The sequence below is a fragment of the Eretmochelys imbricata genome, chromosome 7, assembly GCF_965152235.1.
Source record: "Eretmochelys imbricata isolate rEreImb1 chromosome 7, rEreImb1.hap1, whole genome shotgun sequence".
Taxonomy (NCBI): Eukaryota; Metazoa; Chordata; order Testudines; family Cheloniidae; genus Eretmochelys; species Eretmochelys imbricata.
Genome location: NC_135578.1, coordinates 92,604,495 through 92,729,405, shown reverse-complemented (window position 1 = coordinate 92,729,405; position 124,911 = coordinate 92,604,495). Strand labels below are relative to the sequence as shown.

General features: G+C 41.5%; 2 protein-coding genes across 4 annotated transcripts; one reads left to right on the top strand and one right to left on the bottom strand.

Moving 5' to 3' along the window:
- Nucleotides 1-3,406: 3,406 nt before the first annotated feature.
- On the bottom strand, nt 3,407-72,226 carry TNKS2 (tankyrase 2). 3 transcript variants are annotated; one of them, XM_077822497.1, is made up of 27 exons: nt 71,925-72,224; nt 60,800-61,024; nt 60,141-60,236; nt 59,761-59,797; nt 59,236-59,311; nt 57,672-57,766; nt 54,959-55,025; nt 47,623-47,809; nt 46,733-46,854; nt 42,428-42,519; nt 42,264-42,342; nt 37,556-37,727; nt 36,822-36,901; nt 36,179-36,324; nt 33,853-34,018; nt 33,263-33,482; nt 23,957-24,066; nt 22,798-22,986; nt 21,738-21,990; nt 20,935-21,017; nt 20,076-20,196; nt 15,446-15,543; nt 13,967-14,041; nt 11,605-11,710; nt 6,845-7,031; nt 4,586-4,742; nt 3,407-4,269 (listed from the first exon to the last, which is right to left on the bottom strand). In XM_077822497.1, the coding sequence occupies exons 1-27, from the start codon at nt 72,124-72,126 to the stop codon at nt 4,207-4,209; spliced, it is 3,504 nt and encodes a 1,167-aa protein (XP_077678623.1). In that variant the 5' UTR covers nt 72,127-72,224; the 3' UTR covers nt 3,407-4,206. The 3 variants fall into 3 exon arrangements, with proteins under 3 accessions (XP_077678623.1, XP_077678625.1, XP_077678624.1); XM_077822499.1 differs by lacking the exon at nt 4,586-4,742 and having other exon boundaries at nt 71,925-72,226; XM_077822498.1 differs by lacking the exon at nt 22,798-22,986.
- Nucleotides 72,227-117,741: 45,515 nt separating this feature from the next.
- PPP1R3C (protein phosphatase 1 regulatory subunit 3C) lies at nt 117,742-120,790 on the top strand. The gene is made up of 2 exons (XM_077822758.1): nt 117,742-117,755; nt 119,842-120,790. Exons 1-2 carry the CDS (start codon nt 117,742-117,744, stop codon nt 120,788-120,790), a joined length of 963 nt encoding a protein of 320 aa, XP_077678884.1.
- The last annotated feature ends 4,121 nt before the right edge of the window (nt 120,791-124,911 follow it).

Genomic DNA, 124,911 nt, shown 5'->3' with positions numbered 1-124,911 from the left:
AGTTTTCTGTATATAGCAGCATCTAGAGCCAAACAAGCTTGGATTAAAAAATATAGGACCACTATGCTAAAGCTGATGAGCAAGTGAGCTCAAGGCAGCCCACTGCCTTGACCAAAACTCAGTGAGCTGGAGGTGCTGAACTTCACAAAACTCTGCACCATGAAATCAGTCTAGTGAGTTAGACATATTGAGCCACTGACTGTGCAACAAATACTCTGTCTTGACAGTCATACAAACAAACTAGAGACACTGCATTAATAGTGTCAAGGAAGAGGACTGACATCAGCCCCAGCAGCTACTGGAACTATAAACGTAACCTCACAAGGGCCTATGTCTGACATTGGCTCAACACCTCTAGCTTGCAGAGGGATAGTGAGAATATCCAGACAAGTTAGAGCTATTGACCTCACAGAGGACTTATCCTTGAGATCAACCCAGCAAACTACTGCTGTTCTGCCAGTAATCTTCAGAAACCTGTTCCTTGACATCAGCAACAGAGCAAGATTCTGAACAAGAGACTTCAAAGAAACTTGTGCCTTGAAGTCAGCCCAACAGAGTAGAGGCGTTGAGCCAGTAACCACAGTGTGTCTTGATAGCTTGGCATTTGCTTAGCAAATCTTCAGGTGCTGAGTCAGGAACCTCAAAGAAGTCCATGTCTTGACATCATCACAGAAAGATACTTAGCTAGTAACGTCATGAAGGGCGTTTCCATCAGGCAGCAATATCAAGTTGTTGAGTTAGTAGCTACAGAGGCTTGTGACTTGACATCAGCACAACAATCTGGAGCTCCTCAGCAACGAATCAAACTAAGAACTCTATGGAAGCTCCCCACCTCTTACAGAGGTCATTCCTTGCTCTTTCTGCCTCTTCATGATCTACCGAAATGAAGATTCTGGAGAATTTGAAGTGAGAACAGCAGGATTGACTGGTTCTTGTCCCCAAGCTTTCCTGACAAATGGTGAGGGTCCCCCTCCTACTTCGATTTACTTTAAACCACTGTTCTTTCCATTTTTCTCAGCAGCCAACACTGACCCTATCTGAAATTAGCTCTAATGTACCTAATATTAATGATGGTTTGTATGGTTAACCTTAGTCAGAGCTATATATTGCAGAGAACATTTTCCTGAATTGTTCTAACTTCAACTAAGAATTAAACTTTAAATTATTTGTAAAGCTTTCAGAAAAACTCTGCTATATTATTTCATTAACTGCAGGTAGGTTGCTATACAATTACTTATTTAAAAATTGTTATATGTAAACAGAGTCACAGGATAGAGTTGTTTTATATATTTATTAAAAACCTAGACATGTTAGGTGCTTTTGAAAATCCCACCTAAGTTTTTGAAGAGCACAAGTCCCAATTAAAGCGAATGGAACTCATGCTCTTCACTCAGTTTTGAAAATTCCACATTACTGTCTTAGTAAAGATTTACATTCCTACCCTCTAGTGGCCATAACTGTTCTACACCACCAGATAAGAATAAACCTTCTTTGTGTTTGGAAAGCACCTACCACATTCGTGTCTGCTATGGGAATAAAAATATATTTTCAGTGTTACACTAACTGATCTAAGCAATGCTCTGCCTTTACTCATTTAGATAAAATGTACTCTGAAACACCTTTACAGTAAAGGATAGGCAATTGTTTTGAATTCCTGGATTTGGAGATTATTACAGGTTTTACAAAACTGCCTCACACATTCAGGCCAATTATCCCTTTTCAACCTTGACCATTTTTTGGACCAGCTGATAGTGTTTTAAGTGCAGAACTCTAAAAGTAAAATCTTAGTTTAATTCTTCTCTTATACCAAAAGAAGAAAAATTTCTGATCAACATCAATACCAAGCTGCAAATTACTCCAATACTCCACTCTTTTAATCTCTGTTAAGAACTTTTCCATATTCAGAACTACATTATGTTCTACTGTAATCAGTTTATTGTAATATGAATTCTTGTACTCAGAAAGGTTGATTGACTTACTTACATTATGCCTGTAATTACTATCATGCTACCAGAAAACCAGTGAATTTAAATTTATTTAGTGTTAAATGGGTATGGAATGTGGTACAGTACACGTAACACACTTCAAGATGAGTAAAGCAGACCTAATTGCACAAGAGATAAAAGTTTCACCTCAAAAGTCAAGACTATCAAACCATTACAATTTCCACCTTCAGAATGCAAGGTATATCATGCAAAAACTAAAACAGACAAAAAGAACATTGTGGTGCCTCTTAAATACTATCTTACCCCATATTTTACAAGATATGAAGTAATCATTCATAATGAAATATTTTAGCAATGAAACTAAAATATCAACATTTTAATCATATTTACCAGATTTTGCATGACCACCAGTTCCAGCATTACACTAAACCAAGAAGTGGTCAACATCCTGGGAAAAAATACCTTAAATTAAAGCACCTTTTATTCACTGTCAATATTGCTTTCTGCGAGAGTTAGATTTCATGATCTTATTTATTACTCAGATTCTTCACATAATTTTGTACTTTTCAGTACACTTACTCATGGACAGAATAATTACATTATCACCATATCAGCAAGACAATTTAGTAGTCTTGACTAATTATTACATTTAAAACCATGTTAAGGTTATATGACCTGCAAATAAATTAACTTATGGGACAGAGTTCTAGATGTAGAAATATAACCAATTATAATATGCTCTTATTCAGTTTAAAATTCAGCCCATGGTATCAACTATAATTGTCTGCATTTTATTTAAATATTTTTAAATATGTAGGTAAAAATTGCAGATGTAGTAAAAACAGAGAATGCAGATAAACTATGATGGGGTGAACAAGAGGGCAGTGCATTCATTTATCTGTAATGTGCCTTGATCAGGTGGTTTATCTCCTTTGCTCCCTTCTCCCCCAAGACATAGTCATGTGATAACTGTAGCCAATAGCTGCGTAGAAGAGTAGCTCTTTCTGCTCATGCACAAGTGTTTTATCCATCAAGCTGAATGCAAGAAACTAGGATCCTACAATCCTATCTATTTCACTCAGCACAAAGCACTGCAGCAGCAAGCTTCTTTTACTGCTGAAGCTACCAGCCTGAGCATAAACAAGGAGGAAGCATAAACAGAAAGACAGGGATGGTCTAAAGATGTCCATCCACCCCATAATGTTTATATTGTGTGTGCACCCACAAGTTATACGGGCTAACCATGATGTGCCAGAAAATAAATCAATTTATTCATTCTCACTAGACATTATGTATTCAGCTTCCTTGTGTTAATTTAAAGTATTAGGGACTTATCTAGAAAGACCTCCTTGAAGCAAAGTTTCCACCTACATTCAAGGAAAATCATTTATTAGCCATAATTCACAGGATCTAATAGCCTTGAAATAAGACTACTGATTAACTACAGATCTAGTCCAATACAAATTCTAGAAGACAATTTAATGATCATGAAATGTGAAATACTGGTAAACAGGTGGGAAAATACTTCAGTAATCAAATGGAGTGTCCTACTTTCATAGGCCATGATTCCCTGGAATGCATATTTCGTAAATAAAACCACAGGAGTATCTTTTGAAAAACTGTTGAAGCATTGTATAATTCTAAAATGGTTAATTAAAATAAAATTTATATTCTCCACCCTCCCAACAGACAAACCCTGGAATCAAAGACTTCTCCTATTTATGGTGTATGATGAAACATAGATGAACAATGCAATGTTTGGAAAAAAATACTTTGTACAAGGTTGCAGTTCTAAAACACTTATATTACAAAGCAATGTAAATAAATACCATGCTAGTACAAAAGCTCTTATTTACAATTTTACAAATGAAATTGTATTCCGTGTAAATGCAGTGTTTTAAAGAACACAGTATAAGTAAAATGAATTCCTGTGTGGAATATTATAGTTTCTGCTCGATTTCAATGTAGTATTATATAAAAAGCATAGTTCAAGTTAATTTATGCTTATAATTTAATACAGACAAACCCAGTTTACCTGGAATGGTAACTGTTAAAGTGCTGAAAAAGAGGAAGTTTTTGAAATTTTAGAAAACACACTGTACATTATTAAAGCTTTATCAAGTCAAAATGTTAATTTTTTTCACATTTTCTACCACAATGCCTGTGGATAAAAATTTTTCATCAATTCAGTGTAATTTAGAAGATGTTAGGTATTGGTATCTTCATGTTCAGATCTGTTGATTTCCAAAAGCAATTTGCCTCAAGCTTCCATGGTGGCTTCAGGTTTCATAATCTGGTAAGTAATCAAATATTCTGGATAAGCCTGAAAAGCAAATGATTCAGTAAGGTTAATTTTCTCAGCAAATTCAGAACACACATTTTACAGGATTTCTTGCCATCTGAGGAAAAGATGCAACATTTATGTCAGGAAGAAAGGAGAGCAAAATATCTGCCAGAAGTTTTCAGTAAATAAGGACCTCTGGTTCTCAACTTTAAAAGCTTAGGTTTTATTTATATGCATTGAAAAAGAAAGCCCAATAAATCCAGAAAAGAGGCTCAGTGTCAACGGCATACCAGTGAAAAATGGCATTTGGGCTCCTTAAAATTAAGTATATTTTGACAAGAAAAAAACCCACTACCTGTTCTCCTCTGTAAATGACGTATTCTGCTAAAGCTAGTCCATTTACACTAGGTCGACCAGTAACTGAATGATGTCCTGGAGGAGAATGAGCCATTTTCATTGCACTAAACTGCAGGAAAGACTTGCCCAATGTTACACGGCAAAACAGCAACTGCCTATAGTAAAGAAAAACTTTTACAACCAAAAATGTTTGGAAAATAGGAAAAACATTTCTTGGTCATTCAAAAGCTTTATTCAGGGAGAGCTGTAACTTTAAACCACTTTAGTCATTTTTCATATTCCACAAATTCTGAAGTTTTATCCATAGTATTATGTTCCCCTTTTTAAGTCCTGGTTCCTTTCCCCAACCTCCAGAGATTTTTCTGACCACACACAATGCATGTTATATTAATAGTTTGTGGAAACAGAATGTTTAATAGTGAACTCAAAAACTGCCACCTTCGTTCTTTATTTTTTGGCACAGTATATGTCACTCAAACAGATGAAGTCTACATAAAAATATGCAGTAGTTCCTGACACTAAAATTTGTGTATCTATCTCAGAGAAGGAAGCCAGATTCAAACTATCATCAGGGCCAACTACAAACAGGTCTACTATAAACCCTGGCTCAAATTAAACCCACTATGTATTAGAATTTGTCAGTATATTAGATGTGGTTGCTTTTTTTCTGTTTTATAAAAAGGGATACAAGGACACATATTTCCTTGTGTATCTCCAACTGGTTATCTAAATACTTGGATAAGAAATGTAATTATGCTTTACACACCACTGAAGTTCGTATGCTTGATTTCTACTTTCTTGGACATTTGCTTTCCGTGGCACAACCAGCAACAGTACAGACTATAAAAGAGGAACAACCAGTGTCCCACATGCTCCTGGAAGGGATGGTCAAGAGACCTACAGCTAGCCTGGAAAGAGAGTGTGGGCAACAGAGAGGACCAGAGAACAGAAAGACTAAATTTCCTGTTTCCTCCCCAAAGGAAGGTGGCTCTTATGGCAGCACAGCTCTTCATACACTCTAAACAAAAATGCATTTGCTGACCAGATGACAAATTGGCTGGTCAAGGTGGTAGCTCATATAGCTCGAATGACATTTCTCTTTGTTCTGTCCAGGAAGCAGCAACTGCCCAAGCGGAGTAAGTCCGGGAAAGGCGTCTCAGCAGCTTTGTAGGTCAACTAAATACTGGAGCCAATATGCTGGGCTGTGCTCATTCAAGACATGTCTTGCCCCTTTTCAAACCCTTCATATAGAGCAAGCAGTAAGTTCCTCTTATCTGATCTGCTGAAGGGAATCCTGAGTCCTCCTCAAATCTAACGAGTGCCATACCTTTCTCTTCTTCGCCTGGGCTACCAAAGAAGCTTGGAGAGTCTTGCTTTGCTTCAAATGAGAAGGGACACAAGTCTTAGGAAGGAAACTGAAGCAAGTCCCAACTACCACTTTCTCTCTCTTTGGAAGCCAGTGGGACAATGGTAGGACAAAGCTGCAATTTCATCACCATTTCTGGTTAAAGTGACAGCCAGCAGGAACACGGCACAGTGAGAAAGCTTAAGTCTGCTGAGTGGAGAGGTTTCAAAAGGAGGTGCTAAGTTTCTGAAGCATTAGATTTAGGTTCCAAAGGGTAACCAGAGACACACAAGACGAATGCTTTTAGGAACCCAGAAACTGGTGGGAAGGGAAGTTCTACCTTGCTCTTCCTCAGAGCACTAAGGATCAAGGTCTGAACCTACAAGGTGGGGTCAAACATTACTGAACTCATCTTGAAAGAAATACAGGATGATCATAATCTCGAGTCATCTAGCGGACACCTCCCTCACCGTGAACCACATAATATGCAAGTACTGTGCTCTTCTAGAAGTTGCCTTGTTTGTGTACCGTCTGGCAGAAAAATATTTATTGATCAATTTTTACTGTACCTTTCATACTTTTAAAAATCTCTACCAAATCATCTCTTCATTTCCAGGCTACACAATTCTGGGTTTTGGGATCTGAAAGGAGGTAAGTCTTGCAATGTCTTTAACTATCTCCATTGCCCCTCCCTGGCTCTTAAGTTTGCACTACAGCTTTAAAGGGTGGCTATCAAAACTCATATAGCAGTACTATCTGTTTTAACTGTTACTGCATAGGCAGACATCTCTACTGAGCTACAGTCTTTCTTCAGAGACTCTGCTGGGGACCTGATTGCCTCTAACAGAAGCTGCACTTGAAAAATCAGATTTCTTGGTATGAATGATTCTGGTACAAAGTATTGTAACTTACCTGTGGCAAGCATAACAAGATCTATCTTTGTGAACTGGGCATCCAGTGCCACCTCCAATTCCATATACATACTGATTGCTTTTGGAAGAGTTTTCAGCAAAATATATCCCAGCTCCAAACATTCCACCTATGTATGCATGTCTCTCATCAAAACCTTTATGAATGATTGCATTCACAAATGGGGAACCTAGAAGTAAATTAATAAGGAAAAACATTTAAATTAATCACCTACAGTTTTTATGTAATCATTAATTATTAAATCATTTCAAAAGCCTATTGATTGTTATATCCTCCTTGTCAAAAACCCCTAAGATTTACCAGTAAAGTTACCTTTTGTTGAAATAGATAAATTTTCAGCAAGTCAGAGCAACTATGTGATGCAGTATCAGTCTGCCACAGCAAGCATTTAATATCCACTGTATTACAGCAGTGTACACTGTTACATTCACAAAATATTAGACACCTAGGGACAATTCCTGACCTGTCTTTACAGAGAAAGCTGCACAGGTGCTCGACACCTTTTCTGTAGAGCTTAGTTCTACAAGTCTCCCTGGACAATTCGGTTTATGGGGGTTTTGGTTGGACATATTCCTGGAGACTTCATCGCATGACATAATCTTTAATTAAATATTAATCTTGAATTCCTGGAGACTCCAGGACAATCCTGGAGGATTGGCAATCCGAGTGTGAATTATGGTGCAGCACTTTGGTGTGCACTGCTATTCATACGAGCAGCGTGTACTGAAGTGCTACACCATAACACTACCATATGGATACTGTGGGCACAAACTAAAAGGTTCCTAGTTTGCATTAATGTAGACTACTCAGGGGACTTACAGTGCAACACTTTGGTGTGAACTGCTATTCACACCACTGTGGTCCAGCCTGCGGGGCAACGTAGAGAAGCTCACAGATTCCATTTCTTTACAACACTGAGATTCACTAGAGCTGCAGAGCTTCCTTCAACTCTAAGGCTGTAGTAGCTGCACAGCAGCTCTGCTCACATTCAACAACTGAGGGTAAGGAGAAGGATTCTTAAAAGTATAGAAATGTATGGCTGGAAAGTACCTCGAGAAGTCATCCAGTCTAGCCCCCTGTGCTGAGGCATGACCAAATTAACCTAGTCCATCCCTGATAGGTATTTGTCCAACTTGTTCTTAAAAAACACCAATAGTGATTCCTCAACCTCTCCTGGAAGCCTCTTCCAGAACCTATCGGCCCTTATACTTAGAAAGTTTTTCCTAATCTCTAACCTAAATCTCCCTTGCTGCAGATTAAGCCCAATACTTCTTGTCCTACCTTTAGTGGACATGGAGAACTGATCACCATTCTCTCTGCAACAGCCCTTAACATATTTGAAGACATCTCAAGTCCCTTCTCAGGCTTCTTTTCTCAAGACTAAAACATACCAAAGTTTTTTAACCTTTCCTCACAGGTCAGGTTTTCTAAACCTTTTATCATTTCTGTTACTCTACTCTGGACTTATTTGGCCACAACTTTCCTAAAGTGTGGCACCCAATACTCCATTTGAGGCTTCACTAGTGACAATTACTTTTCATGTCTTACGTATAACATACCTTTTAATACATTCCAGACTGATATTAGCCCTTTTTGCGACTGTATCATATTGTTGACTCTTATTTCAGTTTGTGATTATAACCTCCTGATGCTTTTCAGCAATACCACCACCTAGCCAGTCATTCCTATTTTGTCGTTGTGCATTTGACTTTTCCTTGCTAAGTGAAGTATTTTCCACTTGTCTTTACTTTCATCTTGCTGATTTCAGACTAATTCTCTAATTTGTCAAGGTTGTTTTGAATTCCAATCCGATCCTCCAAAGTCTTTGCAGCCCATCCTAACTTGGTACAATTTGCAAATTTTACAAGCATACCCTCCACTCCATTATCCAAGTCATTACTGAAAATACTGAACAGTACTGGACATAGGACTGACCCTTGGGACACCACTAGATACAGCTTCCCAGTTTGACAACAAACCATCGATAACTACTCTAAGTACTGTCTTTCAGCCAGTTGTGCACCCACCTACTTGTAATTTCATCTAGACCACATTTCCTTAGTTTGCTTATGAGAATGTCATGTGGAACGGTGTCAAAAGCCTTACTAAAAATCAAGATATATCTTGTTTACTGCTTCTCCCCATCCACTAAGCCAGTAACTCTGTCAAGAAAAGAAATCAGATTGGTTTTTTTTCTTGACAAATTCATGCTCACTATTCTTTATCACCCTATTATCCTCTAGTGCTTACAAACTGACTGTTTAATAATTTGTTCCTGTACCTTCCTAAGTATTGAAGTTAGGCTCACTAGTCTGATTCCCCAAGTCCTCTTTGTCCCCTTTTTAAAGATCGGTACTAGTACGTATGCCCTTCTCCAGTCCTCTAGAGTCCTCCATGAATTCTTGAAGATAATTGCTAATCATTCCAAGACTACTTCAGCTAGTTCCTTAAGTACCCTAGGAGGAGTTTCATCAGGCCCCACTGACTTGAATACATCTAATTCAGCGGTTCAGGAACAATGTGAACTAAACTGTAAACTCTGTATATGATGGAAACCACTTAAAGTCAGGGACTATGGCAGTGTTCCAGTACCTATGATCTAATTTATGTAAATATTTTTTTACCACATCTTCCTCTGCAAAGCAATGTTTAGTTATTTGAGCTGGGTATTGATCATAAAATTTAGTCTTAAGTTACCCATTCAGATTTGAAGGTGCGTTGTTTGCACTGCAGCACTTATCTCTAGAGAGACCTGATGAATTCAGTTTCACAAAGATGCACCTTTTTACTAAAAAGATTTTTAAAATTACATGTAAATATAAAGGTAGTTATAGGATTATTAGGACTAATTTTTTCAGAGGAGATGAACAAGAGGCGGCATGACAGAATTGAGACTTATGTAAAATAAGAAATGTTATACTGAAAGTAAATCAAAAACTCTTATTTACCTTCTGTGTAATAAAACAAGGAGACGTGAAATAGAAATAGAAAATGAAAAGTAATAGCTTTTATTTTTAAAATACACAGACTCATTATTAACTTGTAGAACCATCATAAGATATCACTGAAGTTAAGAGGCTGGCAGGATTAAAAAAGGGGAACACATATGTAAACATCCATTATCACTTTAGATAGATACAGAATTTATAAGGGATATAAGTGCTCATGCTTCAGGACATAATCCAACCACTATCTGACCAGGTTAGGAAGAACTTCCCCTATAGATGGGTTATACCATTAAAGCGTTGCCTGCGCCTTCCTCTGGGCTGATACTGGCTATTATCAGAGAGAGAATACCAAACCACTAGTCTGATCTGGTATGATAATTTCTGTTATTCTTATGCCCATCAAAAGCCTGTATGAAAGAAACACTAAAGTTACACTGTTAAGCACTCAGCTGGGAAATGACAAAGTTGCATCAGCAGCAGCTGACCCCTTTGTATGTAAGCAAGACTATGATCTTTAATTACAAGATCACATACTATTTGTCAGCTATGTCACATTTTTCTACAGCTTTAGATATACATGGTTGGCATCTTTTAATGAATTCTGGCATATACATAAATGATTTTATAAGACAAACTATTCTTACACAACACACTACAGGTGAGTATAACAAGAATGATAGCAAAGGTTTGTTGGCGTATATAAATCGCAAGTCTGTCACCAAGGTAGTATAGTTTCATTCTGATCCCAAGTTATAGCTAAGGCAGACTGTGCTACTAATTTGGAAAAAATTGCAAACTACATGGCTGCTGACAATTCCTCAGAGAAGATAACTATGTAAAAAAAAAATCTGTCAGAAATATGGAAGATCATTATGATTATAAAAATAGTGTAAGTTTATAAGAATGAAAATATATAAGCTACCACACAAACATGTATATCTGTGGTTATAGAAGAAAATGTTAAATTGTATTGGAGAAGGTTTGCAATCATGTAACTATTGTAATGCATATCCACAAGGGGCAGAATTAAGGTTGGACATGCAATCTTAATTCACATTCTGAAATTAGTCTGAACTATTTTTTTCCAAATAAAAAAATCCAAGATGCTTACAACGGACACCACTGGACCACCATATCACACCAAATTATAAGCTCTGCAGGAGGGAGCTGTGCAGATTTTACTTCAGTGAACGTGTAGCTGAGTTTCTTACTATGCAGGTAACTTAGCTATTTAGTGAGTCACTGTGCATATGCAGGGGACAATTTTCAATTGGTTATAACTGTCAAATCAAAACTTAACTTCACTGGAGCTCAAGACAACATTTTTGAACAAGGGCTAATATGCCGAATGTAAAAGCCATCTTGGTCAGAGAGTTAGTAAAACAAATTGCAAGAAACCTTCCTTACTCCTACCCCCTTCAAACTGAATCTGCTGACCTGTTTTTCTATTTTTGATCAAACTAAACACCCCCCCCCCACACACACACAAAATCCACACTTTTCTTGGGCAAAGGCAGGAAAATTTCAGCAAAAAGAGCAAAAGATTCAAAGTTACAAGGCAACTGAAAATGGGAATTAGAATAGATACAGCTATAGTTGTCACCTCTGCAATAACATGCAATATTGATAACAGGATTTATCAAAATTATGAAAAACTTAACTGATTTACATTTTTATTTCCAGTTGTTAATTATATAGCATATTTACCTAAATTTTTGGCACCAACAAAAAATATTCCCCCTAAAGGTTAACAGCACTGATAATGGAAGAAAATTAAAATTTCAAAGATCTTACCATGAAACAGCATCCTTTCATTTGCATGGTTATGGTTTTCTTCAGAAACTTCTTTCCTTCTGTGAGTGTATCTTTCCCAGAGTTTTTTGTTACACACTTTTTGAATCTGAAATAATTAAATCAGAATTCAAATTCTAATTTGAAGAGAAGACCTTCCAATTTTTTGCTTTATCATTTTACAGACATTTTGATGAACAATGGCTATATCACAATAGACCCACTCCAAAACTGGGAACATGTAGTCAAATTTCTAGAGAAGAAATAAGATTATCTCCCTCAGATTCTAAGGAATCCAATTCTTCTTCTAGCATGATATAGTGAGTAAAATCATCACCATCATAAACCTAAGTTAAAAGCCATTCTGTTCTAAACCACTGTTCAGTGATCTCTCTAAAGTTTTTAGACTGACATTTATCAGGCTTACTCACAACTTAAGCATTTTTTGGAAAGTTTAAACAAACTAGATAAAAGGGATTTTTCAGATTGCAACCCCCAATCCATCCAAATTTTGATAAAATAATTCTCTCCCTCCATTCAAAGAACTGCTAAACCCCTTCTTTAGATTTCTTTACTGGCTTCCTCACTTTCCATATTAATTCAAGCTGCTTATTACCACCTTTAAGGAACTGAACCATGTCCATCTCTGTTCTCAGTCTCATTCTAACTCCTGCCCCTCCAGTCCCGGTGGATAAAAACTGATTATTTTTCAAAACAAATTTGATTTTTTAAACTTTAAATTAAATATATTTTTCTTTTAAAAATAAACAGATTTAAAATTAAATTTTAAATAATTACAGCCTATATTAAGGCCTTACCTTACTATAACAAATTACAACTATTTATATAAATAAAAAAGTAATACGATGTATCAATGAGCCCTCCTCAAATCTTAATGAGTTAAAGGATGATGCTTTTTAAATCAGGGGGAAAACATCTTTCTGAAGTTTTCTAAATATATCACAATGGCCACGTTCTGCATGCCATAGCTATATTATTTTCAGTCATTACAAGGGCTGTGTTACCGGGCTGAATTGCTCCCAGAAACTGAAGACAGGAAATGACTATCCCATATATGAGAGAGGCTATGCTGCAGAAAGCATGTTTTCCTCTTCCAACCTATATGAATAAAAAGCAGGCGGGAGAGGAGAAGATCTACTAATTCTAAAATCCTGCAGGACAAGGGATCAGATTTTAAACACCTAAAAATGCAGATAGGCACCTTATGGGGTTTTCAAAAGCACTTAAATAGATTAGGTGCTTAACACCCACTGATTTCTACTCCAATGATTTCAATAGGAGTCAGGCACCTAACCTTCATAGTCACTTCTGAAAATTCCACAAGGTGCCTATTTGCATCTTTAATTGCCAAAATCCTTTTGAAAATCTGATGCATGGTGATCGGAAACAATCCATCAATTCACTAATTACAGTTAATACTTCCTTTGTTTAATAACTTTATTTTTAGAAGCAAAACATGTTTTAATAAGCTTACTTTATCTTATCTATACAGCATATTTAAAGGTAACTTTATTTAATAACATTTTTAAATGGAGTTTTTATGCATTTTAATAGATTTCCAATTTCCACCCAAATGCAGCTTGACAGATGTTTCAAGTATAAAATTATCATCGAGAAAATAAGAAAATGATCATTTTCTAACATAATAAAATATAAACATTAAGAATCAGAACAAACGTACATTGAGCTATATGATTGCTTAAATAAATGTGTAGACAGTGTGTATCCTCCTGGTTAGCAAAAAAAAAGCACCAACATTAATGTAAAGTCTATAATTAGCAGCAAGTCAACATATTTTAATAGTCATACCAACCAATGAAAATGAACCTCTCTTTTGGAAAATAACTAAAAAGTACAAACGCAAAAAAAGATTAAAATAGATTATTTAAATCAAAGTTTATTACTTTCTGATTTAAATCTGATTTAAATCACAACCCTGAGTCTCCCTCACTCCAAGCCTTCCCATATGATCCCTCAGCCTCATTCTCTCACTTTTTGCTTTATGCTTTTTTCTCCTGTCACACCCTTAATGTGCAACCACCTCTCAATTTCTGTGTATTAAGCACTCTGCCTTTTGCTTCAAACTTTTCTGCCTTTCTCTGTGAAGCCTGTACGTGAACTTCTCAAACCACTTCTTAATGCCTTTTGGCACCTAATCTGTTTTCCTATATATTTCTCTTAGATTTCTCTATGGCGGGTCCTCTTCTTTTTATTTTGTAATGTACAAAGTACATTTAAGGTGCTCAATAAAACTACAAAAAGTACTTGATTGTAACAAAATTACTTTCAATCAAAGGGTTGAGAGCATAGCTATCATTTAAGAACTACAAAAATGTGATGGTACCTTCAGAAAATTGTATTTGTTGAACACTCCACCAGCATGCCCACCATCTCTGTGCTCTCGGACTGTACTCTGCATCTGAAGAATAAGAGTTTTATGGCTGTACGTTTTGGACAAATACTCCAATATTCTTAATTATTCTAGTTCTTAATTTACACTATTTACCTTATCACATCTACTTAGAATCACGTGCTGTGCAATTATTCAAATACTGGGCAGAAAGTAGAGAAAGAATTGATTAGAAGCTGGGTCTGGTATACAGGGAAATGACTGTAGTGAAGATTTCCATGCTGCAGAAATAATTTTACTTCAGATGGAGACCTCTCAAGTATGTTACTAGAAGGAGTGACATGAAGAGAGATAAAGGGTCTCTTCACTTACACTTTGGGCTGGAGTAGTAATTTCTAGCTCAAGACGACACAAAATGTGGTAATTCTCATTGAGTTAATGCACTAAAAACAGACATGCAACAACAGCAGTAAGAGCAACGGAAGGGGCTAGCTGCCTGAGTACATACCTAATGCCTTGGATCAATACACAGCCTGTTGCAGCAGCTACACTTACATTTTTAATATGCTAGTTCAATTAGAGGTTGTGCAGGTATGTCTCCTCAAGCTGGAAATTACACCTCCAGCTTGAAGTGTAGACATACAGTAGCACCTCAAAGATACGAACTCCAGAGTTATGGACTGACCGGTTAACTGAACACCATGTGAAACCGGAAGTAACCAATCAGGCAGCAGCAGACACAAAAATAATAATAAAAATAAAAGCAAATACTGTACTGTGCTTGTATTGCATCTTAAAGGTAGACACATCTGGGCTGCCTGTCCCCACCCTTACCCCTAACTTCACCCCCACACGCAGGGCACCCACTTACAGCTAGGAGTTGAAGACGCTAAGATTCGCAGGCAAAGCTGTGAGCCCCCGCCGTCAACCCAAGACAGCTGGAGAAGCATTCCTGTGGGTACCCTTTTCAGCCTGCCTCTCCCGGCCAGGGGGGTGTTTTCCCCCCCACACACACCCCCTGCTGAGAACGGGTCATGCTGCCCCCCGTCTCCCCCTGGTCCAGAGGGGGACAAGCTTGCAGGGAAGAAGCTGCCTGCAAGGAAGCTGTCTAGCTGCCTCTGGAACCTGTCCTGAAGTGTGAACCTGGCCTGAAGTGTGAACTGCTGGAGTCAGAGATGCATTTTGTTCAGAGTTATGAACATTTCAGAGTTACGGACAACCTCCATTCCCAAGGTGTCCATAACTCTGAGGTTCTACTGTATGCTAAATTGTGGAAATGTCAAGCATGGATCATAACAATGGGACAGCACTGACAAAGGAAAATGGAATAAGTGTCTTGACGTAAGCTTTAATCCATTATGTAAGCTTTAATCCAATATTTGAGTCTTATATTAATAGTCTACTGGAACTCATGCGTCTATCCATAAGTGACAACGCCAAAAAGAATTTGAGATGCTAGGGAGCAAAACATACCTCCTCTTCCACTGACTGAAATTCCTTATCATCAGGAGAGAGATCTATGAGAATTGTTCCACTACCAGAAGTATTCAAAGTCAGGTATGGGTTAAGACCTATAAAGACAATGAACACACATATTTCAGATGCAGAGAACAAAAATTAAAAACACAGGCATAGCTCAATTTCTCAGGAACGAAAACATGGAAGATGCCATATAGAGACAAAGGTCAAGAAAAGGGGAACATTTGTGATTTTAAAGTTATATTAACTTTCAGTTTAAGTCTCATTTCTGCCATGGTTTTGGGATCTTAAGTAGTTTAAAGTTTTAGTTTTTTAAAACATGTTTTGATTTGCCTTTGTAATTCTGCTCTTCTGAAGATATCATGCAGGATTCTCATTTCATGGCCTCAGCTTCCTAGCTAAACACAGACAGAACCTATAGGTTCTTAATGGTAGTAGTGGTGGCCAGGGGCATAAGCCAACCCCTCATCCCCACAAATGATTGTGCACCACCTGAGACCTCTGCCAACCCTGAAACATTCCAGTCAGTCAGTTCCCAGCTGAGTACCAAGTAAAGGATCCCTAAAGTAACAGGCCAGTCACCTAACATTTTACAGAAAAATCATACCACAGAAGCAGAAAGACTTAAAGTACAGGTAACTGTGACCTAAACAGAAGCCCATCCAAACTCTGAGGGGAGAAGGGGGGGGCAAGTATGTGTGACTGCTGCAAGACTTCTTTTCCCATCTATTAATAAGATTTCTCACATTGAGCATTAGAGCATCTGCTCAAATACATCAGGCAAGTGGCACTCTTCTCTCTCAGAAGTCACATCATCAGAGAGAGGGTCCTTAAAATGGGATAGAATAAGGTGTACCTTTGTTAGGGCCCGTTACTACAAGAACTAGTATCTAGACTAGAAGTTCCCAAACATGTTCCGCCGCTTGTGCAGGGAAAGCCCCTGGCGGGCCGGGCCGGTTTGTTTACCTGCTGCGTCCGCAGGTTCGGACGATCGCGGCTCCCAGTGGCCGTGGTTTGCTGCTCCAGGCCAACGGGAGCTGCTGGAAGCGGTGGCCAATACGTCCCTCTGCCCACGCAGCTTCCAGCAGCTCCCATTGGCCTGGAGCAGCAAACCATGGCTACTGGGAGCAGAGATCGGCCGAACCTGCGGACGCAGCAGGTAAACAAACTGGCCCGGCCCACCAGGGGCTTTCCCTGCACAAGCGGTGGAACAAGTTTGGGAACCACTGATCTAGACATATTAGAGCACCTCTGAAGTACCGTATATACTCGATCATAAGCCGGTTCATTTATAAGCCGACCCCCCCAAGATGGACAAATAAAAATGGAAAATTTTTATGATGCATTCATAAGCCAACCCTATAATTCAAGGGTCAGCAAACTTTGGCTCCCGGACCACCAAGATAAGCTGCTGGCTGGCCGAGATGGTTTGTTTACCTCGAGAGTCTGCAGGCACGGAGGTAAACCTAAGTAAATAAAGTGTCCCGGTGTTCCAGCTGCTTACCCTGACGGGCCAGAACAGCAACTGGTGGGGAAAATTCTTTTTTTTGGGGGGTGGGGAGGAGAGAGAGAAGATGGTGGGAAGGGATGGGGAGAAGCTGAGGGTCAGGGGAGTAACCCCTGTGACCATCCCCCACATGACCCCATCCCTAGCCCGGGACCCCCACTCTCTCCCCATCCCATCCCTTCCCATCTTATCTGGGGAGGGCCAGGGAAGGATGTCTCTGGCCTTGCTGGAGCTGCTCTGGCAGGCTGGGCAGCACGGCCACAGCCTGCTCTGGGGGGCGGGGCTAAGCGTCACAGCTGCAGCCTGCCAGCCCCAGAGCTGCAGCTGCTTTGGAGGCTGGGGGAGAGCAGTCTGGCCAGAAGCAGAGACACTGGCACCGCCTCTTCCCTTCTGGCTCTGCTGGCTGTGCTGCCTCTGCTTGCTCCCTCTGTTGGGGGGGAAGGGCTGTGTCCCACCTCTCCCCTCTCTATACCTGTTCATAATCTGACCCCCTTCTCTGATGCTTCCCTTTTTTACTAAAAAAATTTGGTTTATGAACGATTATATACGGTAGATAAGACATCCCCTGCTAATTTGGCCTGTTCTGGCTGTCACAAGCAGTTCCTTCTTCCTCAGACCTCCCATTTCTCCTTTGAGAAGGGGACCTGATCCATCATTCTCTAGGAAGAAAGTATGCAGAAATGTTTAGAACATACTGACCCAATGGTCTCTGCTGAATTGCATGTGCCCAATTCATATGCTTTGGAAACTACAAATACAGATGTGGGCATGAGAGCATGTCCTGGGCTCTAGCATATCCTTGTGTTCCACAAACATCCTAAGCCACAAGGTTGATGTATTTCTGGTGCAGTTGCCACAGAATCTAGTTATCTATGGGGTCAGGATGAGACAAGATAGTTCAGCATGAAATCTAAGGACTGAAACAATAGTTGCAACCAGACTATGTGCAGAAGGCACCAAAAACTGCTGGTGATGAGATCAGGGCTTCACACACAGGAGAGAGCTAACTCTTGAAGCATAAGCTCTGACCTCTGCACAAGAAATCTCTAACTGTGCTGAGATCTACTTTGGGTTATTTACAGTATTTACCACCTTCACCTGCAAGTGTTTCTAGCTCAGATTATGCTGCAGAGCAGTAAGAGAACTTTAAAGCAGTCCCCAAACCCAGGAAGCCAAAGTCCAATGCTGACTATCTCCACTGAAAGTTCCAAATACACCAACAAACAACTGCAGCTTGATATGGAGACCACCATCACTTCTGATAATGACAAGAATTCTGAATGAGTCGGCAAGTAACTGGCAATCATTTATTGGATTTAAGAACCCAGATAGGTGCTCTGCACCAGAAGTTCTTATGCTGTGGCCTGCCCGGGATACATGAGCAGGTAGCTGCAGCAAGATACTGGGTTCCTCATCACTGCTCTGGGCAGCTAGATGCAGGTACATCCACAACTGACTGCAGCTCAACACTGGGCCTCCCAGCAATGCTTTTGGCCAGGAGCCCATGATGTTTGAACAGTCAGCAAACACTTGACTAGGAGTTTCCCTCTGGAACTCTCTGCTGGGAGTCTATGCTGACTGGTTTGTGGCTGGAACCTAGCAAGTTATATAAAAGTGTCTGGAGGCAAGACACTTTGACTTAACAAGAAAAGCATCAAAATGAAGCTCCAAAAGAAAGTTCTAGTTAACCATGAAACAATACTACTATCTCCAGGGAAGGGTGCTAAAACACTGATGCAAATGTGCTAAAGCACCAGGTCATTGAGGCAAAGTACAGAGACCTGAGGAAAGCTCCACAGCTTGAGTATCAAGTCAAATGAGGCTTCAAGGCAAAGCTCTAAAATATTCAGGTAAGGAGTTGAACATCTAGAGATGACAATGCTAAGGCCTTTTAAGACAAAAGAGCTGAAAATTTCTAAAGAACCTGTGCAAACTGCAAGACCAAGGCTCCAGGGACCAGTTGATGTTCTTTGGCTAGAGTGTTTGACTGCAAATTCAAAGACAATAGATGAGACCCAATTGGAAAGCAAGGACACTTTCTAAAAGGATACTTGTAGCAGTGTAAAACTACACTGGCACAGGAACAGATTGGCCGCTGAAGAGATAGCTCCCACACAGAAGACCTTCACTGACAGCAATCAAGAAGCAACTGACTGTTCAAGGGACAGCTATTGAAGCTCCAGGGAGATACCTGAACATGGTGAAGTGGTTGTCTTGTGGCCTTGACTACTACTGCTTCCCTTAACGGCCAAAAAATCCTTTAGAGTATGGGGAGTTCTGCTTGTTTTATACTAGAGTCCAGATTTGGGAGCGAGAATCCACAGATGGTGTCTAGAGAAAAAAATCCTACCAATTCTAACTAATTTTATTCCATTTCTATGAAATGTAGTGAGACAACAGTAGCCAATGTTTCAATATGACAGAATCAATACACTGTGCTCTTTATTTTTTTCTTCAGCTGTAGTCCAGCAAAACATTTTATTCCTATGATTGTGCTGTCATCAACAATGCTGCAAAATAAAGAGATTTTAGCATAAAACTCAATGCAAGTTGAAGTTGTCAAACAAAGCAGCTATGCTCATTTCAGCTCCACTGGAAAGACACCAACTATTTTTTAAAAGAAAAATATTTAAAAACTTCAATTATCTTTTTGGGAAAAAGGGGACAGCCTGTGTCACTCTGAAAAGTGAATTATTATTTACTATCTGTATTGTGGTAGCTCATAAGAACCCCAGTCACTGACCAGAATGCCATTGTGCTAGGTGCTGTACAAACAGAACAAAGAAATGGTCCCTGTCCCAAAACATTTACAATCAAAGTTCTCTAAATCTACAATCCAACTAATGAAAGTAAATGTGGACAGTGACCATTATAAAGGAGTCAAATATTAAAGACAATTGAATGCTGGTGTTAATGATAATTTGTACCACTAGTGAAAGCTTCTCACACAAGCTTCAGACTGAAAGACAGTGTAGCACAATTTTACATTTTGTTGTATAAAGAACTGCATTATCAGCTCTTTCTACCAAGAGATGATTTGGAACAAAACTGGTAAAGTTTATAAAAATGAACTCTATATTAAAGCAGTATCACTTCATTAATTCAATAAAAATATACCTTGCTGTCCAGAGATCAATCTCTCAACTCCTTTAATGATTTTATGCCTATGTCCATACGCATTGATACCAATTTCCTTTAACTCTTTGTGGCCCATTTCAACCAATACATCCAGTGTTATCTAGAGCAAAGCACAATATAATTTGTTTAGATTGCTGTATACATTTTAAAAAAAATTTCATGACAAATATTTCATTAGAAAGGATCAATTATAACCTCAGAAATAAAATTTATGATAATTTACTTAGGTTATAAAAAAAGAGTAGTGTGTAGATATGCAACCCCTGGAGACCTGTATATTGTGCAGCAGAAGTCAAATTAGGGAAGTTTTAAAACAAGCCATAGTTATGAAGCAAGCTATAAAACAAGAGAAGATATTTTATAAGTATATTAAATTAAAATTAGACTAGAGTCACATTCTGAATGTTTTAATGTAACAGTTCATCCTTGGCTTTGCGTCTACTGTCTTCCCTAGCATGAAATTTTGCTTTTGAATAGCATAAAACACGCTACAAGTCATAGTAGAATTGCTGTCATCTTCCCCATTTTTTTGTTCAACACTTTGCATGACTCTACCTAAAAAGGTAGGCCAGTGGTACTGCAAGAATCATTTCCCTGACTGGGAAATTTCACTTTCAGGATATATTACCAAGCTAACAGAATAGTCTACACCTTCGTAATTACTACACATAATTTCATGATATTCACTTCCTATTGACTTCATCACCTGTGCTAACATAACAAGAAACAAAAACTTAACCTGTAGGTCTTAAATTGCAAGCGCTCTCACTCCTCCCACTTCAAAAAAGGAACACACTGGTAAGGTTTTCTAACCCAATATTTGTACACAGCTACTCACTTGCTCTCTCTCAAATACGTCAATCAGATGTTCAAGTCCAAGATTCCTCACAAACTGATTTATGCTAAAATCTACACCTGGAACTGAATATAAAGAAGAATATATAAGTTACTTTCACATTCATATTATCTACAACACAGTATATTCCATACTTATGCTTCTGCAATAAGGGGAAATACAAGAATTTTTGAGAGACTTGGTAACATTAAGAAAAATATTTAAGTTACTAATAAGATTATATATTACTGTTTCTGGTGGCACCTAGAACACACTAGGTTCTTTATAAAAATAAAAATACATGATCCTGGCTTCCAAAACAAGTAAGTGTTTAGCTACTAGTACTGCATATTTAAGCAATGAACAGAAGTTATTAAAGCAACCTTGTCCATAAATCATCAGTTGTGCAAATACATTAGAACCTATGATACCATTTCATTGTGTATAAGACCATTCCAATAAGTATTTATTTGATTTCTATTTAAAATCTGATTTATCAGTAAGAGTCTATCCGGACAAAATGCCTGAAGACCCCTGTGCAAGAGTTTTTTTTTTTTTTGTTCTTTTGGCTATCCGTTCCTTATCAAGCCACAGTTGGAAACAGAGATAATAACAGAAGGCAAAGGTAGTTAATGGATAAATTGAAAATTCTAGTAAGAGCTGAAGAGTACCCACAAAACTCACTAAATTAGATAAAAATACTGAAAAAAAAAAAAATTCAACAAAATCATGCTTTATTTAAATTTATATAAACTGCTCAAGAGACATTAATTCACATCTACAATTAGAACAAAAGAAAACCTCACCTTCCTTCTTCTCTAGAACGGTTGCTCCCTCTGCACTGTTTGTACCAACAACTGAAGGGAGTTCAGAAAAGCTACCAGATAAGTTGTCAAGGCTACTGGCAGCAGACAGACTGGATGGGCTGGATGGAACGGAAGACAGGCAATCAGCAGTGGATCCGGTGGTTTGAGATACATTTATAACCTGAGGTTTGTAACAAGATGGCAACGCAGAAGGAGGCATAGCAGCTGTCAACAGCGTGTTAACATCATCTGCCTAAATATCAAAAGACAGTTTATTAAAATGAAGGAAGCCTTCCATGCAAAGTTATTTTTTGGAATAAAGGTAATTAAATACTTGAGAAAAATTAAGCCCAAAGCCATAGCGAATAAATGTGTAAGTAATGCAAACATTTCAACCAACTAAAAAGCAATCTTTCACTTAAACAAGATTTTAAAAAAAACTTGTTCTAAATTAAAAGTGCAATACATGAATGTTTTGATATTTGAAACTTTTTTCCGGATAAACACAAGGTCAAACAAAACTCATTACTAGTTTACTTTAAAAACAAGAAATCCCAATTTGAAGCAAGACGATCCATTCAGCATTACTTTGAAAATGTGAAGCTTTTGATTGTATTATAATAATCTAAAACAAAACCCTAAACAGCCTGCTTAAGTTTTATAAAATGAGAAGGTTTTAATAAAGTTAGACTAAATTTCACCTCTAATGCAGTTTTTTGTGGCAAAATATTATATTAGCCAGTAAAATAGGTAGATCAAGTACCCAAAGTAAAATTAAAAATAGATAAATGTCAATTCTGGAACAAATCAGTGTTTGTTTTCTTTCTCCATCAGGCAGTCAGAAGAACTTTTCAGCAATTTTGCGCAAGAGAACAGAGAAAGAAGATGTATGCGGGTGTACTGGCTTGCATAAACACCCAAGAAACCAGAGTTTATAAATTGTGCACTAACTCCAAATTTGTACTTTGAATAAAAATGACTAAAAGCATCTTATATAAACCAGGTGAGCAACCACTAGCTGCAGCTAAGCACAGATTTCTCAAAAGATCCCATCACTTACGGTGACCAGGTCTAATGGTGTTTGTCCTTCCTGATTTTTCAGAGTAGGATCAGCTCCATGTGCCAATAACAAGGCACAAAGCTGTGTCCTTCCTTTCTGGGCTGCTTCATGCAAAGGTGTGAAAGCCCATTTGTCCGTAGCATTCACACACGCATTATACTTTATAAGTAAAGCTGCTACATCTACGTGCTGGAAAATAAAATATCCTGTTATATTCTGAGATGGTAGTTTAATGTACTGAAACTCTCAGAATTATTAAACAACCCTTTTTGTAACTCATTCTGGATTTTCCTAGAATTGATCTAAATTACAATAAGGTCAGAAATAAACACTAACAAAACAGAAGAGACTATTCTGAACTATAATGTACCTGTGTATAATTAAGTCATTTTCTTCCATAAAACTGAAATAGATCAAACCAGAATACCAAATACAAACTCCTTTAAATTGAAGGAGTGCCAGAGGGGGCTTGAATTCAAATCCCTGAATCTGAAAGCAGCCCAGGCTGCATCCAAACACAAAAGGGCCTTATTTCCTGCTTTGGGTTCACAGATGTCTGAAATCTCACCAGATCATCCACAGAACTGTAAGTGAAATCTTTACTAGTGAAATTCTACTAGTATGCACATGTGAAAAGCAGTTTTACAGGACATCTTTTAGGCTGCTTGTTTTTACAATAGTTTTTGAATTACCTTTCTCAACATAATTTCCAACAGTGATTTTACAAATTTAAAAACTATTGCAGAAGTGAAGACAGTTGAATTTGAGCTGCAGTTATAATTAACTAATTCCAAATGAGGTGATATTATAACACAATGACAAAAGCTTTTTAGAGATTGTCAGGCTACATAATTAATGCCAATAAAAGCATCAAGAAAAGGAGTACTTGTGGCACCTTAGAGACTAACCAATTTATTTGAGCATGAGCTTTCGTGAGCTACAGCTCACTTCATTCATCCGATGAAGTGAGCTGTAGCTCACGAAAGCTCATGCTCAAATAAATTGGTTAGTCTCTAAGGTGCCACAAGTACTCCTTTTCTTTTTGCGAATACAGACTAACACGGCTGTTACTCTGAAACCTGTCAATAAAAGCATCATATCACAACTTTTTACAAAAGTTTCAAACTGTTCCAAAAGATAGTAAGTTAGAGATTCTTACCCCATAAGATGCTGCATTATGTAGAGGAATTAACCCTCCTTTATCCTGTGCATTCACATCAGCTCCATGCTGTAACAGGTACTCTGCAACCTCCAAATTGTTGTAACCAGCTAACAGGCAGTTAAGGGAGGAAGGAAGAGAAAAATCGTCACCAGAATAATTACGATTAAATACAACTTTTTTATTTTTAAATCACATCTGAGGGGAAAAAGTCTGCAAATAAATCGCCAAATTGTGTTATGCTGTGTGAAACCATTTACTACAGCTATGGAACAAATTAATCTTGTGTATTCAATTCCACAATAAATGTCACTTAATCAATTTGCAAAGAGTACTCCAGTGCTATGTTTTTTTAATAGTTCAAATATTTAAGCAAGCACATACTCAAATTCAACATCTTTACTTGAAAATAAAGGTGTTAACTGTCTGCACCTAGACATTTGGCATTGAGTATTAAGATTTTCCAAAATAAAAATTAATGGATTTCAAATCAGCACTGATGTTGGAAAATCTAAATTGTCCTTTTACCAAGAGTTATATTTCTAATAGAAAAGGAGTCCTTGTGGCACCTTAGAGACTAACCAATTTATTTGAGCATGAGCTTTCGTGAGCTACAGCTCACTTCATCAGATGGTTAGTCTCTAAGGTGCCACAAGGACTCCTTTTCTTTTTGCGAATACAGACTAACACGGCTGTTACTCTGAAACATTTCTAATAGAGTGAGCATTAGAAAACTTCAGGTAAGCATCTTCATTCTGATGGACAAGAAAATTCTGCTTCCATTCCTGACAGAAACAGCCCACTTTCGCCCCACCCTTCTCTGTCTCTGTTCTCCAGCAAGTTTTCTTCCACCTTCCTTCACCTCTTCTGCTGAATCCCTCTGAGCTGTCAACCCCTTGCAATCTGCCAGTTCTGGTGGCCCCAAATTAGCACAGTCACTGTACTGGAAGGGTATCAGCTACATTATGTCTCTCCTTGCTGGTGCCTGGTTTTAAGGAGAAATTGGGGAGGCAAGGTAAGCAGGAAGGGTACTTGTCAATAAGGACAGAAATTCATCATTACAGGTGAGAATCCTGATTTGGTGTGTCTCACTAAAAACTCACTAGATTTGACAAAATCAGATTAATAGTTCAGGTTACTACAGATAACATACCTGACACCAAACCAAAAAACCAAGATAAAGAAAAGTTAAGCCACCTAACAAAATACCCTCTATTCCTTTACCAACAGATAGTTAAACAGCATACTTTTTTACACCTTCCTTTTGCGTTGCATATAACAAACAACTATCTAATAACATTTGTGCATTAACTTACTAGTTTTTTAAAAATAGGAATGTTTAAGCATTAGCTGTAACATCCCCATGCAAATCCACACAAGCCCTGTTTTGTTCAATATCTTCATTAATGATCTGGAGGATGGCGTGGATTGCACCCTCAGCAAGTTTGCAGATGACACTAAACTGGGAGGAGAGGTAGATACGCTGGAGGGTAGGGACAGAGGGCCCTAGACAAATTAGAGGATTGGGCCAAAAGAAATCTGATGAGGTTCAACAAGGACAAGTGCAGAGTCCTGCCCTTAGGATAGAAGAATCCTATGCACTGCTACAGACTAGGGACTGGAGTAGCTACGCAGCAGTTCTGCAGAAAAGGACCTAGGGATTACAGTGAACGAGAAGCTGGATATGAGTCAACAGTGTGCCCTTGTTGTCAAGAAGGCTAATGGCATTTTGGGCTGTATAAGTAGGAGCAGTGCCAGCAGATCGAGGGATGTGAACATTCCCCTCTAGTCGACATTGATGAGGCCTCATCTGGAGTACTGTGCCCCCAGTTTTGGGCCCCAAACTACAAGAAGGATGTGGAAAAATTGGAAAGAGTCCAGAGGAGGGCAACAAAAATTATTAGGAGGCTGGAGCACATGATTTATGAGGAGAGGCTGAGGGAACTGGGATTATTTAGTCTGCAGAAGAGAAGAATGAGGGGGGATTTGATAGCTGCTTTCAACTACCTGAAAGGGGGTTCCAAAGAGGATGCATCTAGACCAGTGGTTCTTAACCTTGGATGCACGCATCCCTGGGGGTGCGAGATGCCCTTTCTGGGGGTGTGAGACATGCCAGATTTTTTTAGAAGGTAAATAACTGAAAACACAAATTAAGCACAGGCACGTAAGTACAACTACTTTGTTTCATCAAACCTATGTATTTAACAACATTAGACATTTTAACAATTACTGTAATATACAAACAAAAAATATATCTAGGTTTAAAGAACTGACCTACTTCAACGATTTTTGATAAGGGATGGAGAACATCTTTTGATTTTTTATAAGGGGTGTGAGAAGATATTTTGAGAACCAAGGGGTGCAGGCTGCAGTAAAGGTTAAGAACCACTGATCTAGACTGTTCTCAGTGATACCAGATGATAGAACAAGGAGTAATGGTCTCAAGTTGCAGTGGGGGAGGCTTAGGTTGGATATTAGGAAAAACTTTTTCACTAGGAGAGTGGTGAAGCACTGGAATGGGTTACCTAGGGAGACGGTGGAATCTCCTTCTTTAGAGATTTTTAAGGTCAGGCTTGACAAAGCCCTGGCTGGGATGATTTAGTTGGGGATTGGTCCTGCTTTGAGCAGGGGGTTGGACTAGATGACCTCCTGAGGTCTCTTCCAACCCTGATATTCTATGATTCTATTCACCCCATGGCCCCTTGGAATGGCAGCCTGTAACAGTCTTGGGCCAATGGACTTGTCACAGGAGATCCTCCTGAGGTAAACCATGAGAAGCTTATCGGATGCAGAGGCTGGCTCAGTAAGAAAGCTTGGAGCTTAGCACATCAGGAGTTTGCCTGACAGTTCTGCCTCACCCTGTAGAGTTTAGGGGCTGTGACACTGAGAAGAGGACAAATGGAGATTGCTGTGTGGGGGCTTTAGGGAGGGTGACAGAAACAACACTGTCAAATAAAAGCTTTCAAAAATAATGAGACTGGCTTAAATATAATACAATTTAGAAACAAATTGCACTTTTGTTTGCCTACTGATTTTTGAGCCTTTAGATATAAGTCACCCACCCCCAAATTGGGTATGACCATTTTGGATTCAAAGGTCAATTTTAAAGGGACAAAAGTGCCAACCACTCCTCTGGCTGCTTGGAGAAGACTCCACTTATCCAGGTGCCACTCTGTCCTTCTCCCCATCATTATCCTGCTTCTCCCTCCTGTCCCACTCACATTCTTCCTCCGTGCTACCTACAGTCTTATGTCTTCCATCTGCTCCCTTAATATTTGCTCTCCCTATCTCCTCAGTTTCCTGTTCCTCACATTCTCCTTCCTGCCTCTATTTCCTTATACTTCTCCCAACTTACTCTTCTTGTCTTCTCTGTCTTCCCTCCCATATTCACTTGCTCCTCACAGTGCTCTTCTCTGCTTCTTTGGCAGAACACAGTGCCACCATCTTCCCCGAGGGCAGCTAGTTTTCACTATCTTTGCAAAGAGCAGCCTAAATTTCCTCATGACCAGGCTGTATAGAAATGGTGACTATCTTAACTGATGGCAACCTATAGTTTCAATTCCCCTGAGAATAATGAAAAACACCTACCCAGCCAGTGTTAGTTCCAGTCCCACCCTAGGGCAGAAATGTGGAAAAGGTTCCAAGACATGTTGCTAAAATTTGCCTGTCAGTATATTCTTTTATTTTGGGGGAATGTAATTAAAGTATTTTTTGAAAAAAGATTAGACATGCAAATGAAAGGGGCTTAGGGCTGCTGCGAGTAGAGGACGAATTATGAGGAAGGAGTTAAACAGGGATGAGTGGTAAGGAGGAGAAAGGGGCTGGGGGAAGGGTTGGGAGTTGCAGTAGATGGGAGGGGAGGGGCACTGGGAAGGGAGACATGGAGATGAGTGGCAAGGGGACTGGGGAAGAGCAGCAAGGGCACCTACCAGTCCCACATTCTTGCTTCCCAATGTGTGCACCATAATCTGGAAAGGCTATTTCTCCTTGGAGGTCTGAGTCTCTCTCCTTACCTGCACATGTGTGCCAGAAATAGGGAGGCCACTGCCCATCCGTGGGGGTCTGGCCTCCCCTCATGTGAGCTGGGATAAGGGGGTGAGGCTTATCTTTCTAGGAGTATCTGAGTCCCTCTGCCTACCACCCTTTATGCAATCTGGAGGCTCTGGGGTGTCAGAATTTCTCTCTCTAGCTGCCTCATGAAAGCTGGGATCTGGGGGACCTTGTTGGGATGGGGAGTAGGGGGGAGCGGGAGGTGCCAAAGACTTCTCCCTGCAAGCATCTGGGTGAGAAGCTGAGAATAGGCATACCAGGAGCACGCATCAAGAACACACTGCATACCAACGGCTCTCCAACACTAGGGATCAAGGGAGGGGGAAATGGGAACATCCAAGAACATGAATGGAGCAGTTCATACATCTCAACACTTTATTCATCTCCATAAGGTGTTCTCATTCAGTTGAGACCATCACATTGAGATGAATAGGTCACTTCACACCTCTCAGAGTCTCCTAGGCTTTCAGGATTATCCTGTCACAGTAGTACATTTCCTCTCTAACAAATCTAACCAAGGGCTTGTCTACACTACCAAGTTTAGTTGACAAAACTTATGACGACTTTTGGCTGTCGACATAAACAAAAATCGCCAAAGGGTGTTCACACTTGCTCCCTCTGTTGACAGATCATGTCCACATTGGGGACATCATCATCGACAGGGTGAGCAATGCACCGTGGGTATGTATCCCACAGTGCAGTGTTGTGGGAAGGAAGAGCTGATTCTCTCCAAGTTCTCCCACAGCCCCCTCAGCAGCTGAGAGCAGCATCATGAGTAGCTATGTGAGCTCTCCATGATGAGGAATGGCAAAGCAGCACATCAGTCTGCCCCCCTCTTCCTGAAGCGGCAGAACGGGAGCATTCCAATTATTTGCTCTCTTTGTTCCCCAAATGGAGCAGCACACAGATACTTCCCCAAGCTTTGAAAGGGGAGGGGTGCAAGCCTGCAAGGCAGCAGAGATCAAAACACTGAGCAGAGCAATCAGGGCAGGTGTTATGGGATACTGGTGGAAGACAGTTCTGTGAACAAAACCATCAGGAGTGTCTACACTGGCTCTTCATCGACAATAAAGGAAGGAGAAAAGACAAAAGTCTCTTGTAGGGGTGGAAGTTTTGTGTCGCCAAACCTGGGAATTTTTTGTGACAAAAGTCCCATCGTAGTATGTACGCTCTTGCTGTTTTGTCACCAAAAGGCAGTTTTTGGTGACAAAACTTGGTACTGTAGACAAGGCCCAAGTCAACGTACAGAGTAACAGCCGTGTTAGTCTGTATTTGCAAAAAGAAAAGGAGTACTTGTGGCACCTTAGAGACTAACCAATTTCTTTGAACATAAGCTTTCGTGAGCTACAGCTCACTTCATTGGATGCATACTGTGGAAAGTGTAGAAGATCTTTTTATACACACAAAGCATGAAAAAATACGTCCCCGCACCCCACTCTCCTGCTGGTAATAGCTTATCTAAAGCGATCACTCTCCTTACAATGTGTATGATAATCAAAGTGGGCCATTTCCAGCACAAATCCAGGGCTTAACAAGAAAGTCTGGGGGGAGGGGGGGTATTTTTTCATGCTTTGTGTGTATAAAAAGATCTTCTACATTTTCCACAGTATGCATCCAATGAAGTGAGCTGTAGCTCACAAAAGCTTATGCTCAAATAAATTGGTTAGATTCTAAGGTGCCACAAGTACTCCTTTTCTTTTTGCGAATACAGACTAACACGGCTGTGACTCTGAAACCTGTCATTATGCAAGGCACTGCATTTAGCCGTATGGAGTGGAAATCTATCAACTGCATGAAAAAACTTGTACAGATACAGACAGACATCATCTTCCTTTCCAAATGCAAACAGATGGACATCGTACCAAAAGGACTGAAGGTAAAAAATCCATTACAATCTACATACCACGCAGACTATGCTGACAGCTTGTGCCACAAGCTCTCAAAGAAACTGCGGAACCACCTGATCAACATCCTCTACAGCAAACAGGGAAAGATAAAGAATGAGGTCTCAAAAATGGATACTCTCATAAAAAAACAACCTTCCACACAAACTTCCTCGTGGCTGGACTTTACTAAAAGTAGACAAGCCATTTACACCACACACTTTGCTTCTCTACAAAAGAAAAAGGACACTAAACTTTCTAAACTACTACATGCCACAAGGGGCCATAGCAATGGTTCCCTCAACCCACCCAGCAATATTGTTAACCTATCCAACTATACTCTTAGCCCAGCAGAAGCAGCTGTCCTATCTCAGGGCCTCTCCTTCTGCCCCTCCACCCCCACGAACATGATACAGTTCTGTGGTGACCTAGAATCCTATTTTCGACGTCTCCGACTCAAGGAATATTTCCAACATACCTCTGAACAACATACTAATCCACAGAGACCTCCCTACCAACACTACAAAAAGAAGGATTCTAGGTGGACTCCTCCGGAAGGTCGAGACAGCAGACTGGACTTCTACACAGAGTGCTTCCGCCGACGTGCACGGGCTGAAATTGTGGAAAAGCAGCATCACTTGCCCCATAACCTCAGCCGTGCGGAACACAATGCCATCCACAGCCTCAGAAAGAACACTGACATCATAATCAAAAAGGCTGACAAAGGAGGTGCTATTGTCATCATGAATAGGTTGGAATATGAACAAGAGGCTGCTCGGCAGCTCTCCAACACCACTTTCTACAAGCCATTACCCTCTGATTCCACTGAGATTTACCAAAAGAAACTACAGCATTTGCTCAAGAAACTCCCTGAAAAAGCACAAGAACAAATCCGCACAGACACACCCCTGGAACCCCGACCTGGGATATTCTATCTACTACCCAAGATCCATAAACCTGGAAATCCTGGGCGCCCCATCATCTCAGGCATTGGCACCCTGACAGCAGGATTGTCTGGCTATGTAGACTCCCTCCTCAGGCCCTACGCTACCAGCACTCCCAGCTACCTTCGAGACACCACTGACTTCCTGAGGAAACTACAATCCATCGGTGATCTTCCTGATAACACCATCCTGGCCACTATGAATGTAGAAGCCCTCTACACCAACATTCCACACAAAGATGGACTACAAGCCGTCAAGAACACTATCCCCGATAATGTCACGGCTAACCTGGTGGCTGAACTTTGTGACTTTGTCCTTACCCATAACTATTTTACATTTGGGGACAATGTATACCTTCAAATCAGCGGCACTGCTATGGGTACCCGCATGGCCCCACAGTATGCCAACATTTTTATGGCTGACTTAGAACAACGCTTCCTCAGCTCTCGTGTCCTAACGCCCCTACTCTACTTGCGCTATATTGATGACATCTTCATCATCTGGACCCATGGAAAAGAAGCCCTTGAGGAATTCCACCATGATTTCAACAATTTCCATCCCACCATCAACCTCAGCCTGGTCCAGTCCACACAAGAGATCCACTTCCTGGACACTACAGTGCTAATAAACGATGGTCACATAAACACCACCCTATACCGGAAACCTACTGACCGCTATTCCTACCTACATGCCTCCAGCTTTCACCCTGACCACACCACATGATCCATTGTCTACAGCCAAGCTCTGCGATACAACCGCATTTGCTCCAACCCCTCAGACAGAGACAAACACCTACAAGGTCTCTATTAAGCATTCTTACAACTACAATACCCACCTGCGGAAGTGAAGAAACAGATTGATAGAGCCAGAAGAGTTCCCAGAAGTCACCTACTACAGGACAGGCATAACAAAGAAAACAACAGAACGCCACTAGCTGTCACCTTCAGCCCCCAACTAAAACCCCTCCAACACATTATTAAGGAGCTACAACCTATCCTGAAGGATAACCCAACACTCTCACAAATCTTGGGAGAAAGGCAGTCCTTGCCTACAGACAGCCCCCCAACCTGAAGCAAATACTCACCAGCAACCACATACCACACAACAGAACCACTAGCCCAGGAAGCTATCCTTGCAACAAAGCCCGTTGCCAACTGTGCCCACATATCTATTCAGGGGACACCACCACAGGGCCTAATCACATCAGCCACACTATCCGAGGCTCGTTCACCTGCACATCTACCAATGTGATATATGCCATCATGTGCCAGCAATGCCCCTCTGCCATGTACATTGGTCAAACTGGACAGTCTCTACGTAAAAGAATAAATGGACACAAATCAGATGTCAAGAATTATAACATTCATAAACCAGTCGGAGAACACTTCAATCTCTCTGGTCACGCGATTACAGACATGAAAGTTGCGATATTACAACAAAAAAACTTCAAATCCAGACTCCAGCGAGAGACTGCTGAATTGGAATTCATTTGCAAATTGGATACAATTAACTTAGGCTTGAATAGAGACTGGGAGTGGCTAAATCATTATGCAAGGTAGCCTATTTCCCCTTGTTTTTTCCTACCCCCCTCCACGTTCTTGTTAAACCCTGGATTTGTGCTGGAAATGGCCCACCTTGTGATCACTTTAGATAAGCTATTACCAGCAGGAGAGTGGGCTGGGGGGAGGTATTTTTTCATGCTTTGTGTATATAAAAAGATCTTCTACACTTTCCACAGTATGCATCCGATGAAGTGAGCTGTAGCTCATGAAAGCTTATGCTCAAATAAATTGGTTAGTCTTTAAGGTGCCACAAGTACTCCTTTTCTTTTTTCAAGTCAACTTAGGGCACATCTACATTAAAAACTTAAGTCAGGCTATGTGTTAGGTCAATTTACGGCCATCACATTAATTATGGTGGCTCATGTCCACACTACACCTCACCAGCAGCTCTTCCACCGACCGAAGAGGGGCAGTGTCGGGGGCTGGGGGTTTAGCTGCTCCCCAAGGCTCTGAGCTCCCTGCTGTGAGCCTGGCTGCCCCCACTCCCCACAGGGAGCAAGGCAGTTACCTCCGGCTCCCAGTGGGGGAGCTCTGCACCCAGAGCTCAGGACCCTGAGGTCAGCTGGGCTCTCGCTGGAGCCCCCCCGCCCCACCCCAGGGTGACAGCCCAAGCTGTCTTGTTGATTTCATGGCTCCAGCATGGAGCCGTGAAATTCCCAACAGCCGATGTAAATAACCCAGTGTCTAATGGACATTGCATCACCCTAACTACACAGACATAAGCCCTACACCTCTTATAGTGATGAAGTTATTATGTCGGTGTAGTGGGGCACTTACATCGGTGGCAGCAAGGTTGTAGTGTGTACATTGACATAATTAGGTAAGATCTAAGTATGTACTAATTGTTTAGTATTTAACAGCACTAACCTGCTAAATGTAGTGGCGTTGAATGTCTTCCTTGTGTGTCACGACAATTTACATTGTCAGGTGAACAAAGCTTCTTTACTCGGGCCAAACAACCCTTCTTGGCAGCATCTAGCAAAGCTGCATCTCCTCTAAGTAGGTCTTGAATATCAGTATCACCATCTTTAACTAGATCCAAAGCAGTATTTCCATCTCTGTTCTTCTTTGTGGAGTCAGCACCATGCTGTAGCATATAAAAGGCCAGGAAGATATTAAGTACTCATCTCACTTTAACTATTGTCAAAAATGGAAATAATCAGAATAAGTACTTGTAGATCTTAGATAGCTTATATACCCCATTGGTAATTTATTTCCATTCACATTCAACTTGTGTAGAGAAAAGCTATCATGTATTCCAAAGAATAAAAGCCCACACAATAGTGAAAGGAAGGACAGTGTACCCTTAAAGCGTATTTCTTAATTTAATAACCATTGACTGGAAACCCGACCCGAATAAAATCCAATTTCTTATAGAGCCCTACCCAACACTTCGGATTAAACACAACACACTTATTTAAATCAATTAACCTCCTCTTTATCAACCTGTAGAGTACCTGCAATAGAAGTTTGCAGATCTCGTATTTTCCTTTTGCTGCAGCTTCATGTAAGGGAGTGAATTTCCACAAATCAGCTACATTTACAACCGCACCGTGTTTAACAAGCAGTTCTGCTACTTCATAGTGACCATAGGAACAAGCATTGTGCAAAGGGACAAGACCTCTGAAAACAAGATTAAGCAAACTTCTCTTAATACATGCTACATTTTAGGTTTACATCATTCTGTCAAAAACAGCTCTAACTTTATTACACCATGAATATTCTACAACTTTTCTGAAAACAATCAGATGTTCTGAATTTCTGACTAATATTTATTTTCGCCATTGTGTACTGGTTTCCCTTGTGAACGCATATTTGTCTTCCAATGGCTTTAAATCTTTAACAATCCAATGCTAAAAAATGCTCATTACTTCTTTTGTCAACTAAAGTGGCCTTAATTTTATCAGTGAAGATAACTGTGAACATATGAACATAAGAAAGGCCATACTAGATCAGACCAATGGTCCATGTAGCTCAGTATCCTGTCTTCTGACAGTGGCCAATGCCAGGTACTTCAGAGGGAATGAACAGAACAGGTAATCATCAAGTGATCCATGCCCTGTTGCCCATTCCCAGCTTCTGGCAAACAGAGGCTAGGGACACTTCAGAGCATGGTTTTGCATCCCTGCCCATCCTGGCTAACAGCTATTGATGGATCTATCCTCCATGAACTTATCTAGTTCTTTTTTTAACCTTGTTATAGTCTTGGCCTTCACAACATCCTCTGGCAAAGAGTTCCACAGGTTGATTTGTGCTTTGTGTAAAGAAACACTTCCTTTTGTTTGTTTTAAACCTACTGCCTATTAATTTCATTTGCTGACCCCTAGTTCGTGTGTTACAAGAATAAATAACACTTCCTTATTTACTTTCTTCACACCCATCATGATTTTATAGATCTCTATCATATCCTCCCCCCCACCCCCCGTCATCTCTTTTCCAAGCTGAAGAGTCCGATGAAGTGAGCTGTAGCTCACGAAAGCTTATGCTCAAATAAATTTGTTAGTCTCTAAGGTGCCACAAGTACTCCTTTTCTTTTTGCGAATACAGACCAACACGGCTGCTACTCTGAAACCCATCTTATTATCTGTCTCATATGGAAGCTGTTCCATAGCCCTAATAATTTTCGTTTCCCTTTTCTGCACCTTTTCCGATTCCAGTGTATTTTTTTTGGATGGGACGACCAGATCAGCATGCAGTATTCAAGATGTGGGCGTACCATGGATTTATATAGAGGAAATATGATATTTTCTGTCTTATTATCTAACAATGTTGGGAATCATTAGGAAAGGGATAGCTTTTTTGACTGCCATTGCACATTGAGTGGATGTTTTCAGACAACTATCCACAATGACTCCAAGATCTCTTTTTTGAGTGGTAACAGCTAATTTAGACCCCATCATTTTATATGTATAGTTGGGATTATGTTTTCCAATGTGCATTACTTTGCATCAACACTGATCTTGCCCAGTCACCCAGTATTGTGAGATCCCTTTGTAACTCTTTGCAGTCTGCCTGGGACTTAACTATCTTGAGTAGTTTCGTATCATCTGCAAATTTTGTCACCTCACTGTTTACACCTTTTTCCAGATAATTTATGTATAAGTTGAACAGTACTGGTCCCAGTACTGATCCCTGGGGGACACCACTATTTACCTCTTTCTATTCTGAAAACTGACCATTTATTCCTACCCCTTGTTTCCTCTCTTTTAACCAGTTACTGACCAGGGGAGGACTTTCTCTTTTTCCCCATAACAGCTTACTTTGCTTAAGATCCTTAGGTGAGGGCCTTGTCAAAGGCTTTCTGAAAATCTAGGTACACTGGCTCACCCTTGCCCGCGTGCTTGTTGATTCCCCTCAAAGAATTCTAGTAGATTGGTGAGGCATGATTTCCCTTTACAAAAACCATGTTGATTCTTCACCAACAAATTGTGTTCATCTAAGTGTCTGATATTTTTGTTCTTTACTATAGCTTTGCTATAGTGTGATACTTCTGCTGATGTTTAAAATGCAAATTCTGTACTATATATACACACATCACTATTTCTCACTTGTGTGTTTTGACTGGCCTAAATTACATGATTCAGGTCTTGTAGACTATACAGTGGGTATATTTTAAAGTCCTATAGCACTAGAGAGAGAGTGAGAATTTCTTATAGCATTATATAGGAAGGATTTTCCAAAGAAATATAAAGTATCTCAAATAAGACAGAACACGAACCAGTCAGCAAAATTCAAGGGCTCAGAACTATCACAAAACACAGACAACATCTTTTGAGTACTTACCCTTTATCTTTTGCATGAACATCAGCTCCATGCTGAAGAAGATACTCAACCACAGACACTCTGTTATATCCTGCTGCAAAGTGAAGTGGTGTGGACTGACGCCCTTCAATATCTCTGCAGTTCACACTCTGAATAGTACATAACTTCTGTGAAACAGACAAAACATACATTACTATACATGTAACAAAACACAAGCATGTAGACACTGGTCATAAAATACTGTTCTGCATATATGATTTGAAAAATTACTTCTATTTACCATAACCAGAAGATTTAATAATACTCATTATAATCTGTACATGACATTTATTTTGCCAATGAGTTTTTACATAAAGGCTTTACTTTTCAGGGATCCTGTATCCCTGACAGCGCAAAGAGAATCACCTGTTTCCCTCTCTTTAAACTTGTAACTATTGTCAGAACTATTTCTTTTCAATGAAGAACTGAATAGGACTCTTCAGAAATGGGCCAATATTACTCTTTAAATCTGACCAGGGGATTTTTGCACAGTACGGGGGAATCAGGACCAGGATCATGAATCTACAGCACTCAGACTGAGAAAGGCTCTCCCTCTTTTTAAGCAACATAAATATAGTTTGACAAAATATGCACCCAAGTAAATATTAAAACTACGTGTTCTTACTTTTACGGTATCCACATCTCCAGCCTTTGCAGCTTCCAGCAACTGTCGATCTGCATCTGAATTACTTAATGGGATGCCTTCTACAAAAGAAAATAGGGCTATAAAGAAAGTAATTGTTTGTATTTTTAGAGTTTACGTAACTAGAGAAACATTTAAGATCAGACTACTATATAGTACTTCAAGGGCTACTCTTAAATAAATCAGGAAATTCTAGTCAATGTATGTCTTTTCATATAATCCCCAAAATTTAACTTGTGGTTATACCCTTGAATTCACAGGTTTCCAAAATTGTGTTAATTTGCCCCTTGCATTGTCCTCAACTTTGGAAAATTGCAGAACCAGTCAAACTTCCCTATTCAGTCTCTGAATTTCAATTATTCTAAAACGCTTATATATTTAAGCTTATAAATTTATTATTCATGGTTTTTTTCACTGAAAAAAATCTTCAAGCTATGTATATACTCTCTTACATCTGGCCACAAAGGCAAAACAAAAATAGCTACTATTGATCCTCACTTTTAGCCTAAGAGATTTCTTTTCAGTGACTCTCGAAACTGACTGGAAGTGGCAGGTCTACTAAATATGCAGGAGCAGTTAGCAGATGACAAGCATATAAAATATTTTTTTGCTTGAGCTCAGTGCTATTCCTTAATGGCTGACGATGCAGCAAATGAAACAAAATATGACACCATTTTTTAAATGGACTTATATCCTAAAACAAACAAACATAGTACCTTGTAGTAATTGTTGTACATTTTCATTCCCCATCTGTAAAGCTGTGAAACCCTGCAGTGACACAATTGAGGGATCACATCCAGAGCTCAACAACAATCTGCATGTCTGCAGATGGCCACAATGTGCAGCTCTATGCAGAGAAGTCTGACCAAGATTGTCCAATGCATTAACCTAAAGAGAACATAGAATCTTAAGAATGTAGTTTTACAGGATTTAAGAACATCAGGGACCTTATTTTCACAAATGACCAGGCAGAAGTTCACAATGAGCACTTATGTCAACAGATCTGACCCCTGGAACCGTGAAGGAGAACCTTGATTTTCACTTTAAAAAAAAGTTTGTAACTCATTTCCATGCAAAGGTAACCTAGAAAATATGAAAAATGTAAGCCCGTCACTAATGATGAATACAACAAGCAGCTGGGCTTTTATTTTACAGCAAAAGGGTAGCAGGGACCTAAGGATCCTGCAGCCCTTAACTTCCAGTACATTTATTTAAAATGAATCAGTAAAGTTGGGGTTTTACCCAGAAAATTATTTCACTAACCCTCTCCAAAATCCTTAGGCAGTGCCTGTGCAAAGCAGTCAGATAAAGATGGACACGAATAATTGGTAGCTAGAGGTGTTGGCACAAGTTATATTGCTGACCATTTACCAAATCTTAAGGGCAGCTTTGCTTAACAATTTTAGCTCTCACTTAAGTTGGTACTGCCGCTAACCCAGGCAGCTGCTCTGCTAAGGGTGTGGCTCCCATTGCCACAGCAGCTGCTGTAAGAGGAACTCTCCTCCTTCATCTTACACCAGTACTGCCAGAGGCATGTGGAGAACAAACTACTCAGTCTCCATATGTTTCTCCCCACCAACCACTCCAGTAGCACAAAAGGATGATTGATCAAGCTGCCACTGCACAGCTACTGCAACCTGCCAGTCCTCTCAGGGTATGTCTACACAGCAATGTAAGCCCAGGCCTGAGCTCAAGCCTGACTACCCTTGTGTCCACACACCAATTGTGCTAAACTAGGATTCGGATCTAGGGTCCCAGGACCCTGCAGGGCTGGAGGGTCCAAGCCCTATTGCTTTCCTGCGTGCATGTGACCCTGGCTTAACTTGGGCCCTGTAAGTCCTCCAGATGTATCCCAGAGTTCCTGGTGGCAGAAGAGCTATTACTACCTGGCCAACTGCATTCCCACTTCCTGCTCCAACTCCTCCTTGCTGTTGCGTGGAAGAGCCTTGGAGCAGAAAGCAAAGCTGACAGGCGGGAGGAGGCTCCTGGCTGTTGGGGGTCATCCCTCCCCTGGCCTGTGGCCATGTTTAACCAGATCTGCTGCTCTGCCTCCCTGTAGGGCAGTCCAGCTCCACTCTCTGGCAAGGGTGCCCGAGAAGTGTGCGCTGTGAGGGGAGTGAGTGGAAGCCAGCCTCAAAACTCCCCCACACCCACCCAGGGATCCTTTTTTCCTGCCTCCCAGAGTGTGGCGGGGCAGGGATAAGGGATCTCAGGGGAGTGCTGGAGCACACTGCACACTAGCCCTGGCGATGCACTTCACCGCTTTGCAGTTGGCAGCAGCCAGGCTCTGATGTGTGCGCATTTTTCCTCTGAAACCTTCTTAGGTCAAATATCAAAACAGACAAAAACAAACAGAAAACCAACCAAACAAAAACACCTTTGTTGAACATCCAATTTTAAAAATTAAGAATTTCAAAGTTTCATTTTGAAAGACCTGGGCAGTGATGTCCTAATGATCCTGAGAACAGGTGCAAATGGGCATTTTCCTGCCAATGTGACTCAGCCTAGAGGTAGAAAGCCCAATTCTCAGATTAGATGATAGTTCAGTATAAAGCCTTCTCAAACTAGAGTCATTCTCCTGAGACAGCCACCAAAGGAGCTAGTTATGAAGTGTATGTACTCATGTGCTCCTTATGGGCACCTGAGTTCCATCAACGGCACCACTACAGTTAGGAAACAGGGTGGGCAAGAGTGTTTCCCACAGTGCAACACATTCGTGGGGCTAGTGTCAACACTAGGGAGTGGGGCGCTAGGCACTCTGGAATAGGATTACTTTGACTCAGATCTGTGCACTGCAGTGTGGATGCCAGAGCCCTAGGTTTGAGCACAGGTCACAAAATTCTAAGCCTAGGGTTGAAATACAGTATTAACACTCAAGTCAGGGTTCTCTGACATGGGTCAGCTGACTCTAGTCCCACTAACCATAGGATTACATTGCTATGTAGACATACCCTTAGCTTCAACATGGAGTTTAAAGAGCCAGTAGCAGGAGTTCTGCTTCAACCAACATCATGCAAGGGAAGCCTGTTTTCCTTCCCTTCCATATCAGCCAAAGTAGACTAGACATCCTAAAGATACACAAGACACACACTCCCTGAATGACTACCCTGCCCACCACAAAGGGGGACCCACTCTTCACCTGTTTGCCCCATAGCTAGAAGCCTCAATATGACACACTGCTTCTAGGTAGGGGAGCCACCTAGAGAGTGCTCTGTGACATGCTAGGGAGGAATAAACACGGTGGGTTGAGAGTTATTAGTGAAAATGGCTTAGAGTAGCAATTCCCACTCCACATGGCAAATAGCATTACCATTCTCAGTTAAATGAACTAAGAGTTAAAAAAGGAACACAAAATATCTAGTCTGCTCCTGAACACAGCATCTAGGCTGGAAGAGGATGCATTTTTCTTTGAAGTTCAGCATTTAACAACAGGTCTTGGCAAATACCACAGGTTCAAAAGGAAAAATCTTACTGCTTTATTAATACAAATCCAGTGAGACTGAAGGTACGTTAGACCACTAAAACATGGCCTAGAATGCATTAGAAAAGGGAACTGTGAAAATTCTCAACTGCAGTAATACTGCGTGAGACAAACGTTCATTCCTATTACTCTGCATATAGGGACATATTCAGTATGTTACTGAAGTTTAAGGAATTTAACAGCATATTACGCTGCATTAGTAGGAGCATTGCCAGCAGACTGAAAGAAGTGATTATTCCCCTCTATCCAGTTTTGGGCGCCCCACTACAGAAAGGATGTGGACAAACTGGAGAGAGTCCAGCAGCAGGCAACGAAAATGAGTAGCGGACTGGGGCACAAGACTTATGAAGAGGGCTTATTTAGTCTGCAGAAGAGAAGAGTGAGGGGAGATTTGATAGCAGCCTTCAACTACCTGAAGGGGAGTTCCAAAAGAGGATGGAGCTAGGTTGTTCTCAGTGGTGGCAGGTGACAGAACAAGGAGCAGTGGTCTCAAGTTGCAGTGGGGGGAGGTCTAGGTTGGATGTTAGGAAAAACTATTTCACTAAGGGGGTGGTGAAACACTGAAATGGGTTACCTAGGGAGGCGGTGGAATCTCCATCCTTAAGAGGTTTTCAAGGCCTAGCTTAAAGCCCTGGCTGGGATGATTTAGTTGGGGTTGGTCCTGCTTTGAGCAGGGATTTGGACTGGATGACCTCCTGAAGTTTCTTCCAACACTAATCTTCTATGATTCTATGAATTTTGAAAGTTTGTTACACTTTTAAACTACTTTTACTGAGGAACCAAAAGCCAATTTCAAAAGACATTTGTGACAAATAATTAACTATGACAGTTAAACCTACTGCTTGTGAGAGTTACAGTCAGAGCTTGAGGGGGGAGGAGCCTGGGTCTCATTTATGATCTTATACATTATCCCCACCCTCCTCATGTCACTGTTTAACTACTAAACAAAATGTACAGAACAGCTTTGTCTATATCAGCTAATATTGGCCATTCTGACTTGAGAACCTCTGGATTTTTCTGATAACTAAAAAGAAAAGGAGTACTTGTGGCACCTTAGAGACTAACAAATTCATTTGAGCATAAGCTTTCGTGAGCTACAGCTCACTTCATCGGCATTGGATGAAGTGAGCTGTAGCTCAGGAAAGCTTATGCTCAAATAAATTTGTTAGTCTCTAAGGTGCCACAAGTACTCCTTTTCTTTTTGCGAATACAAACTAACATGGCTGCTACTCTGAAACCTCTAATAACTAAGTCATTCAGTAACAACAAGTAGCTTTCTATTCTCTAGACTTCTCTGTTTCTCTCAATAGCCATGTCAGAAGCCATATAGCAGTCAGCCTGTAATCAAGTTCCAAAAATCAGAATCCTGAGTCTTTATTTTAGCAGTCTTGTTCAATGTGATTACATTAAGTGGCACGCCCTATTTCCATACTTCCTCTATGTGAAAACTTGACCAAAATGCGGTGCATTATAGCAGCTGTGCAACATTATGACTTGATCTTAATTATTGCCAGTGACATCATTTAAATTTTTCTCCATTTTATCTTTTCAAATTTAAGCCCCAGATCTCTTACATATTATTTTTCTAACTAGTTTATCTGCTACCTCCTCTCTTGTTGTGTTTTTGTAAAACACGTTCACAATTCTACTGCTTGTAATTAAGCACCAAATACATCTTTTTTCTGTACTTAGTGAAAGTAGTAGAAATTAGTAAAACTACACTGTTTTCTCTTTTAAAACTTGACAAAATGTATGAAGTCGATATACATAGTTCTATACGAGTGTGTATATCATCCCTCTGTCTTGCATATGTAAACATGTATACTTACAAAACTAATTCTATGCACAATGCTGAATTTACAACTGCAGTCTGTCAACTTTGTGCTACAATTTTACATCTTATAGATAATTCTAGCCAAAGAAATACAGGAAGTAATTCGTACCTTAGCTTCATGCTTCACAACAACTTCAACAACATCATTATGAGCTTTTTCTGATGCCACATGGAGAGGTGTCAAGAAGCTTTATTAAAAAATAAAAATTACAATTAAGTTGTATGCTATAAAATTATCCTGAACAATTAATAGCATCCATCAGTAGCACTCACTCTTTTGTCTTTTCATTGATGTTGGCTCCTTTTCTCAGAAGTAATTCACAGACTTGCTTTCTCTTGGGATACAGAGATGCAGCAGCACAGTGCTAAATATTTCAAAACTGCAGCATTAATAATGATCTCGTTATATAAAGCATTTTATTAGTTGCTAATGACTGGCAAACTAAAGCAAGATCCTGTATCAGGAATTGCTAGAACAGACCCATGCAGAGTATTATTAATTTCAATGGGAACTACATATGGGTTCAGGGATTTGCACCATAGCTTTCCAACACAACATTTAACTAAATTTCTAACACTAAGTCAGAGATTCTAAGGCTAGAAGGTCTATCTACTCTCACCTTGGTATAATATAATAATGTTGGGGAAATTAATGAACACAGAACCAGTAAATTGAAAAACAGGTAGATGACATGTTCTATATTTCCTTTATTAGCTTAATATAACTGCAATTAGACAAACTGGGTAACAAGAAGTTACATTTGAGAAGAGAAAATATCTTAAGGATAGAGTCCTCTCTCACCAGTGGAAAACGTGATACTGCAGATCTACTGTTGATACATGAGTTTGGGAGCAACACTTTTAAAGTGGGAGACATTATCCTGTAACAATGTCCTATTACAATGCCATGATTTCTGTCCAACTAAACAGCTGATGAAGACTGTCACTGTACCTCAGGGATGTTACTGCAATAATAGAACAATTAGTATTATATGATTGTCCTTCTATGCTTAGATTAGCTTGGAGAACAGTCCTACTGATTACTTCAATCAAAGAGCAGCCTTCAGTACTTTTAAGCTTACATAGTATCTTACTCCTGAGGGATTTAGTAATTAATAATTAGAGGCATAGGTTCTAGAAATGGCACATAAATACATGAAAGGTATATGAGCACTTAGATGAAACTGATTCAAAGTGCTTTAAAACAAGGAATTTAGGCCCATTTTTAAAGGTATTCAGGTGCTGCTGTGCTCAGAGTTGCAACACCTAATAGATCTATGAGCCTAAGTCTCATGTTCAAAAGAGATTTAGGAGCCAAAATCCCATTGATGGCCAAAGAGTTTTTGGCTCCTAAGTGACTAAATCCCTTTTGAACAGGAGACTTAGGTGCTGCAACGCTGAGCGCAGCAATGTCTAAATATCTGGGCCTTAGTCTCAATTTTTATAGTAAAGCAAATATCTCCATTTTACAGATGAGGAAACAGGCAGAGAGTGATTAAGTGACTTGCTTAATGTCACATGGGCATCTGGACCAGAGGGAACAGAACAAAAATTTCTGGACTTCCCACCTTACCTTTAGATCACCTGTACTCCTACACCCCAACAATTAACCACAAGCTGGTCTGTCTCCATCTTAACAGTTCCAGAATAGAAAATTATAACTACCAACCCGGAGTTGAGATGTGTGTGGTCTATAACTATCAAAGAGTTATGTTTGTATGTCTGATTGATAACCTATAAAAAGAATACCAAGACTGATACCAAGCCAAAGAAAAACCAACTAAAAACTCTAATATTAGTGTATGGGAGAAGATTCTCAGTATAGCCCACTTAATTGAGGTGGACAAAGTTTGGTATAACAGTGCCTAGGACAGGGGTCTCAAACTCAAATGACCACATGAGTACTAATGCATTGGCCCAAGGGCCACATCATTGACACCCCACCCTTGCTGCCCCCAGCTCCACCCCCACTCCACCCCTTCCATGAGGCCCTGCCCCACCTCTTCCCTGCCCCCATTCCAACCCCTTCCCCGAAGTCTCCACCCCAACCCCGCCCCCCTCCCTGTTCCCAGAGGGAGCAGGAGGGGTGCAGGGTGTGGTGGGGGCTCAGGGCAGGGAGTTGGGATGTGAGGTGCAGGAGGGGTTAGGGGTGCAGGGCGCTGCAGGAGTGCGGGGTGCGGCAGGAGGCTCAGGGCAGGGAGTTGGGGTGTGGGGTGCAGGAGGGGTGCGGGCTCCGGCCCCACGCCACTTATCTAGAGCAGCTCCCGTGCGCACCGGGGCTCTGCTCCAGTCCAGGAAGCAGCCGGAACCACATCCCGCCGGGGGAAGGGCCTGCGCTGCGGCACACAGCTCTGTGTGCTGCTCTTGCTGCTCCTCCAGGTACCTCCCCTGAAGCTCCCACTGGCTGCGGTTCCCTGTTCCCGGCCAATGGGAGCTGCTGGGGGGGGGGGGCGTTTTTGCCTGGAAGCGAGAGTAATACACTGAGCCCCCTGCCCCATCCCAGAGCCACAGGGGCATAGTTCCGGCTGCTTCAGGGAACGGTGCGGGGTTCGCGGTGCCACGGGGTACGCAGAAGTGCACGTGGGAGGGGGGGCGTGGGGAGCTTAGTGGGTCACATGTTTGAGACCCCTGACCTAGGACTTTGAGAATCTTGAAATCTATGTTAATTACAAAGATGGATCAATAATTTGTACATATTGGATGAAATCCTGGCCTCAGTGAAATCAATGAGAGTTTTACCATTGACTTCAATGGAGCCAGGATTTTACCCATTTTATTTCTTTGATTTGAGAATCAGTATAGTGAGATTTAGGTTTGAAGGTTGAACTTATAAAATTACTCAAATAGCTAGCAACAAAATGTATTTAATTATTATTTATATAACTATATTAGGAAATCTAGTTTCAGGCTCTTAATATTTGCATAGATTCACTAGACTAAATTCATCCCTGGTACAAGAAAAAGGGCAAGGGAATTACATTAGTTGAATCTGGACCATGTAATCCAGTATTTCTGGAAACAACTCTTTTCAGGAACTGTAACTAGGTCATACCTAGGACCCTACTAAATTTCAAGGTCATAGGATTTAAAAAATTGTCAATTTCTTGATTTCAGATATTTATATCTGAAATTTCAAAATGTCGTAATTGTAAGTGTCCTGACCCAAAAAGGAGGTGGGGGGGTCACAAGGTTATCGTACGAGGTTTGCGTTACTGCTACCCTTACTTCTGCTGGCAGTGGCGCTGCAGGAGCCCAGCTCTGAAAGCAGAGCCACTGCCAGCAGCAGTGCAGAAGCAAGGATGGCATGGTACCGTATTGCCACCCTTACTTCTGTGCTGCTGCCTGCAGAGCGAGGCCCTCAGTCAGCAGCTACACTCTCCGGCCGCCCACCTCTGAAGGCAACAGTGCAGAAGTAAGGCTGGCATCGTATGGTATTGCCACCCTTACTTCTGCGCTGCTGCTGGTGGGCTGCTGCCTTCAGTGCTGGGTGCCTGGCCAACAGCCACCAAGCTCTAAAGGCAGCGCAGAAGTAAGGGTGGCAATACCAAGACCCCCCCTAAAATAACCTTGTGACTCACCCCGCCGTGCAACCCCTTTTTAGGTCAGGACCCCTTTGAGAAACGTTAGCCTCCCCTGTGAAATCTGTATAATATAGGGTAAAAGCACACAAAAGACCAGATTTCATGATCCATGACACATTTTTCATGGCCGTGAATTTTGTACCATGGGCCATATAAAGGATATTACACAATACCATTTTCTGTTCTCTTTCCTCATCTCCCTTTCCTTTTACTTTGTTTGCCATTTCCTCTCTGTCTCCCTCAACATATAATAACTATCAGAATAAAGTAATCAAGAGCAAGAGAGTGGGAATCAAGCATGAGTTTGTAATGATCAAGCCACACAAATCTGATTTTAACAATTACTAAAATTACTAGATGAAGGTGCCAAACACTTTTCATATGGATTGAAAACTGGTTGGATTCTAAGCAAAACAAAATTAGGATAAATGGCTGTGTCAGGAATACAGGCAGAGAGAAAGCTGCCTACTGCAGTGCTGCACCAGTTGGCATTAGACTTAGCTTATCTTTATTCTTTCAACTCACCGATGAAACATTCATATGAAATTACACTGAAAAGTGAAACGAACACATACAAGGATAGAACTACAAAAGCCATTTGAAGAGATTAGAAATAGGAGCATACAGTAAGTGTGGTTCAACCTGAAAAAAATGCAAGCTAATATATGTAGAAGAAAACTTAGAAACTTAAGTATTCAGTGGATTGAGACAGATGACAGTGGTATAGATGACCTAGAGAAAATAGACAAATTGGTTACAACCTTTCACTGATATAGTAGCAGCGAATTATCCTGCAAGACTTGACAGGAATGTGAAAAGTTTAAATTACAAAGGATACTCTAGATGTGTTATCTTAACTTATTATACACTACAGTTGACTTGCCAGTCTTTACAATGTCAGGTTCTCAGAAACTGGAATTTGTGTGTTTTAAAGCATTGCCCAACATATTTAGTTTAGCCACCACATCTTAAATCACTAATATATCTGAAATATTACCAATGCTGTTTCATGAGTTTGAGGATGCTTGAAATTCACTGTTTCCAAAGAAAGATATTTTTTGATGCGAGCTACATCTGATTCTCGTGCCGCCTGTAGCAAGGAGTGACCTTTGAATTCATCTAGAAAAGAAAGATTATATTCTTAATCTGGTCTGGAAAGTATTAAAGGGATTATTCGCTTCTAGTAGGGGAAATCCTGCTCTCAGTGCATGGTAGAGACCTTAGAAAGCCATTTCTAGTAATTTACTGTACACAGGTTCATTATATGATGTAGCCCAGCACTCTATATACTCCAGAAAATTGCTACTTTGTCCATGCACAGGCTGAGCATGAGAATTCCTTAGCTATGCCAGACAGAACTCATGTCCCAATTCTCCAATTCAGAAGTTGAGAGAAAGTGATAGCATTTCATCTTCAAAACAAATGTATTCATAGTTCTAAGTAATTATGCTGGTGGATTTTTTTGTTCAAATGACCTTTGCTGAAGAGAAAAATGATATTGCTGGGAATACGTTTTTTGAAAGATCATAGGGAGACGTGGGGAAGCAGCAGGAAGAAAACAGGATTCTAGGAAAGAAAAATCTACACAAGCCATTACAGCCACAAGACTGTTGAATAGTAACTAAAATCAGTTTTTAAACCTAGGTTCAAAAGGGCCCGTTAGTTGTATATATTTGAGACTATTTCATGTTTTAGGATAATACAATCTTCAGGCAGGCATTACACAATTGTTTTCAAAATGTAAACACTTTCTTCCCAACTTAATATCAGTGTGATACTGTTTATGAAACTTAAGGCACTTATTACAAAGAAAAACAACTAATCAATTGTAGATGAGCTATGAAATGCCATCTATCCTATTCATTTTCACATTCACTTTATACTCACATGCCAATCGTTCTTTTAATTGAGGTGTTGGGGCTAAATCAATGGTGCTTTTATTGTGACAGTTCAACAGTGTTGGATCAGCACCATAACTTAACAAGAGAGAACACACTTCCACCCTGTTCTTAGAAGCTGCTTCATGCAGAGGAGTGAACTGCCACAGATCCATAGCATTCACACATGCTCCATGCTGGGAAAGTTACAAAAACAAAGGAGACTATTAAAGAAAAATTGCAATTATTAATTGCCACAAAGCAAACAGCAAGATAAATATATAACTATATACATGCACACAGTTTCCAAGATATTTTTTTCAGAAATATCTATTGTAAGTCCTTTTACAGTCCCCATTACCATACTATCAGAGTGCCTCATAATATTTAATGAATTTATCCTTACAATACACCTGTGACGTAGGGCACTATTAATATCCCCATTTTATAGATGGGGAAGTGAGGTACAAAGAAACTAAAGGCCTAGTCTATACTAGAAAATTAGGTCAGCATAATGACATCACTCAGGGGTGTGAAAAATCCAAACCTGAGTGGCGCAGTTAGGATGACCTAAATCCCAGTGCAGACAGCGCTAGGTCATAGAATCATAGAATATCAGGGTTGGAAGGGACCTCAGGAGGTCATCTAGTCCAACCCCCTGCTCAAAAGCAGGACCCATACCCAATTAAATCATCTCAGCCAGGGCTTTGTCAAGCCTGACCTTAAAAACTTCTAAGGAAGGAGATTCCACCACCTCCCTAGGCAACGCATTCCAGTGTTTCACCACCCTCCTAGTGAAAAAGTTTTTCCTAATATCCAACCTAAATCTCCCCCACTGCAACTTGAGACCATTACTCCTTGTCCTGTCCTCTTCCACCACTGAGAATAGTCTAGAACCATCCTCTCTGGAACTGCCTCTCAGGTAGTTGAAAGCAGCTATCAAATCCCCCCTCATTCTTCTCTTCTGCAGACTAAACAATCCCAGTTCCCTCAGCCTCTCCTCATAACTCATGTGTTCCAGACCCCTAATCATTCTTGTTGCCCTTCGCTGGACTCTCTCCAATTTCTCCACATCCTTCTTGTAGTGTGGGGCCCAAAACTGGACAAGGTACTCCAGATGAGGCCTCACCAATGTCGAATAGAGGGGGACGATCACGTCCCTCGATCTGCTCGCTATGCCCCTACTTATACATCCCAAAATGCCATTGGCCTTCTTGGCAACAAGGGCACACTGCTGACTCATATCCAGCTTCTCGTCCACTGTCACCCCTAGGTCCTTTTCCGCAGAACTGCTGCCTAGCCATTTGGTCCCTAGTCTGTAGATGTGCATTGGGTTCTTCCGCCCTAAGTGCAGGACCCTGCACTTATCCTTATTGAACCTCATCAGATTTCTTTTGGCCCAATCCTCCAATTTGTCTAGGTCCCTCTGTATCCTATCCCTGCCCTCCAGCGTATCTACCGCTCCTCCCAGTTTAGTATCATCCGCAAATTTGCTAAGAGTGCAATCCACACCATCCTCCAGATCATTTATGAAGATATTGAACAAAACCGGCCCCAGGACCGACCCTTGGGGCACTCCACTTGACACCGGCTGCCAACTAGACATGGAGCCATTGATCACTACCCGTTGAGCCCGACAATCTAGCCAACTTTCTACCCATCTTATAGTGCATTCATCTAGCCCATACTTCCTTAACTTGCTGACAAGGATACTGTGGGAGACCGTGTCAAAAGCTTTGCTAAAGCATAGCTATGCTTTGCATAGACAATCCAGGAAGTTTTTGGAAAGCGTAGGGGACAATTTCCTGGTGCAAGTGCTAGAGGAGCCAACTAGGGGGGGAACTTTTCTTGACCCGCTGCTCACAAACCGGGAAGAATTAGTAGGGGAAGCAAAAGTGGATGGGAATCTGGGAGGCAGTGACCATGAGTTGGTTGAGTTCAGGATCCTGACACAGGGAAGAAAGGTAAGCAGCAGGATACGGACCCTGGACTTCAGGAAAGCAGACTTCGACTCCCTCAGGGAAGTAGGATCCCCTGGGGGACTAACATGAAGGGGAAAGGAGTCCAGGAGAGCTGGCTGTATTTCAAGGAATCCCTGTTGAGGTTACAGGGACAGAACATCCCGATGTGTCGAAAGAATAGTAAGTATGGCAGGCAACCAGCTTGGCTTAACGGTGAAATCCTAGCAGATCTTAAGCATAAAAAAGAAGCTTACAAGAAGTGGAAGGTTAGACATATGACCAGGGAAGAGTATAAAAATATTGCTCGGGCATGTAGGAAAGAAATTAGGAGGGCCAAATCGCACCTGGAGCTGCAGCTAGCGAGAGATGTTAAGAGTAACAAGAAGGGTTTCTTCAGGTATGTTGGCAACAAGAAGAAAGCCAAGGAAAGTGTGGGCCCCTTAATGAATGAGGGAGGCAACCTAGTGACGGAGGATGTGGAAAAAGCTAATGTACTCAATGCTTTTTTTGCCTCTGTCTTCACGAACAAGGTCAGCTCCCAGACTGCTGTGCTGGGCATCACAACATGGGGAATAGATGGCCAGCCCTCTGTGGAGAAAGAGGTGGTTAGGGACTATTTAGAAAAACTGGACGTGCACAAGTCCATGGGGCCGGATGAGTTGCATCCGAGAGTGCTAAAGGAACTGGCGGCTGTGATTGCAGAGCCATTGGCCATTATCTTTGAAAACTAGTGGCAAACGGGGGAAGTCCCGGATGACTGGAAAAAGGCTAATGTAGTGCCAATCTTTAAAAAAGGGAAGAAGGAGGATCCTGGGAACTACAGGCCAGTAAGCCTCACTTCAGTCCCCGGAAAAATCATGTAGCAGGTCCTCAAAGAATCAATCCTGAAGCACTTACATGAGAGGAAAGTGATCAGGAACAGTCAGCATGGATTCACCAAGGGAAGGTCATGCCTGACTAATCTAATTGCCTTCTATGATGAGATTACTGGTTCTGTGGATGAAGGGAAAGCAGTGGATGTATTGTATCTTGACTTTAGCAAAGCTTTTGACACGGTCTCCCACAGTATCCTTGTCAGCAAGTTAAGGTCGACAGAAGAATCCTACCTCTTGGGGAGGTGAATTACCTATGACAGCAGAACCCCTCCATTTGGCATAGGTAGTGTCTACACCAGAGGTCGACAAACTTCGGCATGCGCCCCATCAGAATAATCTGCTGGCCTGCCGCGAGACATTGTGTTTAGGTTGACTGTCCACAGGCACAGCACCCCACAGCTCCCAGTGGCTTGGAATGGGGAACCGTGGCCACTAGGAGCTGTGGGGGGCCGTGCCTGCGGACGGTCAACCTAAACACGTCTCACAGCCTGCCAGCAGATTACCCTGATGGGCCGCATACCAAAGGTTGCCAACCGCTGGTCTACACTGAAGCGCTGCAGTGGTGCAACTATGCCGCTGTGGCATTTTAAGTGTACACAAGCCCTAAGTGACGTGCACAAGGTCACAAAGAAAGCCAGAGTTGGAGCAAAGAATTGAGCCTAAGTCTCCCAAACTCTAGGCTAGCTCTAGCCACTGAATCATCTTTCCTCTCACTATGATCACCACTATATTATCATCCTTCCATCATTATTGTCTACATAACTGAATGGTTCTTTAGCCTAAGTAACAGCTACCATTTTCCTAGAGGAAGTTGACAGTTTTTGACAAAATGATAAATCAGTCTGTGAACACAAGAAAATGTTTAGAAACTCAATTGCTTTAAGGCAACTTATATTTACTCTAAGAGTCACATTTTTTAGACATTAGTATTTTGTTATGTAACAAAAAAGGTTAACAAAGTCTATTGCAACACTAATCCTCATCCTGTCACTTGCCTTCAAATGCTGAGAAGCACTTCCTTTGTTACAAATTGTCAGTCAACATAAATCTGCTAACACAGCAAGAAAATACTTATTCAACAGTTTGAACTTTTAACTAGTTTTAAAATACACATTTAAAAACGAGTTGTAGATTCATTCCCCCACAAATCATCAAAATGTAGTAGTTTCGGATTAGAAATAAAGTTGTGACATGCCCAGGACAAAAGAGTCTGTATTTTGTATCTACTTGAGTTACATATTTTTCTCCTAAAAATTTAGTCATTCTGTACATACTTCTATACTTACCTGCAATTTTACACTATAAAATAAACTCCAGGTAAAAATCTAAGCTAAATTAAGGTTTTAAATAGTTATCAGTTACTTAAGGGGAAAAATATTTAAAATATTGTTTTAATAAAATCCTGTAAGTGCCAAGTTAAGGTTAAACCTAAAAATCTTAAACATGCAAATGCAGTTTTAGTCATCCAATAAGCCTTAAGTCTGATGCCATGCCTATGCCTTCCATTATGGAGAACCGTAACATCTGTGTCTAAGATAGAGACATTTCAATGTAATTTTTTATAAGAAAACTTCAAAAATCCTCTTTATATTGCTTGCTTGTGAAGTCAAGGAATTTTTGAAATTTCCATTTTTTTAACATGTATATACAGTAGAACCTCAGTTACAAATGCCTGGAGAATGGAGGTTGTTTGTAACTTTGAAATGTTTGTAACTCTGAATAAAACGTTATGCTTGTTCTTTCAAACGTTTACAACTGAACATTGACTTCATACAGCTTTGAAACTTCAGTATGAAGAAAAATGCTGCTTTCCCTTTATTATTTTTAGTAGTTTACATTTAACACATTACTAGACTGTATTTGCTTTTTTTAAGTCTCTGCTGATGCCTGATTGAGTACTTTCAGTTCCAAATGAGGTGTGTGGTTGACTGGTCAGTTCATAACTCTGGTGTTTGAAACGCTGAGGTTCTACTGTATTATGTAAGCATTACCACCACCATCTGGTATGACCCTAAGTATTGGTTTGGTTCTTAAAAGGTTTGTACGCCCAGATATAAGCATCCATGTTAAGTCTCAGAATACAACACGACATTTGATACACCAAATGGTGTATTCCGGAAAAGCTGTGGAAACCTATCTTTTCATAGTGGTCTAATTACATTCTTAAAGAAGGCAAGAAAGAAGTGCTATAATGTAAACACAGGTGCACACCTGCATAAGTGTATTTTGAACTACTGAATGCAGTTTAGATGTTTCAGTTTACAATTTATGATAAGACCAACAACAAGAGTAAAATAATCCAGTTAAACCATTTCAAGTTTTAGCAAGGCTGACTATTTCCTGGGAAAAAATTGTTTAGGACAGGGCACTGGTAAATACTATCTAAAACTTAGTTTAAACTGGGAAACTGAGAAAAATAATTGCATCAGCGTCCAGCAAGTTTCAGCAAGCACAGAACAAATTTTTTCAAACTTTGGGCACATCCATTCAAAATTGAGGATTAGGTTCCATCTATCCACTGTATCAAAGTGGGTCTTCTGCTACAGAATGCAGCATGATCAAATGGACCTCAACTGGTAGTCTGCAATTCTGCATTCTTCTGACTGCTTAATGCTTCAAGCCTACAACTCTGCACGACTATCGTTTCATATAATCAAATGTTTTCAATATTTATATAACATTGAAAACTGAAATATGAATCATGACATGTATAACTTTCTTGAGAAAATACCACACCAAAATGTAGACAGACATTCCCATGTACAGTATTATAATTACATGACACCTACTGCAATTTACTTTTTATTTGTACAACCCTACCTTATTAACCACAACTTAGCTAAAATTACGTGCAATTATGAAGCAGTTTTTAAAACAGAAAATGCCTTAAACTGGGACTAATTAGTTTTTCCCAGGGGTGTAAAAAAACCACAATTTTACTGGTAAAAACCACCTCTGGTAAATACCACGCCACCCCTGATATTCTGAGTCACTCATGCAATGAAACTAGATACACTTCTCTCCTAGTTGGGGAGGTGGGAGCGGGACAGAGTGGTTTGTGAGCAATGACACAGGGTCAGAGTGAAGGCGGTACTGTTCATTTCCACATGAGACTGACTTTTTCAGGGGTTCAACATTAAATGAATATTTGCAATCTCAAATATAACTTGAATTTTTTCATGGGCCCTTCATGCTCTGCTTTCTCCTGTAAGAGAGAGGGTTTGTGTGAGTGTGCGCAGAAGTGTCTTGCCAGCACTTCTAAGACGCTCTTCTCACATTTTATTGAAGAAACAGGAAGTGCCTATAAACATTCAATATAGGGTACAAAAGAGGATGGCAGGGAAGGAAAGTGTGTTTGTAAGGACAGAGTTTCCATGCAAGCAGATAATACACAAGGGGTAGTAAGGATTGTGTAGGTAGGCCCCAACGCTGCACCACTGAACTGGAGACCAAAAGGATGTTTTTAATAACCCTGCAAACTAATCAGTGGCTGAAGTTAAGAAAAAAGTTCAAAATGTCAGAACTGGTGCAAATATAGAGCCATCTCTCAACATTTTAGTTCACTAATTTTTATATTCTCTAGATACAATAAAATTTGTAAAGATTGCTAATTGTTTAAATGTTATGTCTGGAGTATATACAGAATATATAAACACAAGTAGTTAAGGTTAATCATTTTTCCTATGTATTTTTTTCTTTTTCTTTCCTTTATCTCCATCTGATTGATAATTACTGTAACAAATCTAGCTGTAGGCTCTGAGGGAATATTTTCCAGGCTCAGAGACTATTATAAACAATAAATATTTACATTAGTCAAATATTTTTGCAAGTGAACTGACAATGTCATTTCATTTATTAGTAATACTTGTGTCTGAGATGGATGAATGTCACTCTTTTCAAGACACAATTCTGCAAATTTGTGTGAGCACATTGCTGTGTCAATGCAGAGCCCCAGTGGCTTCAATGGGACTCTACAGATATGCATTGTTGTGCCTGCATGCAAACAGTTTCAGGATTGGTGCCTTAATTTGTACAGGGCTGGAACAAGGCTTACAAATTATCTCTTTAGATAACAACTTTTTAAAAAGCTTTGCTAAATCTTTGTTTACATCTAGAGTGCTAGAACTACTGGGTCGGTATTTCTACAATATTTTAAAACCCTAACAATTCTAGCCCTACACTAATCTTACAAGCCATCATGACACCTCCATAACTTAAAAGTAAAGTGTATTTCCAAATGCTGACTTCCACTGCAACTCCATCTTGATACGAACAGTTCAAGTTTTAAAGTGGCAGTGCATTTCTATAACAAGCTTTACAGGGCATGCTTTAACTTATTCTGGGCAGGAGAGTGAAGTGAGTGTACATATATCAAATTAACCTACCAACTCTGCCTGTCTTTTTTAAATGATTTTAAATACAAGAAGATAAGTGACACTCAAAAAACAGAAAAAATTCACAATAGAAGAATTTCACCCAGTTTGAAAGAGGAATGAAATTAAATACCAACCTTTACTAGAAGTTCTGTTACTTCATAATGACCATAGGAACAGGCATTGTGAAGTGGCACCAAATCTCTAAGCAGTTGAGGGGGGGGGGGGGGGAGAAACATGTTATATGCGCTTGGGTTACAAGTATGTAAACTCAGTAAATTACAAACAACAATATGTAGCTTTCTATCAATTCTAAAAATTAAAAAACCCAGCTATCCCACTGAAAAGTGATGGGGAAAACAGAGATATGAGACAATAACCTCCAAAGTTATTGAAATCAATGTCTGTTTAACACACAATAAATTGCACAATGAATTCCATAATCACATGGAAATTGCATTGTATTTGTTGTAAGTGACTTGGTTCCAGAGATTTTATGAAATTAAACAGTAATTACACTACGTGGAAAGCACTGTATTGGGAGAACTTATTTCAAGGAAGACAGTAATTTTTCCTTTATCCCTAAAAAGTTTTGTTGCACAATCTCTTTTCTTTAGCATGCTAAAGAAGTCTGACTGGTTTAGTGTTAATATCACTGAGCAAGGTTCTGTACTATACATCTAAGAACACAGTATAGACCTTGCCTCCACAGGGAGGGAAAACTAAGATGGTTTAAGCCACCTCTGCTCCCTCCTGATCCTGTCCTGGTGGCTGGAGAGGCACGTAACGTAATTTAGACAGCCAGGAAACTCAATATCATTGCAAGGGTAGCAATGGACTGACAAAGGTTTCAAGTTTACAAGGGCCTTGCAACCCTTTGATCTGGCAGCTGTTCTATCCATCCTGAAGTGATATGTTGGGAATAAAGACTTAAGATTCTATTTTCTATAATTTCAGCCTATTTATTCATGATGTTTAAAAAAGGTTTCTAGAGACTAAATATTTTCTGTAAATTTGTATGAATTTACCATGTTTCAATTAGCATTTCTATACTTAGCAATAGCAAAAGTTCCTTATATGCTAAGTGAATGCTTAGAAATATATTACTCCTACAGGAATTCTGTGCCACTGTGTGTGGGCGGAATTCATGTCCCCCGCAGACTTCTTTGCTTCCCTGCAGAAAAATGACTTTCTGACAGGGAAGCAAGGGGAAGCTGCAAGAGCACCACTCCCTAGCAGTGCAGGTACAAGTTTCAGGCATCTGGAGGAGAGGTAAATCACTGGAGGCTGGAGATCAGCTGCTAGTCTTGGCTGGGCTGGAAACAGGAGAGGACAGGACTTCCTCTTCCCCTACAAGGAGTGGCTGGGGCTGTGTCAGACCCACCCCCAGAAACTTCCGCTAGCTGCAGGAAGGTCAGCATCCTCCCCTGCTTCCTGCCCCCATCACTCCTCAGTTGTGGGGGGAGGGGGTCACTGTACAGGAAGCTGCTCCCCCATCCACCCAACTCCTGTGCATCCGGACCTCCCATACCCAGACACCCCTGCCAAGCCTTACCTGGTACATCCAGAAAGCCCCCTAGCCCTCCATACCCGAACCCCACCGAACCTCAACCCCTGCATCTGGAGCCCTCTGCACCCAGACCCCCTGCTTCCGGACCCCCATCCCTGCTCCCAGACCACTGCCCACTGAGCTCTCTGGACTCATACTCCCACCCTGATGCCCCAATCTCTGTACCAACCTGAGCCCCCACATCCAGACCCCCACACCACTAACCAACAATTAGCTGCACTCTGACCCCCACCCCACCAAGCTCCACTCCACCAGCACCAAGACCCCCCTCGTTGAGATCCCCACACCCAGACCCCTCCACAGAGCCCCAACAACCTTCACCTGGAAGCCCCTGCAGAGTCCCATTGCCCCTGCACCTGGAACCCCCTCAAAATGAGCCTCTGTGCATCCAGATCCCCCCACACCTAGAACCCCCACTGCGCTGCCTGCACCCAGATTGTCCCACACAGAATCCTCTCACCCCACACGTGGATCTCCCCACACTTGGATCCTGCCTGGTTGAGCCCATCTGCCCCACACCTGGTGGACCTGACGCAGAGGGGCATGGCCCTAGGGTATTTCTGGGGCAGGCCCAGGCCTCTTGTGCTGTGTCAGGTGCAGCCTCACCGCTTTGTCCATGTTCTGGGGGTGGGAGTGCTGCAGGGTGTGCAGCCAGCGGCTGTGCTTCCCACTGCCATGCTGGAGCCTCTGCATTTATTTATTGACAAATAACACACAGAATTTTGCAGATTTTTAAAATACTGTGTATAGAATTTTTTATTTTTTGGTGCAGAATGCTCTCAGGAGTAATATATTATCCAAATTCAGTGTTTGGGAAACAAAAATGATGTTTATTCTTTTGAGTATAACCTTTTAAAATGAGAAATCATGGGAATCCAATCAGAAAACCATTTTCAAAGTGAAAGGGGTCTTCAAAGGAAAATGAAAACTGAACTAACCACAGATGTGTACTGAATTTTGATAGGTATGGTATGAAAGCATTTTTTAAAAATGCAAGCCTTTTAAAGTCTTTTGGACATACACAGGCTGGCAGTTCCTCTCTTAGAATGAATATGTTTTATGGATGATTCAGTATTAGTTTTATTGCTTTGCAGGTTTCTCATAAGGTTGTGACCAAAAATTAGAATGTCACAATTATAAAGTTAGAGATGGTACATCTGCCTCAACTTTGAGTTTTCTGGTATTTGTTCCACGTCAATTTTTTTTTAACATTAGAATTCTTTATTACACGTAAAAGTACATTATTGATACATTCTAAACACAAGTGAAAGAAAACTCACCCTTTATCCTTGGCATGTACATCAGCTCCATGCTGTAGTAACAGCTGCACAATCTTAACCCGGTTATACCCAGCTGCTAAGTGTAATGGAGTTGACTGGAGAGATAGAATGAATCCAAATTATAAGTTCAATTATTAACTAATCAAACATCGTGAAATGTAAAAGGAATACAACTAATTAAGTTATCTGAGTCCTCAAAATATTTGTACCATCAGCAGAGAGAGAATGTTTGAACAGTTATTTAATAAGTATTTGTGTAAAGGACATTTTTTCCCTACCTGCTCACTCCCCCCCCCCCCCCATGATTTAGTTACCATCAATACACATTGCAAGGCTTTACTCACCACTAATACATTCAGGCAAACAACAACTACAGTGACAGATTTTTGGGCTCTGCAGTCAGCTCCCACTTCCTCCCAGGTTAGTCCTTCCACAGATGTGCCAAAGCCCTCCCCCTGACACTCCCTCTGTGACTTGGCTGTTACCAGCATATAGTGCCAGATTATGAACAGTTCTCTTTACCAAGTAAGAAGTTAATTTTAAAAATAAGCCACAGTGACAGTTAACTGTGCTGGAGAGAAGACTGTGATTATATGCAGAACAAACAGAAAAACTTCACCTTATCTTCCATCTGAACTCCCTAGGCAGAAGACTGCTCTATGATCTGTCCAGTCAGTAGGCATGGGAGTGTTTAGTAAGGAGTACCGAGCAAAAGGCCTGAAGCAACAGGATTTGCACAGAGAAGTTTTCTTCATTCAGGCTGTGGATAGGTTCATCAACTTGAGGGGATTGCACAGTTGGACCAGATTCATGCTCCACAGGGAGGGGGAAGTAGTAGTATTGATGCTCAGACACTTAAAAGCTTTGGAGAGCTTCAAATATCCAACTGCAAGGTGTAACACGTAAGAAACTGGCTCGGGGAAAACACAGAAACTTAAGGGAATGAGCCCATGCAAATATCTAAATGGGAACCATGACAGGGCTATAGATAGCGACTTAAACCTTCAGGAAAGCTATGGGTTCAAACTAATGAAATTTCAAAAAAATTTTGGATGGGAATTTTGGCATTTTTAGCCAAGATACCCTTATCCTGCCAGGAATAAGTCCAGACCCTGTAAATGTAGTGTAAACTCTACTGTAAGAAGAGTAACGTCAGAGCCAGTGCCAAGTCTTGGGGACACAGGATGGAGGTGGTGCAAAAGAGGAGCATGGATACAACTCTTCAACTCACTTGGCAACTATTAGGATCAAAGAGGGAAAGCTTTTGTTGTAACTTTGACATCAGCACAGCTGCAGAGAAGGTCAGTCAGCATAAGAAAGTTGTTCTGCCACTACTCCTTGATCCAGAAGACAAATGCAAAAAGTGGTGGATATAGTTCTTTTTAAGCAAAGAAGAAAAGTATCTGACAGTTGCCATTGTCTTCAAACACAATTTTTTAAGTACAAGTTGAATATGACATACCAAAAATCTGACTCAAATGGTAGTTTTAAATATAAAGAATTAAATCTAAATGTTAACATTTCAAAACAAAATGTCTTTAAATGTGGCTTTGAGCTAAAATACCTTTCTGCCATCACTTGCATGACAGTTGACATTTAATGGTGTAAGAAGAGCCATCATCTTTTCTTCATTACCACCCCTAGGAAAAAAAACATTGTTTAAACAAACATGGGACATTTTGGCCAATTGATACTGCATATAAAAACAACTTTAGTTGCTTTCACTATTTACAGTGTTGCACAAATAGCAGAACCAACAAAACAGCTATTTGGGATGTTTCAAACCTATTAAAAACAACTTCTACAAAGGATTTCAAATTATACAATATGAACATTGACATATTACAAGCCAGTAGCTACTGTGCATCACATCATATATAGCCCTGAGCTATATGCTGGGACTCCATTAGGACAAGGTCCTGAGGTAAGGGTGCCATAATTGTTTTATTAATTTCACCCAGAAATGACTGCCCAAGGCCTAGTATGTACTCAGAAAGCAAACTTAAAATTAATTTGTATGTGTTATTAAAAAGTGAGTTATTCTGAAAATAATGCCATATGCAAATTGTTTTCTACATTTAATACATACCTGGCACTTTCTAAGAGTTCATCCTTCTTGTATTCACCTGAAAGTGAAGAGAAAATTATTTCCTTACCTATCGAAAGCATAAAATCCATGGAAAAAAGCTTTTATGATCTAAAGTTTTCTGCTTATCCTCCTCTTTCAGTATTTAGAGAGCAGTCTCCAGCTGTTTCCCCTCTTTAAAACAATTAGCACTTTGTGCTCTTGAAATTCTGATAGGTTCTGTCACCTATACTTGGGGTCTGGCCACAAATAAATAGAAATTAAACTAGTATTTAAGAAAAATCCAGCATATTACTTTTGAAGCATAAAAGCATATTACTTTTGAAATAGGAGCACTGGTAGCCATAATCTATCAGTTACAAATTTAAAAAGACACCACTTACCAGTCAGCACTACTTTGGCAGATGGGTCTGCTAAATCCAAAGCTGTCCTTCCATCTGTATTACGGATGGCTGGTTCAGCACCATGCTGCAGCAGTACTATAAAATAGCAAAGTCTTTTATGTGAAACAACTCTGATAGAAACTGGGCTTTTGAAATATGGCTTGTCATCCCACCAAGATCCATCAACAGAATGGCCCAGTTGGGGAGGCACAAAAGACCTAAGTCATTATGTTAAAGTTTCTGTTGCTTCCATGTGTTATGGGGACCAGCAGCAGGGCAGGATAGATGGGTCTAAGACAGAGTGTGGGAAGAGAGAAAGACCACTTAGTAGTCAAAATACTACTCCTAAAATAAATCCACTTTACATGACTACTTTTCCCCTGCCCCCACCATGTAATTCTCTCCACCTGAGAGAGAACCATATAAGGCAGCAGAGGGATTTTTGCATTTCTGTAACATGTAGTATGTGTCAACAGATTTTTATATGTCAAGTTTCCGCTCACAGTAAATTTTTTGTTTCTGTGAGCATGAACCTGACAAACCAGAATTTAGTGATGGGCAGAGATTGGCGTTTTGTTTTTTTTTTTTATTAAAGAATTGGGCTTTGCAGGGTTTTACTCTCACACAAGTCAGTTGAGGGGGAAATCTGATAAAGTTACCTATGCAGACATCAATCTTGCCCTTAATGGCAGCTTCATGAAGAGGAGTATAGTTCCAATTATCCCGAGCATTAGGATCTGCACCATGACGCAAAAGAAGATTGACAACTTCAGCGTGACCGAAAGAGCAGGCATTATGAAGAGGAATGAGGCCACCATCATCTCGTGCATGGACATTGGCACCACTCTGAAGCAAATATTCAACTACATCCTTCCGACCAAAACCTAAAACAAGAAGATGACTCTGTATAAACCACTAGGCATTGAAAGAATCAGAAAGTCCAAGATTAAAATTAGAAAAGCAAGACACTTAAATAGGGAAACTGCTATAGAAGAAACCACAACTGAGTTCTCTGCTACAGCAGTACTTTTATTGAAACCAACGTATTAAAATTAAAAACCCTACATCTAATGCTAAAGAGTATACTGATACTACACCTACGTGTATATAGTCTAACTACAGCTATCTTGGTCAGAAAGGCTAGAATAAACAGTAGTAACCTGAAAATATCAGGTAACATTAGTGCAGGACATTGACAAGCATAGGGAAGAAAGATGGTTGAATGCTTAAGGTGCCCCAAGCACTCCAGAAAACTAGGTTAAATTCTCTGCTCTACTACAGATTTCCTCTGTGAGCGTGAGCAAGTAACTAAGACCTTGTTTATACACACAACTACAATTATATCATTGCAAGCCCCGGTGTGGACTCTCCACTCCAGTCCCTGCTTCCCCCATAAAAATACTCTAAGGCTCTCATTCTTGGTAGAGCCCAGACTACAGACCATGATCTCCATGCAACAAGTTAGTTAAGCTGCTACCTCTGAGAGGTGCAAGCAGCATCAGGGGGAAGCAGAGTGATTTCCTCTGTGTGCAGCACCAGACAGTCTGGGTGCCATAGTTTTCCAGTGATTCACGCTTTTCTGGTGTTTCAATTTACACACACATTATTGAGCTGCATATTAGACCTTGCTTCACTTGGCCAATGAATTATAAGAACATTCATAGTCACCAGAGAATCAGAAATATATAAAGAATATATACCCCCATTAGGGTTGGGCCTTTGACTGGTCAAGAAATAACTACTCAGCTGACCAGCCAAACATTGCCAAATGATGTAAAATATGGTTATATTTTAAAGAACTAATTTAATAGAATAGTAACAAAAAAGAATATAACTTTATGGTCTCCAGTAGGCATAGCCTTAGATCAGTGGTCTCCATTCTTTTCATGCACAAGATCATTTTTTTAAATTTAAATGCAACCCAGGATCTACCCCTCCCCTTCCCTGAGGCCCTGCCCACTCCATCCATCCACCCACCATTGCTCGCTCGCTCTTCCCCACTCTCACTCACTTTCACTGGGGGAGGGGGTTGGGGTGTGAGAGGGGGTGAAGGGTACAAGCTCTGGGAGGGAGTTTGGGTGCAGGAGAGGTGCGGGCTCCTGCTGGGCAGCACTTACATCGGGTGGTGGCGCAGCAGGGGTAAGGTAGACTGCCTGCCTGCCCGCCCTGGCCCTATGCCACTCCTGGAACCGACCATCACCCCGTTAGGGTGGGGCCACGTGGCTTCACGTGCTGCCCCTCTCTGCAAGCACTGCCCCTGCAGCTCCCATTGGCTGCAGTTTCCCATTCCCAGCCAATGGGAGCTGTGGGGGCTGTGTTTACAGACAAGAGCAGCACGTGGAGACCCCTGCCCAGCCCTTCCCCTCCTTTCCCCTCCCCCGGGGCCTCAAGGGCATGCTGGCTGCTTCCGGGAGCAGCGCAGGGCCAGAGCAGGCAGGGAGCCTGCCTTAGCCCCACTGCACCGCTGGACTTTTAGTGGCCAGAGATTGTGATACTGGCAGAGGCTCCAGGATCGACCAGTTGATTACGATTTACAGGTTGGTGACCACTGCCTTAGAGTCATACTTATGCCTAATTACAAAAAAAGTTACTTTACTGAGTTATTTTAACTCAGAAAAATGCAAAAACACAATCAAATGAAGCTCTAAAAAAATGAGAATTACTACCTTTTAGCAATTAGATGCGTATGTTATTCCAGACTCAACGGTTACAAAAGAAATATGAAATTAGAAATAAAACTATAAAAGGAGAGTCATTTTTAAATGCACCTATGCTAGCTAGGTAGCAGGCCAACTCCTCAAACCTCTTGCTTTCATCATCTGCTTCATCTATATCTGCCAAAACACAGCAGCATTGCCTTCGTCTGATAATTACTGAGTCAACTCTTCATCTGCCATTTTCTTCTCTAATCTTGAACTGTGATACATGCTCACTAGCTTCCCATTGGAGGTCTTCAGTCTATTTCTTGTTTTTGAAAATTTCTCCTCAAACCTATCCATTTCATTCCACACATGTAGTAGTACAAAGAAGCACTAAAAGAATTTCTGCCACTGTAGCTAGAGTGCAAGGATGACGCAACCCTTACCACCATGACGAAGGAGCAACCTGTTCTGTATTCAACTGCTGGGATGGTACTCCATTGTTTTAGGACTGAACTGGATGTGTCTTGCTTTATAATTTTCTACCTCCATCCAAACTGTTTATATATCCTTTGAAATTTGCAACAGACACTATGAGGTCACGAGATTAATCAAATTCATCATCAGCAAAGTCCTGGCCCAGGAACTGTGGCTCAAGAAGGCAGGCAGCATTATGGGTGGAAGATATCACTTGATTTTTTTTCAGCGATATTTCGTATATTTGTTTTCTCTTGAGCTTCTGTAAGTGGACTGTATTCAGTATTCTCACAAATAAGTTAATGTTCAGGTACTTTTTCTTGGCATCAGACAATGCAGAACTATCATTTTCCATATTTTGAGTGGCTATGGCTTAAAGCAGTGAAATAAATTTTGAGTTTTGCATCCAAAAACATATTGTCAAGAATGTCAGTAAGGATTACTCTTCTACTCCTTCAACAGCAGCTGTTTGAGGAGCCTTCTTGCTTATTTGAAGAACACAGACATTTAACAGAAGATGTCCATTGTACTGAGTAAGCCTTGTCATACTCAGATGAAACTGAGAGCTGTAATAAATTATACTATAAAATGGCTGCTGGGCATTTGATTTTGAAAAATCTGATGATGCTTTTCTCTTCTGGCGTATGATGAGAAAGCTGACAGATTTTCAACATCACCAGTGAAAAGCTGCATCATATGGGCAGCACATATGTAACACAGATGGTGTGGATATTAATTTTTCAACAAAGCCCAAGCAGCTCTCATATTACCCACGCTGTTGGTCACAACCAAAATAACTTTTTGTGGACCCAATGCATTGCTTTTTTTTTTTTTAAAACTGGTCAGCAATAATGTTGGGCAATGTGGTGATGATCAGATGCTCAGTAAAACACTGGCTGCTGACTTGTCACTACGAAGTTGATGACTCACTCATTGCAAATATTACTCCATCATACACGAGACACATGTGAGGAGCTTGCACAATATGAACAACTCTTTTTCAAGTTGCCTTCTTTGTCATTCAAAAAACTTCCTGCAAATATTTGGTACTTTGTAAATTGGATGCAACCTATAAAAAAATTCTAGCATATGAGGATTTTCAACTACATGAAATGGTGTCCTCATGACATAAATACATCCAAACACACAATCAAAGTCATTTTCTGGTCATGATCAGTTCTATCCAAAAACCTCTTTATCAATTTGATGAATATCTGAAGACTTTCCAGGAGTAGGAGTTCTGAAGCTGATAAAGTAGAAAAATTCTTATTAGAAGGTGAAGAAATGGAATTAGCTTCACTTTCACTGTCACTCATATCTCTTCATCAAAAGACTCCATGCTTCATAATGCTGCTGTTGAAGACTATGTAGAAAGAGAATGCACAGGAGAAAAATTTCTCCTCCCCGCCCTCCCAAAAGTGACTGCAATAATCTCTCTAACAGTGGCTGGACACATCACAAGAATTCAAGAAGTGTTTCTGTATTCTGTCTACATGTTACATACTCAGAACAACAAAACTTGCACTCAACTTTAACAATTTTTTTCATGTTCACCTCTCGTAAAAAAAGTTCATAAAAATGATTTTGGCTTTCCCTGACCCTGTCGTCACAATTATAAATGCATCACTATTTCTAAAATGCTCTCTCGATTAAAAAAATATCTCTTGTACTTAAATCAAACAGTACCCATTCAGTTCTATTTCTAACTACTGCTGTTCCAGAATACTTAAGACAATAACAATGTCTTCAGGCATGCCGCCCCCTCCCTCCAAAGACCCTTAAGGTGAAGGCATGCTGGTAGACTGACTTATGCTAATGGGGATTGTGCTAGTCAGGTGTATGAACACTGCAGCACTAGCTGGGACTTGGGCTAGACACCTGGGCTCAGACCCGGAGGATAGGGTAGGCTAAAGCTGGGGTAGCTAGCCCAAGTCTTTGCTGGTACTGCAACATCAACAGTTATTTTTAACACACTAGTGTGAGCCCCTCCAACACAAGTCCCACTGACATATCCTTACAGATTTTCGAGGGAGGGCAGCCCCTTCTCCCTGCAGCAAACACAATGGACTCAAAAGGCAGGAGAAACAGAACAGGAAGGGAGTAGTAGCCTCTACAGAAATGCAATGTCACATCTCCTTCAGCACAGAATTTTTTCATAAATCAACATGGCATAGCTGGGGGTATGTGAAGAGGCTTTTTGTTGAGGGGGAGGAATGAGTGCTTATTTACTTGAGCTTTTAATGTACATTGTTTAGCTTTGCTGAAGATCAGAAAGGTGTTGGGGGTTTTCTTTAAACTGATTTTTGTTAAGAGAGGCTTAGGGCTAGTCTACACTGGCAATGCTAAAGCACTGCCATGGCAGCACTTTAACAAGAGAAGTCTCCCTGCACTCTAAAAAAAAAACCAAACTACCTCTGCAAGGGGCGTGGCTCCCAGTGATAGTGCACTGTCTACACTGGCACTTTACAGCACTGAAACTTGCTGAGCTCAGGGGAGTGTGTTTTTCATACCCCGGAGAATGGAACTTGCAGAGCTGTAAATTGCCACTGTAGACAAGCCCTTAATGGCTGTGCCTCTTTGCTCCTTGTGTTGGGGGAGGAGGTTTAATAACTGAACAGTCCTATACCTACCTCAGTCCTTTCTGAGTTAACTTCTGTATGTTTGTCTAGTAAATTTAGATTGTAAGATATTTGGGGCAGGGACCATATCTTTTGTCTTGTTTAATGTGCTTTGCAAACCACCATGTACTCCAGTGCCTTAATATACAAATAAAGATCTTCACACAATGTTTTCCTTGAAGATTCCAGATAATCAAAATGCTCATCTTTCTATTAATTCACCTCTTTCCCCAACCAATAGCATTAGCATGAAATAAAATGAATGATTGACACTTAAGTAGGCTTGCTAACCGATGGCACTATGATGCAATCAAAAAGGTAGGCCCAGGCTGCTGCCTACATTAGAGCGTTCCTGCTGAAATAACTGACCATGTTTGACTGGTCAAATAACAGGTGGCCAGCTGACTGGCTTGCCAAGTCAAAACCGCATCCTTAAAAGCATAATCCATCCATTAAAGCAGGGTGTACACATTAGCTTTTATAATGGTATAACAATTTTGGTTGGGGGGGGGGGGGGCTTGTTGTACCAATTTTCACTATACCAGTGTAGTTAATGAAGTACAACTTCTGTGTTTAGTCAAGTCTTAACTTCCTGGAATAAGGAAGAAATAGGATACCAGAGTACTTAACTACTACTCTGATTTGGTATGAAAATTCTTATGAGCTTCCAAGTATACTGCAACACCTCTGAACATGTCAGCAGCAGTGTTTAAACCTGGGATCTCTGAATCTAAAACCATGAGCCTCTGAATTTCTGAGGAAAAGATCCAGTTAGCTTAAAGGCTGCGAAGCAAAAATGTCCTTGTAGTCCAGCCACAAGTGGGGGGAACGGATGGCCACACTGCAACATGTAATACACAACTATTTTAAAAAAGTGATAATGGAAGGATGAAGTTTCTGGAAGGAAACTTAAAACCTCAACAACAGCAGCTTCCTTCAAAAAACATCTATGTTGGATAGAGGCTAGATTTTTGTTTTGTTTTTTTACTGTAGAGTACCTATATTTAAGTTTTATAGGAAAAAATGTTAAACTAAATTGTGTATAAACATTAAACAAATAGAAAAATTAGTTATGAATATGCTGGCACTTAGTCTATTTTTAACATACTTTTACTTGTACTTTCTTGGTTTGGAAGTAAACTGGGTTCTGTATTCTAATTCACTGACCAAATTTTGCTGCAGCAAAAACTTGGGTTTTTGGTTTGGTTTTCATTTTGTTTTAAAGATTAGAATATAGGTCTCTTGAAGAGCCAATGTCTCATTTCTCTAGTCAGTCCTTTTTCCAAGCAGAGAAAAAGAACCAACCACAAACTTTTATTACTGACCATCCGGTGGGGGTGAGAGAACGTAAATCTTCCATCTACCAAAAACCTCTCAACAGACAACTTATTCAAGTCTGTAAAGGTCAACATTACATACGGAAGATCCTGATTGAAGGCAAGTAGATTTCTTACCAATTTAAAGTTTTCACTGTCTCCCCATTCATTGGCTCAAAACAAACTGAATGTCCCCCACTTATAAAATAAATGTGGTTTAATTCTGAAATTGTACAGTGGGGGAAAATTTAGTGACTTTGCACAGCTACAATTTCAGGAAGTTCACCACTTCTATATTTAGTGATCCCTAATACAATTATACATATCTGAACAAAAGTGAAGCATGAACAGATTTTTATTTTTTTTTAATTAACAAGTGAGGCTTTACGTTCCAATTAAGTTGCTGGCAAGCAAAAAATGTAGCCAATTTAACAAAGCACTGCAAAATTCTACTTGTCTGCTCATGTGGGGCAAGTAATATTTTTAAGTAAAATATCAATTTTTGTCCACCATGGAGTGGACAAGCAAATTATGCCTAGGCTGGCATGTGACAATTATGCAAGCCTGGTTTAATGTGATCTTGCACTAACACAAGCCTAAATTTATATAAAGCAGTTTTGTAATGGTGTTAGTCCAATGCTGGCTACATCTTAACTATTTCTCTAATTGAAAATGCACCAGCACTGCAAATCTCGTCCATTTTTTGAAGTTTTGACAGCTCTCTCTTTTCAAGAGGCTAGGATGACTTAGGACACTTGCTCATGTATATCCTAGTCATAGAACTAAATTTTACAGGATGTGATTGATGCCTATGAAGGTCCTTGAGGCACTTCAGAATCACCTTTATCTCTACAGAAGAGGCACAAGTTTTTTTTTCTGGAGAAACCAAAAACCTTAGTGAGCAGTGTAGATTGATTTTTAAATGATGATTTAAATCACCAAGTGGAAAAACTTAAAATTAAATCAACTTTCCAATTTGTACTTCCTTTATTTTCTAGAGAGGTGTATTATCATTGGTTGATGTAACCATTAAAGCAGGGGTTCTCAAACTGGGGTCACAAGGTAATTACATGGGGGTGTGTCACAAGCTGTCAGCCTCCACCCCAAACCCCATTTTGCCGCCAGCATTTATAATGGTGTTAAATATACTTTAAAGTGTTTTTAATTTATAAGGGGGGGGTCCACACTGAGAAGCTTGCTATGTGAAAGAGGTCACCAGTATAAAAGTTTGAGAACCACTGCATTAAAGCATGCTGATTTACAACTAAATAGAGCCTTTATACCAAATTAAGTACATCTTTCTGCTGTCTAGGAGAGGTACACATCTATATATTTATTCAAGCAATCATGCAGTTACTGATGACAGCTGAGGATCTTCCTCTGTCTACTTCTGTGATAGGTCTTATTTAGACTTTTACTTGACTGACTTCCTGGACTTTCCTCAGGATTTGAAACTGATTTATATCCGTATTCTCTTGCTTCTCATCAATTCTAACAGTATTTGTGTATAGTCACTAGGAGAGGCTCCTGTGTCCTCTTGGCATTGGGTTAATTTCCCTGCAAGTTATTTGTATACTTTATTGCCTAGGAGCTGTAGTCAGGGACCAGGACCCCACTTACTAGTTGCTGTACAACACAGACGTGAGGGACAATCCCTGCTCCAAAGAGTTTACAAACTAAGTATATCTGTTCCTCATATCTTCCGGGGGTTTTGTTTTGTTTTTAAAACGGAATGTTTAGCTCCTAGGAAGGGCATTCTGGCTACTACAAATCCCTTGAATCTGTGGCATTTTCTAGTTGTCGTGCTCCACGACAAAGGGTTGCCTGCCTGCAGATCATCATCCTCAGACCAGTCTACACCTAGAATTTAGGCTGTCAATGCTCAGGGGAATGAAAAATTCATACCTCCTGAGACGCGCCACCTCCTCTTAGACAAGTGGATTAACTAGAGTGACAGAAAAACCCTTTCATCAACTTAATGAGTGTCTACACTATGGCCATAGCTGTGCTTTTGTAGCATAGACCTAGCCTTACACATGCCCCTAACTTTTGCTAATTGGACTTGATTACATGCCTACTTTGTGCAGACAGTGACACTCTTGACTTAAGCTTCAATACAACTTAACTGCCCTAGGTTCATCTTACGTGTGCAATGGAGTTAAGAAACATCAAGATTAATCTCCACCAAGATCCCCTGCTTCATTGTTTCCAGATAGCAGCACATGCATGAGAACAGCAAGTTCTCTCAATCCTTTTCAGTTAGACCAGGAGGAAGAACAGAAATCCATTATTTAAGGAATGGGAGAGAGAGGCTGCATCTTTTTAAAGTCTAAGCCAGAGTGACAATACAAGGGAAAAAGAAACACACATTCCCTGGTATAGTGCCATCATCTCTGTTGCAAAGCAACAACTTACAGGATAAGTACACTTCTCCAGAACTGAACTAAACCAAATAAAAAAGGTTGCCTAGCACATGCATTAATACAAAAGTGTGCACACCCAGCCTCATTAACAGAGGTTCTGCTGTGCAAAACTACAGCAGAGCCTTTGTTACCACTTCCTGGTATGTTACTTCTATCTTAAGTAGTCCAGTAATTCTCCAGAGACAGAAGACAGAGAGAGCAGCCCTTATTATTCACACTCTGAATGATGGAACAAAAAAACCCCAAAGACGAGTTTGCTACCAATCACATTACTCTTTTTCATTTACTAGAGTTAGGTTCACAGTCGAAAAGTTCCATCCAATGGAAGGCTATAAGTCCGGGGTTCTCAAACTGGGGGTCAGGACCCCACAGGGGATCACGAGGTTATTACATGTGGGTGGGGGGGGTCGCAAGCGGTCAGCCTCCACCGCAAACCTTGCTTTGCCGCCAGTATTTATAATGGTGTTAAATATATAAACAAGTATTTTTAATTTATAAGAGGGGTCACATTCAGAGGTCTGCTATGTGAAAGAGATCACCAGTATAATAGTTTGAGAAACATGGCTATAAGTATATCTTCCCAAGAGAGACTGACAGGTAGGTCTCTCCACCAGAAAGATCCTGCAGTTCTGGGAGGGAAGACATCAGTAACAGCCTTGTAATCCTCCTGTGTTCAGGAACCAAAGGGAGGAATATGGAACACATGGCCGCTCCCAACATCTCTGCTACCTAGTGGCATACATCACCTATCTGATTCTATTGGGAATTTAATCTAAGTGTGATTTATTTAAGGTTATTCAGAGTCTTTAAAGTTCCACTGGACAAAACTAAGCAGGGTTATTCTTATCTAGGCACTTACAGAGACTATACTGGGAGCATCCCTTCAGTAATTAAAAATAGATTACCTTCTAACTCCCAAGCCTGTAGTAGAAATAGCTTAACTGGCTAGCAAAAGAATTTGAGTTTATGAATCAACTGAAGGTGTGCTGTGTGTAAAGATCTTATTGAAAGAAATGAGTTTGGTACTTAGGTTTTGAAAGCACAAGGAGTTCCATAGTTTATTAAAGTTGTCTTAAGTGTTCATAAGCTTCCCTTTAATGGTAAACTATTTCACAGTTTCAGTGGAACACAGCTATCTTGCAAGAGGCTTTCAGGTAATTAGGGCTAATCCCATGAAGTCCTTTGAATATGAAAAGTCACACCTTCAGCAGGACTCTCTTCAATGGGGAATCCAAGCAGAGTGGAGCAGAAAGGCTACATGTTCATAATGACCTATGTTTGGCAAACAATGGGCTACTGATTTTGTACTATTTCCACCGTGAGTATTTATCCCTAGAAATGAGCTGCAATATACAAGCCTAAAGAGTCCACATAAGTGTTAGACAGCTACAATTAGATTTGTGCCTGAAGCGATAGGGCACAATCTCCTTGCCAGTTGCAATGACTACTTTGTGATGTCATGGTTATTTAGGCATCCAAAAGCACTGAATCCAAGCAATGCTCATTTACAAGCGACACCAACATCATCCGATGAAGTGAGCTGTAGCTCACGAAAGCTTATGCTCAAATAAATTTGTTAGTCTCTAAGGTGCCACAAGTACTCCTTTTCTTTTAACAACAACAAAAAAAAGTGTGGGACTTACACTGTCTGACAGGTCCTAGTAATAGAGGGCAGTTTTAAAATCAACATGAGCAAAGCTAGTTCTCCTCAACTCTCAGTCCAGATACTTAAATACCCTACTCACAGTAGGACATAAAGTATCTCCTAACATTTCTGTAGAGCAGAAAGCATTAATACTCCAATTTTCCAGGAGGGGAACCAACGCAGTTCCTGAGAGTCAAAGGACTTGTCAAACAGGAAGTTTGGAAACACAGCCAACCTCTGACCTCAGATCGCCTGAGGCCTGATCCAGCACCTTAGCCAGAAGGCCATACCAGCCAGTCAGCGGCCACCGTCTTCCGTTCAGCTGGGCAGGCCCCAACCTCTGTGGCGCTTGGGACTCTCACCATCACCAACTGGGTGTCTGGCGCCCAGCAAGCAGGGCGGATCGCCAGGCTGGCGTGTGCACAACTGGGCGGGGGGGGTGGGCAACCCCCCTCAACGCGCGTCGCTGAAGCACGGACACAGCCCCTTTCGCGGAGATACGCTGTGCAGAGCCAGGAGCCCCCAGCGCCGGCCGCGAGCGGAGCCGACAGGGCCAGTCACCAGGCGGCTCGGGCCAGGTGCGTGGCACAGCCAGACGCGGGCTGGCTCCCACACAGGCCCGGGCGGGCGGCGCCGGCCCCGCCAGAGCAGACGTGCGCCCGATACCTGCGGCGAAGTGCAGGGGGCTGGACTTCCTGCCCGCCGTGTCCCTGCCGTTCACGTTCTCGGACCGCACCAGCCGCTTAACCCGCTCCACGTCCCCGTTCCTGCAGGCCTCGAACAGCTCCCGGGCCGGCTCCGTCGCGGGCCCGCAGCCCGGCGCCTCCGCCAAGGGGGCCGCCCCGCCCGCGCCCCGCCGCCCGGCCATGGCGCTCCCCCTCCCAGCAGCAGCAGCGTTTCGAGTGTCTGTCACAGGCCGCCCCCCGCCATGGCCCCGGCCCCCGACACGCGTCGCTACAGGAGGAAGCAAACCCAGGTCAACCCCGGCCAGATTCCCCCCACAGTTCCAGCGGCCTCAACCAGGCACGCTGCGCGTGCGTGCGTGCGTGCGCCCGCCTTGGGGGAGGGGCTAGGTGCGCGGCACATAGAGCATGCGCAGAAAGGACAGCCGCCACCAGACTAAACGCCAGAGCATGAGTATTGCTGTGTGCGCGTGCGCGAGGCGAGACTCCCCCAGCGCGTGAGCACAGCGCAGAGACTCGGAGTCGGCGGTGATATAGGCAGGGGCGGGGCCGATTCAGTGTGAGAGCCCAGTGGTGAGGTGAGGGACCCCTCCCGGCGCACTAGTGCCTCGGCAGCTCAGGGCAGGTGGTGGGCGGGCCTTTGCTTCTGACGATATAGCGATGGCCCTCGTGGGGCCCGAAGCACCATCCGGCGGGGCTGTGGTGGCGCACCGGTGTCATGGCTCAGGATAAGGCAGTCTGCCCGTGGTGCCATGCGGCCGCGTGCCTGCTGCTCCAAGGCAGCCTGGAGCGCTCCTGTGGACATAATAAAACCATCTTCAGCAGAGGGGGTAGCTATGTCTCCAGGCGAAGCTCTCCCCCGGATATAGCGCTGTCCACACTGTGCTTAGGTCGGGGTAACTTACCTCACTCAGGGGGTGGCTTATTCACACCCCGAGCAACAGAAGTGGTTGTGTACAAGCCCTGAGATGAGTAAAGTGCAGGTCAGGATTCTAGTTGCATTTTACTGCCTAAATCACTACATCCTCTTTCTTCTTAAATCTCCAGGGCCCCTAGTGATTCTATACACAGAGGACCAAGGCATAGGTTAGATGAGGTCAAGGGCAGCCCAGGTATATAATTTTTAGGTGGATGCTGCCCATAGTTTTCTGGTAGGTCCAAAGAGACCATAGGCCATAAAAGTAATCACAAACTGACTGTATATCACTTGGCAAAATGGCTCCTTTAATCAGAGAGAGCTGGATGTGTGTGAAGTAAGAAGTGAAGTCAAACTCATGGGCTTGGGGCTTGTATACTACCATCTATCTCTCTCTAAGGCACCAGCTGAGTCTAGACTTGTCTTCACTGTTTGCTTGGAGTTTATAGCTTGGTAAAACTAAAGTGCCTTCACTGTTTACCTGGAATAGCTCACATGCATTAGTGACAAGCCCTCTGTTGGCAGGTCAGTCCATCAGTCTATCACTCACTGAATTCTTCTTTAACAACTGTGAGCTGCTCATATTCAGGAACGAGGCTTTGCTTTCTTGAAGAATAAGCTTTATTTAACCAAAATTGCTGAAATTTAAACAGGAGTTTCAGGTCAGATTGTCACATGCACAGTCTGCAGTCCCCCATTCTCTTGGAATTTGTGGGCAAAAAAGCATCAGAAGAGTAATTTTAAAAATCAGGCCTGTTTTTGGAGGACCTATATCTTTTGTCAAATTACCCTGATTTTACATCAGATATTATATGCCTATACTTGAGGTGGCCTACGAGTTTCCATGGCACTCTTCAGAGGCATGTGTATTTCACAGCATTTTATAAAGGTGGCTCTTAAATAGAAAGTTTGCTGCAGTCTTAACTACGAGGCAGGTGTTCTCACAACAAAATTTTTTGGTGGTCTCAGAGTGGCCACTGACAATCTTTCCTAAAATACGTAATTAACTTTAGGAAAAACAAATAAATATGCACATATATATGTCCAAATCATTGTAATTTATTTATGTAGGGGTTGTTTTTTTTGCAGACTCAAGAGCAAAAATAATGTACAGTTGTCTCTTTTCTTTACTGGAGATAAACAGAATAGAAACACAAATAAAGTAAAAAGAAAAGGAGTACTTGTGGCACCTTAGAGAGATTAACCAATTTATTTGAGCATAAGCTTTCGTGAGCTACAGCTCACTTCATCCGATGAAGTGAGCTGTAGCTCACGAAAGTTTATGCTCAGATAAATTGGTTAGTCTCTAAGGTGCCACAAGTACTCCTTTTCGCGAATACAGACTAACACGGCTGCTACTCTGAAACAAATAAAGTACTTTTTTTTTAAAGACTTGCTAGCTAGTAAGTCTGCTACTGTGAAAAAGTGATATTTGTATATTTGTTAATATTACTTTTCACGGCAGACTTACTTGTCCCCAGCAAGCTGAGGGACAAATTAAACCCTGGATGTGGAGGTTGGTAAGGAGGCAGGAGGGCTAGGGGCGATGGGGGGAGGGGGAGGAGGCAGTGTGGGTCAGGGCAATGTGGGCAACGTGAGTCCAGGGCTATAGCCTGGAGTCCTGCTGCAAGACTGGGGTCTGGAGGAGGCAGCAGGGGCCAGGGACAATGGGGGGTGAACCCAGAGCTGAAAGCCCTGAGGCTCGGGGATGGAGCCTGCCACTGGATGGCTAGAGCCTGCTGCCCACCACCCAAGAGCTGAAGCCCATAGCCCAAGCGTGCTGGAACAATTTTTATAGTGGGGGCGCTGAGAGCCATTGAATCAAACTTTAAACCCTGGATATAATGGAAACCACTTCAAGCCAAGGGGTGTGGCAGCACCCCTAGTTCCAGCACCTATGCACAAGCCCCACCGCCCCCAGGAAGGTGGGGAACTCACACTGGTCACCTGCTCCTATAGCGTTTGTGGCTCCAGAAGGGGGCAGGGACCAACCCCTGCTGGCGATCCCAGGGGAAGGGTCACTGCTTTGCCTCCTCTCTCCCCCCACAAATCACCACCATGAAGATGTGGCCGCAAGAAAGCCCGTGGCCGCATTTGAGAAACACTGCATAGGGCAGCTAAGAGCCCACTTTAATTCCAGCTAGATCATAGAACTGACCTATGGCTCACAGGACCCTGTGGACTTGCAGGGCCTGAACTGGAAAGGGGGGGAAATGGTTAAAATGTTTTTGTGCTAAGAACTTTATTCTTCAAAGTGCTAAGCATTCCGGCAAGGTGCTGCACATCCTCAGCTCCTTCTGAGGTCAGTGAGAGTTGAAGGTGGATCAGTCCTTTAATAGCTCCCTCAATCTTGCTGTTGGGGGCATTACACCACATCAGAATACCTTCAGTTTATTCATTAGTATATTTTATGTGAAGGTCACCTTTAAAGTTCAGGTTTCAGAGTAGCAGCCATGTTAGTCTGTATCCGCAAAAAGAAAAGGAGTACTTGGGGCACCTTAGAGACTAACAAATTTATTTGAGCATAAGCTTCCGTGAGCTACAGCTCACTTCAAGCTTATGCTCAAATAAATTTGTTAGTCTCTAAGGTGCCCCAAGTACTCCTTTTCTTTAAAGTTCAGTAATTTTCTCCAGTATATTGTAGGGCAGCTGAATTCAGAAAAAATGGAGCCACATTTCTGGTCACCATTTATTAGTTACATCACAAACTATAAAATAGCAACTAATACACACTGTAGCATATTAGTAAGTAAAGTTAGTGGCTTGAGATAGCCTCAGAAAATACAGTGACATCTTTAAAGTGTCTATAGATTTAAAAAAAAAACAAAGTTTGGTTTGTCACTAGAGGGCAGAAAAATACAAGATGAAAACTGCTTGTGCAAGCCTGATTTATAAAAGGGAAAACAATACATTTCCTATTTCCTTGTGAAAATAAAGGTTGTGCATGTGGGAATTCATATGCAGGGACATCTTTAATGCCAATCTGCTTGGCAGTCAGTTAGCTTGAGGGTTTTCAACTATTATCCCTTTTAATTCCCAATGAATTTCCCAAATCTTTCCAATTAGTCCCCATAATGACTTGTAGTGCTGGTAGAAGCAGTGACAGCTGTAATGTTGCTATTAAAAATCTCAACGTGTCAACCAGTATTTTTCATTTCAAAAGAATAATTACTAAAATGCACTTGCTTTAGGCTTTCCCATGGTAAGACTCAGAAGAGCAACTCTATTGGTTGGTACTCAAGATCTGGACATTGTGAAATGTGCTTTCCAGTCAAAAATTCAAAGTTAACATTTCTGACTACTGTGCTGGAGCAGAGCATGGAGAATCTAGCCCATAAAACAAACAAAAGTACTTATAAGGAAAACTAAGGGGGTAGACTTTTAGTTAACTATTTATTATAAAATAGAGTCATTGACAGTCTGAGTTATTTTTTTCCCATAAGTTGTAGGAGAGGCTGACTATCAATGAGAGAGAAGGGCAGTACAGATTGTATGTTAACGTGAGCGTACAAACGTAGATATTTTTAAAGCTTCAGGGGTTTTTTAATCAGATCATTTGATACATCAAAGAGGACATCTGATAATCTCATACAGGCAGCCAGTTGTTCCCTTTTTCTTAATTCCTGCCAACCACTTTTATCTAGTTGATATTTGTTTTTTATTTGCTATCTTTGTGTGATCAGCAGATGGGGGTGTAATGGAACAACATTAGTACCAGAGGCTGTGGAGTAATGAAGAAATTATAGAATATTTAGAGCTCAGAAACCTGACAGACAGAGTTAAGCACTAAGAGTGAGCACAAGGGAGTTTGGACCAGTTGTATACGAAGGTGGTTATTCCAGAAGGGATATAGTTGTGAGAGGTAGAGAAGCTATGGTGACAGGAAATTCAAATAGTTAGAATATTGACAGCTATATATGTGGTGACCATGAAAACCATTAAGTGATTTACCTCTCAGATATACAGGTGAGAGATCATATGATACATCTAGATAAACTTCTAGGCAGAGATGGGAGGAGCCTGTGGCTATGACACTAATGATACAAAAAGGCAAAAGACTGGTCATGAAAGATAAATTGAGATTACTAAAAAAAAGCTTTAGGTCCAGAGCCTCTGTGTGATAGCTTTCTCTGAAATTATTCCAGTTCCACACCCAGGGCCAAATAGACAGGGGAAGCTTCAGGGATTCAAAGCATGGGGGCAAAGAGAAAGGTGTTTTTTAGGTACTGCAGAATTTTCTGGAGAAGGGAGAGCTTTTATCAAAGACGTGAGCTCCACTTGAGCCACACCGGAAACACGGACTACTGGTACACAAAATTGGCAAGAGTTTGGAGAATTATCCAAACTATTCACTGACAGAAAGCCAAGAGTTGCTGAGGATTGTTTAAAGTCAAGCAAAGACATCTGCTAGAAATGTTAGTGATAAAACAGAATTCTGTATCCAGTACTCAATAGGATGGGAGGAGGGACAGATTGAGATCAAAGACCTACATTCCTGAAGAGTAAAAGGGTGCCAGAGCCAGAGTTAAGGAAAAAGAGTTAAATAAAAATAAGCCCAAGCTAAAAATAAAGAACCAGAATCTTGGCTGAGAACTGCTTGGCACAGGAGCCACTTACAGGTCCTGGATTCTTTGGCCCATGTCACAGGACAGTTTAGAACAGCCTGTGCAACTGAGAATAGCTAGAATACAGCAGTGCTCTGTCCATGCCCCTTCGTGTCCTTGCATTCCCCCTAAACTGGAGCCAGGACAGGGAGGAAAGGTGGCATCAGAGCTATGCCCGCTTTAGGTTAGCAATGCAGGTTCTATGCTGAGTACCAGCAAAACTCTCAGTTGATCAGATTTCACCACTTTTGTGCCTTCAGCAGCACAAAGGGATCAGAATGAAAAAAAGAGAACCTGGCCCCAAAATTGTAGATATTGGTAAACCGGTGCAAGAAGACAGAAAGCAAAAACAGCAAACTAGAATGCCTACAATGGAAGAGAAGCTTGGCATAAGAGGCATTTCTGAAACACGTAGGAATGAAAAAATAAATCAGTTGGGTACTTGGCTTATAAATTATACAGAACAGATCATAGAGATGTGAGAGTAGTGTTATGCTTAAAGGATTCCATGGAATCTAGTGAGAGAAAAAGTCTGAGGAGAGAGGGCTATAGAGACAATCTGAATGGATTCATAAAGTTATATGAGTACCAATATTTTAGAAGAATTTTACTATTAACCTCCTGATCAGGAAAGGGACACTGAGTACCCAGTGTCAAGGAAGATCAGAGAGGCAACTATTGTCTAATAAAAATAGTAGTAATATGTAACTTCATTTACTCATGCATAAACTGGCTAAGTGTCAATTTGGGACAAAGTTTAGAAAGGCAATTTCTCAATAATTTAAATGATGGCTTCTTGGAACAGCTCGTTCTACATCACACAAAGAGGGAGATGGTTCTTGATTTAGTTCTGAGGTAACACACAAGAGTTGGCTAAAGTAGTAACTATAGTGTTGGTACCAAGTAATAGTGAACCAATATAATGAAGTTCAACATCCTTGGGAGAGGGACCAGACCCAAAATTAGCACTGGACACTAAATTTTAGAAAGGCTGATCTTGATAAAAAGGGGAAAAAGAAGAATAAAGGATACTAGTCAAAAAAGTCTTAAAATCAAAAGCAAAAACGTGCTAAAATCCATATACTCAACATGCTGGAGGCTATATTTGGTTGTTGGCAGTTCTGAAATATATATTAAAAAGAATGGGTTGGGTTGAACAAAAATGTTTTGTTTGACCTGAAACTAAATATTTTCATTTTGGGCATTTTTTACCAAAGCAAAGGAAATGAAGGCCTAGATTAATAAACTGAAGGAGGAGGTTACGGCCCCTTACAACCAGTAGCCCAGTGTTTAGGACGCTTACTTGGCATGTGTAAAACACAGGTTTGAATATTTGCTTTGGAGCAGATACTTGAATCCAGGTCTTTCCCAGCTCCCAGGCAAGTGCCCTATGCACCAGGCTATTGGCTATTCTGGGCCAATGTCTCTCAGCATATGTCTACACTGCAACTGGGAGCGTACTTCCCACACACATGCTAAAAGTAGTTCTGTGGCCATGGTGGCTCAAGCTAGTCATCTGAGTACAAACCCATCTGACCTTGGGAGGCCAAAGCCAAACTGTTATTTTTAGCATGTTAGCTTGAGCAGAGCTATCGCGTCTCTGGCCTTGTTCTACCAAAAATCTACCAAATTTTGTCGCCAAAAACTGCCTTTTGGGACAAAGGCAGTTGTGCTGCTTTGCCATTCCTCAGTATGGAGAGCTCACATAGCTACTCATGATGCTACTCTCAGCAGCTGAGGGGGCTGTGGGAGAACTTGGAGAGAATCCCAAGATGCGCAGCGATCAGCTCTTCCTTCCCACAACACTGCACTGTGGGATACATACCCATGGTGCATTGCTCACCCTGTCGATGATGGTGTCCCCAATGTTGACATGATCTGTTGACAGAGGGAGCAAGTGTGAACACCCTTTGGCGATTTTTGTTTTGTTGACTTCTAGGTGTGGACATAAGTTTTGTCAACAAAACTTGGTAGTGTAGACAAGCCCTCTCTCTCTTCTCCTGCTGGGAAACATACTCCCAGCTGCCATGTAGATATGCCCTTGATCTCTCCTGCTGAAGCTGTTTCATTTTGTATAAATAAATAAATAAATAAATAAATACTCATTGGACTAGGGACTGGAACCTGGGTGTCCCTCTTCCAGATGACAGCCCCAAACCCTGGGCTATATAGTAATTCTCACTCTTCTTTTCTGGCCCAATGACTATTCAAGAGAGAAAGAATGCATCACACAGTACCAAAGTTTTTCCATTTTTCTTTTTTTGTTTCAACAGAAACAATTCACTAAAATCAACATGAATTTGCAAAACGTTTCAGTCAACCTGAATCTCATTTTTCAGTAAAAAAAAGTTTCAAAAATTTCATTTCAAACTCTTACCATAAGTGAGTGACAAAAGGTATGTAAACCCCAAAACAAAAAGAAAGCAAGAAGCAAGGTTCAAGAGATTACTGGAATCAAACAGGAATCCTTCAGAACATGGAAGTCTGGTCTCTCTGAAGCCAATAGAAATTGACTAAGATAGAAAACAAAGAGTCAGAATAAATGGTCAATTTTCAACATGGAAAAAGGTTATCAGTGGGGTTAATATGCTAGTGTTGTTAAGTGTTAGTATTGTTTAAAATATTTATGAGTTACTTGGAAAAGGGGATGAGCAGGTGTCCAGTCTGCAGATGACTCAACATTATTTAGGTTGTTCAAATAGGCTAGAAAATAATACTGAAAATATTATAATGCCATTGCGTAAACAAAGGATGCACCATCATGTGGAATACAGTTCTACTTTCATATAGCAAAAATAAGAGTCTAGAGACAGATGACAAAAATTATTAGAGACACAGAAAAACTTCAGTACCAGGAGAGATCGAAAAGATCAGGTCTGTTTAGAGAGGAAATTCGGTCTGTTTAGGAGTGCTCCTGGATTCCTCACTGACACCTAGCTCTCACATAGCAGTGTCTGTGATGAAAGCTTTCTACATCTCCGGTTGGCTAGGAAACTCCTTCCCATCCTGGCAGACAATGACCTGGTCTCAGTTATACTGAAAGAATGAGCCACACATGACAGATGTTATTCATGTTACTTTATTCACTTCTGGAAGATGCTCAGGTACTACAGTGATGAGGATGGTATAACACCTGTTGTCAAGGTTCCTCCCCCACTCTGAACTCTAGGGTACAGATGTGGGGACCTGCATGAAAAATCTCCTGAGCTTATCTTTACCAGCTTAGGTCAAAACTTCCCCAAGGTACAAAGTATTCCACCCGTTGTCCTTGGAATGGCCGCTACCACCACCAAACTAATACTGGTTACTGGGGAAGAGCTGTTTGGACGCGTCTTTCCCCCCAAAATACTTCCCAAAACCTTGCACCCCACTTCCTGGACAAGGTTTGGTAAAAAGCCTCACCAATTTGCCTAGGTGACTACAGACCCAGACCCTTGGATCTTAAGAACAATGAACAATCCTCCCAACAATTGCACCCCCCCTTTCCTGGGAAATGTTGGATAAAAGGCCTCACCAATTTGCATAGGTGACCACAGACCCAAACCCTTGGATCTGAGAACAATGAAAAAGCATTCAGTTTTTTACAAGAAAACTTTTAATAGAAAATAGAAGTAAATAGAAATAAAGAAATCCCCCCTGTAAAATCAGGATGGTAGATATCTTACAGGGTAATTAGATTAAAAAACATAGAGAACCCCTCTAGGCAAAACCTTAAGTTACAAAAAAGATACACAGACAGAAATAGTTATTCTATTCAGCACAATTCTTTTCTCAGCCATTTAAAGAAATCATAATCTAACACATACCTAGCTAGATTACTTACTAAAAGTTCTAAGACTCCATTCCTGGTCTATCCCTGGCCAAGCACAGCATACAGACAGACACAGACCCTTTGTTTCTCTCCCTCCTCCCAGCTTTTGAAAGTATCTTGTCTCCTCATTGGTCATTTTGGTCAGGTGCCAGCGAGGTTACCTTTAGCTTCTTAACCCTTTACAGGTGAGAGGAGCTTTCCCCTGGCCAGGAGGGATTTCAAAGGGGTTTACCCTTCCCTTTATATTTATGACACGCCCCCCAAATCTCAGCTAGGGTGAAACACTGGCTGGGATTTCTTCCTGGAGCTCTAGGAAAAACAGAGTTAATAAGACACATGCATCTCCAAATATACTACCAAGTACATAAAGACTAACAATATTTTCCACATCTCAAGGACGATTTTAACCAGTTGATTCTGGGAAACTTTCACGGGAGAGTGCATCAGCCACTTTGTTAGAAGCTCCTGAGATGTGTTGGATGTCGAAATCAAAATCTTGGAGAGCTAAACTCCACCGAAGAAGTTTTTTGTTAGTTTCCTTGACGGTGTGAAGCCACTTCAGTGCAGCATGGTCGGTTTGCAGGTGGAAACGCCGTCCCCAAACATATGGGCGTAGCTTTTCCAGAGCATAGACAATGGCGTAACATTCTTTTTCAGTGACTGACCAGTTGCTTTCCCTCTCAGACAGTTTTTTGCTGAGAAACACTACAGGGTGGAATTCTTGATCAGGTCCTTTCTGCATTAAAACTGCTCCCACACCACGCTCGGACGCATCTGTGGTTACTAGGAACGGTTTGTCAAAGTCTGGGGCCCTTAGTACAGGGTCAGACATGAGTGTCGCTTTAAGCTTGTTAAAGGCCTTCTGACACTTTTCGGTCCACTGAACAGCATTTGGCTGTTTCTTTTTGTTTAGGTCTGTCAGTGGGGCAGCGATTTGGCTGTAGTGCGGTACAAATCGTCTGTAATAACCGGCCAAGCCTAAGAAGGATTGAACCTGTTTCTTTGACTTTGGGACAGGCCACTTTTGGATAGCATCCACTTTGGCCTGTAGGGGGCTGATAGTTCCTTGACCCACCTGGTGTCCAAGGTAAGTCACTCTGTTTAGGCCTATTTGACACTTCTTAGCCTTAACAGTTAGTCCTGCCTCCCTTATGCGCTCAAGGACTTTGTGTAGATGTTCCAGGTGGTCTGCCCAGGAATCCGAAAATATGGCCACGTCGTCAAGGTAGGCGACTGCATATTCTCCTAATCCCGCTAGGAGACCATCTATAAGTCTTTGGAAAGTGGCGGGTGCATTTCGCAGCCCGAAAGGGAGTACATTAAATTCATACAGCCCGAGATGTGTGATGAAGGCTGACCTTTCCTTGGCAGATTCATCTAGCGGTACCTGCCAGTACCCCTTGGTTAAGTCCAAGGTAGAGATGAACTGGGCCCGTCCCAGTTTCTCTAATAGCTCATCTGTGCGTGGCATTGGATAGTTGGGCGAGTTACAGCATTTAGCTTACGGTAGTCCACGCAAAAACGTATTTCCCCATCTGGTTTGGGAACTAGAACCACTGGAGATGCCCAGGCACTTTCAGAGGGGCGGATTACACCCATCTGTAACATATCCTGGATCTCCCGTTCTATAGCAGTTTTAGCTTGAGGAGACACCCGGTAAGGGTGGACCCTAATTGGGTGAGCATTACCTGTGTCAATGGAGTGGTATGCCCGTTCAGTCAGTCCTGGGGTGGCTGAGAACGTTGGCGCGTAGCTAGTGCACAGCTCCTGGATCTGCTGTCGCTGCATACGCCCAAGGGTCATGGAGAGGTTCACCTCTTCCACACCACCACCACATTTCCCTTCGTAGTAGACACCTTCAGGCCACTCAGCATCATCTTCTCCCTGGGCTGTAAACTGACAAACCTTTAATTCTCTGGAATAAAAGGGCTTTAGAGAATTAATATGGTACACCTTAGGCTTTCGGTTGGAGGTGGGGAATGCTATGAGATAATTAACAGCTCCCAGGCGCTCCTGGACCATGAATGGCCCTTCCCACGATGCTTCTATTTTATGGGCCTAGAGCGCCCTTAAGACCATGACCTGGTCTCCTACTTTGAAGGAACGCTCTCTGGCATGTTTATCATACCAGGCTTTTTGCTCTTTTTGAGCATCCTGTAAGTTTTCTCTAGCAAGGGCTAAAGAGGTTCGGAGGGTGTTTTGTAGGTTGGTTACAAAGTCCAGAATGTTAGTTCCTGGAGAAGGTGTAAATCCCTCCCATTGCTGCTTCACCAACTGCAATGGCCCCTTAACCTCACGGCCATATACAAGTTCAAATGGGGAAAACCCTAAACTGGGATGTGGTACAGCTCTGTAGGCAAAGAGCAACTGCTGCAACACTAGGTCCCAATCATTGGAGTGCTCATTTACGAATTTACGTATCATGGCCCCCAAAGTTCCATTAAACTTCTCCACCATGCCATTTGTTTGATGGTGGTAAGGAGTGGCAACCAAGTGATTTACCCCATGAGCTTCCCAAAGGTTTTTCATAGTTCCTGCCAGGAAATTAGTCCCTGCATCGGTGAGGATGTCAGAGGGCCAACCTACCCTGGCAAAAATGTCTGCTAGTGCCTGGCACACACTTTTAGCCCTGGTGTTGCTTAGAGCTACTGCTTCCGGCCATCGGGTGGCAAAATCCATGAAAGTCAGTATGTACTGCTTTCCTCTGGGTGTCTTTTTCGGAAAAGGACCCAGAATATCCACAGCTACTCGCTGAAATGGAACTTCAATGATGGGGAGTGGTTGTAGAGGGGCTTTGACCTGGTCTTGGGGTTTTCCCACTCTTTGGCACACCTCACAAGACTGGACATAGGTAGAAACATCCTTGCCCATTCCCTCCCAGTGGAATGACCCCCCTAAACGGTCTTTGGTCCTGTTCACCCCAGCATGGCCACTAGGGTGATCATGGGCTAAGCTCAAGAGCTTGGCCCGGTATTTAGTTGGAACTACCAACTGTCTCTGAGGATGCCAGTCTTCCTGGTGTCCACCAGAAAGAGTTTCCTTGTATAAAAGTCCTCTTTCTACAACAAACCTGGATCGATTAGAAGAGCTGAGAGGCGGTGGGTTGCTCCGTGCCGCCGTCCAAGCTCTCTGGAGGCTTTCATCTGCTTCCTGTTCGGTCTGGAACTGTTCCCTTGATGCTGGGGACATCAGTTCCTCATTGGATTGTGGACCTAGGCTTGGTCCTTCTGGAAGCGATATAGGGGATGGAGCTGTTTCTGTTGACTGTGAACCGCTCTCCGCTGGTGCACTATGTTGGGATTCAAGCTCCGGCTGAGCCTCTTGTGTAGGGTTATCGGCTGCTGCCAGTTCAGGTTCGGTGGGGCCCTCTGGTGTTGAGGTTGCAAGTACTGGATTCAGTGCTGACACTGGGTCTGGTGTTGGTTGTTCGGCTGGTTCCGGTTCTGGGACTGGTTCCGTCTGGGTCTCTGGGACTGGATCCACTACTGCTGTTGCACACATTGGCCTGGGGTCTGGGTCCATCACCTCTGACCGGGTCCTGATAGAAGTTTCCGGAACAGAGCTAGGCCTCACGGCTTGTTTAGCCTGGCTGCGGGTGACCGTTCCCACCCTCTTGGCCTGCCTCACATGCTTCGCCAAGTCTTCCCCCAACAGCATGGGAATGGGATAATCATCATAGACTGCAAAAGTCCACATTCCTGACCAGCCCTTGTACTGGACAGGCAACTTGGCTGTAGGCAAATTGAAAGAGTTGGACTTGAAGGGTTGAATCGTCACTTGGATCTCTGGGTTGATTAAATTGGGGTCCACTAAGGAAGCATGGATAGCTGACACTTGTGCTCCGGTGTCCCTCCACGCGGTGACCTTCTTCCCGCCCACACTCACAGTTTCCCTCCGCTCCAAGGGTATCTGGGAGGTATCTGGGCCTGTGGACCTCTGGTGTGATTCCGGTGCAATGAACTGTAATCTGTTGGGGTTCTTGGGGCAGTTGGCCTTTACATGCCCCAGCTCATTACATTTAAAACATCGTCCAGCTGACGGGTCACTGGGGCGAGGAGGGTTGCTGGAGAACGGGGTGGCAGGACGATAAGGGGTCTGGAGGGTTCTTTGGGAGGTAGGTGGGGCTTTGGGTGGCCCCCGGGAATAGGGTGTGGTCTGGGGTGGTCCCTTCTGGTCTCCGCTCCAACTGCGACCAGTTTTCTTCTTCTCTGCCACCTCCACCCATCTGGCTCCAATCTCTCCTGCCTCGATTACAGTTTTGGGTTTCCCGTCTAGGATGTATCTTTCTATTTCCTCAGGAACACCCTCTAAGAATTGTTCCATTTGCATTAGGAAGGGCAAATTTACTGGAGATTCAACACTTGCTCCTGATATCCAGGCATCCCAATGTTTCACAATGTGGTAGGCATGTCGGGTAAATGACATGTCTGGTTTCCACCTTAGGGCTCTGAACCTCCGACGAGACTGCTCGGGGGTTATCCCCATTCTGACTCTCGCCTTGGATTTAAACAGTTCATACTTGTTCATGTGTTCTTTAGGCATTTCAGCTGCCACCTCAGCTAAGGGTCCACTGAGCTGCGGCCTCAGCTCTACCATGTATTGGTCAGTAGAGATGTTGTACCCAAGGCAGGCCCTTTCGAAGTTTTCTAAGAAGGCCTCAGTATCATCACCTGCCTTGTAGGTGGGGAACTTTCTGGGATGGGAAGTGGTACCTGGAGAAGGATTGCTAGGGTTTGTTGGTATATTCTGCTGGGCCTTTATCCTCTCCACCTCCTCCACATGCTTCCTCTCTTTTTCCTTCTCCTCCTCCACATGCTTCCTCTCTTTTTCCTTCTCCTCCTCCACATGCTTCCTTGCCTCCATTTCCCTCTTGTGGGCAGCCTCCTGTGCCTCCTTCTCCAGCCACATGAGTTCTATCTGTCTTTCATGTTGCCTTTGTCTTTCCTCAGCCTGAAATTTGGCTAATTCCAGCTGTAGTCGAGCTGAGGATTTGGTCATTCTAACCTCTCTGTTTTTAACTAACTTTACACCCGAGGTTTAGAAATAAACAAACAAAACTTGGCTGTAAAATTTTGCTGTGCTGGAATAGAATATCTATTCTCTGATAGTGATTGTCAGCCTACAGAAAAAGACAATTCCCTTGTCTCTGCTCTGGGCCCAAATTAAAGCAAAAAACTTCCAACTACTTGGAAACCTGCTTATCCAGCCCAAAGAAAAAGCAAATGGGTAGAACACACACCCCCTATTTACTTTTAGGAAGAAAAGAAAAAAAAAAACTCTGGGTTGGAAGACTGTGAATTTCCCTGCAGGAGTTAAGTACCCTGCCTCCAGGCAAAGAAAACCTGCAATTCACAAGAAAACCTGCAATTCACAAGATAATCCCCTTTTGTCTCTGCTTGGCCACAAAGCAGAGAAAAACAATCTGCTTTCAGTTTCAACTGCTTTCTGGACTTCCTTTCCAAAGGAAAAAATAATTTCTTTTTAAAATCTGTATTTCTAGTTCAAAAAATCTCAACTGGATCTCAAAATGATTTCAGGTTAATCCCACCACTATGCCACCATGTCAAGGTTCCTCCCCCACTCTGAACTCTAGGGTACAGATGTGGGGACCTGCATGAAAAATCTCCTGAGCTTATCTTTACCAGCTTAGGTCAAAACTTCCCCAAGGTACAAAGTATTCCACCCGTTGTCCTTGGAATGGCCGCTACCACCACCAAACTAATACTGGTTACTGGGGAAGAGCTGTTTGGACGCGTCTTTCCCCCCAAAATACTTCCCAAAACCTTGCACCCCACTTCCTGGACAAGGTTTGGTAAAAAGCCTCACCAATTTGCCTAGGTGACTACAGACCCAGACCCTTGGATCTTAAGAACAATGAACAATCCTCCCAACAATTGCACCCCCCCTTTCCTGGGAAATGTTGGATAAAAAGCCTCACCAATTTGCATAGGTGACCACAGACCCAAACCCTTGGATCTGAGAACAATGAAAAAGCATTCAGTTTTTTACAAGAAAACTTTTAATAGAAAATAGAAGTAAATAGAAATAAAGAAATCCCCCCTGTAAAATCAGGATGGTAGATATCTTACAGGGTAATTAGATTAAAAAACATAGAGAACCCCTCTAGGCAAAACCTTAAGTTACAAAAAAGATACACAGACAGAAATAGTTATTCTATTCAGCACAATTCTTTTCTCAGCCATTTAAAGAAATCATAATCTAACACATACCTAGCTAGATTACTTACTAAAAGTTCTAAGACTCCATTCCTGGTCTATCCCTGGCCAAGCGCAGCATACAGACAGACACAGACCCTTTGTTTCTCTCCCTCCTCCCAGCTTTTGAAAGTATCTTGTCTCCTCATTGGTCATTTTGGTCAGGTGCCAGCGAGGTTACCTTTAGCTTCTTAACCCTTTACAGGTGAGAGGAGCTTTCCCCTGGCCAGGAGGGATTTCAAAGGGGTTTACCCTTCCCTTTATATTTATGACACCTGTATAAAAAACAAAGACAAATAAAGGGGTGGGACACGATGCATATAGACTAATGAATGGTATAAAGACAGTAAATCAGATGTTCAAATTACAATTTATTACAATACCAGAACAAGGGGACTTTCAGTGAAATAGAAATGCAACACATTTAAAACAGATAAATGATGTACTGATTTGTAATATTTTTATGACTCTTATGTGTGCCTCACTTTTTCTTAGATGTTGCAGCGGGGGGAAAGGATTAAAGTTTGCTCTCAGGAAAAGCTAAGAGACATAGATGTGTGTAAAAAGAACGAGGAGTACTTGTGGCACTTTAGAGACAAACAAATTTATTTGGGCGTAAACTTCCATGGGCTAAAACCTACTTCATCAGATGCATGTGGTGGAAAATACAGTAGGGAGAGAGAGAGAGATACACACACACACACACACACACGAAAAGATGGGGGTTGCCTTACCAATGCTAACGAGACAAATCAATTAAACTGTGTGTGTGTGTTTCACCTCCCCGTCTGGGTGGAATTAAGAGAGTCATTAAGGAACTGGATGAAAGCGCCCCGGATCAACCAGGGGTCCAGCAAGATTATGGAAGCTCCAGTGACTCATGGATCCACACTCCCGGCAGGAAAGCCAAGCTGAGACCCCAGCTCAAGAACAAAGAGCTGGGTGGGGGATAAGTGTTGGCTTCTGGAGGAAGCTGAGAGCTCTTTCACCTGGAAACTGACTAAGGAGATCAATCTCAAAGAAACACATAGAGCCTGAAAATGGAGTTCACTGCAGCTTGGCTGGGGTGGGGGGAGGGGGAGCAGGGGCAGCTCTGGACTGACCAGAATGGACTATGCTTTAACCTTTATTTTTCTGTGTAACCTAAGGCCTTCCTGTGCTATGTTCCAGTTGACTAAAACCCTACTGTTTTGAAAATGCTGTTTAAGTGTCACAGTAAATACTTGTTTACGTGCATTAATTCCTGAAGAGTGTACAAGTCTCTGCCAAAAGTCTGTCTCAGTTGGACTCACTGAACAGAGATCATGGTGTGAAGCAAGAGTGCTAATGGCCCCAGAGGTTCACTCTCAGGAAGCAGGGAGGCCATGTGTCCTTCCCTGAAGGAAGAGTAAGACCCCTTGAGGGCCTGGCACATTGAAGAGGTTCCTGGAAGAGACTGTACCAAAGCTGGGGGTGGAGCACTGATCCTGTGGATCTGTGACAAATGAAATTCTTAAAAAAATAAATAAATAAAAAGCAAACATAGCACATGATTATGGATACTGAGGGGCCACCTGATAATAGTCGTCAAATATGGTAAGGGCTGTTATAAAGAGGATGCCGATCAATTGTTCTCCATTTCCACCAGAAGTAGGACAAGAAGTAATCAGCTTAATCTCCAGCAAGGGAGATTTTGGTGAGGTATTAGGAAAAACTTTCTAACTATAAGGATAGTTAAGTACTGGGATAGGTTACGAAAGGAGGTGGTAGAATTCCCGTCATTGGAGGGTTTTAAGAATAGGTTGAACAAACACCTCTTCAGGTCTTCTTTGAACTGAATACCAAACCTTTACGGTGGGGTGGAGTTCTGGTACTATGGGTACCTGCTTTAACCCTCTTCTTGATAGGCCCTTTTGTTGGTCCTTCCTGTAACAGAATCCCATAGATCTGTTGTTATATCCGCTGGGCATTAAACCAGCTCCTCCATTTAAATTTCACACATTGGGATTTCCCTTTTCAAAGACTTGTGACATAATCTGGCCAGGAAAGCCCTAGAAATGTATTAGGAATGATGTTGTTCCAGGAAGAAGGATTGCTAGGAAGAGATGGGATCCACCCAACGAAGAGAGGGAAGAGCATCTTTACAGGCAGGATTGCTAACCTAGTGAGGAGGACTTTAAACTAGGTTTACCGGGGGATGGTGACCTAAGCCCAGAGGTAAGTGGGGAATTGAGATACTGGGAGGAAATACAAGGTGGAGGGTACAAGATGGGAAGCCTCCTGATTCATACTGAGAAAGTAGGGCAATCGGCTAGTTATCTTAGGTGCATGTACATGAATGCAAGAAGCCTGGGAAACAAGCAGGAAGAATTGGAAGTCCTTGCACAATCAAGGAACTATGATGTGATTAGAATAACAGAAACTTGGTGGGGCAGTTCACATGACTGCAGAACTGTCATGGATGGGTATAAACTGTTCAGGAAGGACAGGCCGGGGAAGAAAGGTAGAGAAGTTGCATTGTATGTAAGAGAGCGGTATGACTGCTCAGAGCTCCAGTATGAAACTGGAGAAAAGCCTGTTGAGAATCGTTGGGTTAAGTTTAGAGGTGAGAGCAACAAGGGTGATGTTGTGGTGGCCGTGTGCTATAGACCACCGGATCAGAAGGATGAGGTAGACGAGGCTAATATCAGGGGGAAAGGAGTCCAGGAGAGCTGGCTGTATTTTAAAGAAGCCTTATTGATTGCACAGGAACAAACCATCCCGATGTGCAGAAAAGAATAGCAAATATGGCAGGCAACCAGCTTGCCTTAACAGTGAAATCTTTGGTGAGCTTAAACTCAAAAAGGAAGCTTACAAGAAGTGGAAATTTGGACAGATGACTAGGAAGGAGTATAAAAATATTGCTAGAGCATGCAGGGATGTAATCAGAAAGGCCAAGGCACAATTGGAGTTGCAGCTAGCAAGGGATGTGAAGGGTAACAAAGGGTTTCTACAGGTATGTTAGCAACAAGAAGGTGGTCAGGGAAAGTGTGGGACCCTTACTGAATGGGGGAGGCAATGACGACAGATGATGTGGAAAAAGCTGAAATACTCAATGCTTTTTTTGCCTCTGTCTTCACAGAAAAGATCAACTCCCAAACTGCTGCACTGGGCAACACAGTATGGGGAGGAGGTGAGCAGCCCTCTGTGGTGAAAGAACAGGTTAAGGACTATGTAGTGCCCATCTTTAAAAAAGGGAAGAAGGAGGATCCTGGGAACTACAGGCCAGTCAGCCTCACCTCAGTCCCTGGAAAAATCATGGAGCAAGTCCTCAAGGAATAAATTCTGAAGCACTTAGAGGAGAGGAAAGTGATCAGGAACAGTCAGCAAGGATTCACCAAGGGCAAGTCATGCCCGACTAATCTAATTGCCTTCTATGATGAGATAACTGGCTCTACGGATGAGGGGAAAGCAGTGGACGTGTTGTTCCTTGACTTCAACAAAGATCTTGACACAGTCTCCCACAGTATTCTTGCCAGCAAGTTCAAGAAGAATGGGCTGGATGAATGGACTATAAGGTGGATAGAAAGCTGGCTAGATTGTCAGGCTCAACAGGTAGTGATCAATGGCTCCATGTCTAGCTGGCAGTCAGTATCAAGTGGAGTGCCCCAGGGATCGGTCCTCGGGCCGGTTTTGTTCAATATCTTCATTAATGATCTGGAGGATGGTGTGGATTGCACCCTCAGCAAGTTTGCAGATGACACTAAACTGGGAGGAGAGGTAGATACGCTGGAGGGTAGGGATAGGATACAGAGGGACATAGACAAATTAGAGGATTGGGCCAAAAGAAATCTGATGAGGTTCAACAAGGACAAGTGCAGAGTCCTGCCCTTAAAGATGGAAGAATCCAATGCACCGCTACAGACTAGGGACCGAATGGCTAGGCAGCAGTTCTGCAGGAAAAGGACCTAGGGGTGACAGTGGATGAGAAGCTGGATATGAGTCAACAGTGTGCCCTTGTTGCTAAGAAGGCCAGTGGCATTTTGGGATGTATAAGTAGGGGCATTGTCAGCAGATCGAGGGACGTGATCGTTCCCCTCTATTCAACATTGGTGAGGCCTCATCTGAAGTACCTTGTCCAGTTTTGGGCCCCACACTACAAGAAGGATGTGGAAAAATTGGAGAGAGTCCAGCGGAGGCCAACAAAAATGATTAGGGGTCTGGAACACATGACCTATGAGGAGAGGCTGAGGGAACTGGGGTTGTTTAGTCCGCAGAAGAGAAGAATGAGGGGGAATTTGATAGCTGCTTTCAACTACCTGAAAGGGCATTCCAAAGAGGATGGATCTAGACTGTTCTCAGTGGTAGCAGATGACAGAACGAGGAGTAATGGTCTCAAGTTGCAGTGGGGGAGGTTTAGGTTGGATATTAGGAAAAACTTTTTCACTAGGAGGGTGGTGAAACACTGGAATGCGTTACCTAGGGAGGTGGTGGAATTTCCTTCCATAGAAGTTTTTAAGGTCAGGCTTGACAAAGCCCTGGCTGGGATGATTTAGTTGGGGATTAGTCCTACTTTGAGCAGGGGGTTGGACTAGATGACCTCCTGAGGTCCCTTCCAACCCTGATATTCTATGATTTTATGATTCTATTTAGAAAATCTGGACATGCGCAAGTCCATGGGTCCAGATCTAATGCATCTAAGGGTTCTGAGGGAGTTGGCTGATGTGATTGCAGAGCCATTGGCCATTATCTTTGAAAACTCGTGGCGATCGGGGGAGGTCCCGGACGATTGGAAAAAGGCAAATACACTGCTCATATTTAAAAAAAGTGAAGAAAGACAACTCAGGGAACTACAGATCGGTCAGCCTCACTTCAGTCCCCGGCAAAATCATGGAATAGGTTCTCAAGGATCCATTTTGAAGCACTTGGAGGAGAGAAAGGTGATCAGGAACAGTCAATATGGATTCACCAGGGGCAAGTCATGCCTGACTAACCTCATTGCCTTCTATGATGAGATAACTGGCTCTGTGGATACAGGGAAAGCGGTGGATGTGATATATCTTGACATTAGCAAAGCTTTTGATATGGTCTCCCACAGTATTCTTGTCAGCAAGTTAAAGAAGTATGGATTGGATGAATGGACTATAAGATTGATAGAAAGCTGACTAGATTGTTGGGCTCATTGGGTAGTGATCAATGGCTCAATGTCTAGTTGGCAGGCGATATCAAGTGGAGTGCCCCTGTGGTCAGTCCTGGGGCCGGTTTTTTTCAACATCTTTATTAATGATCTGGATGATGGGATGAATTGCACCCTCAGCAAGTTTGCAGATGACACTAAGCTGCGGGGGAAACTTAGATATGCTGGAGGGTAGGGATGGGATCCAGAGTGACCCGACATATTGGAGGATTGGGCCAAAAGAAATCTAATTAGGTTCAACAAGGACAAGTGCAGAGTCCTGCACTTAGCAAGGAAGAATCCCATGCACTGCTACAGGCTGGGGACCGACTGGCTAAGCAGCAGTTCTGCAGAAAAGGAACTGGGGATTACAGTGGACAAGAAGCTGGATATGAGTCAGCAGTGTGCCCTTGTTGCCAAGAAGGCCAACGGCATATTGGGCTGTATTAGTAGGAGCATTGCCAGCAGATCGAGGGAAGTGATTATTCTCTTCTATTCGGCACTGGTGAAGCCACAACTGGAGTATTGCATCCAGTTTTGGTCCCCTACTTCAGAAGGGATGTGGACAAATTGGAGAGAGTCCAGCGGAGGGCAATGAAAATGATAAGGGGACTGGGGCACATGACCTGCGAGGAGAGGCTGAGGGAACTGGGCTTATTTAGTCTGCAGAAGAGAAGAGGGATGGGGTTTGATAGCAGCCTTCAACTACCTGAAGGGAGGTTCCAAAGAGGATGGAGCTAGGCTATTCTCAGTGTGGCTAGGGTGACCAGACAGCAAATGTGAAAAACTGGGACGGGGGGGTAATAGGAGCCTATATAAGAAAAAGACCCCCAAATCGTGACTGTCCCTACAAAATTGGGACATCTGGTCACCGTAGTGGTGGCAGATGACAGAACAAGAAGCAATCGTCTCAAGGTGCAGTGCGGGAGGTCTAGGTTGAATATTTGGAAACACTCTTTCACTAGGAGGGTGGTGAAGCACTGGAATGGGTTACCTAAGGAGGTGGTGGAATCTCCATCCTCAGAGGTTTTTAAGGCCCTGCTTGACAAAGCCCTGGCTGGGACTATTTACTTGGTGTTGGTCCTGCTTTGAGTAGGGGATTGGACTAGATGACCTTCTGAGGTCTCTTCCAACTCTAATATTCTACAGTTCTATAAGATCTTAATGGAGGGGCCCAGCAAAACCAGTGCCAGTATTATTGCATCTTACACAATGGGATGGATCAAAGGTAGGAGTACCTGCTTGCCAGAGAGTTATCACAGAAAGGGAGAGGCCTGGATAGTTTATTAGAAGACACAGGGAGGGAAGGAACCCGGGTGGATAAAATCAATGATTTTTTTTAAAACAATAAAAAAAAATCAGATTTTTTTGATAAAATTCTTTTTGAGGAAAAAACCTATCTAAAGATAGTTTTAATTAAGATACATTATAGCTCAAAGATATCTCATAATGGAATAGGGATTATAAATTCTAATTCTATAGTATGAGACAACATATTCATGTAATGTTTAAGAAAAAATTTGTAAATGAGTTCCAATAGTTCATGGATTAGGGACCCAATCTTATGGTTCAGGGGCTTCTGTATAGATTATTTAGGTTAATCTTTCTATCTACCCAATGGGACTCAGTGCTCAGTTTAGAAGATACCACCAGAGATGCTTCGTTTTGCAGTTCTCAAACTGTGGATTTGTGTCTCCGGAGATAACATGCTTGTTAACAGCAAAAATGTTTTAAAATAAATAAATATATAGAGTTGAGAAATAACAGACTTCAACCCTATTGTCCCTCTGCAAATTTGTGTACACAGAGTCAATCCCTTACCTCTCGCTAGAAGTGCAAAGTTTCAAAAAGTTCAATGAATAGAAGATTGTGGGGCCGGAATAGATCTGGACAAACAAAAAGTCTGGAGATAAATGTGAGAAGGTAGGGACAGGCAGTAGAAACAAAAGTCAAACTGTTTGAGCAGCATATTCCAGAAGTCTTGAGGTCTTTCTTGAGGGTGAACCATTCAAAAAATATATGTTTGCTGATGATGTTTTAAAGAAAGTCACACCAGTGAACTGGTGGAAGTCACTTAAGCACTTGGATTCAGAGACTGTTGAAGTGATAATCTCACTTAACAGCAGTAGCTTCTTCTGCCGGTGTAGAAAGAATATTTTCTTCCTTTGGACTAATTCATTCCAAATTGAGAAATTGTTTGGGACCTGAAAAAGCAAGAAAGCTTGTTTTTCTTTCCCAGATTATGAACAAACAGGAAAATGAAGATTAAGACGACTGAGTTAGCTGCAAAAACCAATATTTTAAGTTTCTCATGGTGACCTGGCTGACATAGTCTATTTAATTTTTTTTTTTAATATTTCATTTAACTATTTTAGTTAAAATTTTTTTTTAACAAAAACAAACCTAATTTTAAAAAACTCGAATGTTTAACTAAATTCAAATTCAAAATTCACCCTGGAAGGAACTAACTGGAGGTCATGAGTATGAATGAGGAGGAGCTGTAGACAGGAGATGTGGGGCGGGATGGGTAAACTGGTTCAGTCAATTCTAATCAGAATATATAGAGAATTATAAGAATTATAAATTATTATAAGAATTAGTCGTAGAGAGCCAACATATTCCTTTTACAAACTCCATTTAATTTCCTGAGAAAATGCTTGTGATTTCACTAGTGTATAAGCCATAAGCCAGACCTGGCCTTGACACCACAGGAAAATTAAAAGAAACCCAAGTAGTACACAGAAAAAAGGGGCAGGATTTCAAATACAATAAACTATAATTCTTTTAGAATCTGACAAGAGTAAAAAAAAAAAAAAAAAAAGGGGGGGGGGGGTGGGAGGGTTCAGGTAAACCATGGGAGGAGAGGATATTCTTCTACAAAACCCCAAGAGTTAAAATTGAGAGCCATTTTGTCACTCTCTGCCAGATTATACCAACAGTTTATATAACTGACAATACCACGCTGATATCTTCAAGTCCAAAAAGAGAGCAAGAGAGAGAGAGATTGACACCTCCCCACAAAGTTTGTAACACCAGAACATCTTTTGTCCTGATTGACTCTGTGCAGTCTAGTGCTGGTTACTGTAATTCATGAGTAATTTTATTGGTCATACTTTCCACATTGTCTGGAGGGAAAATTCAATGGAGTTGCTGCTTTCTGCACCACTCAGGTACGTTAGAATACTCTCTACAACATGTACTAGGAGGCAAGCAGCATGTGACACATAGTTTGCGATCAAGAAGTAGGGTGACCAGATGTCCCGATTTTATAGAGACAGTCCACAGATTTTGGGTCTTTGTCTAATATAGGTGCCTATGATTCCCTGCGCCGTCCCGATTTTTCACACTTGCTATCTGGTCACCCTATCAAGAATTTCTAATCAGCAGACGAGTACATGACAATTGTTGGAGACATTCATATTTATTCCAAGGTAAATTCCATTACTGGAAAATAATGATGTGGAAAAGCACATTAACATTGCTATTAATGAAACTAATTTTATATAATCAAAAACATTTTTGTAATAAATGATTGAATTTACCTTGGAACAACTGGGAAAGTCCCTACCTAATTCATTAATTCAGTGGCACAAAACATTTTATGATCAAACTATAGTAGCACACAGACAAGATGGGGACTTCCTTTTCCTTTAGTAATATCTCATTTTAATTATATTCAGTAATAATTTTAGGACTGTCAAGCGATTTAAAAAATTGTGATTTTGGAGTGGTGAGTGAAATTCTGTGGCCTGCGTTGTGCAGGAGGTCAGACTAGGTGATCATAATGGTCCCTTCTGACCTAAATATCTATGAATCTGTGAACAATAATAGAATACAATTTATTTAAATATTTTGGATGTTTTCTACATTTTCAAATATATTGATTTCAATTACAACACAGAATACAAAGCGTACAGTGCTCACTTTATATTTATTTTTGATTACAAGTATTTGCACTGTAAAAAAACCAAAAGAAATTGTTTTTCAATTCACCTCATACAAGTACTGTAGTGCAATCTCTTTATCATGAAAGTTGAACTTACAAATGTAGAATTACATACAAAAAAACCTGCATTCAAAAATAAAACAATGTACAATTTTAGAGTCTGCAACTCCAATCAGTCCTACTTCTTGTTCAACCAATCGCTCAGATAAACAAGTTTGTTTACATTTGCAGGAGATAATACTGCCCGCTTCTGGTTTACAATGTCACCTGAAATTGAGAACAGGCGTTCTCATGGCACTGTTGTAGCTGGCATCGCAAGATATTTACTTGCCAGATGTGCTAAAGATTCATATGTCCCTTCATGCTTGAACCACCATTCCACAGGACATGCGTCCATGCTGCTGACGGCTTCTGCTCAATAACAATCCAAAGCAGTGCAGACCAACGCATGTTCATTTATATGATCTGAGTCAGATGCCACCAGCAGAAGGATGATTTTCTTTTTTGGTGGTTTGGGTTTTGTAGTTTCTACATTGGAGTGTTGCTCTTTTAAGACTTCTGAAAGCATGCTCCACACCTCATCCCTCTCAGATTTTGGAAGGCGCTTCCGATTCTTAAACCTTGGGTCAAGCGCTGTAGCTATCTTTAGAAATCTCACATTGATACCTTCTTTGCATTTTGTGAAATCTGCAGTGAAAGTGTTCTTAAAATGAACATGTACTGGGTCATCATCCGAGACTTCTATAACATGAAATATATGGCAGAATGTGGGTAAAACACAGCAGGTGACATACAATTCTCCCCACAAGGGGTTCAGTCACAAATTTAATTAACGCATTATTTTTTCAATGAGCGTCATCAGCATGGAAGCATGTCCTCTGGAATGGTGGCTGAAGCATGCAGGGGCATACAAATGTTTAGCATATATGACACATAAATATCTTGCAATGCCAGCTACAAAAGTGCCAAGCAAATGCCTCTTCTCACTTGGGTGACACTATAAATAAGAAGAGGGCAGCATTATCTCCTGTAAATGTAAACAAACTTGTTTGTCTTAGCGATTGGCTGAACATGAAGAAGGACTGAGTGGACTTGTTGGCTCTGAAGTTTTACATTGTTTTGTTTTTGAGTGCAGTTATGTAACAAAAAAAAAATCTACATTTGTAAGTTTCACTTTCACAACAAAAAGATTGCACTACAGTACTTGTATGAGGTGAATTGAAAAATACTATTTCTTTTGTTTATCATTTTTATAGAGGAAAAATATACAATTTGATTTCAATTACAACACAATATATATGAAAATGTAGAAAAATATCCAAAATATTTAATAATTTTCAATTGGTATACTATTGTTTAACAGTGAGATTAAAACTACGATTAATCGCAATTACTTTTTTTAATCACAATTACTTTTTGTGAGTTAATTGCATGAGTTAACTAATTAATCGACAGCCCTAAATTTTATACAAATTGGCATTTTACCCACTTTACAATTTAATGAAGTGATTCTAAAGAATTCCATTGACTTCAGCAGCTGTTGAATTGCGCAAACGTCAAGCTTTGTGTAACAGAGGGAACTCTCCCCATGCAATTTTCATTTTTATCTGGGAAGCAATGATCACAGAAGAGTATGCAGAAAAACATCAGAAGCTCCTAAGAATTTCTAATTTATGTAAAATTGTCAAAATAGCTCTGAGCAAGAGAAACTTGGAACTAAAGTAAAATTGTTCTATACTCTCCTAATGCTCAGCAGCTACTCAAGCATTACAGCGGGGCAGCAGTCTCATAAACTAGGAGTCAGAGTCACCTCCTTTTGCTCAGGTGGTGCAAATTGCAGCTCTCAGCACCTGTGAGAGCAATGACATTAACTCCAGGTGAGGGCAAGTGGCAATACCCAAGCTCCCACCAGGGGAAAGCTGCTTTATTTTATGGCATAGTCTAGCTAGGAGATGTGTGTTAGGATATAGATATTCAGGTCTGTCTGTAAAGGCCTATACTTTAAGAATGTAGGTTTATGTTTATCATTTAGCTGGTTATAGAGGTATAAAAGAAAGAATCAAAATAACTGTTTGCTTGTGTAACGGCCCTCTCTCACTGTAACAGTCTGAGGCCCTGTTCTTAAGCTAAGGCCTTTGGCTAAGCAGTGGGAGCAGCCATAAGCTGGGAAATGTATGGTCACATCCTCACATTCCAAACTACTGTAGTTTACGTAAAAGAATAAATGGACACAAATCAGACATCAAGAATTATAACATTCAAAAACCAGTCGGAGAACACTTCAATCTCTTTGGTCACTTGATTACAGACCTAAAAGTTGCAATTCTTCAACAAAAAAACTTCAAAAACAGACTCCAACCTGAGACTGCTGAATTGGAATTAATTTGCAAACTGGATACAATTAACTTAGGCTTGAATAGAGACTGGGAGTGGATGGGTCATTACACCAAGTAAAACTATTTCCCCTTGTTTATTCCGCCCCCCACTGTTCCTCAGACATTCTTGTCAACTGCTGGAAATGGTCCACCTTGATTATCACTACAAAAGGTTCTCCCTCCCTGCTCTCCTGCTGGTAATAGCTCACCTTAAGTGATCACTCTCGTTACAGTGCGTATGGTAACACCCATTGTTTCATGTTCTCTGTGTATATAAAATCTCCCCACTGTATTTTCTACTGCATGCATCCGATGAAGTGAGCTTTAGCTCACGAAAGCTTATGCTCAAATAAATTTGTTAGTCTCTAAGGTGCCACAAGTACTCCTTCACTTTGTTATTGTTTATTTGCATGGTCTCTGTCTGGTTCTGTGATTATTTCTGTCCGCTGTATAATTAATTTTGCTGGGTGTAAACTAATTAAGGTGGTGGGATATAATTGGTTAGCTAATCCTGTTACAATATGTTAGGATTGGTTAGGTATATTTCAGTAAAATGATTGGTTAAGGTATAGCTGAGAATATTACTATATAAATTAGGAGAAAACAGGAAGTAAATTGGGATTTGAAAATAAGGAAAAAGGAACTTGGATTTAAGCTTGCTGGAAGTTCACCCCAATAAACACTGAATTGTTTGCACCTTTGGACTCTGGGTATTGTTGCTATCTGTTCATGTGAGAAGGACCAGGGAAGTCGGAGAGTGAAGGAATAAGCTCTCTAACAAGGTGCTGAATTGCCAGCAAAGCACTTTAGCACATGAGTAGCCATAGTGAAGACAAGGGAGCTACTTGTGTGCTTAAAGAACAGGCAGGTGCTTAAGTGCTCTGCTGGGTCAGGCCCTTAGCTGGCTGTGGCAGCCAGCTGTGGGTCCCTAAGGACATGGGATTATATTTGGCTTGACTGCTGTGCTCCTTTTTCAGGCAGATTTACTGCTATCAGAGATAGTTTTGCCTTGGCAGAAATCATGGAGGAGTAAAGAAACAAATGTCATTACAGATTCCCTTTAACTAATAATCACTCAGTATTATTTTACTTATATTTCAGTCTAAAATGTACTTTGATGCTGAGCTCATAGAACACATCAAAGGCATATTTAAGCTTCTGTATAGAGGAACTGCTTATTCCTCCATGGCAGCAAGATTTCACACTTCAAAACAGTAAGAAAAGAAACATAAAAGTGGACCCAACCAGCTCTTTCAAAATATTGATGCTATTTATAGAGCTGACAACAGCAATAGGAAAGTATGTCATGAAGGCTATGTAGTCACACTGCAGAGTTGACTTGAGTTTTCTACTGGCTAGTTATCTCCTTTTGAATTAGCCTAGCTCAAGGGAAAGCAGCCACACTGATAAGTAACACTTGAGCTACAGCTGTACTTACTAGCTTGAACATCAGCAGCGCTTGAGCGTTAACCCATAATCCCTGACAGGCCAGCTATTTCAAGTTTAAAGCACCACCACGCTCAAGGTAGAGATTTTTGTGCGTGGACAGGAGTTAGGTTAGGGGTAACACTTGAGTTAAACCATGAGCTAACACAGCAGTGAAGACAAGCCCTAAGACCCACATGGATATTTTACTTCCTGAAATAAGAAAGTTTTATTTAGCGTAGAAATAGCTTTTAGAGCAGGGGTTCTCAAATTAGGGGTTGGGACCCCTCAGGGGGTTACAAGGTTCTTACATGGGTGGGCGCGAGCTGTCAGCCTTCACCCCAAACACCACTTTGCCTCCAGCATTTATAATGGTGTTAAATATGTAAAAAGTGTTTTCAATTTATAAGGAGGGGTCGCACTCAGAGGCTTTTTGTACGAAAGGGGTCACCAGTACAAAAGTTTGAGAGCCACTGATTTAGAGAAACCAGCAATGAATCCCAATTTGTGTTTGTTTATTATTTGAAATTGCCTGGTGCCTTTTAGTTAGCCTGCCAACATACTTTGTTTAGATACTTTCAAGATCACTTCAAAGATAGTTTAATTACTGGTTATTTTTCTTTAGGCAAAATTCCACAGTGGTTCAAATTCTGTCCTAATTTAAATTTATGCTTCTGGAACTAACTGACCTCAGTACTAGCATACATGCTTGGGCGACTTCATATTTCCCAGACAGAATGCCCATGCTTCCATTCTGTAGTAGCCTGATAGTAACTTGTACACAGCTATATAGGAGGGGATTTATGTAAAGAATCCAGGAACATGGTTACTTGTGAGTATTACTAAACCGTATTTTTTTTCCCCCCACTGGTGCCAGGAAATCTGTTCATATCTTAAAACACAATCCGGCTGTAAACCCAGCCTTCTACTCACAAATCAGTGAGAGAAAAACTGATGTTGACTAACCAGAAGATAGCACAAACACACTGTACACGTTGTGTCAACATGTGCTACTATTTCCAACAGCTTAAAACAGCAAGAGACCTTGATGCTCAGAGAACATGATGTCTAAATTTTTATAACAGCTGACATTAAAAATGCAGCCAAGAAACTACCTCATATTACTACATGCAGATTCTACTTTGTGCTGTGATTTTTTGCAAGGGACTTGAACAAATACTTAATATTAGCACTTGAACTCTTAGCAACTCTAAATAAAAAAAATCTGTGAGTGTCTGACAGTTTTCATGGAATTGCAATGATGAAGAGAATATTTTGTTGGATATATGGCTGCTAGCCATACTGGGCCTACTTCTTAGAGAGAATTGTGTTGCTATGCTCATGGGAAAGAACATGCTTTTAAAAAATGCCAAATGAAAGATACCCTGGTAAACTAGGGGCAGAGCTCTTCCTGACCTGCTGCTCACAAACTGGGAAGAATTAGTAGGGGAAGCAAAAGTGGAGGGGAACCTGGGAGGCAGTGACCATGAGATGGACGAGTTCAGGATCCTGACACAAGGAAGAAAGGAGAGCAGCAGATTACAGACCCTGGACTTCAGAAAAGCAGACTTTGACTCCCTCAGGTTTCAGAGTAACAACTGTGTTAGTCTGTATTCGCAAAAAGAAAAGGAGTACTTGTGGCATCTTAGAGACTAACCAGTTTATTTGAGCATAAGCTTTCGTGAGCTACAGCTCACTTCATCGGATGAGCTGTAGCTCACGAAAGCTTATGCTCAAATAAACTGGTTAGTCTCTAAGGTGCCACAAGTACTCCTTTTCTTTTGACTCCCTCAGGGAACTGATGGGCAGGATCCCCTGGGAGAACAACATGAGGGGAAAAGGAGTCCAGGAGAGCTGGCTGTATTTTAAAGAATCTTTATTGAGGTTACAGGAACAAACCATCCCGATGTGTAGAAAGAATAGTAAATATGGCAGGCGACCAGCTTGGTTTAACAGTGAAATCCTTGCTGATCTTAAACACAAAAAAGCAGCTCACGAGAAGTGGAAGGTTGGACAAATGACCAAGGACGAGTATAAAAATAATGCTCAGGCATGCAGGAGTGAAATCAGGAAGGCCCAATCACACATGGAGTTGCAGCTAGCAAGAGATGTTAAGAGTAACAAGAATGGTTTCTTCAGGTATGTTAGCAACAAGAAGAAAGTCAAGGAAAGTGTGGGCCCCTTACTGAATGAGGGAGGCAACCTAGTGATAGAGGATGTGGAAAAAGCTAATGTACTCAATGCTTTTTTTTATCTCTGTCTTCATGAACAAGGTCAGCTCCCAGACTACTGCACTGGGCAGCACAGCATTGGGAGGAGGTGACCAGCCCTCTGTGGAGAAAGAAGTGGTTCAGGACTATTTAGAAAAGCTGGACGAGCACAAGTCCATGGGGTCTGATGTGCTGCATCCGAGAGTGCTAAAGGAGTTGGCGGATGTGATTGCAGAGCCATTGGCCATTATCTTTGAAAACTCATGGCGATCAGGGGAGGTCCCAGACGACTGGAAAAAGGCTAATGTAGTGCCCATCTTTAAAAAAGGGAAGGAGGACGATCTGGGGAACTACAGGCCAGTCAGCTTCACCTCAATCCCTGGAAAAATCATGGAGCAGGTCCTCAAGGAATCAATTCTGAAGCACTTAGAGGAGAGGAAAGTGATCAGGAACAGTCAGCATGGATTCACCAAGGGCAAGTCATGCCTGACTAATCTAATTGCCTTCTATGAAGAGATAACTGGCTCTGTGGATGAGGGAAAAGCAGTGTAAAGTGGAGCAAACCATGTTTTAAATGTGTTTCCAAATCATGCTAATTCCTGGACCTTCCCAGGGCTATAGTCTGACTCAGGTTCATGTTTAAAATGTGATTCAGTCTCATCCTCACTGCAAGATAGAACAGACCTGAAGTGGGTTTCTGTTTAGGCTAGAGTTTATAGTGCCAGTGGGACCTTACAGATGGATTCAGTTAAACACATACATATAATAGCTGTACTGGAGAAAAAAATGTAAGTCGGACAAAGCTGAAAATCTTGCAGTTGTGGAAACCAGATACGCTTTAGACCAGATTCTCAGCTGGTATAAATCATCATGGTTCTACTGAGGTCACCGGAGCTATGCCAGATGAGGATCAAGGTCTCATATTTTATTACTTATTTAACACTACTCAGTCGATGTGTCTGGTGCTCTACAGGTGAATAAAATGACATGGCCAGTGCTCCAAGGAGATTACAAACTAATATATACTAAGAACACAAAAAAATAAAAATAGGCCACTAGAAATAGTGTGGGCCAGGCAAAAGACAGCAAATAATAAAAAGGGAAGTGAGCGCTTGGAGAAAGGGAAGTTTTGCATAAAATTTTTTTTGAAGCACAGTGCCTTGAGTCTTGCTTGCTCCTGGTTGGCAGGGGATCAGGGACTACTGCAGAGGCTTTCTAGTGAAACAGTATAAGGGAGGGGAGAGTCTTGTCCAGCCTTCCTGTGCTGGAATAATGGGAGAACACGTGACTGAAGGTAGTCAGGAGTGACTTGGGAGATAAAGAGAGGGGACCAAAATGATTAGGGGTCTAGAACACATGACTTATCAGGAGAGGCTGAGGGAGCTGGGATTGTTTAGCCTGCAGAAGAGAAGAATGAGGGGGGATTTGATAGCTGCTTTCAACTACCTGAAAGGGGGTTCCAAAGAGGATGGCTCTAGACTGTTCTCAATGGTAGCAGATGACAGAACGAGGAGTAATGGTCTCAAGTTGCAGTGGGGGAGGTTTAGATTGGATATTAGGAAAAACTTTTTCACTAAGAAGGTGGTGAAACACTGGAATGCGTTACCTAGGGAGGTGGTAGAATCTCCTTCCTTAGAGGTTTTTAAGGTCAGGCTTGACAAAGCCCTGGCTGGGATGATTTAACTGGCTGGGAATTGGTCCTGCTTCGAGCAGGGGGTTGGACTAGATGACCTTCAGGGGTCCCTTCCAACCCTGATATTCTATGATTCTATGACCTCAGGTCACAAAAGAGCTCAGAGGATACCCATTTCCCCTCACCTCTTGGAAGATTCCCCAGGTCTCTAAACTGTGTAGTTCTGTCAGTTTTCTCCTACTAAGTTATAGTTGGCATGACCCTAAAGAGAAGCTCTGCAGTCTTGTACTTGTTCCAGTCAGGCTCACATAGAATGAGACAAAAAGTTTAACCCCAGGTTGAAGAATTTCCTCCTTGATTCCTTTGCCCTTAATGAGACAGGAGACATTTAGCTACTGGTGCATTCTAACGCAACTTTAGCAGAAGCCTGTGGGATATTCAGAGGACGATTATGAATTAATTATTAATATTACTACAATAGAAAGAAACCAAATGAATCTTTGTGCAGCACATAATGGAAACATTGTTTATATAGGTTTCAGAGTAACAGCCGTGTTAGTCTGTATTCGCAAAAAGAAAAGGAGTACTTGTGGCACCTTAGAGACTAACCAATTTATTTGAGCATGAGCTTTCGTGAGCTACAGCTCACTTCATCGGATGCATGCCGTGGAATGCATCCGATGAAGGCATGCATCCGATGAAGTGAGCTGTAGCTCACGAAAGCTCATGCTCAAATAAATTGGTTAGTCTCTAAGGTGCCACAAGTACTCCTTTTCTTATTGTTTATATAGTGCTGACTACTAATACATCTAGAATTCATTCCTTTTCCTATGCAGTATCACTATGAGTAGTCTGAGATAAGCTGTTCTTTTTCTTACCTGGGAATAAGACTGGAGGTCCCTTCCACTTCCAGTGTATTCAGTACCATCCTCTTCATCTAACTCACACTCTAACTCAAAACACGTAACTCCAGTCTCATGCTTTCTCTGCAAACAAAAACTCATCATACACTTAAGCAGGGCACATAGGTTTATTGTAAATATCAATCAGTGTTACTGAGATCAAAATGAGGGTTTTGTGTCAGGGTGTGTCAGATGAATTTGGTGAATGTACTGTGTTTCTTTATATGTTGGAGGTGCACAGTCTGTCAGATAGATTCCTTACTATCCACATATCACAGTAACCCAGTGGTAAAGATGGTTCCCTTAAACTGTCATCTCTTTGCTTTTAAGGATCTATGTGGGTGAGTTTGGCACTTACACAATCATAACTAGTTTGAATAAAGTTTTTGCTGCTGTGATATTAGGGCAGCATGGCTAAAGGGCAGCTGCCATTTTTTCTTTCAAATTCCATTTTTAATGGATTTTAAATTGAGCTCTTCTAACAGTTGTAAGCAGTTTCAGGACGAGCTCCACCCTGACATCTGGTGGTGAGATGTGGCAAGTTGTGGAAAAGAACTTCAGGGGCTGATCTCATTTGCATAGGCACACCCACCCCGCCTAGAATGAGGCCGAAGCTGCCCAAGTGGTCACTTTGGCTGCTGTGGGATCCCCAGTGTCTCTGTTATTGGGGCAGGACGAATAAATTGTTATTACCCTGATTATGGGAACTGTGCTTGGAACTGTACTTGGCCTTTTGTTATGATGAAGGGACTCGCCATCAACTAAGTAACACTCGCTAGGCAAGGGTCATGGGTTCCAAAACTCTGTGAATTGAGAGAGGCTGGGGACAAGTATTGATACATGGTGGCATGGGCCCCTTGGTGAGGGCCTTACATGCTAATTGCACTTCCTCCTCTCTCCACTGTGGAATATCAGAGCTAATTTTGATTTCATTAGAAATCTAGTTACAGGTCGCTGAGCTCACTTTGGGCTAATAGCACTGAGGCTCCCCTATTACAAGCTGAATTCACCAAAGAGCTGAACTGACTAAGAGCTGAAATCGCTGAGCGTTGTGTTAAGTAGTGGGGGAGCCTGAAGATATATTGTGGAGCAGTTTGCGGGATGGCTGGAGTGCCTTGTGGACAGGCTGGTGGAGCAGTTCATAAGACAGCGGGAGCGGCTGGTGGGACGCGGAGCAGTTCGTGGGACGGCGGGAGCTGCGTGTGGGCCGCGGAGCTGAGCGAAGCAGTTTGTGGGGCGGCTGGCGGAGCCGAGCGAAGGCCTATGGAGCTGTGGGGCGGTCAGCTTCAGATCATGTAAGGTGCCTCTTACCTCTGCCCCCATCTCCACCCAGGTTGGGAGGTAAAAACTCTGTAGATAAACTTTTGAACTCTGGGGCTGCCCTGACCAGGGACAGAAACTTTTGGGTCATTGGACTTTTGGGACTTTGGGTGATTTGGGGTTGCTGGACTCAAGAACCAAAGGGAAAAGGTATGCCCCAATTTGCTTGGGGTGGGTTTTTTGCTCATGGGTTGTGTTATGAATCCTGTTGGTGATGTTTCCCCAACATAATACCACATTGTTTCTCTCTATTATTAAAAGGCTTTTTGTTACACTCAGACTATGTGCTTGCGAGAGGGGAAGTACTGCCTCTTGGAGGCACCCAGTGGGGGTGGTATATATTTGTCCCAGGTCACTGGGCGGGGGCTCAAGCTGGTTTGCATTGTGCTATTGGAATGGATCCCCTAGATATTGAACCCGGCCCTTGTTGCTGCCAACTCTGACGGGCAGAAGGGTTACACAGCGTGAAGGTGAAATTGCCAGTTTGGATGCACACTTCTCCCTAATAAAGTGATTTAGATGTAGAGCAGTAATAAAAAGTCCTGGTGGTTTTAGCAGAGATTAATAAGGTAATAGGCTTTGTGGGTAAATTGAGGTTTAAGGATGGCCTTAAGAAGAGAAGGTGAAGGCATGGTGGACCAGCTCCGGGAAGGGCATCCAGTCACAGGACTTCATGGAAGAAGGCACAGAGATGAGAATTGAAGGGGATGAGCAGTCATGTAGCTTGAGCAAACCAAAAAGGATAGTAGAAAGAGATGAAAGCAGAGAAGTAGGCAGGAGCTAGGCTGTGCAGAAGACACAAGGCCTTCCAGAAAAGAACAGGGCTCTTAAAGTGTAGTGTGGAAGGCAAAGGGAGGCTGCATATCACAGAAGCAGCAGGCAAAATAAAGTTATTTTTGCAGCAGCATTTTGGAGGATTGAAAGGGAGTGTGTGGGGGAGGTAAGGCAGACATGGGGGGCAGATACTAAGGCAAAAGTCTAGAAGGTCAGGCAGAGGACGTTTGCATTAGTCAGTACCATAGTGTTGCTTTTATTAAATATGAGGGGCAAACTCTGTCTGACAATGATCGCTCTACTCTTTGGGAAGTGACACCCAAGGATAACTGAGAAACCAAACCATTACAAATGTGTTACTCAGGCAATAGCCCTAGGAGCAACTTTCCTATGCTCAGACGCCCTCCCTAGCTCCCTTTCTGCCACTTGGTAAAACAAGAATGCTTCTGTTATAGGACTAGGACTTAAGAGAAGCTTCATTCTTACTAGCAAATCTGAAAGCTGTGCTATATAGCAATCATGACCCTAGAGAATTTTGAGGGGGGAGAGACACATATGCAGGAAACTAAAGTGTAAACATACCAAGGTCTAGTAAACCCCTATTTTAAGGTTCAAGCTATTAGAAACTAGACTAAATCTGGAGGAGAAGGGGTTCATTCATCTTAGATCTATCCCGTAGGGGAGCTTTCTTTGCAATGTAGCAAATCCAGGAAAGAAACGTGGACAGAGAATTCCACTGTACTACTTCCGAGCTCAAATCCTTCCTCTATGATACACAAAACAAAAAGGACCTTGTAAGAGAACCTAAAATATAGTAATGGACTGTGTATGTTTGGTGATGGAATAAGAAAAGGAGCATTATTCAGACTCTAGGAAGGCCTCTTAAAACTCTGCCGGGGTGAGCAGTCACATTACATGGAATACTGAGATCAGTGCAGACCTGAATGACTCAGGCTGTGATCAGATACAGAAATATTCACCCAAATGCTCAGTCAACATAGCAGTACTCAGACATGAGCCTTGTGCGAATGCTACATCATCTTGACAAAACTGCACCATTCTTGCAAGGCTGTCAGGAACTGTTCCCATATAAATAAAGACGTCACCCTTTTGGCAGACAGATTGCAAAGAATTAGAACCCTTTACACATAGGTGGTGGGAGTGTCCACTAAGCCAACATTACTTTGCTGGCAAATAATCATTTGTATACATACTTAATCTTACCAAAACTACACAAAAGGAGAACTATGACTGTTTCTCTTAGAGTAACTACAGGGCAAGCTATCGTCAGATTTTTTTCCTCCCTGTTACTGGTGTAGAGTAAGAAGCTAGGTGATAGAAATGGATTGTATAAATATGGCAATACAATCATATCTGATTGCATGAATTGTTTGCCTTAGGGACCATTATGTGGGCTACATAGCCTCATGGTTCAACTTTTGTGAACATTTGGGGGTGGGGGAATCCAACCCCTCCCCACAAAAAACCAAACCCCTCTAGTATCCTAAGAAATTGAAACGCCTCAGTCCTTCCAATGCCCCTGAGGGCCATATCTGCCTCTCAGCAAACTGACCGATATACGCAAGCCCATGCAGGTCTTGTCTTCTGTGTTTTTGTGAACCATTCCTTTATAGTCCAGGCTAATGTAACAGTGAATACATACACTCTTGTTCTTTCTTATCTTACTCTATTTTCCTTTCTCCTCCATCATCCAAGTAGCAACTATGTATAAGCTACATTGATAGTTTATTTTTGTAACTGTATTTTTCTTTTTGCCCCAGCCAGTGATTGTACTACATAGAACCAGACTAGTGACATAACATTTAAAAAAAAGACATGTCTTGCATAAAAGTTGTTTAAGGGACTCTTGCTCAAAATACTCTGGATTTAATATAATCACATTGCATAAACTTTGAGTGTATAGCACATACTTTCCAGTTTTTTCATATGATCTTTATTTTTTCTTCTTTGTCATAGACTTTTAATAAAAAAATGTTAAAAAATAAGCACTAAAACCTAAGCACTTATCTTGCCTTTTACATTTCCAAAGCATTGTACAAACATTGGCTGATCTACCACACACCAGTCTGATTAAATATTCTTTAATCAATTTCTTGCTTACACAATTTAAATTACATTCTATGTAGTGTTAGGGCCTTTAACTTGCGCGACTTGCAGTCAATGTAACTTTTGCCACTGACTTCAGTGGAAGCAGGATTGGGCCCCTAGTTTGTCGCTGCTTAGAGTCTAGCATTCTATATTTCAGGTGGTTCAGGCGTACTGTTCTCACATGGGTTATTATAGGATAAGAACTATTCTGGAGGAGTTCTGTGGCCTGTGTTATACAGGTCAGACTGGATGATCACAATGGTCCCTTCTGGCCTCAGAATCTATGAATAGGAAGCATTATATTCACAGTTCTGGAATCACAGTAGCCCACTGATACCATGTTTGGGAATCAGTGGGAATCACTGCACGCTTAGCTTGGCATTTCCAGATTCTCTTGAGGAATGAGAGTATTCAGTTGTTGCAGTCTGATTGGGCTGATTCCCACAGAGAAATTAGAGTGGAGGAGGAAATTGTTTTTGAGATTTTGAATTTTTTCCCCATCCCAAAGAGAGACAAATGTTGGAATTTCAATGATTTCTGCAAACCAATAATCTGAAAAAAAATTTCAGATACAGTAAAAGTGCTTTTGAAATGTTTAATTTTGATTTTGACCTTTAAATTTTGTAAATCCTAAATATAAATTAAAACAAAATTTCAAAACAAAAAGTAAAAAAAACCCTCAACAATGAAAATTCCAAAACTATTTGTTTAAAAAGAGTTGAAATGAGATGCTTTGACAATTTTGAAACTTTTATTTTTTTTAAAAAAAGTCCAAATCAGGAGATTCATCAAACCAAGCTTTTTCCATAGACCGTTTAGAAAAATGAGAATTTTATAAGGAAAATATTTCAGCAGAAAACTCCTGACTAGCTCTAACAAAAATGCTTTTAGATTCTACAGTAACCACCCTATACTGTGAGCAGTAGTTCTGGGACTACTGCTATAGAATATTGTAGCATATTTTGTAAGACTTGCATAAGAACAAATTGACCGTTCACTGAGTATGGGGTCATAATTCATTGACAAATCCCTTTGGTTAACTCTGGCAGAAAAGACCCTTTTGCTCCAAAAGGATCTAGAGGAAGCTAGGCCTGATTTTGGGGCCTGGGGTAGTGGAGTGTGCTTTGGGAAGTTTGGACTTTTCCTGTTAATTAATAGCTATTACTCCAACATGCACTATATTAATCTCCCATTGTGCAAACAGCAGCAGTGCTTTCAGTGAATGGGAAGCAAGTTGGGGATTTACAATTTTTCTTACCCCTCCCTCAACCCCCAACTATAAGGTGGTTGTGGCTTGAATTTGTTCTGAGAAAATGGATGGCTTATCTTTGCTCAAATGACTCTGATTAGCTGTCAGAGGCCTCTCAGTACTCTCAACACATCTCCCTTCCCTCATCCGAGAGCTATAGGGACAGAGAAGCATGCCTTGCAGCAACAATCTAAAATCAATAAAGCCAAATAAAGAACCCTGAAAGCTTGTGAATTACTTTAGTCTAGAAACACAGGTTAAAGAAAGCAGCTCTTTCATTCTACCCCTGCAGCAAAATTACTGGAGACGGAAACAAACAAACAAACCATTAGGTGTCTATTAGCTGACCTGAAAAATGCTAACATTTATAATCTGCTTCAAATACTGCTGTTTAAAAAAAGAGTTGGTTAGTTTTGAAAGGCTGGAGACAGCAAGACCCGTGGTGTTACCTGCCTATAAAAGAATTCTTTGTGGAGTTAGAACGATATAATTTTGTCTTTGTCCAGAGGAGCCCAAAGGTGATTTGGAGACTTGTGACAAAGCATGCTTTATAAACTCACTGACAAATTAATCCATGTCCTGCATGCTTATGGAGAATCTAGGCTGGAAACTGTAAGAAAATTTATCATGTACTGCAGGTCAACTGTAACTATAATCACAACCTCAGCATAATATATATATTGTAAAAAGAAAAAGAGTATTGTGGCACCTTAGAAACTAACAAATTTATTTGAGCATAAGCTTTCGTGAGCTACAGCTCACTTCATCAGATGCATTCAGTGGAAAATACAGTGGGGAGATTTATATACACAGAGAACATGAAACAATGGGTGTTACCATACACACTGTAACGAGAGTGATCACTTAAGATGAGCTATTACCAGCAGGAGAGCGGGGTGAGGGGGTGGGGGGACAGAAGAAAACCTTCTATAGTGATAATCAAGGTGGGCCATTTCCAGCAGTTAACAGGAACGTTGGAGGAGCAGTGGGAGGTGGGGGGAGGGGGAAATAAACGTGGGGAAATAGTTTTACTTTGTGTAATGACACATCCACTCCCAGTCTCTATTCAAGCTTAAGTTAATTGTATCCAGTTTGCAAATTAATTCCAGTTCAGCAGTCTCTTGTTGGAGTCTGTTTTTGAAGTCTTTTTGTTTTAATATTAGAGACTAACCAATTTACCTGAGCATAAGCTTTCGTGAGCTACAGCCGATGAAGTAAGCTGTAGCTCACGAAAGCTTATGCTCAAATAAATTGGTTAGTCTCTAAGTTGCCACAAGTACTCCTTTTCTTTTTGCAAATACAGACTAACACGGCTGCTACTCTGAAACCTGTTTTAATATTGCGACCTTTAGGTCTGAGATCGAGTGACCAGAGAGATTGAAGTGTTCTCTGACTGGTTTATGAATGTTATAATTCTTGACATCTGATTTGTGTCCATTTATTCTTTTATGGAGAGACTGTCCAGTTTGACCAATGTACATGGCAGAGGGGCATTGCTGGCACATGATGGCATATATCACATTGGTAGATGTGCAGGTGAACGAGCCTCTGATAGTGTGGCTGATGTGATTAGGCCCTATGATGGTGTCCCCTGAATAGATATGTGGACACAGTTGGCAACGAGCTTTGTTGCAAGGATAGGTTCCTGGGTTAGTGGTTCTGTTGTGTGGTGTGTGGTTGCTTCAAGTTGGGGGGGCTGTCTGTAGGCAAGGACTGGCCTGTCTCCCAAGATTTGTGCGGGTGATGGGTCGTCCTTCAGGATACAATTAACTTAGGCTTGAATAGAGACTGGGAGTGGATGTGTCATTACACAAAGTAAAACTATTTCCCTACGTTTATTTCCCACCCCCCACTGCTCCTTGGACGTTCCTGTTAACTGATGGAAATGGCCCACCTTGATTTTCTCCCCCCCTCCTCCCCCCGCTCTCCTGCTAGTAATAGCTCATCTTAAGTGATCACTCTCCTTACAGTGTGTATGATAACACCCATTGTTTCATGTTCTGTGTGTATATAAATCTCCTCACTGTATTTTCCACTGAATGCATCCGATGAAGTGAGCTGTAGCTCACGAAAGCTTATGCTCAAATAAATTGGTTAGTCTCTCAGGTGCCACAAGTACTCCTTTTCTTAAAACAACATGAAACAATGGGTGTTACCATACACACTGTAAAGAGAGTGATCACTTAAGGTGAGCTATTACCAGCAGGAGAGCCGGCGGGGGGGGGGGGGGGGAGGGGGAGGGGGCACGGGGGATGGGACAGACTAACTTTTTGTAGTGATAATCAAGGTGGGCCATTTCCAGCAGTTGACAAGAACATCTGAGGAACAGTGGGGGTTCATGTTCTCTATGTATATAAATCTCCCCACTGTATTTTCCACTGAATGTATCCGATGAAGCGAGCTGTAGCTCACGAAAGCTTATGCTCAAATAAATTTGTTAGTTTCTAAGGTGCCACAAGTACTCCTTTTCTTTTTGAGAATACGCACTAACACGGCTGCTACTCTGAAACCTGTCATATATATTGTGTGTGTGTTTTTAAGGGGAAGAGAAAGTGAAATCTGGTCAGTTTTCTTTAAAAGGTGATAATTAGTTTCAGGTACAACACCTGACAATTTGGGGGGCGGGTAGGGGTTTACAGTCACATTTGTCTATTTCTATAGAACTGTTTTTCTCTCCCATCTTCTTGTGTGGAAGACCCACACAACCAAATGGAAAACTAACTGACCATGTACAAAGTACTGTCACATACAAAAAATTTTAAAAAAAAATATTTTCTCGCTAGTCTTTCAGCTACAGTGGTATTAGGTAAAAAAATTCAAACAGAATTTTTTAAGTTGATGATGTCTCTTTAAAGTGAAAGATGCCAAATGGAAACCACAGGAAACTAGAGTTCTCTATTTATAAAACAGAACATGAACACTGGCAGTGCAATCTGCCTGGCTACTTTACACACCCTATTAGTTTGCCATACTGCAACCTGAAGAGCCTTCTTGGAGGGGTGAAAGAATAACTCAAATTCCATACAGATTCACTTTACTGAGACTGCCAGTGGGCAGCAACAGACATTTATCCATGGGATACTGATCTGAGATACGAATTTATTTCATGTGTAAATGCATGACAGTTGTTAAGTGCCAACATAATTCCTGATTCTGTTTAATCACATTCAGAGAATCCTGTGGCTTGGTTAATGCTATCATGAAAGAGGTTAGGGCTGAAGGATCTTCAGGCTGTTACTCAAAAGAATGAGAAATATTTTGCACCCAAAAGTTCTCAACTTCATGTGAATTCTGCATTGTTCTCTAGTACTTTCAATGGCAACTTGGAGAACCATCACCTGTACTTGAGTAGGAGCTGGGCAGCTGCTTCAGTCACATGGAAAAGTAAAAAGAAAAGGAGTACTTGTGGCACCTTAGAGACTAACCAATTTATTTGAGCATGAGCTTTCGTGAGCTACAGCTCACTTCATCAGATGCATTACAAGTACTCCTTTTCTTTTTGCGAATACAGACTAACACGGCTGTTATGGAAAAGTAAGTGAGAGAGAAAGAGAGCAAAAAAGGGAAGGAGGTTGGAAAGTAATATACTTGGGAGAAGGTCTCCTTGAATACCTATGGCTCTAGTGAAAAACAGACTCCATTCCGAAAAGCCTAATTTGTATCATAGATTAGTGCTTCACAATATCCTTGCCTGTGTGACAGATACCTTCAAGTACTGGCATAAACAAGCATGTCATTCACCAAGGACCTTAGCTCAGAAATCCAAATCTTATTGGCACATGATTTCTGAAATATACAAAAACACAGTATTGATCGTTGTGTGCAACATCTCAACAGAAAGTCAAGTAGATCAAAATAATTCCAAAAAAAAGCAAGGCTTCCCTCCTCTCCCCTTTAATTTAGCTTCTCTCTACTTTTAGATGGCTTGTGTCCAAAACAGAGAATCCATTTTTACACCTCCCCTTCACATACTGTCACACTCTTATGCATTACTATTTTACAAGCTCTTATATACACTCCGTTAATGCCTTTCATTCTGCTAGATCACAAACAAAAAACAATCAACTAATGTGGTTGGACCAAAAGGCTTGTAAAATCTACTGATTCATCATCTTAGGCCCACTTGGTTTTATGTAAGAAGTAGGGCCACATGCTACCTATCTGTGGATAAATCTATGCAAGGGTAAAACATACACCCCAAGTATCCCCTAGGGTTGCCAACCCTCCAGGATTGTCCTGGAGTCCCCAGGAATTAATTAAATATTATATCATGTGATGAAACCTCCAGGAATACATCTAACCAAAATTGGCAACCCTAAACTACCACCATTTACAGTTCACAGACTTCAAGTCACATCCTCTGGTGCAGTGAGAGTCATCTTGTGGAGAGACTGAGCCAGCATGAACATGGCTAGTGAAATCAATGGACAGCTGGAACACCTACACTGACCTGTGAAAACCACAACCTAGCCCACAAGAAGTAGTAACTCCCATATGAATTGCCTTTGGGAAATCTGTACTCTGCAGATGGCAGCATGCTGCAGCTTGTTAACAGCTTTGTGACTACTGCACACTAGATGTAGACTCTTGCATGGCACTTGATGATTACCTGTTCTGTTCATTCCCTCTGGTGCACCTGGCATTGGCCACTGTTGGAGGGCAGGATACTGGGCTAGATAGACCTTTAGTCTGACCCAGTCTGGCTGCTCTTATATAATCCTGCTGACCTTGGCCTAAATCATTGGTGCCAGCAAGAAGAGCATGTATTAGTGGAGTGACTCCCTTCCCCGCAATGTGTACATAATGGAGAATTTTTTTGCCCCCTTTTCCACCTTTTTCTAGCATAAAGAAAGGACACTTCTGACCCCTATGTAATAAATGTAACTCAAGCAGCTTTATAGGTCCTATAGCACACAGACAGAACATAGAACTGTGTGTGAAAATAAAAACTAATTAAATTGCAGAATTGTTTAAAGTGCAAAGTACTTTTTCTAACTAGCAAAGAGGTGTAGAGAGTCTTACATTGTGTATGGGGATATATATGTTCAGCTACATATAGATTTGTCTCCTGCAACAAATCATGGGTGATAGCTAGTGCAAAAGTTGACTTTTTATAGTTTAGGTTGCGTATTATTTTTGTTCTAAGTATGTAAGATCATGCCAACAGTGACTGAAAAAATAGTCATGATTAAACAATATCTATTTCATTTTGAAAACCCATATTACAAATGCAGCATGCTTCCCTTCCTTGCTGCTTGGAAACACAGGCCATATGAAAAATCCATTTTAACCCCCTTACCTGAAAGCCTTTCAGTTTGAAAATCCATTCCACTGAGGCTGTAACCCTGCTGCTATCCCTTTCTTTGCTCCCTGAATTACAATGAGATGCTAAACCAGAGTTTAGACTTAGAATATTGGCAAACAGGCTTCTCCAAGTTTGTTAGTCCCCAGGTATTCACAATAAGGCTCTCCTTGAGCAGAGAAACTTCAGGTGTGACTGTCACTAATCAAGGAGTGCTCTGCTCAGCTTCTGCACTGAAGCAATCAGTTGAAACTTTCTTCTCACAGCTAAATAAAAAGATTTAAGTGTGAACTGAAAGCGCAGTGGGAGGAGGGGCAAAGACCTTTACCAATAAGTTATTTCAACTATAACAGTTCAGGAAACAGAGAGTTGATGAAGTTCTGCACTCAGCAGGGGGCACAAAGGGAAAAAGGAGAGAGGTATATTTTAGTCCTATAATTATGTGGCCACTTCAGTAATGATTCAGGTTTATACTTTAATGCAGCCTCAGTGAACTAACATCAAAATGGGAATCTCTCAGCACTGTGCCAAAACAAGAGACAAGGGATATTTGTAACCAAAAATATCATTAAGTGCTTCTTATGTGCAAAATTTGTCAGTTTGTCTCCATATTTTATAATTAAGCCCCCCACCCAATCCTACAGTACTAGACAGTATTTGCAAACCCCAAAGTTAAATTATATAGAGATAGATATAGATATATACATGAAAATATATGCCTCATAGTTTGCATTTTCTATTAGCATGGAATGAATGGACTTGATATTTGCCTGGTTTGTTGCTTGGAGAGCAGCTGTTTTCTCTTCTCTGTAAATTAGATATATTTTAGAAACCAAAGAAAAGTAAACCTAATTGAGAACCTGGTTTTTATATGTTGGGAGAAAACAGCTGTTGGGAGAAAATAAATAAATACAGTGCCCTAGATTTTCTGACACACCTTCTCCCTCCAGGGATACAAAGATTATGGCCTGCACTCATGTCCTGCACTCATGTCTGAGGTCAATGAGACAGCTCTTGTGAATAAATTTGTGTCCAATCCTGCAAGACATTCATGTGGGCAGACCCCTCCACTGATTTCAATGGGGCTCTGTGCATGTCTGCCTATTTAGATACCATTGCAGGACTAGGGCTTTGCTTAGCTGCATACAACTACCCCGGATCCTCCATTTCCCCCCTGGGCAAAGTTAGAATACTTGTTGAAATCTTGTAAAGTCAACAATACTTATAAATTATGCTACTATACTCTGGACTATACTCTTTTATATAACTGAATATCTTGAATCTGAATATCTAATATCTTTTATATAACTGAATATCCAAGGGGTTGACTTTAGTCAATTTTTTCCTGCCAAGGAGATGAAACTAAGTTTAAAATAAATTTTTCTCATTAAAATTATTAGAATGGAAAGTTACTTTCTCTCTGCAGTGCTGATCTTAAGGTGACAGATCAGGGACGCAGAGACATCTCCTTATCATGACTGATACCTTAAAAATATATTAGTTTCTATCACTAAAACCAGCTGATTCTGAAATCATAGTTTCATGCTTTACTTTTCCTTCGCTAGAAGGCAGTCTCCAGCCAACACGTCTATCTAGTTTATAAATGCAGTAACATGAGCATGTAACTGCCCTGATGGCTTGGCAGGAGCTAGCTGCTAAGGGATTGGCTGCTCAGAGGCTTTTACGTGAAAAGGGTTGGGTGTCGGAGCAGGCAGCAGACTATGTTCTCTGGTAGTCTGCAAAGAGCAGCTAGTGCAGAGGGGAGGAAAGAAAGGGAGGAGATTGTGCAAAGGTTTAATCAAGCCAGAAGCATCTCATTAACCTTCACCGCTTCTTCTCCATGCTGTTCTCTTCTGGCTTAGTTTGCTCTATTTAATGCATTGTACCAGGTAAGCCTTCTGTAAGAGTTAACGTTGCTGACAGGGACTCCTCCTCATACTAAAAAATCCATTTGTAGGAGTTTCTGTGGAGCATAACAAGCCCCTCTTACAAGTGCAGAAAGATTATATGGGTGTTTGCTAGTGTACTAGTGTAGATTAACATAGTACTTAAATTGACTTTTGAGTCTATGAACTACCTAAACTAGTGCATGCATCTGTGTGTGAAATCAGCCATTTTCTCAGAATTTTGCTTTTTGGGAGGGATCTGAGACATTAAGATTTATATCATTACCCTTGTTTTGTATTACTTAAAATGTCAACATGCATCTGTAATGCTAACATTCAATGTCTCCAGAATGGTCTTAACTTCTGACTTTCTGATTTTTGTCAGTTTCCTAGTTCTCATGCCTGTTTGTTAATGCCCTGTAAGTGTGCTCTAAAATTCAAAGAAGCACAACTAGCACAAGGAGTTTCTCTCAAAATAGCCATAAGTGAAAGTTGTTTTTGAAACTTCAGTGTGTGTTATTTTGGTTCTGTTGAAAAAGCTGAATTTATGTTGCTTTGGCTTCAGTGACTAATAGGGCTCTTTTTATTCCCCCCCTTGCCCCTGCACTTGCCTTAACAGGCAGAATTAAGAGACTCAGAGTCTGCATAAAAGGTTTTTCCCCCACTATATTTTGGCACTGCTCTGCAATACCAGTGAGAGCACTTAGAAGTAGAAACCTTTCTTAAAGTGATAAAGCAAATATTTGTTTCCTGTGACTCAACAGAATTTTATCTTCATTCAAACTACGCCAGTCTTCACAGATGTATTACATTTGAAACCCTAATCCACCAAATATATAATATACACACAGTTTGTTTGAACTAGCCATGTCTTTTTATACTGTAATTGTGAATAATCTTTCATCAGTAGAAAGGTGATTTATTTAAAAAAAAAATGAATAGAAGCCATGTAGCTTTTATGCAGACCTGTAGTAGACTTACACATGGATTTAGAGATGCTTTTAGGAAAGTATACCTTTATTAAGGGCTACTGTACTAGATTACTACAATGAAATCAGATGGGGTGAAGCATGTTCTTGTTGCATAAATTAAGCAGCCAAAATCATGATATTGGTATGCCTCTAACACCTGCAGCTGGGTGAATTACTCTTGGAGAACAATTTTATCTAGTAGTTTGACCATTCTTGTCTGAATTATCCACTAACTGACGTTACAAATTATTCCTTTTATAAGTGTTCAACAAACACTGTGAACGTATCCATTTTTACTTATTTGGCACTATGTGATGATGAGTCCATGCAGTGTTATCTCTGCTCCCTGATTGAGAGAACTTGCAGGAATCTATGGGTCTTGGCTTGGAGCCTGTATGACTGAAATGAGATGCATGCACTGTAGCTGTGTCAAGTCCCAGGATATTAGAGACAAAGATGGGTGAGGTAATATCTTTTATTGAACCAATTTCTGTTGATGAGAGAGAGAAGCTTTCAAACCATGCAGAGCCCTTCTTCAGGTCTGGAAAATCTGTCCCACTTTGCATTATGCTGTGATTCTGGGAGTTCCCTTTTCAAACCTGAAGAAGGGCTCAGTGGGGTTCAAAAGCTTCATTCTCAGCAACAGAAGTTGGTCCAATAAAAGAGATTACATCACCCACCTTGTCTCTGAAATGAGATGAGCGCTTCCACTAGGAATAGCTAATACCTGTGCTGCCTTATGAAAATCTTCATCCATATTGCCACATGTACATTTGCAAGAAGATGAGACCTTTCCCTAAGATTTGTGTGAATAAAAACCTGTTTGCACAGGTGTTCATGGAAAAGCAAACAGCTGGGTGAGAATGTGGCTGAATCAAAACAATTCAGAATTTACGAATATGGTTGAATAACTTTTCATGCTATTCCTCAGCTTCTGTAATTGAAAGTCATAATCGTAATTTAGGTTGCATTATTTAAGAGTATGCAAAGAGCAAGCCATGAATAATTAAGATGATGAATGAAATCAAGTGTGCACAGCTTTTCAGAAGACTCTCTTCCAGTGTGTATTTGATGGAGCAAACACCTTATAACTTACCATCTTCCTGATCACATTTCAGAATGATACAGATCTTGGACCCAAGGCCTTTGCCCAGCTCCATGATGCCTGTTGATGTGGCCATGAGAATTTGCTTAGCCCATTCGCCACCTCTGAAGAGAATTCTCAGCCCTCTTGATGACTATCAAAGAAGAAACTTTGTTAACAGATTCAAGCCTCTCAGACCATGTCTCAATGTGAAACGTGATTCTGAGTGTCGAAATAATGAATGGAACCACTCCCCAAGCCGAGCCAAGAAGCGAGTTGTGTTTGCAGATTCAAAGGGGCTATCTCTGACTGCAATCCATGTTTTCTCTGAAATCCAGGAGCATCCAGTGTGGGATCTTCAGTTTGACTTGTTAGACCTTCAAGATATAACTGCTGGTTTAAAACTACATGAAGAGAAAAATTTGATTTTGGGTTTCTCTCAGCCTTCAGCTGATTACTTAGATTTCCGGAATCGCTTGCAGAAGAACTTTATCTGTCTTGAGAATTGCACCCTCCAAGAAAGGGCTGTGGCAGGGACTGTGAAAGTGAAAAACATGAGCTATGAGAAGAAGGTTCAGGTTCGAATTACGTTTGATACGTGGAAAACCTACACTGATGTTGACTGTATATATATGAACAATGTGTATGGCGACTCTGACAGTGACACTTTCTCATTTGCCATTGAGCTGCCTCCAGCCATTCCCACTCAAAAGAAGATTGAGTTCTGCATTTCTTACCAAAGCGGTGAGCACATCTTCTGGGACAATAATGAGGGTCAGAACTACAAGATCGTCCATGCAGAATGGAAACCTGATGGCGTCCAAGCACCAGCATCTACTCAGAGAGACTGCACAGTTCATAAGATTCCAAGGAAGACACATGAAACAGAGTATGAGCAGCTTGGCAGTCCGAGGCTGTCAAATGGCTTCTTTCCTGAGTGGCAAAGCTGGGGTAGGATTGAAAACTCAGCCCCATATTGGTGAATGAACTACTAGCCCATGAGCATTCCTGCTTTCAATAACTAAACAGTGTTAGTCTTCAGCCTCTGCTTCATGTACAGTACACCAAAACCTGCTAGAAAGTTTTGCTGACTCTTCTTACAAATCCAAATTTACTAGCACTTTGGGACTTGTTGAGTTAAAGCAATTGACCATCTGAGAACTTCTAAACTTCTCAGCCACATCTTACCCTTGGAGAAAAAGGGGTCCATTTCAAAATGGAAAAACAAGTCCCTCAGTCGGTTACCTACTGTAGAAATAGCATGTCTGTGTTAAGTATACATGACTTTCTTTGCTATTCACTAGCCTTAATCATGGGTTAAGAGACACTTGTGAGGAAGTACAATTGTGTGGTGGAGTTTTGGGAAGCTGTGATAATTGTGGGGGGGGACGTTAAGTGAACAGAGCCACAATTCATTTTGTGCATGGCACAGTATGTAGTAGAGATGGGATATTGCTGCTGAGACAGAGGTTTATCTTAACCCTCTACATCCTCATGGAAACAAAATGCAAGGTTATGATTCTGTGGTATGAATAAGGAGTATCTTTTTGGGTGGATAACAGAAAAGTGAGAGAAGGGGAAGAGGTAAGATGCACTGTATATTTTAGGAAAGCGCAAAAACTTTTGGAAGCTGGTCTTCCAAAAATCACATGGGAAATTTTTAAGGGGTAACAATGAATTAATCAATAAAGAAAGTGCAATTAGCTTAAACTGCAGCCTTTTTGTTTTAACTACTTCATAGGTGAAAATAAGTGACAGAGTAATGATAGATGGAAGGGGTGAACTCTGTAAATATGCTTATGTATATTTAATCTTGTGGGAGGTGCCTATCTTGTACCATAAGCTCAAAGTTCTGCCTTCACTTATACCCATGCAACCCCACTGACTTCACAGGCAGAATTTGGCTCTATGTACATTTAAGAAGCCATGTGCCTTTTAAAAATCCCTAAGATGCCAAAAATCCTATCTTGGAAAAAATTATTTAGAAGACAGATCATGTAACTTATAAAATGCCCTAATTTATAGGTGAGGAGTTAAATGTGTTGGCTCATCTGCTGATCTGATCTTTCTTATGAATGTTTGTCTTGGCTCTTATGGTATCTTGTTCCCTATTGCAGTCAGTAACACTTCCCCTCAAAAATAGTTTTCCAAAGCAGTAAAGTAAACTTAGGCAACTGAGGTCCTTCATATTGAAGGTGCTGAGATAACTGCACTTTTTGAAAGCTAATCTGTAAAAAGAGCAGGGTTGCCACTGGTTTTCTCTAGAAAGAATACTTGTCATAGTTAAATATCTTGCACATAAATAGGAGCAGTTTTCTATGCTTCGTCTCAGACCTCAGTCATTTTCTGTGAAGTCAAAATGTTTGGTATTTTTTTTTTTATTTTATGTATTTCAGCAAACCCAGTGTATTTTTGCACTTTGTGCTTCACATCCTGAGCTATCAAAGTGTAAAGATAATCTTTTTCCTGTGAGAATGAAGTGGGAGATACTAAGAATGTATGGGATGTAGCAACTCTAAATATATACTATACACACACCTGTGTTCACTTGTCTGGTATACTGAGCTGATGTTGACATGAAAATGCAAATCATATTACTCACTCAGATACTGAGGATTGGAGCATTTTTGTAATAAAAAGGTAAACGTTTAAGGTGAAATTAGCCTCTTCCATTCCCACCCAAATATTTTTCTACTGTAACTATCACTGTACTGTGTAAACTGGTCCATTTTAAGAATAAAACATATTTTGATATATCAAACTGTTTTCCTGAGGGATTTCAAAAACAAAAACAAAACCCTCCTTCACCACCCATTGTCCTGCTTTATGTGATTAAGAGGGCAATTGAGAGTGAATGGTAGGAAGACCTGGATCAGCATTATGGTCTGCAAGGGAGCACTGCTAGAGTTGGTCAAAAATTAACATTTATCCCATGGAAAACTTCAATTTTCAACCTGAATTTAAACGAAAAAGTTAATTGTGAATGAAAGGCCTAAAATATTTCAGTAATATTCTTTGGGTCAAAGTGTCAAAACAACATTAGACATTACCAAATTGAAACGTGTGACTGGGATATTTTTGAACCAAATCGGAACATAAGTTTGTCATACTGTCTGTCTGAGCTGCTGTCATGTAGTGTAGACATACCCTTAGAGACAAAATTAGGTCGATTTTATAGAAGTCAATTTTTAGAAACCGATTTTATACAGTTGATTGCGTACGTCCACATTAAGCGCATTAAGTCAGCAGAGTGCGTCCTCACTACCGTGGCTAGGATCGACTTACAGAGCGGTGCACTGTGGGTAGGTATCCCACAGTTCCCACAGTCTCTGCTGCCCATTGGAATTCTGGGGTAAGCTCTCAATGCCTGATGGGGCAAAAACATTGTCGCAGGTGGTTTTGGGTACATGTTGTCAGGCCCCCCTCCCTCTGTGAAAGCAATGGCAGACAATCGTTTCATGCCTTTTTTTATTCTTGGGTTACCCGTGCAGACGCCATACCACAGCAAGCATGGAGCCCGCACAGCTCACCATACGTCTCCTGGGTGCTGCTGGCAGATGCGGTACTGCATTGCTACGCAGCAGCAGCTCCTTGCCTTTGCAGCAGAGGGTGAAGTAGGACGGATAGCCATCGTATGTCTTCTGGGTACTCCTGGCAGACCTCGGTGAGCACCGAATGGGAGCCAGAGACTCCAGGTCATTCTCTTCTTTAAGTTTCGTCTCATGGAGATTCAGTCCTGCCTGGAATATCATGCGTGCAGAAGGCTTCTGCCTCAGGCTGCGCTCCCAGCCGGCAGCACCACACGGTCACACCTACTCCAGCCTACCCCTTGCTCCCATGGCTCATGAAGCCTGGACAGTAGTAGTAAGGAGTGGTTCAACTATAGGTTGAGCAAGTGCAGAATTGTGGTAGAATGTGCCTTTGGAAGTTTAAAAGCTTGCTGGCGCTGTTTGCTGACTAGGTCAGACCTCAGCGCAACCAACATTCCCATTGTTATTGCTGCTTGCTGTGTGCTCCATAATATCTGTGAGAGTAAGGGGGAGACTTTTATGGCAGGGTGGGAGGTTGGGGCAATTTGCCTGGCATCAATTTTGAGTAGCGAGACACCAGGGCGATTAGAAGAGCACAGCAAGGCACGCTGCGCATCAGAGAGGCTTTGAAAACCAGTTTCATGACTGGCCAGGCTACTGTGTGACAGTTGTGTGTGTTTCTCCTTGATGCAAACCCACCCCCTTTGTTGATTTTTAATTCCCTGTGAGTCAACCACCCTCCCCCCTTCAAAATAAAGTAACTATTGTTTTGAAACCATGCATTCTTTCTTTATTAATTTAAAAAAAAAAAGGTGAGATAACGGACAGATAACGGTAGCCCAGGTGGGGTGCGGGAGGAGGGAAGGACAAGGCCACATTGCTTATTGCAGCCACACTAAAAATCAAACTGTTTGAATGACAGCCTTCTGTTGCTTGGGCCATCCTCTGGACTGGAGTGGCTGGGTGCCCAGAGCCTCCCCCTCCGCGTTCTTGGGTGTCTGGGTGAGGAGGTTAATGAACATGGGGAGGAGGATACACAGTTATACAGTGGGTCTGTGCTCTTGTTGGCTTTCCTGCAGCTGCAGCAGACTCTTCATCATGTCTGTTTGCTTCCCCCATTAGCCTCAGCATCGCATCCTGCTTCCGCTCTTTACACTCACTTAATTCTTTCCTGGCTTCTGCCACTGAATGCCTCAGGGCACAGCTTAATGCATGATCAGTGCAGAAGGACTGCATGAGCTCAGAAAACATGTCATCATGAGTGCGGGGTTTTTTTTTGTTTGGTTTTTTTGCCTTCTAATATGAGAGAACCTCAGGGATGGAGATGATAGGGGGAGCATAGAAACATTCTACACTCTACAGTTCTGGGGGGGACTGCATGGTCACCTGTGCTGCTGAGTTTGCCACCCTGACAAAACAGGAAATGAACTCAAAAGTTCCCGGGGCTTTTCCTGTGTACCTGGCTAGTGCTGTGTATCTGCTGCTAAATTTGACCTAATCCTGTAGAGTAGACTGGGCCTTAGAGTGGTAATTCAGGTGCCTTATGCCTCCATTCTCTTTTATGAGCCAGGCTT

Excerpts from the sequence above, each read along its gene's own strand:
- TNKS2 (XM_077822497.1), bottom strand. The coding sequence starts at position 72,126 with ATGGCCGGGCGGCGGGGCGCGGGCGGGGCGGCCCCCTTGGCGGAGGCG. Across the intron at positions 37,728-42,263 it reads TTGTGAAGCATGAAGCTAAG|GTTAATGCATTGGACAATCT; the intron begins GTACGAATTACT and ends TGTTCTCTTTAG. Across the intron at positions 15,544-20,075 it reads ATTGATCTCTGGACAGCAAG|GTCTTAACCCATACCTGACT; the intron begins GTATATTTTTAT and ends TTGTCTTTATAG.